At 41.6% G+C, this 144,179-nt stretch overlaps 2 protein-coding genes across 6 annotated transcripts; one reads left to right on the top strand and one right to left on the bottom strand.

Moving 5' to 3' along the window:
- Window positions 1–3,190: 3,190 nt before the first annotated feature.
- LOC148033292 (hydroxyproline O-arabinosyltransferase NOD3-like) lies at window positions 3,191–18,414 on the bottom strand. Its single transcript, XM_087681196.1, has 8 exons — window positions 17,702–18,414; window positions 17,551–17,618; window positions 16,849–17,050; window positions 16,645–16,742; window positions 16,493–16,562; window positions 16,330–16,401; window positions 3,871–3,984; window positions 3,191–3,773 (listed from the first exon to the last, which is right to left on the bottom strand). The coding sequence occupies exons 1-8, from the start codon at window positions 18,122–18,124 to the stop codon at window positions 3,708–3,710; spliced, it is 1,113 nt and encodes a 370-aa protein (XP_087537322.1). The 5' UTR covers window positions 18,125–18,414; the 3' UTR covers window positions 3,191–3,707.
- A 44,327-nt stretch (window positions 18,415–62,741) lies between these two features.
- On the top strand, window positions 62,742–134,803 carry LOC148033291 (uncharacterized). 5 transcript variants are annotated; one of them, XM_087681195.1, is made up of 5 exons: window positions 62,742–62,763; window positions 108,643–108,819; window positions 108,903–109,169; window positions 133,301–133,564; window positions 133,635–134,802. In XM_087681195.1, the coding sequence occupies exons 2-5, from the start codon at window positions 108,691–108,693 to the stop codon at window positions 134,019–134,021; spliced, it is 1,047 nt and encodes a 348-aa protein (XP_087537321.1). In that variant the 5' UTR covers window positions 62,742–62,763; window positions 108,643–108,690; the 3' UTR covers window positions 134,022–134,802. The 5 variants fall into 5 exon arrangements, with proteins under 5 accessions (XP_087537321.1, XP_087537317.1, XP_087537319.1 ...); XM_087681191.1 differs by lacking the exon at window positions 62,742–62,763 and adding an exon at window positions 63,050–63,565 and having other exon boundaries at window positions 108,653–108,819; window positions 133,635–134,803; XM_087681193.1 differs by lacking the exon at window positions 62,742–62,763 and adding an exon at window positions 63,429–63,565.
- The last annotated feature ends 9,376 nt before the right edge of the window (window positions 134,804–144,179 follow it).

The following is a 144,179-nucleotide window of genomic DNA, read 5'->3' as shown; positions in this document are numbered from 1 at the left end:
ACTAGATTTAGAATGATTGCATTTTTGCTAGAGGTGGCACTTATGCCCAAGGGCTCATAGTTGAAGCTTAGGAAGGAAAGTGCCTTTAAGACTATGTAAATATCTCTATTATCTATGCATCTTATTTGACACGTACAAGTTCAAGCATCAACAAGCTCATGATAAATTGCAAAGTTAATAAGAATCATAGGCCTAGATCATGATAGCATTTGGTCAAATGGGCAAATAACTTCAACCATTTCAATTGCTAGGTTGATTGGCATGGGAATATATTAGGATATTTGGATGAGGTCATTGTTGGCAAAGAAATTATGGCCACCAAAATTGAGATGGCATAGGATGGATACAAATAACTCATTATGAGTAGCATCCAGCTACTTGCCTTCAATCAAATATGTTCGTGCCAAATGTAAATTGTTCACAAGGCTAGCCTAATCCAATCAACATTCACAATGCAAAGGGCATACCAAATAGGCGACACCAATCCATCATATGCAAGGCAAAGGTTTAAACATGAAGAGCTCACACAAAGTACTCCAACATTGTGAGAAGAAAAAGGCTTAATCCACATTGACTTCATTATTTTGGAGTTAAGGAGTGTGGAACTATAGGTGTCCACATCCCCCTTATAAGATTGACTGGAGGACAAGACTTTAATTTCACTAAGACTAGATATTGCCATATTGTTTGACATGTCACACATTCTAAAGGACATATTTTAGTAAAACTAGATATTGCCATATTGTTTGATATGCCACACATTCTAAAGGACACATGTATGTGTAACATGTGTCACATAAAAAATGTAAAGGACTAAACTATGTTAAAATTAAAATTTAACATGAAAATGATTTGAGTTTACCTAAGCTAAAATGGATATGAATGGAGGAATAAGAACAACTTTGAAGGCTTGAAAGGGTGTATTTGCATAAATCTGCCTAGATATACAAGCAATCATCGTCATTCTACATTTTCACCATATCAACCTTTGAGGTTGTGCTCCATCATTTGGGGAGATGATAATTGGAATAGAATTTGAATGCCTCATGGATGGAACACATGATTCATGTAAAGCTTCTATATCGTTTAAAGAGTCAATATACTTGTTTCACTAATTCTCTCATAAAGGATTTTGAATAACAAGGTCAATGAAACAATTTTGAATAAGATCCAATGTAGATACACTACGCTTTAAGGTTCAAGAACATACTAGTAAATTTGTAATTGATAAAATATGGATCAAGTTCCTCCCAATTTATAAGATCCAATGTAGATACACTACGCTTTAAGGTTCAAGAACATACTAGTAAATTTGTAATTGATAAAATATGGATCAAGTTCCTCCCAATTTGTCTTACGTTCATTTTACTTCCTTACAAGTGTAGTGGCACTTGTTGATTGAGTGACATTCCACTATGTGATTTCCTATGTTTTGTCCCATTTTTTGTGTTAGGTATACTTGGTTTGGTCTTTTGTTGCTTTTGGGATGATACGTGTTTTAGTATGTTGGTTGCATACAATCCCACTATTGACTAATATTTATGGTAGGCTTAATTCCAACAACAATGAGATGATATTCTTTAACTTGGTGATGTATACATTTCAACCATTTGTTTCCCAATGCTTTTGATACATTGTTACTTATGCTAGCCAATCTTACACCACTAGATATTGTCATGAAATTGCTCCTAAACGCCAAGTATGTGGATGCAAAATTGGATGATTGTCCCAAAGATGATGGCCCAACAACTTTACTTAGCTCATAATCTTGAGATTGTGGGCTGGTCCTCCTTAGTAGGGCCATTGAGGAGAGTCGTCCAAATATAATTAAGCTCTATCGTTTACTCGACTTTTACGAGCTATCCTATCTACACAAAAATAATGCCAGCATGGCTCTTACCCTTGAAATTTGTGGGTGCCCCTTGTGTCTGCATTGAAAAAACGGTGGGATATTTTGGTATTATTTGTGCAAAACAAGAGTCAAATTTGTTAATTAACCATGGGACTAATTGTTTCGACACCGCATGCAAGTAGAAAGGATTGAATAGATCTACAAAACTCTCAAACTATGATTTTGCTTTTCCAAGGCCTCTAAGCATGGCTTAAGGAGAGGTTTCATGTGGTCAACATATGAAAGTGGAGCCTAAGTATACACTTGATAATTCTGGACTTATTACTCCAAGTTGTCCTTGTTTTTGTGTTTTATTACAAAATATCTTTGTTTATTGCCAATTTTGAACAAGCAATTTGTCAAGTATAGCAACCTTTCAATCAACTAAAGCATTCAGATATGTCGAGAGTGAATTAGAAGGCTAGGAGGTTTCAAATCTCCAGCTCCAATTCCCATGGCCAAGATAGCTGTTTCAGATGGATCAAGCCAATCTCACTTGTCGTATGGAAGTTTGTTCTAATGCCATCAAGAAAACTACTCAGCTTATGTGTGTAGTTTTGGAGTGTCTCTCTCAATAGTGCCTCCCTCATTGTGTATGTCTTTTGGCTATTAATGATATATTCACATACAACGCTCCAAGACTGTCCCCCATCCCATGTCATTTTGCATGTAGGTGAAGAGAGAATATATCAGGATTTGTCAAAGGCTTAAGAAGTCTCTTGCAATATATTACCCTCTCCACATTCAGATGTACTTAGGAAGAGCACAATTCATCTTTAATCAAATATTCCCTTAACTTTGGGACCCAACAAACTTGTGGGCTCATAATACTTCACCTCCCTCTTACCACCTTGCATGTCGTTGCTCTGGCACCTTGACTGCCACTACAATTCAGTAACTAACAAGCTGGAAAGAAGCTACCATGCCAATTATGCTTGAGATGATGTGCCTCATAACACCTTGCATGACCTACATATACCACCTTGACTGCCACTACAATTCAGTCTGGAGAGTAGTGGAAACAAATGTTAAACTTCCTCTGAAGTGTCTCTCGAGAACGCTCTTCGCATAGTCCCACAGTATCCATGGATTATCGCAATGGTCTCAACATAGGCCACTGATGGCAAATGTAAAATGTCAGCAACGATCTCTTGACCATGCAGAACCACTCTAGCAGCTCGTGAACAGTTTGGCTACAGTAACTGCCTTATATAAATACCATGCTTCGATAAGTGGTTGTACTTTAGAAATCTTGTTTTCTCAGAAAGTGGACAGATGAAAATAAGCACTATAGTTGGAGAACATGAATGCTGGATGGCATGGAATTCAATAAAAAAGTGCATTCATCGAATTCAAGAACGTCTCAGAATTCCACCTCTTGTTTTCAAGGGATATTTATTGCGAAAGATCCCTTTAGCAATCTAACAGGCAAAAGCCAAAAGGTACCCATGAACCAGATTGCTTATAGCTGTTTTTTCTAAATGCAGATCCTCTGAAGGATGATAATTTAGTAACCAACAATTTGCCTGTATAAATAATACACTAGTTCCGACACAGATTCTAACCTGTAGAGCTTTTCTTTAAAGTCCCTTTCCTTTAGTTAAAAGGTGTTGCCTCTCTTCCCAAATGTACAATAGACTGCCGGAGCCTTCTTTGGCATGGTCAAACCAATCACAGACATCTCCGCTCATTTTCACATCCCTTTGTATAACTCCACCATGGTGATTTCCCCAGCTGTAAGGGAGTGTCAGGCAAACTTGATTTATAGACTTGTAGACATCACAACCCAGGGTATGTGGAAGATATACCCTTGAATTCACTCCCCTGCTTTCCAATTGGGGATGTTAGCAGTTGCTTCATTGACCATCTTCACCAAAGTGACCTGCAGTTCAGGACATACAACAATACACGAACTGATCTTACACGTAACCACGAAAACAAGAAGAAAGATTTCACAACAGATGAAAATACAGCCATACCACACTTTCAGGTACTCCTGGTGGAGGCATTGGCCAATTCCTTGGAGGGGCTCCAGTGCTGAATGACCTCTTATCGAATCTCCACTCTCCAATCTTGCCATAAGTCAATGTTCCCTGTAGCAGCAATACTGCCTCAGTAATTCTGAACTGTTTCAGAAAAATCATCAGCTTATCCTTGGTTATAGAAACTAAGACACCTGGTTAACAGCTCAGCCTGCTATATACTCTGTCAATTCTGTTGGGCCCACTGGCAAAGTTAAGGCTATAAAGTGACTGAGCAAGACGACGGGACATTCGTTTGGGAGATTAAGGTCTTCTGTCATCATTGTTTGCAGATTTTGATAAGCATATCGGTAGTCTTTAATGAAGAAGGTGGGATGGAGCCGTCAGTTCATCCTCTAAATATGTTAAATTTTGACTACCATAATTACGAATAGGGTTGAAAAGCCCCAAAAATTTCAAAGCCAATGTGCACAATTTCTGCAATTTCCGGGTCAAATGTCATTGTTATGCATGAACAACATCAAATCTAGGAAAAGCCCCAAATTTTCATGCACAAATCTGAGAACTGTGCTTACACACACAAACCCCCGTCAGTGAGTAGAGGGCCTGCTTGCAAAATAAAGAAAAATTTGACAAAAACTACCCAAAACGTGACGAAAAACACCCATTGACCTATGCTGCCTGCGTCTGACCAAGCTGACCTATCGCCTACCTAGAAACACTGTCACCTGGTCAAAGCTGACCTGTCGCCTACCTCGAAACACTGTCGCTTGGTCAAAACTGACCTATCACCTACCTGCCCAGTCCACACGTGTTTGAAAAGTGACGATCCGACCTGTACTGACCTGGAAAGGCTACGCCTAACCTATCTAAGCAGAAAATGAGCCTGAAACAGTCACCTGCACAAAAAGAGACCTGGGAGCTGTTGGCTGTCTCGCCTGAGCAAAAAAAGACCTGATGTTTCTTCATGTGCATGAGCTGAGAACAGAGCCGCATGGACTACGGAAAGTGCGCACTTAATGAAGAAAACCTTTCATTTTAAAAAAGAAACGCGATCCTAGAGAGTTACTGTGTCCCATTTGCAAAACCCTGATTTGGGTACCCCAAGCTTTCTATAAATAGACATACAATCCACCACTCTGCCTTAATCTCATTTTTGCAAGTTCCAAGAGCTATAACTATGTTTCCCACACCCTGTTCATGGGAGACATCATGGTCAGAGCTTCCACCAGCCACCTGCTACCATCTAGCATCTGATTCCAACCTTTTGCACACATATGTTGCTGTCACCAAGCCTGTGGAGTTGTCGCCTACTATTAGGAGTTGTCGTCTACTACTAGATGTTGTTGCCACCTATTGTCTGCTACCTCCCCAAGATTTTCTCTCCCCTCTAAATGCTACGTTTGTAGTTTCTAACTGTCGTCTGACATTCTCTCACCTCTAACATTTGTGTTTGCATCTAACAATTGTCGCCCAGTTTTTCTCTCCCCTCAGGTACTTGCAGTTTTAGTCTTTTTCTCTCTTGCATGTCGTCTATATCAGATCCATCGTTCCTTGGTTGCGTTTACTGGTATTTGACACTTGGAGATTGCCTTTGCTATGATTCAAGATCCATTCGGAGTACGACACACTCTACAACTCATAACCTCTACCTTGATCCTAGAGATACGAGTTCAAGATTCAATATTCACTACATAGTATGTTTGCTACATGAGCATTGTATATTCATTATTCATTCACTTTATTATTCATTGTATTCACTGCCTCTGAGTTACCCTAACTTTAACTGTATTCTGAGTTTTTAAGTCTGTGCTTTGCTATATGATTGATTTTATCCTTTTTTGCGTTTAGAGCATCTCTTCACATGGTATCAAAGCTAGGTACTCTTTGAGAAACCTTGGCCTTTGATCGGAAAGCTCATTCGCGAAAGCAAGAACAACAAAAGGGTCAAATGACTTCGAGCACATTCACAACACTGCTCCAATCTCCACAACCAAACATGGACAAAAACAATCAAAAGTGAGCCTTCTAGCTTGCTACTGCCCAACTTGACATGGACAGAGAACCATCGGACTAGCATGGAGCCCACAAACCATACCAAATTTCTACCGTTAAGTATCATCTCATTCTTATGTACATAGGACTTAGCAGGAGGTTGAAGGTAAGCCTGAGTTTTCTCCTTTAGATTCGGTGCACAGAACTAATGATCTTGCAAGACCTTCTGAATCTTCACTATGTACTGACCATCTACAAGTGGAACTTGGCTCAGATTACACATCACTTCCACAGTACTACTTTTCTCCAATGCCAAGTACGAACCCTATTATTTCAAATTCTATGACAACTGATTATGTACTTTCTGTTGGATTGGGAGATGCTCATCAAGAAGGGATTCTTCAAAACAAGCTTTGGTTTGTAAGTAATGGGGAAGACATGTATTTTTTCATGAACTCAAAACTAGGTAAAAAGCTCAAAGAAGAACTTATAAGTATCCCTACCCTTCCTTTTCCTTCAAATGATTTTACTTCTCATGGTCAATATGGAGTAGACGCATCTTCATCTAGTGCATTTAATGGATCAAAGGGACCTACAATGTTTTCCACATCATCTATCACAAATCCATTTGGGCTCCCACCCATCCCTCCCTCATCTTCCACTACATATTCCTTTCAGCCTCCATTAAGTGCACCATATTATCCACCACATACCACACCGGAGAGTTCTGTACATTTAGACAACCTTTAGAATCTCTACATACCCGTTTCCAGGTGGTGTACCTGTGATGGAGGCTCGACCACCCACACACACACTTTCGAGTTTTTCCCCTCCAAGGCATTCTTCAAGTGTGAATAGTTTGGTATCGCAACTTGCCCCTTTATGGCATTACCTAGTAGACCATACCATCCAATCATTCTGTAGAGAAAATATTTCCATTTTGTGCAGCAAGTGATTTCACAACTTCAGATTGCCCTCACTTTATGAGTTTGAGTGTTAGTTGTTGCGTTACGCACGGTTGTTAAATCAATTTCATAACACATCCTCGATAAAGAGGGCTCTCGTTGCATCTTCTCAAAGGGGGCAATAGGGCAAGGGCACATAAAACTCAAATCAAAATCAAAATCAAAATAGGGCTAGTAAATCCTAAGAAGACAATCAATCCACACTTAAACCAGGATGGCAGAATGTACCTAAAAAGAATAAGTATTGTCAAAAGGCTGGCCATTATAATGACAAGTGTCAATCTAAGGCAATAGGCACACAACCCAAATCCAAGAATCAGACCTTTGCACCCCAATCGGGTAACCATATTCAAACCCCCACACTTTGGGAGTCTTGGCCAAAGACAGTGAATCCATATTCATATGCTCACGAGCAATTTTGACAAGATAATCCTGTATGCTACTGCAAGGCATTGTCGACAAACACCAAAAACTATTATGATTCTTCTCTATTTTCAAGAGCTAGTATGATCGACATCAACAATCAAGTTATTTCCGAGACACCTTGGTGGAGGCTTAATCACCCACTGCTTGGGTATTCATGACCCTATTCTGGTGGTCTTTGTTATATGGGCTGTGATGAATCCTTATCATTGTATCATTCTATTGTATCAAATCGCCCATGATCAAAGAGAGAGTATTACCGATCTAGTTAGCTCATGAGTGAATCTCAGCATGTCCCCTAGTGGAACAAACATTATTGAGTATTTTAGGCATTTTTTATTTGCCAACATGATGGTGATTTTGGCATTTATTGCCAACCGACCTGCATTAAATGCTGGCTAACCTAATCACATTATTGACATATTTCCTGCCTATTTATTTGGCTTCATCCCCCACACTCTATTCATTAATCATTTACAGATCAATTGCATGACTTGTGGACAGAGGGAGCAGTGCAAGTGTCCACACAACTAGTGACTCACTATTGTACTTGATTGTCTTGTGTTTGGTATATGGATTTCATTTCTTGAGCACACCTCTAAGTTCTTTTTTGTAGTGTTTTTGTGTTTTATCTTTCCTTTCTCTTCTATCTTGTGTTCAACTGTTTATTTCAGCATTCTTTCATGCTTTCACTGTTTCATTCACTTTCTACATTTGCAACTACCACCCTAATCATACACTGCCTCCAAGAGCTGATGAACGCTGCATAATTGCTACTAACTTCATCAAACCAGTCTTCTTGGGTCTCATCCTATGTTTTTGCAGCAATGTAGCCTCCACTGCTCTTTACAGCAACAAGTTATTGTTTGAAGGCTGCCTATTGTGTTATGGGATCTGTTCTAAATACACAACTCTCTCCAATTCATCTCTGCCCCGGTCCTTTCTAAGACATGGTAGTTTGAGGTTTTGTATTCACTCTTGCATAGTGTCTTTATAGCATTCAACATTATTCATTCATTCATTCTTCATTATCTTTGAGATACTCTTCACCTCTAAGTTGTATTGTTATCACTTGCGTTTTGTCGTACACCTATGTTTATATTTGTTGCACAAGTTTTCCTTTACAAGGGTAGCAGTAGATGAGGGTGAGGCCACAATTCCAAAGCAAGACAATAGCTCAACCTGATGGGTAGCAGTCTATTTGATGAGGAGCAGTTGGTGGAGAGGAACAATGATGATAATGAAGTGCACATTGAATTTGGGAATGAGAGATCAGGATGGAAACCACATCTCTTTATATAGGTGATTTTTGGCCCTTTGTCCTACTTTCAAAATAAAATGCATTTTTATTAAATAACTCTATTTCGGGCTATTTTTTTGTGGAGTTAAAGTCAATTGAAATGCATGATAAATTAATATTATTAATTAAGCCCTTTAATTGGCATGTTCAACAAACCCATCTCTTTTTCTTATAAAGAGGAAAGGGGATGTGAAACCAGTCTTCCTCTCTAATTTCTGTTGTAAATTAGGGTTTACAACAAAGATTGACTAAATTCTCTTTCTCTGATGGGTCAAGCTACTAGAAAATGTTGAGATAACTTGAGAGATGACTAGGGGATGAGAAAGAATGCTATAAAAAGAGAAATTTTAGAGTTTCATCGTAAGAAACACTGAAAAACTGATGCTGCCCTACTCAAACAACGATGAAAGCTATTACCTACAACTTAGGACCACTAGACAGATTGTTGCCCCATCCTATATGCTATCATCTACACCAGAAGGATCTTGAACTGATGTCACCTACTCTTAGAGGGCTCCAAACTGCTCTCACATGCCGTAGGACTGATCCCTAGTGGTTGCAAATCACATCAGCAACCTCTCCTTGCTCTCTAACAACTTCTTTCTCTCTCACAATGGCTAGAATAAACTTCCACCAGCCCCTAAAAACGTTTTTCCCACTTGCATGAGCAAGTTTTACCAAGTTGCAGTCTTCTAATTCCATTTTTCAGCATTTTCAGCTTACAAATTAATTTTTAAAATATTAATTCTAAAAATTAATTTCATAATCACTCTGTTACTCAAAAGATTAATTTCACCAACCAATAATTAAATTGCCTAAGCTAATTTGTCTTTCAAGAATCCTTAAGCAATTATTAGCCCTTAGACTGGCATTAATTAATTAATTAATGCCTAGTCTCTAATGTCACCACTTAGTGGCTAACAAATTAGTTTAGGCCAAAATCTAATACCAAGTACCACCTAGTACCTGTCAGACATAACTTATTACAACTTTTACTTGTAGCACCAACTGATATCTCAAGGTCCTAGGTCCCACACTAGAAAATAATTGACTTGCACCTCACATGTGCAAGTGACATTAGCACATTTGATTTACTTTTAATCAAATGCTAAGCAAAGAAACAAAATTTCACATCCTCATGATGACAGACCGACCCCTTGAAATCTCTACAATCGTCCTCGATTGCACTGCATTGTGCCAAGGGTAAAGCATATTGCATTGGAGTTTCCATAGGGCATCACAATCACAACATCGACTATTGTTGTCCAACCATGCCATATGCCCCAAATCTATTGAAATTTCCCAACCAACACATACATAACATAAAACAAAAAATCAATTCAAAACTATCGCTAGAAACCCATTGGATGCATCCATAACTCATGTTTCTCAATTGTTTTAATTCACAACCATAGTAAAGCATATTCTCAACATAAACCATGGTTGAAACTATCAATGGCATTTACTATGGAACCAACTATAAACCATTGAAAACTAAGAAAATTTGATCATAAACTGATCACTTTTATTGATCTGAGAACTCATCACAAACTGCTACAAATGTGACCCCAAACTGATCACAAACTGATTGCAAAAACTAATCAGCAACTAAGGCAAAAGTAATCCCAAAAGTGACCATCAACGATTCTCAAATTGATCAAAAACTGAGCTAAAATTGATCAAAATTTTGATCTCAAAACTGAGGCAAAAGTTTATGCCCAACTAATCATGAACCGATCCCAAATTGATGCAAAAGTATAGTCTCAAAGCTGCGGTAACAACTATACTCGTTCGCATACATCTCATAGTGACTAGTACACTAAGTAGTGACCTCATGTCAGACATGTTCTCAACATAGTACCTTGGATGCATATTGAATACATCTGAGATCCACTATATACGAGAGTTGTCCACAACTGGTGGAGTGGAAATGCTACCTCCCTCTTGAGCATCAGGCAATGCTCTGGAACCTTGCTCTACTGAGCCTGACTGAGCCCGAACCAAAGTCGGCTTTAACTCATAAGCATCTCGATAAAGTTGTAACAACTAAGGATGGTCTACCAAGTCATTCTCTTCCATCCACTTTGCATCTATTTGTGAAACAATATTAAAGCTTCACCAAGAAGCATATGGAAACTTTACCTCTAACTTTAGTTGCCTCAAAACCTCTACTAGGTTGTAAGCCTTTCTTCCCCTTAAGCATTGCAATGCTTTATACTTTCATATAACTGCGATTCCAACTAAACTAATATGCAACATTGCATCCAGTTGACTAGCCCCTCATGTGCACCTGATATGCTAGGAGCACCATAAGCATTAGGAAACATTCTTGTTTGCATACTTTAGACCATTGCCATGACTGTGCAAGAAAATTTGCATACTACCAGCCATACCAAGATTTTTTCCATATGTTGTATGCATTACTAGCTATATTTTTCCTCATGACCAACGCTATACGGAGCATTTGCATTACCAGCATTAATACAATCAGTCCCACACACAGTGGCCTACATATATACATTGTCAAACTTGCCACTTTGTGCTCTGGCATCATGCCAACAATGCTCTACATGAGGTTATGCATATTACCAGCCATACAGGGATACATTGGGCCTTGCACACCACATAGTGGTCGTTGCATACCATAAGGAGTTGTGCCATACATCTCCATATGCGGTCCCAAGCCTACCATAGCATGAAAACTAGTGCCACCACAAATCATGGACTCCAAAAGGGCAAGCATCATAACTCGCTAGATGTGGTAGTTCTTGCCATCAAGCTTTTGATCTGATGAAAGAGCCAGTAACACAGGCACCTTTCAGTCTATGATCACCTAAAACTCTGTCTCTACCTCAGAAGACATCTTCGCCTACAATGTCTGCACAAAACACAAAAAACAACCCCCTCTGACTATGTGAATGCAGCTTGCTAGGCCTCTTCCCCGCTCATCCTGCTCTTGCTTCACCAATCAGAGGCGATGAAAAGGCAAAATCTGCAGTTGAGGCCTATACACGACCTTCTTCCTTCTCAAACAGCAAAAATCGGCAACAACTTCAGCAAATCTACTCCTTTCTCACACGCCCATGCTCACCTCAGCCTTGTTCTGATGCGTAGCCCTTTTGCTCGCCCTTGAACGTTGAAAACGCAACCTTGTGTCGCACTGAAATTTCCCCTTTATGTAGGTCTCCCTTGGTCAATCCTTCGATGCTCTAATACCATGTCAGAGTGAAGCATTGCAGAAGCGTATAACCAAGATAGAGAGTGAACACACACACACACACACACACAGGGTGGAACAAAAAAAAACTGCAATAAAGAATGATGTATAATAAAGCAAATATGTACAATGGTGCAGAGTGTATGTCTGTGTATGTCTCCACCTTGAAGATCTCACACTCTGTAAACCTTGAGGATAGTCTCCACGATCAGCAATCTGGAAACTTCAGATCAAAATCTGTGAAAGTGTATGTTGAACCAAGCAATAAATAGCCTACCAAAAAATAGGAAAAAATATGCTGTCAGGTGCATTTAATGCAGCCAACTATACTGTCCGACTGCAAGAACCTATCCAACTAGACCAGCTGATATGGCGATTAGCTCAGCACTACCACATGGCACTCCTACCTACTGATGTGGCACACCTACGAACTAAACTGGATTGCTATTACACAACAATGACAATAAAGGCCTATTCAGGAGGTGACAATCTCTAACACTTCCAAGTTGACCTTGCATATGCATCAATTGCCCCACTAGTACCATTTGCTACTCACATTTCGAACATCATGCTGCTGTATTGGTTCTTTCTTTAATGCATCTTGCTGTCCCAAAGTTCTTGAAGACGATCTCCTCTTCTTGCCTTTATTGCCATCCTTTAAAGGGTTCAAAAAGCACATGAACTGAGGATCATTTACCAATTGCATATCATGAGAAGAACTGTTCTACCCATGATCTTGAGTTGCTTGCTATAATTTATGCTCTCAAAATATAGAGACACTATTTGCTTCGCAGCAAGTTTACCTTAATCACCGACCATAAAAGTCTCAAGTGGATCTTTACTCAACCAGATCTAAACATGAGGCAATGACGATGGATTGAATTCTTGCAAGAGTATGACTTCAAGATCAAGTACAAGCTAGATCAGAAGAATGCCATTGTAGATGCCCTAAGCCACAAAGTATTTCTCAACATATCCTCATGTTCGTCTTCGTCCATGGCTCCAAGATAGTTGATATGAGCTGGTGGCTTCTTTGAATGACAATTTGCTGCGAGATGTCCAGGCTGGTGGCATTTATAGCATACTATTGGCTTGGCTTTGGTTACATTATTTGCAATGGCGGGAAGTCTAGGTACATTTGGATTGCCTGGAAGGACCCACATTTTGGTCTAAACCAACACTATCAACTTGTTGTCCATGCTGCATGCCTTATCCAAGATCAAGCATTGCATTTTTCCCAACACTTTGTGAATTTCAAATCGAGAGGCATCATCCCTACTTGATCCCATCTCACTGTCTACAGACATTCTTGCTATAATGATCAATTGAATACAATTTTAGTACTAGAGCAAAGCTTCTCACCTTCAATTAGGTGCCTCAGGATCACCAAGTCAAGGGAATTAATGGCATCCCAACAACGAAACCAAGAAACCATGAAACCAGTCTTCTTTTTTAAGATAGGGTGGTAAAACCTAATCAAGCACTTAATTACAGCAATTAATAACTAAGCATAAACTGAAATGCACACATTACCTTAACAATCTTGGACAATAGACACCTTGTTGGTCCCAAAACCGACACCCCTTTCGGTATTTCTTTAACTTATATTGCAAATGGAAGGAGTAAAATAGAGATCCTTTGATCTCCTCTGCTATTCCAAGCATAGATTTTATCGGACGCGTATGGTTCAATTTGCAAACATCTAAAAAACATATGATATGAGGAGTATGAATGTTATTTCAGACATGACTAACTTTTTTTTTTTTTAAAAGGGGAAGGGAGGGTGGGAAGGGGGAGGAAAAAACGTGACAATTTCAACCAAAAGGCTGTCACCTAGCAAGGCACACAAAAAAACATTGCGATTTCAGCCAGAAAGGTGTCGTCTCACTATCACCTACCTTCTCTCTACCCCACACCATGGAGAAATAGCTTTTTGGACTGCGCAAGTGGTTTGCTCAGCCTTCAGCCTTGACAGAACTAGTTCAAAGTTAAACGCTAACCAACGCACACTCAACGAATTCTACCAAATACCAGCTACCCTCCCCACCACCGAGCCCCCACCAGCCCAACCGGCCTCCTGACCCCGGGGGACCACCTTAGAAATAGCCACAGCAAGAGGCAAAGCCCGGCACCCACGCCCCGCCGGCCCCTGTCCCCCCGCAGAAGACACATGTCGAAGATACAAGGGATACTACGCCGCCATTGGAGGGCCCTGCCCCGACACTTTAGTCTCTCCATGTTAGACCGACCCATGCGGGACATCCTAGGATGAACACTCCAAGAGCAGTTCCACACCGCACTGGGAGTACCTCTAGATTGTATCTAGTCTAGATACCATTTTGTACCTACTCAATTTAGTTCAACATAGCATAAATGTTAGCTTCACTGGGACTTTTGAAATCTCCCAGACATTTTGTATGCAACATTTTGGTCTCATAGGCCAACTTGGCCTGTTGTAGACGTTAATATAACTTTCTTTCTTTCTTTCTTTCTTCTCTCACTTTCACATGTGATGTAACCTATAACAACTTTGTCTATCTGAAATTTCAGATTGAATCTCTCTCTCTCTCTCTCTCTCTCTCTCTCACATCTGAGACTTGAGAGGCTAATTACTGCAGCCTGCAAATTTCTTGAGTAAAAGTCTGAAATTTCTGAAATTTCAGTCATTAACAGCCAGTAAACTCTCAAATTATTCAGAAATAATATTTTGCCCTTTAGTATTGGTCTTTCAATCTCTGAAATGTCTTGTTCAAAGTTTGAAATATCTACAACAATTGTCACTTTCATAGCTCGAAAAAATACAATCTTGACTTTATATCGCAAATTCAACACAAAGGAGCTAGTAAAGCTAGCTCAAACAAGGTTTCTTATATGTTTATCATATTGACAAACTTACTAGGTGAAAGATGTTGTAATCGCTTGCAACGTATGGTTGTGAGTCAAGATTGGACTAGGAAGAGAGTTTGCTACACTGATAAAGCAATGCAAGTAGCTAGTATCATTTTGGGGTTCACTTTTTGGTAGGATGCAAGGATTATTTTGAAGATATGTGCATCTATATTAAAGATCCTTCACCTTGCAAATTGGAAAGATGCCACAATGGGACTTGTGTATGAGCTGACAGATCGTATGATTGAGAAGATACAAGGAATTGAGGGTGTGGATGCTAGTAAATTGCAGCAGGTTAAGGATCTATGTGTCGATAGATAGGATATATTTTCAGCTAATTAAATTAATTTTCAGAATATTACTTCTGAAAATTAATTTCATAATTACTCTAGTGCTCAAAAGATTAAGTTCACCAATTGTCTAGGCCAATTTGTCTTCCAAGAATCCTTGAGCAATTATTAACCCTTAGACCAGCATTAATTAATTAATTAATGCCTAGTCTCTAATGTCACTACTAACATTAGTGGCTAATAAATTGGTTTAGGCCAAAATCCGAGACCTAGTACCTGTCAGGGCATAACTTATTACAACTTTTACCTTTGGCACCAACTGATATCTTAGGGTCCTAGGTCCCACACTGTGAAATAATTGACTTGCACCTCACATGTGCAAGTGACATCAGCACATTTGATCAACTTTTAATCAAATACTAAGCAAAGCAATAAAATTTCATGTCCTCATGACAGGATGGATGATGGATGGGAGGTGGTCTTTTTGGGGCTGCATTGGGTATTGGAATCCCACGCAATGTCTTGAGATCTAACATTCTTATGTTTTCAAATGTGTTGTACTAACGTGTTTTGAAAGCAGGTTCATTTGGTAAGACAGAGATTGTCCATCTAGATTCCAGATGTGACAAAACCCTGCACATAAGGAGATCACTAAGAGTCGCATGGATCTGCAGTTGAACTCTTGAGAAGAAGGGAGTGGGAGGTGGGGCGGTTTTGGGGGGGAGGGAAAAAAAAAGGATGTTTAGTTCATAAGCTCAAATCCAAAGATGGCCATACAGAGAAGAAATAAGCCAATGATATCTTTGACATTGTAAACTTTCCCTTGATGACATTACCACCAAGGATCCTCTGGTCTTGTAGCTTTTTTGGGCATACAACTGTCTGTGAGTTTTCACCCTTTTAAGGTTTCCACCAGTGATAGGAAATATTTCCAAGAAAAGTAGTATGTGTATCTGTATGTATTGACTCATACCAATTCTACTCACAACACAAATTTGAACAATCATTACAGCTATAGTCTCTATTGTTAGAAATTGCAGTTTGACCGGTAGATAGTGATAATACCATGCAAACAACACTTCACTATTCGCATGGTAACCATTAAAGCTTGCCTGCTCAACAGTCAAGTTCGGAAAGTTTCTTATGCCTTCCACACTTATGGATGCTAAGCTTTGCTGACTCAGAAATCTCACTGCAGTCCTGTGCTAAGGTGCTTTCAGCAATTTAGAAAAGTTTCACCCATTCCTGTAGGATTCTAGAGTCTATATTAACTGGCTAAAGGGGGTCTTTTTTAAGACCTTTCAGTTAAGATGTCCTAGACCATGTCAATAACAATAGTCTCCATAACAACAGGAGACAAAGATTGTAGACACTTACATTTAAATCATAATCGCATCCATATGTATAATGAATGATGAACTTTTCTGCGATTTCAAGATCCCAAGGGGGCTGGACAATAAACAGCATCATTAGAAAAAAACTCACTGGGAGTTGATCCAGTTTTTCAATGATGTTTTTGTTTGCAGCCAACAGGACCCACCTGAATCATGAAGTCTTTCCGCAGAACATGTGTCACTCCATGCAACGCAGAAGCAAGAGCATAACCATACCTGTGGCATAGAAAGGAAAATAAATCTATTTCAGCCGGCAAATTCACATTTGAGGATCAATCTAGGGGCTTGTGAGCCTTACATTTCTAGAACCCAGCCAAATGCTTTGTCAGCCTCTTCATCACTTTTCATTGCTAATGAGACATTGACCCACGTAGGAGCAATCTTTTCAAGCTGTGACTGTAAACAGCAAAGGGAACTGAGCAAACCTATATCCAACATTTAAGTTCATGATCAACTTCTTGAATGGAAGGGACAAAAGAAAATGTATTCAATGTAGGCTTACCTTCTTAATCATTACAGGAGAGTTTCCAATGGGGTCGATGTTGGTGATAGGCCCTTTCTCTAGGGGGTAATACTTGCGTAGAGTTTTTTCATGTTCCTTGGGTGTGATGTAAAAGAAAGGGAAAGCTGCAGGCATGGTATCTGTGGCCAAGTTTGGCAAAGGTTTCACAATCACATGATCAGGTTCAGCCATCAGAATGTAACTGCAAATCAATGAACACCCCACACAGTTACAAGATGATTCATGAACACCCCACATCAAGGGCCATCTCAAATGCAATCTGCTCAAAGCAAATTCATCAGAATTACTTCCCACCAGTGGCAACATTTCACAATAAACCTTTCTGCACATAACTTTTGAAAGCATACATATTTAAAACTGCAGTATTTTGGCAAACCATATATTCTTACAAAAATTTTGGCAATTATGAAAACAACAGACACGATCATCCACCTTTTCTTGCAGGACAAAATAAAGCTGTAACCTGGTGCATTGAGAACCACTGCAAAAATTCCACAGAGGGCTCTCACACGGATTTTCAAACAGAGTTCCACATTAAAATGATGCAACTCAATTGCCATGTTTGCTGAATCCTTCAAATTTATTCCGATCACAATGTGTTGCAAATTTTCCAAACACTCCCGTGCGTAAATTTTGGGAAAAGTGATATATTCCAATAGCAAAATGTCAAGAAAGACTTACTCCTCTTCAATGTGAGCTTTAGAGAGCCATTGGACAAACGCCCAAGGCCTATTGAGCACCACATACCCCTGCAATGCAAATTGTACGGTAAAAAGACGAAGCAAGAAAATGCCGGGAAAAGGGAAGAAAACAGGAAAACCAGATCACTTACTCTATCGAGGCCCTCTGGTAGAGGATCCACAACCACTGTAGGAATCTCGTCCATTAGATTATCTGGCTTCCCTGAGTGCAGGACGCGGGTGAAACCCCCCATCTCAGAGCCAGGCTTGTCCTTGAATTGCTTGAACCAGTAGTACATTATGCGGCATTGCCAGCGATTGTATGCAGCATCAGTCGCCGTGACAGCCGTATGGAAGAGGCGCTTCTCCCTGGGGCGCTTCCGGCGCCATTCATTGGGCATGCGGACGACGGGATCGAAGCTGTGCTCATACGCCGAGGCCATGCTGGTGGCATCATCGGAGGCGGGGTTGGCAGATCGTGTGAGGAGGTGGGTGGTGGTGGTGACGGTGGTGTAGGTGAGGACGAAGGCGAGGAAGGAGACTGTGCAGAGGAAGATGAAGTTGGAGAGGCTCATGGCGGCGGCTCCGGGAAGGGGTCCGGGGTGTGTCAGGGGATGGTCACCATGAAACTCGAGGGTGAGCTTCAGTCCAGGTCTTTTTCCAGGGGGGATGCTGGCACAGCAGCAACAAGAGCAACAGGAATGTGCAGGCACAGAGAGAGAGAGAGATGGATCTTTGAACTGAAATCTGAAGGAAAGGCAGAATCACCAACAACAACAACTGGGGCGGTTTCTAAATTGGAGTAGGAGAGGAGGAGAACGATCATCGTATCATACGGACTACTCGCACAGAACAAAGCCAAACATCTGAGTATACATCTACTATTAATTTGGTAACTAACTAATAATTTATATTGTTGCTGTTATTATTTAGTGTTTTGTGATGCTCCAACAACGAAAAAGAAAAATGCCGTGGGCCCTTTTGACTATCCTGTGGGCCCCATCGCCACAGTTACACGGGCTTGCTCTTCTTTCCGCCAAAAAGCTTCCAAGAGATGGGTCACATGAAGGTCGACACATTTTACAAACAACACAGATTCAATTAGATTGCACGAGTTCCGAAATCCCAGAGCTTAATACTCGCATGTCAAATGGTAACACCTTATTGGCTCCTCAACATGGCAATGAACTTACATCTATCTTAAATCTAGCCCTTACCTTCTGAGAAGCATTTGTGGGATGAGGTGGGCACAGTCCTCTCTTTGAGATCTAGCACATACCAACGACAACTGGGTGACTGTGACATTGCCCCACCCACAATCCCTCTGTATAATAAGGCAATCGTGTGTCTTTTTAAGGAGGATAACTACTAACAAGAAGTCTATTCACACGATTGCTTTTTGGTTCCAATAGTCTTTCTCAGTATGTTTGAATTTGTTGCACCCCTTGCATTTAGGTTTCCCTTTGCTCCAATAGTCTATCTTTTGCATTTTCGATCCCTAATATGTGATGAAGGACATCATCGGACAAGCCGCATGCTATTATTTTCTTTATTGTTTTTTCTTCTCCAAGTTGACTTGTCAAGAGCCTCAAGTTCTTGAAAATTTTCCAAATAACTTTTCAAATTAGGTACTATATGTTTTTCATCTTCCATGTATGAAAACAATTACCATTGAATTTTTCCACTATTTCGATTTCTAACATTAGGAATGGAGATATCTTAACGATAATAAGAGTGTGAACAACCCTTTTATAGGCAAGCTAGTTTGATATAGCCAACAGTGTGACAGCAAATTCGAAGATTCAACCAGTTCTTTAACAAACCAACATGAACACAATTTTTATAAAAAAAAGATTTGAATAGGAACAACTAGTGTGAATAAGGATTAGGAGAGAAACAACATATTTATTTAAACCGCAGTATTATAGTTATAAGGTCTTTTATAAAAAGGGATTATGAAGAGTATGCTCGTGAAGCCAAGCCGTTTGATGATAGCGCAAATTTTGCTAGGATAAGAGTATGTTGACATTGCATTTGAATCGCTTCAATATGTCATCCGTGACAGTAAGCAACTTATTTGTGGAGCTTCAAGCTCTCAACAATCCATTCTTCTTTTCCACTTCTCTTCTCCTTCTTTATCTCTTCTCCTGCATTGTGTCTGTGATTTGAAGAAGCAAGCCGTGAGCTTGTTGTGACAAGCTACCCTTTTAAGTTGGGGGCTTAAGCACAACCCTTAAGCAAGCCCCTTTATGCAACCAATGGTAGGAAAACCCCAAATTGATAGGACTCAAAAGCCAACCCTCTAATGGTTGTACTCTTCAATGGTAGCCACCAAGAACACCTCAAATTTTGATAATGACCAAGCAAATATGATATTTTCTTATACCTTGCTTGAGCGGAACCTCTTCCACACCTCCAATGCACTTGATACTCTTGGAAGCCTTCAAACCTAAACCTTGAACTTCTTTGGGTAGCTCCCCCTTATTTGAGATTCTTTCTCACATGCAGTTATGGATGCTTCTCTACCTCACAAGGCTCAAGGGTGAGGCTCTAGTACCATGTGATTGCGACTAAAAGTGTTTGTTGAAGCATAAGATACACCTCCATGATTGTATTTGCTAGGGCTTGCTAATGTTTCTTGAGAAAAAGTGGGCTTAATACAATCCATGTTTCCAAAGAAGGAGAAAGCAAATGATAAGACCATCTAAAGCTATGTAAAGCTCCATGTTTGACATGTTTAAAATTGTAATATAATGAATGGTCATTCACATGACTTCATTACTCCACCCCATGATTTCTAATAATTGGGTAGAGGTGGCATCTCCACATATGGCTAATACATGCTTTCAGTGCAATCTAATGCATAGAGCTATAAAATGCCAGCGTGTTATCCAATAAAGGTGCAAAAAGAGGTTGCACACTATCTCCCAAGAGCAAAAGTTTGTGTTTAGATAGCAATAGTTCTCTACTTTGAGGCTAGCATAAAGTAACAACCCTAGATTATTTATTTGCCTTTTTTTCAATGGATATTTTAAAAAGAAAGTCCATATATAACATGTGCTTCGAAAATAGACTCAAGTCTTGTTCTACACTTTTGTGATTTTCATACTCGTCAAACCAAAGAATAAATGCCCTTGTAATTATTAACCTCTCACTAAGGCACAACTCTAACGGTGATCCAATTCCTAACGTGATTAGGCTTGTGTAATACATCAAACTTAATTTAATGATTATTTGATAAACAACTATTTTTTTTCACAAAATTAATGGACTTGTAAAGATTTGAGAAGTCGAATTGTTCAAAACTATTAAGCATTAATATTGTGGTATGCACATATGCATCAAAAAGCAAATCATCATTTTTTGGTGGTCATATTACATTGCTAGCTCTAATCCATGCAATATGTGTGAGTTTAGCTCATTAGTCATGTACATTTTATGTAGTTTCAAATTTAGCATTTTAGGATTCCCTAAGCATGCACATGCTTTATTACATGAAATTGCAAGATTATTGTGAATCATCCGACAAATATCCAAGCACAGAAAAAAGACATGCTCATTAAACATGTATTGACATGATGCTTTTATTCAAACAATCCACACGCAAAAATGAGTTCAAGTGTCAACAATGTAACATGTTGAGTGAATAATGCCAAAGAAGAGTCAAGAAAATGAAGGAGAATAGTTGATAGGGTTTGAAAAATATGCACAAACTATTAGTGGTACTATTTCTTTTTATTAGTTGATAGGGTTTGAAAAATATGCACAAACTATTAGTGGTACTATTTCTTTTTATTTTGTTTTGCAACCACACAAGCTCTTAATAGAGAGTATAAGTTTATATAGTGTGGATAAGATTCAAACCCCATGCCAACTCCTACTACTTATAGCAAGAATCAAATTTAGACCTGGTTTTTCTTATTGGACATGGTAGGTCCTTGCAATTGTCTAGGAATGAGGCAAAAGCATCAAAGGCATCAAAGTGAGATGGCACTCCATAGCCATGAGGTAGTGGACGCGTGACACAATTTGGCTACCACCATCATAGTTTATTTAAATACTCTCACAATAGTATCGTACGTGGTTTGAATTTTGTGAACTCTCGATAAGTTTATCAACTAGCAATGTTGGTGCTTTTATACATGAACAAAATTTTTCAATCTTATTTTTTTTTTGAGAATATTAAGGCGAAGGTGAACATTTAGAGACACGAGTTCTCTCTAGTTATATTATGTTTTTAGTTACATACAAGCTATTTTAAAACAAGTTAATCCTAAATTTTTTGAGCTTTATACAATATTACACAAAAGAAACTTGTAAATAATGAGCAAGGTGAAGATGTTCACTTGAGATATCATGATAGCATTTCCCTCATAATTTAGTCAACCATGAGAAGTAAGTTGTCTCCTTTTATCAAAAAATCAACATGAACCCAATGTTAGTTCAAACTGGAGCTTTGACTTTCAGAAAATGAATCAATCTTCAAGGACTAGATGTCCATTCATCCCAAATAGAAAAAACCTAAGATACTCCAAAGGCAAAGGTTGGATTGTAGACCCATAATTGTTGACTAGAGAAAAGCATATATGGACTACATAGAAAAGTAGCTCAATCATAAAAACTGAATTGACTTACTAAAATATGAAATTACAGATAACTTCATAAATTTAGAGAGGTAAAGATAATATCGTTGAAGTAGCTAAGAGTTAATGGATATTGTATAATCATTGGCAAAATGACCCAACAATTTAATGTCTCAATATGACTACATGCCTAAGAAACAATTATAGAGCTTACAAAAATGACATTAGACTTTAACCTCATGTTGGTGAATGATAAACAACTACTAATGATCAAAGATTCATGTTCATGTCATAGCTATAGTTGAGGAATTTTGAATGTCATTAAAAATAACTGATGCAAATGGTTTCTAACTATGAAAAAAAAATTCCATGTCTCTTTACCCAACATTAAAGTCCAAAAGTGTACATTTTGATATTTATTACATTTATACAGCAAACAACTAGTTGTATTATAGAAAACATGAAGCAAAGGCCTCCTTTTTTTCTCCTTGATTTTTGTAAATTCTAATTAATACAACGATTTTCTTAAATAGATCCTTTTCTATATTAACTAAAAAATTAGCAATCCCCTATAGAAATATCATGGTAAATTTTGAAAGTCTCTTCCATCCTTGGGGGGTTCACTACATGTAAAGCCTCTACATCACATGTGTTCAAGACGTATTTAAAAGTACCATTATCTATGAGTTTTCCATAAATCAAATACGCCCCTTTTCTAATTAATATATCAATAACCCGCATATACAACACCCTTTTATACGTTTAAAAAGGTGTTTAAAAGATCTCTTCTTTTAAAATCACATGATACGCTTATGCACATGAATAAAACCATGAGAAACATTAAAACTCAACCATGTTTCCCAACTAGATAATTCATAATGTAAAAATGTTTTAATAAAGGAATTATGTACAACACCAAAACTTTGCAATTCAAAGTTAGAAGTAGCTAAGGGATTAATAAACTTAGGGAAGGGGCTAGTGCATAAGAGCAATAAAGAATACTAGAATATCACAATTGTTAACTCCAGTGCAAGAAAGCCATAAAATTTTCAAAAAAGGAAGCAAAAGAAAAATTTAAAATATAGGGCAAAGCGGAAAAAGGTGGCTTGACAATAGAAATAAGAGGAAAAAGGGCCAAAAGCCCAAAGACACCTTAAAAACCCAAGGTGAGTGCAAAAATGGAAGAGGCACATTTCAAAATGCAAAGGTGCCCCTAAATCTTTGTAAAAGAGCGCCAGGCTGTCTCCTGTGCAATTTGTAAGGAGTAGATGGGCATGGGTGAAGACACAATGTAAATAGAAGGGAATAGGAAAAGAGGACCTAGGCTAAAGCAACTGGTCATGTAAAAAAGGGGTGGGTGTCCAAAAGGGATTAGGGCATATATAAAAGCCGAAAAGTGAATAGAGAAGCTCATTCTTGTGTGTGGCCAAAACTAGCTCTCCTCTTCTTCTTCTTCTTGCTCTACTTGCTTATGCTTGTGCTTGAGAGAGGGAATGTGAGGAAGTGTGTGTGAGGGTGAGTGATTGTGGTGGAGAAGCTCTCCGTCTTCTCCTTTCTTCTTCTCTTATTTTCTCTTGTCTTGTCTTGCGTGCACGGCAATGGAGTATGGAGCTTAAGGATCAAGCTCGCTTGAAGCTTGCGCTTGGATCGTGGAGTATCGAAGTGCTTGAGGGAGGAGTAACTCAATCAAGCATGGAGGTAAGCTAACCACACTCATAGGTGTGAGAGCGTGTACAACAATGTGAGAGGTAGCCATTGCACTTGGCTTGAAATGTTTGAAACAATAAGTGGTCCATGGTTCTTGGTGGTCGAGCATGAGCTCCCACATTTTGATTCCATTGTCGGGACAACGGATTCAAGCTTTGAGTACTTGCATGCTCTAAATCGAGCGTTGAAGTAGGGTTTTTTCCAAACCGGTGCTTGAGATAGATAGGTAGAAAGCAAGGGAGTTTGAATAGGTATTCGATCTCCTTAGCAAGTAAGTTTGTTTATATTTTGGATCTAGATGAGTAGATTGGATTAGTGTAGGCACTTGGTTGTGATTTGAATGCATTAGGATAAAGAAAAAACAAGGAAAAGAAGGTTATACATAGTAGGGTTTTTGTTGTTGTAAACATGCCAAACAGAGAAAAAGAGCTTTAATGTGTAATGCATAAAAAAGAAGAAAGGGGGAAAATCAAAACTAAGTAGAGAATGGCTTTAATAGGCTAGGAATAGATGGAAGAGCTTGATGCCAGGAGGCATATTTCATGGTGGATTCCGTGAGGTTTTACGGTGGATTCCGTAAACTTTGATAACCAAGGCTCATACACAAAGTGGATTCTTTGTGCGAGAAGTTGATGGGGACGCCTATCCTTTTCGGGCGTTTCATTAATTTAGTGTGTACATGGGTGATTCCATAGCGGGTGATTCCGCAAAATGCATATTAAATTAATAAACGTTTATGAGTTTAGAGTACGCACTCGTAATAAATTAAGGTTAGGATTGATTTCTAACCAGTTGATTTATTTATGTAGCTGAAGACTGCTAGATATTCACTTTTGTCAGTTTAATTGTATTATTTTACTAATGATTGTGAATGCTTCAGTTTGATGTGTAGAGATAGCAGCAGTGGCGGAGGAAAGCATTGGAGGATAGCGAGTATTCGATTTATCATTTATATTTTGATGGGTACCTTAGGCATGGCGTCTATATTTTGTCACGCCTATTTATTGAGACATTGGATATTTATTATTATTTTGTATGCGCATGGGCGCACGATTATGTTATTTCTACTTGGACATTGTATTGGGCATGCCAGACTCTTTGGGCACCGTCCGTTAGCTTTATTCCTATTTTGTGCTAAAGCAAACTCAAAAGCTAAAAGCTTGCTATTTTGTAATTTGGGCTATTATTTGAGCTTGAAGATGATTAATACATAAAATACATGCTTTGTGGAGCGCTCACACAAGGCATGGGGGGAGATTGCACCCAATTGGTCTCTTGTTCATGTCGTCCATGCTTTTTACCTTGAGTTTTGTGCAAAAAGTAGAGTTCTATTGTTCTTGGGGACCTTCCGACATTCACTACGCAAGCGTACAGCATTCGATCTGCGTACCAGAGCTCATTTTCTCATTTGAGAGAGAGAGAGAGAGAGAGAGAGAGAGAGAGAGAGAGAGAGCCAAGAGGGGAGATTTTGCTTGGTTATCTTCATCAAAGCAGGTTTTGGCCCTCCAAGTATGTTTTGGATATTATTTGATGCTTGTTGATCAATGTTAGCACCTTGATTCTAATCATTAGCAAGGTGCATGTAGGATTTTTTAAGATTATTCATTGTTATGTAACCCACCGCCACAATCAAACATGCACTGAGGGTCCGATTACCCTAATCGGACCATTTGATTTTCATCCATTCGGACACCCTTCCCCCCGTCCGAGTCACTAGACTCAGGCACTCGGACCACTTGGAGACTTGGACACACTCATTCATTCGAGTCTCTAGACTCGGACCACCTTGTTCCGACCATCCTACTGGGACTTGCCAATCAGACCATTCAACTTGGATGCATTCCGACACTCAAATCCTAAGCACTTGAACGGCCAAAAATTGGGCATTCGGACTCGGACCACCGTCTAAGTCGACCATTCGGATAGAGCCAGAATCAAAGAGTTTGATTTTGATAATCGGACAACTGAAGCTCAGACACCAACAACAGAACTCGAGAGATGAGAAAATGAGCATACCCTAGACCCCAACCCCAAGCAGCTAAGCAACACCCTTGTAGGCCTCCACACACTTTCAAAGGCTCATAGAGCCTCTAGACTCCAAAAATTGTGACTTAGCAGCCTAGGAAGCAATTGTGAACACAACCTCGTAGACCACCCATCCGAAATGTCTTAAAGGATCCAAACGAACTTGTTAGAGTGACCACCACCTATAAGAGCGGACTAGAAAAGTGTATGTTGTACCACATTATTTTCATCACGGTTATACACTGGCACCTATATAAATAATCACTTAAAGTGCACTTAGAAAGCTGAAAGCCTGAATTTGCATTGTACATGAAAGGAAGTATCCCACAAGCACTTGAGTGTACTTAAAATTGAGAACCTTCTAAAATAACAAGGAACATGCACGTAAAATAAGCAAAATTGAACGAATCCACTAATAGGAAAAGACCCTTAAATCTTGATGATGCGACTGAGGATATTAAGCCTCAGAGCAAGCCTATTGGAGAGCAAAAGGAGTTGAAATAATTAGGGACTCAATCTTACCTAGGTTGATCAACTTGATCGACACTCTAGTAGCCCAGGAGATCGACAAAATTTTAGGATTCATAACTAATCCCGAAAATGATGAGCTCAACTTGGGAGACTTCCCAGTTGACATCTAGCAAATGATAAATTGGTACAATTTGCAGAACAAAATGGAGCACCACAATAGACCAACCGAGGACATCATAGCAGACCTCAAGGAAGAGCGAAGATTAGAAAAGAAAGCACTACAAGGCATAGCCACCTATAATCAATAGCAACAGGCTCAAAGGTTGAGGCAGGAGATAGAAATGTGAGAGGTCCAACGAGTTTTAGAACTTGCCAATAGAAACAAAACAGGACCCAACACTTAGAGGGAAAGAGTGCTTGAAGCCGACCTTATGTTGAGTGAGCTTCTCATGAAGTGACTCATAAATAACACAACTACGGAGTAGCCCTAGCAACTTCGTTGCTAGCAAAACTAGATATTACTCAAAATTCAAAAAGCCAAACAAAGATACCCATAGGAGCCAAGAAACTCGACAAGTATTAGTTTGATAATGACCCATATAGTTTTGTAAAGTAGTTTGAGCAAGTATGCAAGGCAAATGGCCTAATAGACCCTACTCAACATGCATTGGCTTTTGGTCTTTGCCTTGGGGATAAAGGATGGACGTGGTACAGTAGTTTGGACAATGCTGAACATAATAATTTCAACGATCTTAAGAGTCTCTTTTCTCTAAGGCAAGGTACTCGGATAACCTTTTTGTTTAACTAATGAACATTAGTCAAAAGGAGAAGGAGGATATCTGATACTACGTCACCCATGTGCGGAGTCTCTTTAAGAGAATTGTAGCCCAAGAGCGACCTAGCAAACAAGCAGTCTCCATTGTGGTTGTATGTAGAATTAGAAGTGAAGAGCTTTACAAGGCCTTGGTGAGCAACTCGAACCTGCAAAGGGACATGCTAGTTAGGGTCTTTAAAGAAGCCATATGAGTGGATGACCTATTCTTAGATAGAGAAACACAAAGACCACAAGCTAAGATAGCACAACCTCTAGAACCTCAAAGAGAGCCATGACCACTAGCAAGAGATCAAGCCAAAGCACCCAAGAGAAAGGAAATAATATCGATCAGAGCCAAGAGTTGATGGACATGAATCTAGAGTTGGCTACGCTTTAAGAGATGATGAGAAGGCCTGCAAGACCTCATGTGCAATGCATGCATTGTGAATGAAACCACCTTCCGGATGAGTGCATGGATCCTAGATCTAGACCTTGTGCCAATTGCAGTCAGTTTGGCCATGATGTAGTGCATTGCTAATTGCTGAGGCGGTTGCCATATCTAAATCCATACAATCAACCTTACTACCTAAGGAATAGACCACCACCTTATGGAATGGGAGCTCCATTAGCTCTTGCAGCACCCAATGATTTAAGGCCAACTATCCCTGGGATGGACATCAACCCCACAAGGATACCTAGACCACCTGGACCCTTTCTGACCCATCTAATGAGTGACACTCTAGTGCATTATGTTGATGAGTAAATGAGGAAGAGGCATACATAAACCCTTACATATCCTACGACGAAGAGGGTAATCCCATTCTAATGGATTTTATACCCTTACTAGTGATGGCGTTAGGTCAAGGAAGGGGTAGAGGCCTAGGAGGTCAAAACCAAGAAACTATCACATGCTAGACTTGCAGCCACCTAGGACACATCTCATCTTGTTGCCCTAAACGAGAGCAAGCTAATCGAGAAAAGGCCAACTTGAGATGCTCTGAGTGCGAAATCACTCATTTGTATACTAAGTGCCCTAGGGAGAATTGAAAGGTGAGAAGGATTGAAGCTTGCTTGGAAGAGCTATTGCGGGAGAGCAAGACCAAGAAAGAGAGAGATACAAAATGGGAACTCCAACAGTCACAATGTGTGACTGGGCCTTCCTTTATCCAAACTGTCACTGAAAGAATAAAGAATAAAGTGACGGCGACGGCTGCTCGCCACCTATAGTGTGCAGTGGCGGGTATTGTTAGTGTAGTAATACATGGGCGGCTAGGTGAATGCGCCTTTACCCCCAACAACCTCCCACTTAAAGGCGAATCTGTCCTAGTGAGGAATGAAAAGAAAAAAGAAAAGATAGTACAATGTACACATATACAATAGGATGAGGAAATTATGTCATCTCATCCAACTCCCATCAATCTCCCGAGAAAGGCAAAGCGCTCAGTAGTGAGGCTTTTCGTGAGCAGATATGCACGATTTTCATTAGTGGAGATCTTGACAAGGTCAACACTCTTGTCCTCCATGACCCTATATATGAAGTGATACCTCACCTCAATGTGTTTCATCTTTCCATAGAGGATCGGATTCTTGGCTAGCTGAATAGCACTCATAGAATCCGAATGCAGTGTAGGTATAGTATCAATCCCAAGGTCATGAACCATATGGCCTCCTTGCAAGCCTTAGTGGCTGCAACATACTCGGCTTTAGTGGTAGAGAGAGTTGTACACTTATAAACCCTGGACATCCAAGAGACAGCACCTCCAACATAGGTGAATACATAGATAGAAATGTACTTCCTACTATATGCACGTCCTGCATAATTGGAGTCTATGTATCCCACAACTCCTGTATCCTGGCTACCATAGCAAATACACATATCTGTTGTACCCTTTACGTATCTCATGATACCCTTCATGGCATCCCAATGTTTATTGTCAGGTGTAGCCATATAGCGTGCCACAGCACCAACTACAAAGGCAATATCTGGACGAGTGGCTATCATGGCATACACCAAACTGTCCACGGCTGATGCATAAGGGATCTTGGCCATCTCGGCCCTCTACTCATCTGTCTGTGGACACTGTTTGTGGAAAATCGACCTATGAGATCTTCACATAAGAAGGCGATGGACAGCCAATAGGCTTCACGTCTTGCATGTGGAAATGCTTAAGGACTTTATGAATGTACTTCCTCTATGAGAGGTAGAGTAGTCCCTGATGCCTGTCACGCTTAATGCGCATACCAAGAATGTGAGAGGCCTGTCCCAAATCCTTCATCTCAAAGCTCTTCTTGAGCTGAGATTTAAGAGCATCCAGCTCATCATGAGCTTTCCCTACTATCAGCATATCAACCACATAAAGTACCAAAATAAGCAATGAGCCATCATGAGCTTTCTTCGTGTAAAGACATGGATCCATAGCACTCCTCCTATAGCCCTGTGACCGCATAAAGGCATCAAACTTATGATACCCCTCCCTAGGTGCCTAGTTTAAGCCATAGAGACTTTTCTTCAACTTGCACACTAGGTGCTCCCTACCATGTTCTTCAAAGCCCTAAGGCTGCTCCATGTATATCTCATCATGCAAATACCCATGCAAGAATGCAGTTTTGACATCCATCTGATACATGTCCAAGTCAAGCTCCACGATTAAGGCCAAACCAAGCATAGGGTGGTCATCTTGACCACAAGAGAAAAGACTTCATCAAAGTCAACTCCATTTCCTATTTAAAATCCTTAGCAACAAGTCTTGCCTTATGAGCCGATTTGGGGTGCCCAAGGGTACTTTTTAGCTTGTACACCCATTTGCATGGCAAAGTCTTCTTGCCCTGAGGCAATGCAACCAAATCCCAAGTCATATTCTTATGCAGGGAGTCCATCTCAGACTGCATAGCCCTCTCCCAGGAGTGATTATCACCTCTGCGCATAGCCTCATCATAGGTGAGAGGCTCTCCTACATCTATAACCATGACATAATGCATCGAGGGCTCAAATCTTCAGGTGGACGTCTAGCTCTAGTAGACCGTCTCACTGCAGGCTATGCTGTATGTCTAGCATCATGTCCAACACCCTGGCCACGTGTACCAACTGCTACTGCAGGTTGTCCAATTGGCTGTGCATGAGCATGTGGCTCCTCCTGGAATATAACCCTACGTATCTCTACCACCTTCTCAAGCTGCAGATGCATCTTGTCTTCATGGAAGACTACATCATGGCTGCGGATCACTTTCTGTGCATGCGAGTCCTAGAGGCAGTAACCCATCTCGCGTGCATCTCTATAGCTAAGGAAAATCCATTTGGCACTCTTAGGATCCAGCTTACTACACTTGTCCTTGGGCACATGGCAGAATGCCTCACATCCAAAGACACGTAGATGCGCATAAGACGGAGGCTTCTCTGTCCATACCTCCTCTACAACCTAGAAATCCAAACCACTGGAAGGTGATCTATTTATGACATGCACAGCTGTACTGACTACCTCAGCCTAAAAGCTATGTGGTAGGCCTGCATGGCTAAGTATATTGCATGCACGCTCCTAGATGGTTCTATTGATCCGCTTAGCCAGACCATTTTGGGGTGGGGTATAGGGGGCGCTCAAGTGACGCTTAATACCCCTCTCATCACATAGCTGCTCAAAGGCACTTGTCACATATTCTCCTCCATTGTTAGTCTTAAGGCATTTGAGCCTATGCCCAGTCTGATTTTCAATCAAGGCAAGCCATCTCTGAAACACAACCAAGACATCTGACTTAAGCTTAATGGGATAAGCCTAGACTTTACACGAAAAATTGTCAATAAACATCACAAAATATTTTGCACCACCAATAGATTGATAGGGCATGGGCCCACAAACATTCGAATGTACCAATGCCATGGGCTCTCTCATGCGTGTCCTACTAAACTTCTTATGTGTATTCCTAGTCTGTCTGCCATAAAGACAATGCTCACACGAATAAAAACATGCATAGTCAAGGGGCGGTAAATAGTGCAAACCAAAAAGCATTTTCATTCCCTTCAAAGACATATGGCCCAACAAAGAGATACATGTGGGATAGAACCCACTGACAAAACATGATCAACAGAGGATCCATCAACTATAAGAGAATAGAGGATGCTAGCCTTAGCACCTCTAGCAAGCACAAGTCTGCCATCTTCGATGTAGAATCCTCAAAAGAGACATGAAACCTAGCATCATCAAGCTACCCTGCAGACATAAGACTGCATGTAAGTGCAAGTACATGATGTACATCCTGTAGCAGAAAAGTACTATCAGTAGAGAACTGCAATCGTACATCCCCAATGCCAACAATAGCAAGTGACCTGTCATCACCCAATCGAACTAAACCAGAGATAGTGCGGCAGGGGAGTGCAAAGCCCAAATCAGCCCAAGTACATCTGCAAGGACCACGACATATCAACCGTGCAACATGCAAGTGAAGATCCCAATCTCAAGTATCTGAATGCTCAAGTAGCAAAAACCGCTTGCTCAATATTTTTCAAGAATATCAAGATGCTCCCACTAGTACAAAAGCCGTAAATATCAAGCAAAGAAGCTAAACAAGGGCATATGATAGCACCAATGCCAAAAGATCCAAGACCAAGCATCAATAAGACCTCATGAGCATATTGGCCATGTAGCATCCGTACATAGCATCCTTAGACATCAAGTACATCCAAACTATAACTCTAGCAAGCTGAGAAATAGCCAAAGAAAGCTTTGGGCAATCAAATGTCAAGCCAAAGCAAGGCTCAGTAGCATCCAACTCTAGACAATGTAACGGGCATGTAGTCGAACTTGAGGAGCCTCCTGTAGCTATAACCTAAGGTAAATCAAGCAGGGTGGAAGAGATTCTTAGTTGTTGCTTGCTTACTTTCTTTTGTGTTTCAATACCTTTACCTAAGTCTTCAATCGAGCTCCACGCAACCGTGGGATGGCTGTGATACCATGAAAATAGAGAAGAGGGGAGAGAGGTGAAGAATCCAAGAGCACACAAAAAAAAACAATGGAGACTTTAGAATACACAGAGATAAGGACAATATATTCTTCTTTTTCCACACAAAAGAACTAAGTCTACAACATAATAAAAGACTAATATGAAAGTACCACATCATATGATGACTTCATGGATATGTTATTGTGGCAAAAGAGGCGAGGGATGGAGAACGAATGGCCATCCATATCATTGAAATCATGTTCATGGTCTTTAGTATACTTGCAATCAGCATGCACTCTTATGGTGCTATGTGAAGTGCGTGTGATAATGCAACTAATAGATGCATCAAACTCTAAGCAAGCTTGGAATATTGTTTCACACTTGAGAACCCAATTGGTGTAATGTTTTATCATGTGGTGTAGTTCTTATGGTTAGGTCATCCAAGTAAGCTTGGAATGTGATATGCCTTGAGGTTGCGTTGTGGGCGAAAGGACTAGGGGGAAGAAGTGAAGGCAGTGGACCAAAGCCATTGGGTGTGTCTAACTTGAGGACCCCTAGGTACAATGAATGCATAGATAAGCCCATCTAGGGTGGAGCCTTTGCTCTCTTTTATTTATTTCTTCTTATTTTGTATATTTTTTTAAAACATTATATAGGAAATGGCTATAGGGTGTACTTTATACATACTTTGCTTCTATAAGTAGATAATCCTTCATAGATTCCATCAATTGGATGGACAATTCCATATAGAATCAATGTGTGCAATAAGCAAAGTAGTTGTCCAGATGGGAGAAGTGTTGCACACAAGTGTAGCTAGATCATGGTGACTTTTTCAATCCCAATATTTATATTGAAAAATAGTGGTAATGCTCATTGCAAAATTTTCACTAAAAGGTGAAGATGATTGCATGTGATAATAAAAGAAAAGTTAGGGCTATTAGTGAATTTGTTTAGGAACATATTGAAGGAAGGCCTAAGATCCCTTAGTTGGAATAGGTAAAGTTTGTTATTTGTCATTGTATCAATATTAGGGATTGTAGTACGTCTGTCTCCTATAGTAGGGACAATGGAGCACATTGGTGTTAAAGGGAGTGAGCCTTGAAGTGGAAGCACGGAGAGGAAGGAAGAGCTATATAGTGGAGAGAGAGAGAGAGAGAGAGAGAGAGAGAGAGAGAGAGAGAGAGAGAGGATGTGGAAACTCCAATAGTCACAATGTGTGATCGGCCTTCCCTTTATTCAAATATCACTGAAAGAATAAAGAATAAAGTGACAATGATAGGTCCTTATGATTTGCAGTGGGTGCATAAGTGTGCGGATAACTAATATACGGTGCGGGTATTGTAGCTATAACTAATACATGGGTAGCTAGACACATGCACCTTTACCCCAACAATATCCCACTTAAAAGTAAATGTACCCCTAGTGGTGAGAGAACAAGAAAAAAGTGACGAAGTATAATTGTACATAAATACAACACAATTGAGGAAAGATGTCATCTCATTTAATGCCTATTAACTTCTTAAGGAAGGAAAAAGGCTATGTTGAGAGACTTCTAGTGAGCTAATCTACAAGATTTTGGTTAGTTGAGATCTTGACAAGCTCAATGGGCTTGTCCTCAATGACCTCTCGAATAAAGTGGTAACTGACCTCAATGTGCTTCGTTTTCACATGGAATATTGGATTCTTAGCTAACTAAATAGCATTCATAGAATTCGAATGCAGTGTAGGGACCTCATCAGTGATACCAAGGTGTTTCCATATGGCCTAACCAGATAGCCTCCTTGCAAGCCTTAGTGGCTGCAACATACTCTTCCACTGTAGTAGATAGGGCCTGCATTTCTGCACCGTGGACATCCAAGAAACAACACCTCTAGCAAAGGTGAAGACATAGCCAGAGGTGAACTTCCTACTGTCTGCATGTCTTGTGTAATCAAAGTCAGTGTACCCACAAGACTCTTGTATCTTGGTCACCATAGTAGATGCACATAGTTGAATGCACTATAGGGACCGCATCAGTGATACCAAGGTGCTGCCAGACGGCCTAACCAAATAGTCTCCTTGCAAGCCTTAGTGGCTACAACATACTCTTCCTTTGGTAGATAGGGCTTGTATTTCTACACTGTGGACATCCAAGAAACAACACCTCCAACAAAGGTAAAGACATAGCGAGAGAGGTTGACTTCCTATTGTCTACACGTCTTGCATAATCAAAGTCAATGTACCCCATGTCTCTTGTATCTTGGCCACCATAGTAGATGCACTTAGTTGTTGTCCCCTTCAGATACCTTAGGATACCCTTGACAATATCCCAATGTCGTCGGCTAGTTGTAGCCATATAGCATGGCATAACTCCCACTATAAATGCTATGTCAGGGGGAGTGGCTATCGTGGCATACATCGGACTACCCCCACTATGGTTACATAAGGGATCTTGGCCATCTCAACCTTTTCTCATTAGACTGCAGACAATTGGCATGACTAACCTTCACATGAGAAGGCAAAGGACATCCAATACACTTGAGATCCAATAGATGAAACTACTTAATGACCTTTTGGATGCACTCCTTTTGTGACAAGTAAAGAAACCTCTTAGAGCAATTGCACGTAATACACATCCCAAGAATATGTGAGGCATGTCCCATGTCCTTCATCTCAAAGCTCTTCTTGAGATGACCTTTCAAGGTATAAACATACATATATATCACTATGAGAGTATCCTTGTGAATGCATAAAAGCATCAAACTTGTGGTACCATTCTCTAGGTGTCTGCATAAGGCCATAAAGGCTCTTTTTCAATTTGCATGCTAGCTAGTCCTTGCCAAGTTCTGCAAAGCTCTTAGGTTGCTCCATGTAAATGTCATCATGTAAGTCCCCATGAAGAAAAGCTATCTTGACATCCATTAAATAAAGATCCAAGTCAAGCTAAGTAACCAAAGCCAATACCAAGCATAGGGCAGTCATCTTCACAACAAGAGAAATGACCTCAGATGACTACCCTTATGCTAAGGATAGTCATCTTCATCAAAGTCCAAACCATGCTCTTACTTGTAACCCTAAGCAACCAATTTGGCCTTGTATGTCAGCTTAGGGTGTCCAGGGGTACTTTTCAACTTGTACATCCACTTGCATGGCAAATCACGCTTGCCATTAGGTAAAGGAACCAAATCTAACATACGATTTTTTTGCAGTGAGTCATACTCTGACTGCATGGCTCTCTTCCAAGGGTGACTATCACTTCTACACATGGCCTCATCATAGTCACCATAACATAATCCATAGAGGGCTCAAACTGTGTTTGTAGGGTGTCATCTATCTATAGTAAACCACCTCAAAGCAAGCTATGGGGCCTATACATCCTATGGAACATCAGGGACTTGGGCCAACGGAGCATCAATCAACTATTGCAAGCTATCTATTTGGCTATACAGTAGCAGGAGGCTCCTCTGGAAATATCACCTTACATACCTCAACGATATGCTTAGGTTGCTTATTCATTTTCTCCTCATGAAAAGCAACATCATGGCTATGGATAACCTTATGAGCCTATGATCCCATAGGTGATAGCCCATCTCACTTGCATCTCCATAATTAAGAAAGATGCATTTTCTAAACTTAGGATCTACCTTATTACACTTGTCCTTGGAAACATGGCACAAAGCCTCACAACTGAAGACATTCAAATGATCATGAAGGAGGTTTTTCAAACCATATCTCCTTTGCAACTTGATAGTCAATAGCAATACATGGGAACCGATTTATTAAGTGTATGGAAGTAGTAACTGCCTCAGCCTAAAAATGTTGTGGTAAGCTTGCTTGACTAAGCATACCATGGATGCGCTCATGAATTATCCTATTCATGCACTCAGCCATACCATTCTGGGGTTGGGTGTACGGGGCAATCAAATGATGCTTTCTCATCACAAAACTACTCAAAGACTTTAGAGAAATACTCATCTCCATTATTTAACCTTTGGCAATTTAGCCTATACCCAGATTGGTTCTCAACCAAAGCACTCGCGACGTTGAAATGTAGCCAAGATTTTCAATTTTTTCTTATTAGGATATGCCCAAACCTTATATGGGTATAGTCATCAATGAAGGTAATGAAATACTTCATGCCACCTATTGACTTACAAGGTATGGGACCACATACATCGGAATGAACAAGAGCCAAAGGCTCACCCATGCATGTCATACCAAACTTTTTATGCGTATTACATATTTGCCTGCCATATAAACAATGATCACAAGACTTGAGCACTTATAGTCAAGGGGTGGAATATATTGCAAATGAGTAAATATTTTTATTCATTTCAAGGACATGTATCCAAGGCAATGATGCCAAAGAGACACATGGTGTGGAACTACATCCACTATCAAAACATGGTGAACTAACCCAGATACAAGCAAGGGATAGAGAGCATTAAACTTAGTACCATGTGTAATGATAAGATTACAATGGGTAATCTTCAATGAGGAATCACTAAAAGAAACTACATGACATGCCAATGAGTAAGTATTTTTATTCCTTTCAAGGACATGTATCCAAGGCAATGATGCCAAAGAGACACATGGTGTGGAACTACATCCACTATCAAAACATGGTTAACTGACCCAGATACAAGCAAGGGATAGAGAGTATTAAACTTAGTACCATGTGTAATGATAAGATTACAATGGGTAATCTTCTATGAGAAATCACTAAAAGAAACTACATGACATGCATAATCCAAAGTACCAGCAGAGATAAAGATCTTCGTGAGAGCCACTACATGACATATATCGTGAAGAGTAAACATGCTATGTAAACCAAACTGCAGTTGGACATCACCAATACCAACGATCTCTAATGTTAGGTCATTATCCAAATGGATAGATCCAGCCATACTGCAATAGGAGTTAAACTATTCTCTACGAGGGGTCACATAAAAGGAAGCCCTTGAATCTATTAGCTAACATTGAGTATATCTTGACAAAGCATTAGTCAACTATGAAGTATTAAGAGAAGAAGCTACAAGTATGAAATCATCATCAAAATTAGTTTGCACGACATTAGTCTCTCCAATCTTAATGCTGGACTTACTAGGGACAATGTTGTGATCATAATTTTTGTCTGTGCTTTATCCTTATCCTTTTCTTTGTGCTTGCCCTTGCGCATTTTATGGCATTGTGGCCAAATATATCCCGCTTTCCCACATTAATGTTAAGTTAACGAAGACTTGCGACCATGGGACTTATTGCGAGATTGTCCACATGACTAAGAATGAGACTACTGAGAGTCTCTTCCATGGTGGTCAATACCGCTCCTACCATTATTTCCTCTGATTGTCAAAGCATGCATTCAAGAGTGCACCCTTTATACCCTGTAACTTCAACCCATCAGTAGGCATGTTCATATATATAGTAGTATGAAATGAATTCCATGATTTAGGCAATGTAACCAAGAGGAACAAAGGGGGGAGATTACCCTTGAATTCAATCCCATGCAAAGACAAATGGCTAAGAATATAATGAAACTCATTTAAGTAGGCTAACATGAAAGTGTTCTCCTTCATGCAAAGGTCCATGAGTTGCTTTAGCCAATACGTCTGAGAAGCGAGGCTCTACTTATCATAGACATTGCGAATCTTATTCCATAAGTTCCATGTGGACTACCCATAAGAGACAACATGATTAAAAACATACTTAGAGAAGGAACAATATGATTGTGGACTTGCCATAGCTCATCCAATTTAGCCCAATCCTCTTCGTTAATATGTTTGGGCTTGACACTCTCATATTTTATAGGCTTAACTTGCATTTTTTGCATTAAAACTTGCCAAATTTGGGCCTTTCAATAGCTATAGTTGGTGCCATCCAATTTGTCAATATTAAAGATGGCACTATCATTGGAACCACTAGCCATACTGAGACCAAATAAATGTATAAAAGGGCAAAACATGTTGTTGTAATAACTTGCAAATTAGTCTCAAAACTTCTCTCAGATCAAGCTTTAAAAAAAGAGAAACTATCAAAATAATGAGTTGTCCACAAACAAATGGATGTGATTGCTTGCATAAACAGTGCAATATCTGCACTTATAGCATGTTAAAAATGAAGTACAACAATAAGAAATCAATGCCAAAGAGGGGCAATCATTGATACAAGACAAACTGCAACTTCCAGGAAATAGTGGCAGCTGGTAGTGAGTGAATATGTGATTCGCACTAAGGACTGTCAAAGGATCAATATGTTAGACTAAGATACATTCCATAGGCATAACCATCATGCATACAGAGTAGGTCTCACAAGTAATAGAAGAGACAAACTAATGGCACAATGGACTAAGCAATGTAATAGAAGCTCAATGCAACCAAGATGCATACATCACTAACAATAGCATAATAGAGATAGGTACCAGCCCAAAAGCAATGTCAAATCAGTCCACTAAGCATCAACATAGTACATAAAGCATGACGAGAGCATGTACATGTCACCAAGTCCCATGGTCTTACTATAAGACCCTCAAGCTCAATTGCATAACCAAATGCTCAATGTAACATCCAAATGTCAAGAAGTGGCTTCCAGTGGATCAAAAGTTGAATGTTAAATGAGTAAAGAAAGCTCAAAACATTAGGTGGAAGGCATCCATACATCCAAGATTCAAGTAGCCTATATCCGGGAGCATTCAATCCAAGTAACTTGCAAAGCTCTTACTATAGCATCAAATGACCATACATAACACTAAATGATAACCAATGTCAAGAGTCAAATCTCTAATCTCAACTCAAGAGCATGTAAAGAGCATAACCAAGCATGTAATATCAATGGTATACCCTAGTGTAGCATCAAAGTGCTCAAGAAGCATCCAATAGCAATAGGCATACAAGATTCCTAGTAAAATAGCATTTAGCCCAGCTTATTATAAAAGTGAAAAACCTTTGTAAAATTAAGCAAATGAGTACTCAGATTAGTCCCATAGCATTCCAACATACATTGGCATAGCATTGCTAGATGATCCAGTATCAAATGGACTCATATGAATATGCATCATATGACTATCACTAATGAGCATAAAGCATGAAAACACTGGTTTCCCACAGCCTATAGATTATAGTCAATGGAGGTGAGGTATGAGCTCAACCTTAATGCCAAGTATTCAAACAATGTCAAGACTTCATGTTGAGCATCCAAGAAGGGTTTCAAGTCCTCAATGAGCTGCCAATGAGGAGGAGATGCTGGAGAAGTATTGCTGCCCCAATTAGCTTGCAAGTATGTGCAAACTGTCACAAATTTGTTACTACCTTTGTTGCCCACGATAGGGCTCAAAAAAATGATCAATGACCTCTATCAAAGTCATAGATTAGGCTTTAAGAGGTTCGAAGGAGTGCTAGTTGATCAATACAAACCTCAAGTAGTGAGACTATGGTTGCCAATGAAACCTATGAAGGAACTGTAGGTATTCTCCATAAGTTGTGAAGCAAGGTTAGGTTGAGCTCCTTAATGCTAGTGCAATGACTCTAATACCAGTTGAAGAGAGTGAGCCCTAAAGTGGAAGTAAGAGCTATGGTGGAAGGAGAGAGAGAGAGAGAGAGAGAGAGAAACTCCAATATTCACAATGTGTGACTCGCCTTCCTTTTATTCAAATGTCATTGAAATAATAAATAATAAAGTGATAGTGATGGGTGCCCTTGATTTGTCGTGTATAGGTGTGCGAGTAACTAATATATGGTGCGAGTACTATTAGTGTAACTAACACAGGTGGTTAAACACATGCACCTTTACCCCCAACAATTGGTCCTTGAGGCCACGAATAACAGAATGTGGGCCAAGCTAACTCATTTGCCTCTAAGACATTGTATTGGCTTTCTAGTTGGTACTTCCAAGCATCTTGAGACCTTAGATAGTCACTTATAATTTTGTTCTTCTGAAGTTGATAAGCTTCCCACAATCCATCTTCATTTTATTGGTCCTTTTGTCTTTTAGCTATGCTTGTCCCTAACTCAATAAGTGTTTGCCCTATACTCAAGGGTAGGTATATTTGGAATCTATTCTCTTGTGATAGCTATTAAAATCAAAAGGAATGGAAAAATCTACCCTTTTCTTTTAGAATTTTTGCATGGGGTCCTCTAGTTATTCCTACTTTTCTTCAGATCCCTGAAAGTCAAGAGGATGGTCAAGCATCTTCTATGTGTAGAGGCCCTGAATGGTAGGATAATTCTTGTATAGCACTCTTGAATATTTGGTGTCATTTTTACTACCTGTCAAGAGATTTAAGGCACCTCTTTTATGTCTTCTCTAGGATCATCAAACTCTAGAGGATTTGCACGGTCAGCAACTATTTCCATGATTGCTAGTGGCTTGAATGATGTAGATTGCACTTACTGAGGTGCTAGAGTCCCACGACTCCCAACTCTTGGTGAACACAGCAATACCTTGTAAAGTGGTGTACTAATGCTTGTTTTATTGGCTTAAGAGTCACAAGATTGAGTTCTTAGCCATGGTATAGGCTATATTTTTGGTACTACGTATGGAAGTTGTTTGGATGACCTTCCAATAGAGCTCTTGTTGATGTGCAACAGATGTTTATGTGAGATGTGAGTTGACTCTCTCCATGTAGTGATCATGCCAAGTCTTTGGCTAGTTTTATTAGTGTTTCTCTATAAGTCCTTTGAGTTTGGTCCATGCAATATAAATCTATATGCATAAACCAGGAAAGACTGGCCCAGAGCCAAATAGGAGAGTCAGGTGCCCAACTTAAGTGGAGACCTAAACTCAAAACCCCATGTATAAAAATTAAAAAGTGAATAGATAAGCTCATTCTTTGTGGTGTGCAAACTTGAGAGCATTCTTCTTCTCCTTGCATCTAATCTATCTACTTGTGCTCCATCTTGAGAGTGAGGGCGAGTGAGAGTGAGAGACTCGAGAGGTGAAGCTTAATCCTCACACATGCAATTCTCTTCTTCCCCAGATTGGTGGAGAGGTTGGGTTGTCTAATTTCTTCCTTGCATTTCCTCTCGTAGATTGGGTGCTTGCGGATCGGATTGGGAGCAATGGAGTAGAGGAGATGAATCAAGTACCATCACATGGATTGTGGGGCCACCATCAAGCCTTCGCTTTGTGACATTGAGGAGAAGGTAAGGTGGTGAGTTCACTACACCCTTGTCCATTCATTCATTCTTGATTTTGTGGTTTGGGAGGATAATTGATAGATCGATGAGCATGGGGGATGTATCGACTAGGTGAGAGATAGTTGTTGCTAAATCGGATGAAGTGTTTGAGACAATAAGCATTCTATCAAGTTCGGGGATCAAGCTTGCAAAAGCTTTGACGTTTTGGTTCTGTTGTCGAGATACGATGGAATCATCTAGATAGCAAATATTCCCTTTGTCATGCATTGGAATAGAAGCACTACTTGGAAACAGAATAAGAGAGTGTACTCCAAAACAAAATGAGGAGTGGAGCTCAAAACGAGTGTGAGATAGGGTAGAATGAATGGAGTAGGAGAGATACAAATAAATTTGGTTGAAAAGTTTGAAAATTTTAGACAGGGCGGTAGATCAGGCGCCCCCCTACTAATCCTTACTTCGAGTAGCCAGCCCAATTGACCGCCACCCTCCCACGGTCGAGTTGCTGGCCACCTCATGATCGTCTTGCGTGGCCTGCCTCCTCTACATTTGGCCGCTTCCCCACATGTCGCCTTGGTACTCCCATCACGGCCAAATTAGCCAATAAGGCAGCTAATTATCCAACCCCGGTTCAGAAGCCATTAAGCGGCTACGTGTCCAACAAAACGGCCACCACACTTCGCCACTCGTGCTTTAATGGACGGGGCAGGTCACGCCTTCTCTGTGATCCCTGCCATATATCCCATGATTGACTCCCGAGTTCCCACCGGTGCACGCTGCCACTCTCGACGCGCCACCAATTAGCCATCACCACGACCTTATCTTTCCCTCACGGCCACCTCAGCTGCAATTATGCCGCACAACCCCACTTTTCAACGAGCTCAAAGGTTGCCTTAATTGAACCCTTGGCCTTTCTAATGGATGATGGCCGGTCATGCGTGGTAGTGAGCACTAATTTGCCCCACAGTCCATTACTACCCTTGACCTTAGCCCATTGGCCCATGGTCATAGGTCCCTTGCCCGTTCCCACTAAGCGCATGCCACTCAGTTGTCCATGTCTTGGGCCTGTAGTGACTACCACGCACATTTGCATGAATTCCAGTCAACCGCGAAAACAAAACTGAAAGTGTGGCTAAATTGCAAGCTCTGAAGCCAACCACACAATGAAAGGCACGTTCACGTGGAACTACATTAGCATATGTGATAGGATGCAACTCCTTCAACCTTTTGATCATTCACTTGCACCCCTCACCCCTCAATAGAACCTTGGGGCACACAATTCCAACATGAGCCACCACACAATGTTTGTCTACTAGCCCCTGTGATGTGGGTAGACCTACCATTTTGTCTCATTGCATAATGCATTTAGGTAGTTGACACTAGTTGCATGTCACACATACACACTACTTAATCATCACACACATGCACACGCACGTAAACTAGGTTACATAACTCGTGCGCCTACTAGGTAACTATACACCATAAACGCTAAACCCTCTTGTACCATAGAGATTAGAGCTAGAATCATGTGAGCCTCGTGTTGAGTTACTAGGGGCTACGTCTAATGATTCATAACTCTCTAGAAGATCTAGACCTTGATCTCATTGCACCAAGCTTGCAAGAATCCCCTCAACATTATGCCTTGAATCAATAGTTATCCATGTAGTTTCCTATGCTTGGGGTAGAGGAGAAGCATCCATAGTGTGAACTTGAGCTTAACCATTCAATCCCCATGTCTCTACACCACACTTCTTAGACCTACAAGCATGAGTCACACAACAACATGCTTGCATCAAATGCACATACATTCCACACATCTTAAACCTATAGGCATGAGTTAAGCAACAATAGGATTGCATCAAATGCACATACGCTCCATACACTAATCCAAGATGTCACCATACCCATCCTTAAAGCAACCATCCTAGTGATAGGGGAGCACAAGTATTGGGAATCAGTTCTAGGGTGGACCCTCGAGGTCAACAAAGGCTACGATTGCACAAATTAATTGGTAACTTGGGATCTAGAAAACCAATCACCCTTGCAAGCACGTTAGTTTTCACTCTCTTGAATGCATGAGAACACCATCTCATAGGGCCCCAATGAAATTGTAATATTAGTTGTGGAAGGAGCCTAGCAAGAATATAGGATACTGCTTTGTTACACCTTGTAGTCCAAAGCTAACATAACACCACAAAACCCTAGGCCACACTCCTATCTGAGACGTTGCACTTAATCACATTACAACACCTCAATTGACTGTAGTTAAGCCATAGGGAGGTTACATTGCATTTAGGATTGTTGACACAAAGGGGAGGCCTAAGAAAAACATATCAAAGAAGAAGAAATCAGAGTGCCTAGAGATTACAACAACACAAAGGTAGGCGCAAGGAAGCAAAGGTCAAAGAGACAAGTATGGACTTTTGGAGGGAGATGTGAAACCATTCTATCAGAGCTAAAGAAGGAGAAGCCACCTCTAAAAAGCGTCAACGATACTTAATAGAGCACCATCACATCAATAATCTACATCTCTATGTCACTTTGACCCATGCACTAGTCAAAAACCCTATGAGTAGCTTGCACAAAGCCAAACCCTGAGTCTTTACAATATACATTTCATCACAATTGTACAGTAATGACCAAGGATTCATAGGTAGAGGACTAGACAACTCACTAATAAGGGCATCATTAGCGATATTGAGGGCATTGCAAGGATGGGAAAGAGATTGAACTAACATTTTTGTTATACGTGGATCTATTGCACAATGGCTATTTAAAATATCTTGCCTTGAATCAACTCCCAAAAAGGCTTAAACTTGTTAGCCAAGACTAAGATTAGAGCTAATGACCCACAAGATTTCCAACTAAGTTTAGTGCTTGAGAGTTACTACAAGAGCTCTACTTGCAATAAGTGACAAAACCTGCATTAATTACAACAATCTTAGGACTCCACACCAATGACCTGCAAAAAGGCACATTAAAAGTTGTGACGTTAAACATAGAATGCTAGAGGGCTCCTACTAGTCCAATCCAAGAGCTCTAGGGAGATCCAATGAGATAGGAAGACTAATTTTCCATCGAACTTCTATGAAACAAATACTTGAAAACTCTTATCAAGCACCAAGGCACTCACTCTATGTTGCAAGCATTCCAAGGATAGTTGATTGCACATTCATCTCTAGTATTCCTTGATGCACTTTATGTAGCCTCTTTAAGTGCCACATCCATAACTAGGACAACACACCTTTGGGACCCTGATACTAGATCAACTACCTTGGTTGCACAAAGGTCACATTAAAGAGCCTATCAAGCTTTACAAGGCTACAACCTGGGTGAGTTGATCCAACATAACTCTTGATGAGAGGCCACATTGAAAGGAAAAGAGAACCTGCATTATCATTGTCGAAGACAAGCCCATTAAACAAGGGTTGGAATGGCGATTGAAGAAAACAAGTAGAGAACCATGTCACAGAAGGGTTAGAAGCAAACATATGTGTTTGAACATCACCAACACTAAGAAAGTTATGTGACATTGACATTGATTGGAAAGTGTAAATCGTGATTGAGTAGGAGAAGCATAATTGTGACTAAAAACATTGTTTAGAGAAGGCAAACTTATTTTACATATACACTCATCTTCAGCTTCTTGGAAAGTTAAGTGCATGCACCACTAATCCAGTAAGAAAAGCACACTTTGGAAAGAGCTGAAAAGAAACATGAGAGGAAGAAAACAATTTGTGACTACACCTAGCAAGCAAACATGAAATGCAAGAATTTCGTGTGCAAAATGATAGAAGGAAACAACGAATCACATCAAAATTAACATAGGCTAAAGCGGGACTAATACACTACTAACAAGGAAGACAAATCAAATTGATAACCTATAGGAGATTAGAGTAAGGAGCAACTATACCCAAGCAATAGATCTCAGTAAGGAATCACAAAGATGAAACAAAAAAATCCCACACCCAAACAAGGAAAACATGGAGACCCTAGAAACTTTAGTGGGACATGCTAGTCATCAAGGGCAAATATACCACATAGAAACATTTGCACATAGTGTTTAGGGTGCACTCAATCTAAATAGAGCACAACTCCATCATAAAACAAATGTAAAAATGAATAGGTTCAACAACCTTGACCTTGATTGTGCTAAAAGTAGCATTGCACGAATAAGCCATGTCTCTTATTTGCAAACAATGTTTGATAGTGCAGCTAGAACTTCAATAAACATGCAATAGTCTATTGATAAAGAGAAGTGTAAAATGGGTCTCTTGCATCCTCAAGTGTAAACTTGTGCCCTGCCTCGACTAGAGCAAAGATAGGATTGTAGTCTTGCATTTGAATGCCCTCTTCAACTACAATAAATTGTATGTCAAGATAGTAGTGTAAGTGGCCAAGATCTATCACTTCAAAAGCATGTTGCAATTTGATTTTTACGGCTGAAATTTGTCTCTCATGGGGTCCAATCAACAACATGTCATCCACATGAAGAATGAGAATCAAGAGGTTATTCCCATCTTTGTAGACATAAAGAGTGCTTTCAATGTGTGAATTAATAAAGCCAAATATGCATGGATCTTTTCATACCATTCCCTAGATGCTTGCTTTAAACCACAGAGGGCCTTATGTAACTAGTGCACTTTGCTTTTTGAGATTTTATGAACAAAGCTAAGAGGTTATGTGGCATAAACCTCCTCATGAAGATCACCATTTATAGAAGCAATCTTCACATCCAAGTGATGCACATGCCAATCAAAATGAGTAGCCAAAGCAATGACATAGTGAATGGTGCAACCGCAAATGCAAATTTACAGCCACTATAGAGATTGAGGCATCAGACTATTTTCTATGTCCTTCTAAACATTTAGGGCATGGGCACTAAAATTCCCTTAGACCAAGCATTTAAGTTTCTCACAAACTACTACAATGTCAACTATATTGATAGACATATCCGTCTCCAATTTGCAGATACTCCTGTGATAATGGCCTTTTGCATAAGAAGTCTAGTTCTACGCATGTGGGTGAGCCTTTGGCTCGTATGCATTTAGATGTTTGCGACTCTATGCCTTATCAATCCTTGGGTAGTGTGAAGTATTTTTCTATGTTCGTATATGATTTTTTACATAACTTTTGGGCCTATCTCATTAAGTAGAAATCTAATATCTTACCTACGTTTTCGCACTTTCTCGCCATGATTGAGAACTAGCCTATGGTCTAATAATGGGGGTGAGTATGTCTTTAAGGCTTTTGAGAAGCTATTTAATGAGAGAGGTATTAAGCATTAGCTAACCACCCCATACACCCGACCCCACAATGGTATTACAAAGCACATGAATACAACTATTCAAGAAAGAGTCTTTAGTATGCTTAATCAAGCAGGCTTACTATAGTACTTTTGGGCTAAGGCAATTACTATTGCTATGCATCTTTTAATATATTCCCATGTAGTACTCTTGGTGGTAGAGTTGTAGAGGAGGTATGGTTTGAAAAACCTCCCTTGTATACACACTTGCGAGTCTTTAGATGTGAGCCTTTTTGCCATATTCCCAAAGAGAAGTGCAATAAGTTGGATCGGAAGTCTATTAAATGCAACTTTCTTGGATATGGAGATACATGTGAGATGAGCTATCATCTTTGGGATCCAAGTTTTGAAAGGTTATCCGTAGCCATGATGTTATCTTCCATCAGGATAAGATGTATATGAGACTAAAGCAAGTGATTGAGATACACAGGTATAGGCCCCATAGCCAACTTTGAGATGTTTTGCTAGAGGAGGCTATATGCAAAGGTGATTCTCATTCTTGGAAGAGGGCTATGTAGACCAAGTTTGATTTGTTTCATAAGAACCATACAAGAGACTTAGTTTCCTTACCTATGGGAAAAGTGCATTGCCATGCAAGGGGTATACAAGTTGAAGAGTACCCCTAGTCACCCTAAGCTAGCATATAAGGCTAGATTCGTTTTAAAGGATTTTAAGTAAGAGCAGAGTGTTGACTTTGATGAAGTATTTTCTCCTATAGTCAAGATGACTATCCTATGCTTAATCTTGGCCTTGGTTGCTCAATTGGATCTAAATCTTTATCAAATGGATATTAAGATCGCTTTCCTATATGGAGACTTGCATGATGAGATTTATATGTAGCAACCTAAGGGCTTTGTAGAGAAAGGAAGGGAACACCTAGTGTGCAAATTGAAGAAGACTCTTTATGGGCTTAAGCACATACCTAGGGAATGGTACCATAAGTTTGATGCTTTCATCATTCGCAAGGGTATTCTTATAGTAAAATGGATCCATGTTTATACAAAAAGAAGACCCATGATTGTAACCTTATTAACTTGGTGCTCTATGTTGATGATATGCTTATAGTTGGGAGTGCTCATGCCAAGATGGATGCTTTAAAGACTTAGCTCAAGAAGAGCTCTCAGTTGAAGGACATGGGACAAGCCTCACATATACTTGGTATGCATATTATACACAATCACTCTAAGGGACTTCTCCACCTATCCTAAAAGGACTACGTACACAAAGTACTTGAGCAATTTCATATGCAAGATGGTAAGCCTATTGGTTATCCTTTACCTTCTCATGTGAAGGTTAGTTAGGATGATTGTCCATAGTCAGATGATGAGAGGGCCGAGATGGCCAAGGTTTCATATGCATTCCACATTGGGCAATTTGATATATGCCATGATAGCCACTCGTTATAACATATCATTCTATGTGGACAATATGCTAATTGTTGGGAGAGCTATGATGAGGGTTGGATGCCTTGAAAATTCAACTCAAGAAGATCTTTGAGATTAAGGACATGGGACAAGCCTTGCATATTCTTAGGATACATATCATGCACAATCGTTCTAAGGGACTCCTTTATCTATCATAGAAGGAGCATATCAAGAAAGTCCTTAAGTAGTTTCATATGCAGGATGGTAAGCCTATTGGTTGTCCTCTACCTTCCCATGTAAAGGTAGTCACGTCAATTGTCCATAGTTTTGATGAGCAAAAGGCCGAGATGGCCAAGATCCCTTATGTATCCACCATGGATAGTTTGATATATGCCATGATAGCTACTCATCTTGACATGGCATTTGTAGTGGAAGTTGTGGCACACTATATTGCTACACTTGCCATATGACATTGGGATGCCGTAAAGCATGTCATGAGGTACCTAAAGAGCATAGTAGCTATGTGCATATGTTACAGTGACCAAGATACAAGAGTCATGAGATACATTGACACTGATTTTATAGGACATGCAAACAATAGAAAGTCTACCTTTGGCTATGTCTTCCCCTTTGCTGGAGATACTGTTCCTTGGATGTCCGACGTACAAAAATGCACGGCCCTCTCTACTACCACCGAGGCCGAGTGTTCACTGAGGCTTGCAAAGAGGCTCTCTAGTTAGGCCAAACCTTGGTATTATAATGTAGTCCCTATACTACATTCAAATTCTATGAGTACTATCCAATTAAGCAAAGAATCTGTACTTTCATGTGAGGACCAAACACAACATTTGATCAAAGAGGTCATTGAGAACAAGTCTATTGACCTTGTCAAGATCTTAACTGACCAAAATCCTATAGATCTGCTTACGAAAAGTCTCTCAACGTAGTGTTTTTCCTTCCTTAGGAAGTTTATGGATGTTGGATGAGATGGCATATTTCTCCTATCCAGTTGTACTTATGTACATTTGTACTTTGTCACTTTTTTCTCGTTCTCTCCTTACCATGGGCACATTCGCCTTTGAGTGGACGGATGTTGAGTGGGGTAATAGCACCTGTACTTAGCCACTCATGTATTACTACATTGACAGTACCCACACACCTATACACTATTGTAGGTAGAGGGTGCCCATCATTCTCACTTCATTCTTTATTATTTCAATGATATTTAAATAAAGGGAAGGACGATCACACATTATGACTATTGGAGTTTCCACATCTTCTCTCTCTCTCTCTCTATCTACTGTAGCTCTTGCTTCTAATCATATGCTTCCATGCCGGGCTTACTCCCTTCGAGATGTTGATGCATACCACACCTCTCATGCTCTCATAGTTCAAGTTCAGCATGATGCTAGAGGCAATAACGACCATTATGATAGAGATCCACAAAAGAATAGGTCTAAGTATAGATCCCATGGGCAGGCTTGTAGTAAATCATGCAATCTTAAGCCTTCACTTAAATACCATTATTATGTGCAACATGGACACATACTATCAGAGTGCCATAAGATGCACCAAGATAAGAATGATACAATAAAGGAAAAATGTAGGTTAATGGTAAATCATTGGATGATTAGCGCATCACTAAATCCACTATCAAGATTAAAGAGATTAATACATTGGAGCATAAGTCAAATGACTACATATTAGCTGATTCTTCACTTTTTACCACACAATTGAGTCCTCATTCTCTCAGTGCTAGTTACTTGTTTTAGGGGCTTTCCTTCATGTGACCATGTATCACAATTAGTTTTATACCTGCCATTCTATTTCAGGTTTTGTACTAGGGGATAATAATGTGTGTGATATTATAAGCATCATTGATGTTTGCTTGTAGTTTCTATAGGTACTTCTTTTTTTTGCACGATGTACATCATGTTTCGGCTTTAACAAAAAGTCTACTTCTGCTAGATAGTTGGATGATGCTCATTATCTCATCACATTTGATGATTCTTCTTGGAAGATCACTTGCGACGACCTCATTTTTGCTAGAGGTACCATAGTCTTTACCCTTTGCTTGTTTCTGGATCTATGGATCATATATTGGCCATCATTGATCTTTCTCATGTATCTATATGGCATCTCACCTTGGGTACGTACATGCTGCTTAAAGGAATGAAAGTTTTGATTTGTTTCAAGTATCTTTCACCCTTGGACTATTCTTGTTTGATTCTTATAATCATTTCTTGTATGGCTAGGCAAACTCGTAATACTCATAAAATGTTTAGCTCTACATACATAGGAGAATCATTGGCTCTTGTTCATTCTAATGTTATGCTCCCATACCGCATTATGCTAAGTATTTTGTTACATTCATTGATATTTTGCACATAAAGTTTGGGCCTACCCCATAAAGCACAAATTAGATATTCTAGTTACTTTTTAATGCTTTGTTGCTTTTAGGCATAGACTAAAATACCTAAAATTAGATAATGGGGGTGAGTATGTATCCCATGTTATTGAGTATTTTTGTGATGATCAATGCATTTAGAAATAGTTAACCACTTCTTATAACTCACCCCAGAATGGTATTGCTAAGCATATGAATAAGACCATTCAAGAGAGGGTCTATAGTATTGTCAATCATGAAGGCTTATCCCATACGTTTTGGGTTGAGGTAGTTACTACTACAATTCACTCGGTTAACATATCCCCATGTACTACTCTTGGTGGTAGAGTTGCAAAGGAGCTATGGTCTGATAAACCTCCTTTATATGCATGTCTTTGGATGTGAGGCATTATTCCATATTCCCAAAGAAAGTTGGATCCAAAGTCTTTCAAATGCATCTTTCTTGGATATGGTCATACAAGTGAGATGAAAACTAATAAGAGAGGAGAGAGGTGAAGCACTCCATAGCACACATAGAGACTAAAGCAATGGAGACTTGAGAACATAGAGATATAGTGCTAAAATATTATTCTTCTTCTTTCTTTTTCTTCCACAAAGAACTAAGTCTACAACATGATAAAAGACTAATATGAAAGTATGACAACATATGTGCACCCGATCACTAAGTATAAATCCACTAGGAAATAAGAGGTGACACAATAAATGTGCCATAACCAAGGATGGACTATGAGGGTGTAGTTCAACTGTAGAATCATTGGTGTATCCTCACATCGGTCACCCAACATGGCAGTGACTAATATCATGCCTCATCACCAAGGCACATAGTGGATGTCAACTCATGCAGAGCTTGACATCTCAACACTCCCTCTCATGCTCAGCATGAGCTTGTGAAGTCTAAGCATAGTCCTGAATCACTGAAGCTTCTCAGCTCCCAAGGCCTTGGTAAAAATATCAACAGCTTGATGCACAGTGTTGACATAAACTAAGTCAACATCACTTGCTAGAACCCACTCCCAAATGAAATGGTAATGGACCTCTATGTGTTTGGTTTGTGCATGATACACTAAGTTCCTAGCCAATTGGATGTTGCTAGGGTTATCACACTAGATGATAACCTTATTATCCACCTGCATCCCCAAATCACCAAGTAGCTTATATAACCAAGCTATCTCATGTGCTGCAATTGCAACACCTCTGTACTCTACCTCCATACTAGACAAGGCAACCATTGGTTGTTTCTTGCTACTCTAAGTAATAGCACCACTACTAAAGGAGAACATAAAACCATTGGTAGATCTCTTGTCTGAACTCTTGTCTGAAATAGTACCAGCCTAATCAACATCTGTATAACCATGCAAGTCTAATGGTACACCTGCACCATAGAATTAGGTATAGTCCAATGTGGACTTGACATAGCACAATGTGTATCGTACTGCATCCAAATGTGGCTTCCATGGAAGCTACATAAACAGACTCTCCAAGTAAATAGTGTAGTTTAGGTCTGACCTAGTAATCATCAAATAGATAAGGCTGCCCATAATCTTCCGATACATAGTGAGATCCTCAGTCAAGTCACCCTAATGTGCACTAAGCTTAGGATTAACATCCAAAGGTATGGAGATAGGCTTGCAATTAGCCATACCATACTTCTTCAACATATCCAATGCATACTACCTATGTGACAACCATATATCCTATGGATTCTCGATAATCTCTATATCGAAAAAATAATGCAGCCGTCCTAAATCCTTCGTCTCAAATTCAGCCTTGAGAAGACCCTTCACATTGTCAATCTTTGTCTCGGTATCACCCACAATGATCAAATCATCTATATATACAGTAATGACCACAATACATGCATCAATCTCACATACATAGAGTGATTGATTAGTTTGTGCTCTGCAAAATCCAATGCTGACAAGGTATTTTGCAATCCTGTCATGCCATGTCCTAGATGCTTGCTTCAATCCATACAAGGCCCTAAGAAACCTGCATACATAACCTTGATGATTCTCATTCACATAACCAGGTGGCTACTCCACATAAACTTCCTCTTGTAGCTCCCCCTACAAGAAGGCATTCTTAACATCCATTTGATGCATGATCCAACCTTTTAATGCAGTCACTATTATGACAGCCCTTATAGTGTCCATTTTAGCCATTGGAGAAAATGTCTCCTCATTATCAATAACATGAGTCTATGCATACCCTTTGGCAACCAGTCATACCTTATAGTGCTCAATAGATCCATTTGATTTATGATTGACCTTGTAAACATATTTGCAACCAATAACTTTCTTGCCTTCAAGTAAGGGCACTAACTACCATGTGTCATTATCCATAACTCGAGCCATTTCTTCACCCATAGCATAATCCCAATACTCATTACCCAACGACTCCATCCTCAAAACAAGTGGGTTCCACATTCTACACAATCTTAGCCATGTATACATAGTGAAGAGCTACATAGCTATCATATATCAATTGTTGCATTGGCTTTCTCACTCTACTTAACTTGCATGAACCTGGATCACTACCAAGTGCTTTAGCATCCTCTTGTGTCTTTCGCACACTATGTGTTTTAATAGATGAAATCCCAAACTCCTCATCCAAGCTGTGCTCGGAGCCATCTGAATCAATATCAACATTAGAGAAACCAGATGATACATTTGTCACAATAAGTGAGTCCCTAACCTTCTCTTTACCTTTTCTTGACATTAGTGATGTACTTGGTGGAGTAACCAGTGAACTCAATCTACCACTTCCAAGGTCTATCAACAAAACCATGACTAGGAGACTCTTGTGATTCACTCAATGTCTGTGATTGTTGACCTATTTTTTACACAGCAACACTCTCATGCTTATCATTCCCAATTGCATTCTACACATTATTATACCAACTACTCGTTTCATAAAAAACAACATCCTTGCTAACTCTCAACTCATGTATAACAGGGTTGTAGCTTCTATATCCCTTCTGCTCAAGAGAATATCCAACAAATATACATTTTGTTGCTTTGGGATCCAATTTACTGTGTAACAGGAATATGCACATAAGCAATTCATCCAAATTCTTTCAAAAAGTGGGAGAAATTTGGTTTCTACCTATAAGCTTCTCTTCGAATGTCATACCATGTACCTATTCATAATGTACACAATAGTAGCAACTACTTAAGCCCAATAGTAACAAGGCAAGTTTATTTCTGACATCAATACACAATCCACCTCTCCAATATGCATGTTTTTTTTGCTTAGCAACTCCATTTTGCTGTATAGTATATCTACATGCATACAACCTCTCTATACCATTTCTCCACAAAAAAATAGAAAACTCGTTGGGGAGATATTCTCCCCCTCCATTTGACCTTAAGCATTTAATATGCAATCATGTCTCCTTCTTCTCGACCAAAGCCTCAAAGCTTTTAAAGTGAGTAAACACCTCACTTTTCTCACGCATGAAGTAAACTAATACTTTGTGAGTGTGATCATCAATGAAGGAAACATAATATCTGCAACAACTCAAAGTTGCAATCTTTGTAGAGCCCCATACATCAAAATGTATCAATTCAAGTGGCTTCTTACATACATGCTTTTCATGTGGAAACACGTGCTTTGCTTACTTTCCAAGTTGACATGCTTCACATACTTTGTGCATCCTATCAACTCTAAACTTAGGCAAGCCATCCACAATCTGTTTTGATTGCATGTCTTTTAGCCACTACACATTCACATTACCAATTCTCTTATCCCAAATTTCAATATCAACCACAACGCCTAAACCTTTTGCAAACATGGCAGTATTCATTTCAAGCAGATTTACATCAAGAGTAAGCAAATTGCCAATATGTTTTTCTTTTACAATCAACCTACAATCATTTTTCAGATCTTCTACATAACAACCATTAGATTTGAATCGAACTTGCAATCCCTAAGTTCTACCATTTGACTAACAAAAATTAAAATCTTTGTAATAATCAGTACATGTAGCGCATAAGCCAAGTACTTAGTTTTGCCATCCTGCATACTCAAAGGAGTATTTCTAACATGAGTAATGGGTTGAGTTGTACCATCCCCTATGTCCACATAGCACAGAGACTCTAGATTGCACATCTCTCTAAACCACTCTCCATGAGAAGTCATGTGGTTAAAGGCACTTGAATCTATATATTATACATCACTCTTTGATGAGCTATCAATAGTCATAGTATTCATAAAGTGCTACATAACAAACAATTGTTCAGTTTTGTCATGAGTGTTTCTACTATTGGATGCATAGTTACCTTACTACTTTTTCCCATTTCTAATTTCAACCTTCTTTTTGAAGCAATCTTTAGAAATATGGCCTTTTTTTCCACAATGCTAGCATTTTCTATGATCACTAAAATTCTGCAACCTATTAGAATTTTCAACTTGTCCTCTTTGACTCCCCCTTCCTCGAGACTATCCTCCTCTATTTTGTTGTGCATCATAAACTTGACCACCACGACCACTATCTTGGCCTCTGCCATGACCTCTACCTCTATTACTAGAGTAAAATACATATTCAAACTTGTTTTTGCTTTGAGAAGAAAAGGAATCCAAGCCAAGGTCCTTCTTCTCAAGGATCAATATAGAAATCAAGTCTACAAAATCAGGGATATCATCCCTCGTATTCATAGATGACTTGAAGCTTTTATACTCAATCTCCAAGTCCATCTAGGCATGCATGCACAACATCATCATTATCAACTGCCACACTAATAGATCCAAGATCTTCCATAATACTATTGATCTTCAAGGCATAGTCATTAATGAATAGGTTCCCTCTTTTCACTTGATTCAGGCTCTGACTTAGAGCTGCACCTTTCTGGCCTTTGTATTTACTTCGAATAGGCTTGCCAAAATTTTTCGTGCAATAGCAGGGATTTTAGATTCCTACAAATAGCCCATCATGCTATCCGTGACATAGATAGATAGTTAATACATAACTTTACTCTATGTTTTCTCCCAATCTTTCTTAGCCTTTAACTATTTTGCAATAGCATTTCATGAAGGAACTTCAAATGTGCTACTGCCATGTCTCCTTCAATGTAATTCCAAACATTTTCCCTTCAAGAAAATTTTCATCCTGAACTTCCATGGGAGATAATTTTTCTTATCAAGCTTCTCATTGACAATCTAATTGAAGTTGTCAAACATTTTGACAATATAAAAAGCCTTGCAAAAACCTATAATTTGCAAGCAAATTGATACCAAGTGCACCACAACTGAACACACAGTCTTTTTCACTAGCTGCACAATAATAACTCCAATTACCAATTTGTATGCAAATGCCTTTTGTGTTTGCAACCTAGTAGACTCTTGAAACCTTACAGATTCAAAATCTGCAACTTATGTACCTGTAAATGGTGAACAAACCCAAAACTATAGTATACATAGAAATTGCTATCATGACCACTTGCAAGTCTAGAACAGAGACCAAAATGACCTTAGATGCCAAAAATTACATTAAGAAAGTCCTAAAAGACTTGATTTGTAGTATATACACTATTCTTGCTACTCACCAAGTTTCACTACAATCGAAGGTTGTAGCCTTGCTAGCCTTAGGAGCCTCCTATTGCTACAACCTAAGGCAAATCGAGCACAGTAGAAGAGCTTCTTACCCTTTGTTGCTTGCTTGCTTCCGTACTCCAATGCCTTCACCTCAGCCTTCAATCGAGCTCCACGTAGTTGTGGGACAACTCTTATACCATGAAAATAGATAACAAGCGAGAGCGGTGAACACACGCACACACCAAAGCAATGGAGATTTAAGAACACACAAAGATAGGATTAAAATCTTATTCTTCTTCCACAAAGAACTAAGCCTACAACATGATAAAAGACTAATATGAAAGTACCACAATATATGTACACGTGGTCACTAAGTGTGAATCCGCTAGGAAAGAAGAGCTGACACAATAAATGTGCCATAACCAAGGATGGACTATGTAGGTATAGTCCAACTGTAGAATCATTGGTGTATCCTCACATCAGTCATCTAACACACCAATGAATAATATCGTGCCACAACTCAACCTGAGATGGGCTATCATCTTTGGGATCAACATGCTAGGAAAGTTATCCACAACCACAATGTTCTATTCCATGAGGATAAGATGCATAAGAAACCCGAGTAAGTGATTGAGATGCACAAGGTGATCTTTCAAGAGGAACCTCCTATTACTATATAGTTAGCCTTTGTTCATTAGCCTAAAGTAGTTGTTGATACTTTAATAGCCTAGGATTGGCTTATTGTGCTAGATCACATTGATGTTAAACAAAGAGGACATGATGTACAAGCTCCACTAGCCAATTTTGTGATAGTTTACTAAAGCTTTGCATCCTCCTAATCATTATGATCCCTCTATGGGTTACGTCGTAGCAATAGGTTCTATTGAGCCGTCTTACTTTTAAGGAGGCTAGCATAGAGGTGACAATTCTTATTGGGAGAGGGCCATGTGGGATTTGGTTAACCAACCTAGTGAAAAATATGCATTGACATACAAGTGGGTGTATAAGATGAAAAAAACCTTTGGCCATCATGAGCTAGCATGTAAGAGCCATTTAGTTGCAAATGATCTTAAACAAAAAAAGAGAATTGGCTTTGATGAGATCTTCTTTGTTGCCGTGGTCAAAATGACTACCCTTTGCTTGGTTGGTTGCACAACTGGATCTGGACTTGAATCAAATGGACATTAAGATGGTATTTCTACATGGAGACTTGCACGAGGACATTTATATATAGCTACCCAAGGGCTTTGTGGAAAAGGGTAGGGAACATCTAGTGTGCAAGTTGAGGAAGAGTCTATATGGACTTAAGCAGGCACATAAGGATCGGTATCATAAGTATGATTCTTTTATGCATTCATGCCATAGTGCTATGCATCAGTGTCTCTATACGAAGAAGGCTCGTGATGGTAGCTTATGTTAAAGATATGTTGTTTGCTAGGAGTGCTCATGATGAGTTGGATGCTTTAAAGACTTTGCCGAAGAGGGGCTTTGAGATGAAGGAGATGGGGCATGTTTCTCATGTAGTTGGTATACATATCATGCACAATCACTCTAACAAACTCTTCTACTTGTCTCACAAAAGGAGTGCATTCATAAGATACTTGAGCGGTTCCATATGCAAGGTGGTAAAACCATTGGCATCTCTTTTATTTCTCATGTGAAGGTCGGCGAGGCAGATTGTCCATAGTCAAATTATGAGAAGGTTGCAATGGCCAGGATTCCATATGCATTCACAATGGGTAGCTTGATGTATATTGTGATAGCCACTAGACCTGACATAGTATTTCCAATGGGAGTTGTGGCTCATTACATGGTGACACTTGGTTAGGAACATTGGGAAACCATGAAGGGTATCGTGAGATACCTTACGGCAACTATAGACTTGTGCCTTTACTATGGCAACTTGGATACTAGAGTCATGGGTTACACTAACTCAGATTATGCAAAACATGCAAATAGTAGGAAGTCCCACCTCTAGCCTTGTCTTCACCTTTGTTGAAGGTGTTGTGTCTTCGATGTATAGGATACAAAAATACACTGCCTTATCTACTACCGAGGCTGAGTTCGTTGATGCCAATGCGGCTTGCAAAGAGGCTCTATGGTTAGGCCATCTTGTTGCTAACCCTAAGACCTTGGTATTACTTTGGATTCTACGAGTTTTTTCTAGTTGGTATGCAATCCAATCTTTCATGCAAAGACCGAGCACATTGAGGTGTATTATCACTTCATTAGAGCGGTGATTGAGAAAAAACACATAGAGTTTGTCAAGATCGCTATAGATGAGAATTCTACTACTCTACTTACTAAAAATCTTCTAATGAAACATTATGACTTCCTTAGGAAGTTGATGGGCATAGGATTAGATGATGTCTTCCCTCATCCTGTTGTACTCATATGTATATATTGTACTTTTCTCCTTACTTTAGACACATTTTCCTTAAAGTGGGAGGCTGTTGGAGGTTAAAGGACTCCTGTGCCTAGTTGCATATATTTACCTTAAACTTAGTGCCCACACACCTATACACCGTAGGTGGCATCCGCTCATCATTGTCAATTTTATTCCTTATTCTTAGTATGATAGAATAATAAAGAGAAGGCAAGTCACACATTCTGACTATTGGAATTTTCGAGACATCGGTCTCTCTCTCTCTCTCTCTCTCTCTCTCATTAAAATCTCCATAGCTATTGCTCTTGGTTTTGCTTGTGCTCTTCTCTCTCAATCCTACTCACCCTTTCATTTAGCATTTATGGCTTTCATCATTGATGATGTTAGGAGAGGTTTGCTTTCAGGAAACCAAGTCAATAAGCATAGAGGCACCTTATTTGGTACCAAAAAAAGTGATGAAAGAGAAAATAGAAGTCTAATTAAAAAAAGAGGTTGGAGTCACCCAATTGGAATGGTCATGTAGTGGGGCAAGCGCTCAAGATGATGGGTTCAACATCTATATTGTAGCTTATGATTTCTGAGAGGTCACCCATCCTAACAATGTTGTCACCCAACCGAGGGGTTAGTCATGTTTTTTTCTATACAAAATGTTGGGCTGAGACAGTGTTCTTGATGGTGCTAGACCTCCCCGAGGCCAAGATGAATAAAATTCACTCCAATGGGTTTTTCTTTTTCTTTGTTTCGTGTTAGTGAGTTTAGACCAATCATGGCACGAAAGGTCTTGTCATAGGGAGCTCTAGTTAGCGGAAGGAGGTGAGGATACCAGGGGGATGTGGTCATTATCCATCAAATAGTCCTTACTATTGTTCTACATTACAAAGATAGTTTTTATAAACTTGTTTTGGGAGGGCATTCCAAGTACCTCCCAATTATGAATTAGCATACATCACCTCATTAATAGTGACTTTTATCCTCATTATTGAGACGTGTTAGAGTTAGTGGTAAAAATGTAGCACCTATTTTTAAATGGAAGATTGCCAACGTGACATCTAAATTATTTTTGACTTCCATGAAAATAAATAAATGACTAATCAAGTATGCACCTCCAACTACCAAACCTTGTATATTGTAAAAAGAGGATTGTGGTTCCACTTGGTTGTGTGTTGTAATGAGGCCACATGTTGAGTTCATAGCCAATGGTGTGGGTCACCCTTGATTACAAGTCTCAATGTAAGCCCTCATATTTAGTTAATACAAAATCCTTAAGAATCCAGGTTCCTGAGGAAGATGGAAATGTTGAACGTAAGAAGAAATAGTGCGTGTTGGATCTTTACTATTAGTTAACAAGGGGTGGAGGGCAGGTGCCACATGGCAACTGTCGCTGGTGCCCCCCATTCTCTCAAAAGTGAGGATGCCATGCGTTGGCACCTAGTGCACCCATGCAATTTGTACTTGACCACACCCCACTTGCTCGAATAGCACCTGAGTTGGTTTGATTGCTTGCACAAATATCGCTCAATTACCTGCATACAATTTGCACCTTCAATCGCACATGGATTCCAGGTTTTCTGCCCATGCATAGATCCAAAGGCGTCTACTCGCTCGTCAATTTGAGCCCAGCCCAAATCATGCCCCTCCACCATATTGCCAACCCACGTAGCCACAACCCTTGACCCTCACTCCTCCCCTCGTTTAAGTGCATGTGCCTATAGATCGAGGGCTACTCTCTCACTCTCTCTCTCTCTAGGGTTTTTACATAGGAGGGATGTGGATTAACAAAGTGTGCACACCCCTTTCTCTATCTCTATGTCTCTGTCTCTTGACATCCCTCCCCCCTCGAGAACCCCCTCAGCACACACACACACACGCACGCACGCGCGCACACGCGTGCATGCACGCACATGCACACAATCAGCATGTTGTCACTATTGGAGGATACTCAAGAGGGAGCACTAGATTGAAGAATGAAATGGTAATCTCTTCTCCTACATTGGCAATATAACATAGGGGCATTAGAACCTCTCAAAGTAGCTGTTCCCTGCTTGAAGCAAATTTTTGAAGTGTTACATCAATAGGAAAGATTTATGAATGGGAGAACGTGGTTCCACCAAGTACTGTGCAATGTTTAGATGGCTTGGGCAAAGATGGGCCTGCTTTCGCTATCTCTGTTGCAAACTTTGAGCTTGACTAAAACATAAGGATCCTGCCATTAAGATGAGATCTCCACAATGATCAATCACTAGACTATTGAAATTTGTCCTGAGGAATCAATAAGAAGAGACATCGGTATTGGTTTTGTCCAAATGATACACATGCCAAAATGTCTCTAGACTTGGCTTACCATAGACAATACATCCATGGATGGGAGTTCAATGCCTACATTGTTGGATGGTGCAAGGTTGTAGAGTGGTTGCAAAAACCAGGTGATCCCATGCCCTTTTTCACAAGTTCAGTGATGAGGTCTTCCTGGCTTGCTACATTCACTTTCTTCATTTGAAAATCAATATGAAACTACATTTTGTCAAGGTCTTGCATGCTAAATGTCACTACATTGCTTACTAAGCAAGAGGTCACATGGATGCACATCTATAATAGCGAACAATCCCCTACCACATCCATCTTCACTCATGGTCACCACCATTGGACCTACATACTCTTGAAGCTTGGGTGGAGCTCCTTTACCAAGTATGCAAACAACTAAATGCTTGTGGAAACATGATAGGTTATAAGTGCTCTTTGGTATTGGCACTTGACATGGCAAGGATTGATGACCAATGCTTGCACGCAATCATCCAAGGCTTCTTCATGTAACCCTAGTCTCATGTAGGCTTCACTTCTGTTGGAATGGGTAGTGACAACAAGGAAAGTGTCCTTCTTGCCCAACTCATTCTTTTGCATGATTAGAGAAATGCACTTGGTATAGCAATCCTTGGTGTGCATCCACTCAATATAGTAATCCCTCTTGCTTAAGCCAAAGGGTGGCATTATGATCATTTGATGATTATTGTTGGACAACATTCTTTGAAACCCTCTCAGTATATTGTCGTTGGGCATTATTCTTAGAAACCTTATTGATGTCAACAGGGTTGTTCACTCTGAGGGCAAGGATCCAAGAAAACATTCCACGTGAGGATACAAGGGTTGATGCTTGGATATGGACGGTAGAGCATGATGAGATGTTGCGTGTGGGATATTGAGTGGGAATGGAGGATCCATTAGATTATGTAACTTTTGATTTTTTAATTATATTACGAGTACCAAGAGGATACTTATTTGGTTTGCTTCAAATATAGTGGTAAAAAGATAATAGTACTACTTTGTTCATATTGCACATGTATTATTAAAGATCAATGACTCGTGACTTGATAATGTAGGTTAGGGAACACTATCTAATATGGAGTTATCCAAACATATCGGAATTGTAAAAGTTGCCATATGCTAAGTGCTTCTCTTTTCAAACCGCAGTCTCATAATTTCTCCAACCTTTGACTCTAGGTCATTAATAGCTATCAACAACATGACTCCAATTGTAGGATGGTCCACATGTTGCTTTCTCAAAGCATAAATATCATGCAAGCTTGCATGCATGAGGCATGCACATTGCCCCAAAGCTGATAATGTGTCATAGGGTTGCATCTCCCCTTAAAAACCTTTCATCTACGTGAGTATGTTTCACATATTTAACTTAAGAGTCCAATGTATTGTTTTTCAATCATTCAACCAAAAGTAGGTTGTGATGCATTGAGCTCTATGCATGGTTGAGTTTATAATACATGTGCATGAATGATGACTTATGCATGATTATTTAAGATATTCAAAGTAGTTAAAGACTATGTAGAATAGAATATGAAGACTATGTAAGTGTTATGTGGTCTATAGGATTTGGTTGAAAGGAATTTCTAACATATAGTTAACTAAAGGACATTATTAATCTTTTTGAGGGTTTAACTCAATCTTTGTTTTCATTACAATATGTCATAAGCTGCATAAATTACTCAAGTGTATTTTCAATGTTGGAGCAAGTTGATGGTGCAATGCCTCATGTTAGGCCCTATTGTATACACATGATTGCTCAAGGACAAGACATTGCAAGAGGTATTATGCATGGGTTAGACCACTCTTCTTTCCTTCTTTTACACCTTTCGATGGCTTGGTAGAGACAAGGCATTGCAAGCGGCATCATGCATGGCTTGCTCAAGGGGATAAGACATTATAGGAGGTATCATGCATGGCTTTGCCTCTACCTAAACCACCCTTCTTTCCTTCTTTTACACTTTTTAATGAGTTGCTTCTTTCCATCTTTGATACTATTGAGTAAGTTGGACATGAAGACAATCCTTCCTTTAAATGTCATGATCTACCCTTGTACCTTTGATTATCCCACCCTCTCTCTTGTTACAGATCATACTTTGTATGTTCTTTGAGCATGTTTTGTAGTCCTTATGAACACATTATGTATTATGATTTCCAATGGACAAACTTAAACATCAATGCAGATTTTGAGAACTTTGGGGACAACATTATATGTAAAGTTTACTCAATCTACAATAGGAAGAGCACAAATGTTCATCATTTATATAGGTATTTATTACCACTCTTATTAAGAATGAATAGAATTTCTTTGAAGATTGAATGATAAAACTGGAAATGCACGAAATATTTGGGCTTATAGCTTATGGTGTTTTTTTTTTGGAGGGGGGCTAGAGAGAGAGAGAGATCCTTTGAGCTTTAATGCAAACCACTAAGACAATACTAGTGCGAAGCACCATAAAAAATGTATTAACCAATAGTAACAATGGTGCTTCTAAATCTGACGCGAAGCACCAAACTTAAGCAAACGTGAAACGCTTCACATCGGCAAGAAACTAGCAAAATCCTTAGAAGTCCAGAGTTTCCAAGGAAGATAGAAACGTTGGACATAAAAATGAACAGTGCATGCTGGATTTCTCATTTGGTGGAGTAGCGGTAGTTGTCGTTAGACGTACGAATCAGTAACCAGCCATGACCAGAACGCTGGCTGAGATCAATCTCCTACTGTGGAGCAAGCGACCGCCATCTCTAAGCTTGCACAAAGCTCTAAACGTTCACCTGCCAGCTCGTCGTCCTCCTTCCTGCAGCTGCAGGAGAACCTACGTAAGCGCCCAACAACAGGAGCCAGGTCTGATCTCATGGGTACGCCGGGAAGGAGGATATGTGCATCCTTCTCTTCGACTGATTCCTTCAGAAAGCTCCGGCCTCGGACTCATCTCCACCCAATCTGTCCCTTCGGGCACTCCTCTTATCTGTCTTCCTCACCACCTACCCTTGGGCTTGCCCTCTCCTCATCATGTCCCCCCCAACAGCGCTGACAGTGCACTACTAGAGCTCGTCCAGCACGTGCCTGGTAAGACATTGCATCCCTTAGTAGTGTATATAGTTGAATGGCCATTCGATTAAATGAGCTAGCAAAAACTTACAAATGGCGCAGGTTTTCTAAACACACTTTATGTTTTGATTGTATTGCGTTTTCATGTTCCAAATGCAAGCTTGGGAAAACTGTTTTATGAAATTGCCCTGATCTTGTATAGAGTGCAGGCCTTCAGCTGGCTTGCAAAGTTGATGCATGCATTAGATTGCAGAGTTCTGCGCACCATTCATTGTCTTGGTAATCAAATTGAAGGATTATACATTTACATCTGCTATTCAGTGCAATGGAATTGAAAGCTGAGTATGAAGTTGTAGCTTTACGACTCCAACATGGAACACTCTGCTAAACTTGATGCAAAGGAAGTGGAAAGAAGAAGAAGCCGTGGCCTGTGCACACCATAGAGAGACCATGGCAGAATGCCTGTTAGACAGCTGAAGAAAAGGAGCTAAACAATCTAGTTGCTGATATCTGCGCCTCCTTAAGGATGAAGTGGAAATTCCCTCATTGCACCCCTTGGTAAATGAACATCCCACTATGTGGGCTGAAACCAAAGAGTAGAGCCATCTTTCAATTATCACTTAGCCTCTAGAGGCAGGTACTTCTTCCTCATCAACACCAGCAACCTTGGAGATGCTCAACATAACAGCATCATCCCCTCCTACCAACATCGCCAGCCACGAAAAAAGAAGAAGATCATGAGCATGTGTGAGGATACACTTATTGGAGAGCAGAAAGGAATGTGAGAACACACACACACACACACACACACACACACACACACACACAAAATGAAATGCAGGAGAAGGAACTGATGGTTGAAAGATACAAGGCTGCAACAGTCAGTCCCAACATGTAGCATTGAGCATCAGTGTGGGAACCAGACGGTAGTAGGAGGATAATAGAAGAATGAGGGGGATTGACTGATTAGATGGGTAAATGAATGAGGGGGGAAAGCTGCCTATAAATAGGAAAAATGAGGCTTCAACTTGTATACAAGTAGCTAGGCTCAAAATGTGGGCATCTAGGGAAGATTGCATAGCTGACCAAAATGGTCATAGTGCCAATGCAAAAAATGAAATATAGTGATATGTCCTCCATTGAAAGTGTTTAAAACATATAAAATGATAGAGAATCACATTGTTTGAGCTCCTAATGCCATCCTCTAACTCAAATTGAGGCTCATAGGTAAGAGATGACTGTACAAGACATATGCTTGCTAACACCACCTCTTAGATGTTGGATGTAGTGGAAGGCCAAAGGAGACAGAATGGATCCAAGGATGGGAGGAGGAGTGCAACTGTCGATGAAGTCCATTGATGATGAATGCTAGCCAAGGAGTAAGACCTCCTTTCCAGATGAAAGATCGATGCAATGGGAGGCCAATATAGGCTAATGGGAGTGGTCCAATGGAGAGGCCATGAATGGATCACTCCAGAAAACTCTAGTTGGGGATGTGTGGGCCAAGCCTTTGACCTGATTGAGAGATGATAGCGAGGAACTTTGGAAGGTGCCATAATCAGCCAAAGAAGATCAACTGGGACCAAGGGCCAAGCAATGGGTGATGATGACTTGATGACAAAGGAAAGAGGTTGTCACAAGAAAGAAGGCCTGTAGAATGCAATCTTGAAGAAGCTCCTTATGATCATGGGGACCCCCCTTTGAAAGGGAATCCACAATTGCATCACTGATATTCCCCTCTCCCCCTTTCCCGCCCCTTGCCGAAAAGAATGGGGGGTAGGAGAGAACCTACCAGAGAAGATGGTGGGAGATGGGATAGGACTTGTGCGATGGCTGGTGCACAAATGGGAACATGTGGAGCAATGGATAATTGCCTTGGAGGGCCTTGCACAATGGAAGGAGAATGGAGCTTGTATAATCCCCTCTCTTGCCATCTTGTTACAAAAAAGGCTTCTTTAGATGAATCCTAAACAAAAATTGCATACTTAGTGAAGACAACTTGAGTACAAAGTCTAGTAAGGCCATGAACTACAAGGAGATGGAAGCTCATGTTAGCAGTCTAGTTAGCTTATGTGCGAGTTTGGGTCATGCCTAATATTACTAGGTATTTTAGGCATTTTATTGTAGCCATTAGGATCATTGTTTGGGCATTTTATGTTGGCCGACCAGCATTAAATGTTGGCTGACTTGCTGCCATTTATGGCACTATTTTGGCCTTTATATTTAGGGGCTCCCTCCTTAGTCATTCATTCATCACTTGAGGTTTTGTTGGGGAGAGGGAGCTGGTGCCATTGCCTATGCAGCCAGTGACTCACTATTGTACGCGACATTCTCGTGTTTGGTATATGGATTCTATTTCCGAAGCATTCTTTTGAGTTCTCTTCTTTGCAATGTTCTTCTGTGTGTTTTTCTCTTATGTCCTTGTGTTCAGCAGTTTATTTCAACATCCATTTATGCTTCCATTGCTGCATCCACTTTTAACACGGTATCAAATTTCATGATCTACGTTCTTGCTGCTGTTTTCTGCTGATTACAGGTCTGCCCCTGCTGATCATTGACTTTTCTTGACTATTGCACAGTATTTACAGCTTGGCAACAACTGTTTCTTGTTTGTTGCCTTGTTCTCAGCCTTCTGTAGGCTCTATTTTGCTCCAGCAGGCTGCATTTCAAGTTCTGCATTGTTTTATTAATGATCAGTCTGGGGTTTGCTGCATAACTGCTGTGTTATTGTGTTTAACGCCTTTCCAGACTGGGCGACAACAATTTCCTGCCTATGATAGTGTTTGTTGGCTGTTATCCATTTCTTTTCTCTGTTTTTGCAATCGTTTTTGTGATCAGCTATACATTGCATGTGAACTTTGTTTTGTGCAGTTTGCATTGTTGGTGTGGTTGTACTCTCTCTCCTCCTCTTTTTTCCTTTATATTCCCTTCCTATTCTCTCTAGATGGCTCCCCCTTGTTTTATTGATGACAAATTACATGGCTCTGATTACCTAACCTGGAGTGATGTAATGAAAGCATGGTATGTGCAAAAGCGGTTATGATATGTTGTGTTTGGAGCTTGTGAGCATCTTGAGCGTTCTACTTCTCTTCCAGTTGATTTTGATGAGGACAACTATGAACAAACTGTGCTTGCATGGGATGCTGATGATGCCCATGCATATTTTGCTCTTCTTCATTGCATATCCAAAGAAGTTCTTCTGATAGTCACATCCTCGAGGACTTTTCCCACGATTTGGGTGAAGCTTTAGATGTTGTATGAGGCTTCTTTGCCTTTGCATGTTGTTACTCTTTTGGACAGCTCAGCAGACGATGTTCAAGCTGAAGGATACTATTCAGTCTTTCTTATTTCGTGTCACATAGGTACAGGACAAGCTTCGACAGATAAAGTTCACCAGATTTCTCCCTCAATTTGGTTGAAGCTTTAGATATTGTACGAGGCTTCTTTGTCTATGGGTGCTTTCACTCTTTTGGAGTGAAGAGGGGTGAGTTCAGCGGTAGAGAGTGCAGAGAGTGTGGAGACTTGAGTTGGGCTTGTATTGGTGTGGTATACACAAGAATAAAAGAATGTATTTATACTTAGGGTACGATACACTCATACCTGCAAGGGTGCGGTCACATGTACAAGTAAATATATACACGGGAGTAGCGAAAGGCCTTTAACCCAAACAACCTTCCACTTAAAGTTCTTGGGTGAACCTTTAATCAACTCCCACTAGTTGAATGCAATGCTCATGTTGAGCCTTTGCAAGACTCTTAGTGAGAACATCAGTAGGGTTATCTTGTGTTTTGATTTTAATTAGTGTGACTAGACCATCATCCAAAACTTGCTTGATAAAGTAATATTGCATATCTATATGTTTGGTACGTGTATGAAACATGACATTCTTAGCCAAGCGTATAGCACTCTGGCTATCACATCAATATGTTCAGTACGTGTATAAAACATAGCATTCTTAGCCAAGCATATAGCACTTTGGCTATCATATCCAAGTATAGGTGTTTTGGTGGGCAGCCCAAAATCCTTGACCAAATGGCCAAGCCAAACAGCTTATTTCGAAGCTTTAGTAGCTGAAATATATTCAGCCTCAGTGCTAGAAAGTGCTACTATCTTTTGTAATCTAGAGCACCAAGAAACTACCCCACTAGTTAAGATAAATATGTATCCGTTGGTAGGCTTGCAAGTATCCAAGTCACCTACCATGTTTGCATTACAATATCCCTGCAGATCTAATGTACCCTTTCCATAGCAAGTCATTCATGAGTGAATCCAATGGTTCATTGGAAGGTTGCTTTGAGAATTTTGTGGTTCATGAGGGGGACCCTTGACCTAGGTATTATTATCCAATAGGTATAGGAGATTCAACCTTGGTTTTATAAGGTTGGACGGATGTAGGTTAGATTGGAGATGTTGACCATAGGTGGTCAACAATAGGATATTGCTTTACTTTGGGTGTAGATGCTAGATCTTGGAGTAGTAAGAAGCAGCCCATTGTTGCTCTATCTTGCTCTATCATCTACAAAGGCAGAGTACTGAGCAGCGTGTTCTACCACATGCGAGAGTGTGTCTTTGGCAACTGTTAGGAGAGATTGGCTGCACTTAGATAGGTCTTACTCTGCATTGTGACAATGAGAGTTGCATTGCTTTGGCATGGAATCCCGTATGCCATGCTAGGTCGAAGCACATTGAGATACAATACCATTTCATTCGGAAGAAAATCTTGGATGAGACCAGTGATGCGGTTTACTACAAGACGGAGGATAACTTAGCAGATTTGTTGACAAAGTCTGTTCCTCAAATGGACAAGCATTGGCAGGCTACTATTGTATAGTTAATTTTGTGGGGCACAACTATGCATTTCCTTGCTATCAGATCGGATAGCATGATGCAGTCTATAGCCTATTTCTAGCTTCACTGGGCAATAGAGCAAGTTCTGCAGGTTGTGCAGGTTGCCGCATGGCAACTGGCAGTTTTACACATCATTATTTCCATTATTTTATTCAGTGATTGCATTATGGCAGCAGTCAGCCACTTTAAACTAGCCGAGCTGATTATCTTATGGCTTTTCTTCATACCTATTTATAGGTAGCCTGCTTTGGTCATTCCACTTGTTAGTTTTCAAGTGGAGAGAGAGATTGGCTCACAAAGATACTTTGACAGATTTCTATATTCTACTATCTCTTTTCTCTCTTCCTCTTCTCTCATGTTCATTTCTTTCAATCTTGTCTAGAGTTTTGCATTTGCTACACTCTGACACATATGTGCTCCATTCCCCTTCCGTTGTGCAAGGCCCTCCAAGGTAGATTTCCATTGCCACACCAGTTTCTAGTTGCACACCATCTCCTCCACAGGCTCCATCCTATCCCCCACCATCTCCTCTAGTGATTCTTTATACCTCCCATCCCTTTTAGAGGGGGACGATGCTGGTGATGCGGCCATGGATTCCTTGGCCCTTTGTGTTTTAGAGGGGGATTCCTAGAATTATGAGGAGTTTCTTCAAGGATTATAGTTTTCTTCGGGCCTTTCCTTTATGCGATGACCTCTTTTCTTCATCATCGAGTTACCATCCATTGCCGGCTGGTCATTGGTCCTTGTTGTTTCTACACAAGTTTGGGCGGCTTAGTTTCTTACTATCGTCTAATAGTTGGGTTAGAGGCTTGGCTCACCCATCCTTGACTCCAGTTTTCAAGAGTGATCCATTTGAGGCCTCTTTGTGCGATGACCTCTTTTCTTCATCATCGAGTTACCATCCATTGCCGGCTGGTCATTGGTCCTTGTTGTTTCTACACAAGTCTGGGCACCTTAGTTTCTTACTATCGTCTAATAGTTGGGTTAGAGGCTTGGCTCACCCATCCTTGACTCGAGTTTTCAAGAGTGATCCATTTGAGGCCTCTTTGTTTTTGTTGGCCTTTTGTGGCCTTCCGTTTGATCAAGTTTTCACTTGGAGAGGGGGTCTTGCTCCTTGGTTGGCATTCTTCACTGATAGACTTCATCGACATTGGTACTCCTCTTGCTACCCTCAGCTTCATCTCTTCTTTGTAGGATCAAAGAGGGGGTACGAGTAGGCGTGTGTCTCGTATATTTATCTCTTGCCTATGAGACTCAGGTTGAGTTAGAAGAATACATTAGGAGCTCTAACATTGTGTTTGTTAGTCATTTTGTGTGCTTTAGACACTTTAGATGGAGGGCTTAATGCATTTCTTTTTGCCATTTGGGCACTATAGGCTATCCTGGTGCCCACATTTTGGGCCTAGCCACTTTATTACCAATTGTGGCTCTAGTTTGCCTATTTATAGGTGGCTTGTCCTCTCCTTTTCATTATCCATCATTGATCCTTTGTGATTAGCCAGCCCCCCTCATTCTCTTATCTCCTTGCTATTGTTTGGCACGCATACTAATGTCTAGAGTTGTGTGTTGGGACTGACTATTGCAGCCTTGTATCTCTCCGCCATTCCAATAAGATTTTTCCTTCTCTAACCCATGATCTCTTTCAGTCTCATTCTTCTCTTTGTGTTCACTTTCCTTTCTGTTGCACACTCTCACAAGAAGATTTGACACTCCCATCGAGAAGAGTGGGGGAAGAGTCTACCACCAAGGCAGTCGGGATTTGCATGTGTTTGATCTCGGGAGATGGCTCCAATGTTGACCAAGTGTTACAGATACGCTTGAAATTCGACCTCAAGAGGTGGCTCCTATGCTAATCAAGAATGCGAAGGCACAACTACGAAGGTATGAAGGTAGCAATCCACGTGAATATAAAATAAATAAACTAAGAGTGTAGTTAAATGATGGTTAAATAATAAAATCACCTTAACTGAAAGGAAAGAAAGACGGATGCTAATATAAGAAAAAAGATATCCAAGATCCAATCTTGAGAGAGAAGATACTATCTTCATCTCCATGCTGATGGAGGCAATACTCATATCTCTAAATATAGAGATTTCTTCAAATAAGTCTTGTAGGTGACTTATAGTCAGTCCTTGTTTAACTAAAGGAGCAATGTAGACGTAATCAGACTGACACGAAAATGGATTGTATTAACTTGCCATTGGGCTGGATTATGAAGGGTTTGAACTTTCAGTCGTGTCCTAAGTGGATAGTCTTTCCTCACTTGAGAGGTGATCAGTCTCATCGACAGAGTGCTCCAACTGAGACGCACCTTGTGAAGGAACATGAGACGACAAAGAGCTGGGCATTTGTGAATGATCCCTAGAAGAAAGGTTAGTAGATGGAGCGTTGTCCTTAAAAGCAAGATCATAATGCCTCAATAGAGTCTCTATTGAAGGAGTAGCTCGAGAAATAAGAGGATCTGAAGATGAGTGGTCTAAGCCATTGTGAATCAACACGTGGTGTATATTGTAATCAAGAACAAACCAAACTGAAACTAGCCTTCCTTCTTGGATAGGGTGGTAATACATGATTAAGCACTTAATTACAACAATCAATAAATGAGCATAAACTAAAAAAACATATTTTACCTTAATAATCTTGGATAGTAGACACCCTATTGGCCCCGAAATTAATGCCCCTTTCAGTTTTTCTTTGACTTTAATTGCTAATGGCTAGAGTATAGACTAAGATTCCACAATCTCCTTGGTTGATCCAACAAAAGCCCATTGCTGTGCAAACAAACAACAAACAATTCAAGTCAATTGCCCCTTAATTTTTACCCAAGACTTGCACAAATGGGACCCCGACTAACCAAATGCTACCCAAATTTACAGTGGATGAGCCGGTATTTGAAATTATTGACAATTCCTTGAATTTCAAGTGTTGATTTTAGTGTACGATGCCCTTGACTAATGGCTCGGGCCTTGAGGTGGTTGCTAAACCCTAATTTTTGTTGTACATTAGGGTTTACAACAGAAATTTTCCTACTAAACTTGAGAATGGGTTGGAGAAGGTGAGATAATGCAAGAGAGAGAGAATTCCCCGATTTTCCACGCAGGAAATGGCTCTTTGATTGCTGCTTGTACTAGGTTGCATTAAATGCAATCATTTGCTTCGCCAGCCCTAGATGGATGTCTTCCAGCTGTCACCCGTCTCTTGAAGCCCTCTGATCATTATTGCCTGTAACAAATTGCTGTTTTTTGCACAGGAAATGACCAGCAGTTTCTTCTCCCTCTCTCCCAGGCTAAATATCCCTTGAATGCTTCTCTACCAGCCCAAAAAAACGTTTTTCTTAGTTGCATGGGTATCTATGCCAAATGGCAGCCTTGTAAACCCATTTTCAGCATTTTCTAGCCATTATATTAATGTGCAATATTAATTAATGCTGAAAATTAATTTTGGCCCTTCTAATCCTACCCAAGATCAAATGTGCCCATTCATAAATAAATTGGCTAGGCCATTTGCAACTCGGATTGGTTCCCAACCTCTGTTAACCATTAGATTGGCATCAATTAATCAATTAATGCCTAGTCCCTAGTGTCATCACTGACACTTAATTTCCAAACAATTGTGCTAGCATCAAAATTAATATTGACTGACAACCAAAACCTAGTTGGTATAACTTGTCACAGCTTTTGCCTTCGACATCAACTGACTTCTTAGGTTCCTTGGCCATGAACCTTGAAATAAGTGCCATGTGCATCACATGTGCTTTATAACCTTGCACATTTGATTATTAAATTAATCAAATGTTACCAGCAAGATTAAAGCATTTGAAAAATTTCACGTCCCTGTGACACCAAACAATCCATAATAGCCTCAGGATACTCTTTAGAAGAGCACTGGATCTGATACCATATGGAGATATGCTAGGGTTGCAAAAGAAAACACCGAGTGTACAATCACAATTGAAACATAGAGCAGTCACACACAAATGCAAGAACGCAAATACACACATATAGAGAAGAGAAAGAACTTTGAAGTGAACGAATGAATGCTGTAAATGAAGGAAAGAGTGTATAAGATGCTCAGGGGAGAGCTGCCCAATAGCTGGTGGTTCTCTTGGGAGCAGATTAAGGGAGGTGTAGATGTGTCATCCATTGGAGAGGGTCTTGAGTGTTGTAACCACTAGTTGGAGCTGAGATGAGGTTGAAAGTGGATGGCCAGCTGTGTAGGAGGCTGGAAACCAAAACACAGTAGTCTTTGGGGCTAGAACTAGTAAATGCAGTAATGTAACTACTTGAAGATGATGGTAGCTGATCATTGGCAGTAGTGAGATGCCGGGCAATTGAAACTAGCCTTTCTTCTCGGATAGGTGGTAATAACCTGACTAAACACTATTTACAGCAAGTATAAAATTCACATAAACTGAAAATGCAAATTTACCACTTAATCTTGGACAATGAACAACTTGTTAGCCCCAAAACTAGTGCCTCTTGCAGTATTCTTTATCTTGTATTGCAATCTTGATGGAATTCACAAAGATTTTGTGAATCTCCTTTATTGTCCCATTGCCTCTTGTTGTTACAAATACCCGGCAAGACTTCAAGCCAATTTGCTCCTTGGTTTACTTGGGGAATTGGCCTTCACTGTGCTCCTTGGGTGAAAAATTCAGCCCCAAATTATTGTTGGCTGAATGACCTCTTGAATCTCCTGAACTCTTCCAATTTGAGTGCTTGAAATTTAAGTGACCATGCATTCAAATCTGAGCATGCTTCTCTAGGTGGCTGTCAAACCCTAATTTTTGCTGTAAAGGGTTTACAGCGCAGGTTCATCAAAATCTCCACCTCTTGTTGTTGAAATTCTTTGAGAGAGAACTCTGGAAACTAACTTAATAATTATTTTAGAAAAATAATCTAACCAGCTAACAATTATATTGGCTAGGCCAATATCACCCAAGTATTCTTGAGTACTCATTAGCCCTTGGACTCTCTAGGAAAGTGGTCGTTTAATGACACTTTCGGTAAGTCATATTTTGGGACTGTTTTAATGAGCTAATTAGTTTATAATGCATTTTAAAGCTCAATATTGGAAAAAGAAGTAACTCTTGCTGGCCTAAGTGTGGAGTAATTGTGTGATTAATTTAATAGAGAATGAATGAGAGTGAAATAATTAATCGATGTACAACACTCAATCACAAATGAGAAGTGATGTATTAATGAGTGAGAGGATACAATGTTCAAGGTGATCATAGTGAAAAATGTCACACTTGTGTACTAATGATGCACAAACTGTCTTTTTATAATAAAATGAAACCCTAAACAAGTTAACCGCTATAGAAAATTCTAAGTGAAACCCTAACCCTAGTGTCACTTAGTGCACAAGACATTAGGGGCAATAATTGCATTTAATGACAGTTTAATTGCCTAAGGAGCTTGGATCATGGATCAAAGGGCATCAATGCACAACCCATGAGATGGCCTATAAAGTTCTCTCCATGAAATGGGTGGATTGATCTATGAATAGTGACAAAATCTTAGAAAAATTGACATATGTGGCCATGATTGCACATGTTCATCGCGATGGATATAGCAACGTGTGACAATACAATGAATAACGAATCATGTTTTTAAAGGTACCATGTGTAGAAATAGCCGAATAGCTCGAAATTCGGATGGAGGAATAGCCTTCATAAAAAGATATGCCAAAATTGTCTTTTGAATAACTAGCCCAATCCCATGGATCCATGCATAAGTGAAGAAACATCCTTGAAGAAACGGCTTAAGTCCTTGGTGTCCTTGAGGTAAGCGAAGATACTCTTTGTTACTTGCCAATGATCCACAAAAGGGCTGCCAATGATGATGCTTGATTGAGCAATTTAATACTTTGTTGGTGATGGAAGTATGCCTCCCTCAATGGTGACAAACTGGGGAGCCAAAGGTGGATGAAGAATACCAACATAAATGACAACAGGTGGTTGCTGGAAATGATGCTGTAATGCTGTAATTTGGATAGCATTAATCCCAATAATAAGCAAATCGTGAATATATGCAATAAAAATCAGCAAATCTAAAATATGTGACATTGAAGGAACATGGGCCATAAAAGGATCACTCATCAAAGGAGCATTATCAAGAGAAATTTTAGCATGTTGTTGATCATAAGAATCAAGACAATAAAGTCTTGATGTGGGAGTGCTAGACTTTAGTCAATATACTAGAAGAAAGTATACGATCATCATAAACTGCACACCGAGGGCCATCAAAGAGAACACAAAAGCCCGAAGTAGCAATGATTGAGATAGAAAGAAGGCTCTTCTTTATGCTTGGCACAAAGAGGACATCTTGCAATGCCATGGAAGTGCCAAAAATAGTATTAACTTGCACATTACCAATGCCTTCAATTGCAGAAGAGGCATTGTTTGCACACATGACTATGCCCCCTTAGGTATATGAGAAATGGATGAGAATAATTCTCAACAAGAAGTGATTCGCTTAGAAGCACCACTACGGAAATACCAAGTAGAAACTATATCAATCATAAAAGAACAAGCATCATGAATAGAAGGATTATATTGACACTTGATGAAGACAGTATATTCCTTGTGCTTGGTGAGGTTGGCAGTCTGGTTGAGACAATACGATTGGACTTCTTTTTCTCCTTTGATGGAATGCGCTTACACATTTCGTGATGTTGTGCCTTGTCTTTAGACATTAATTGCACCTCTTTGGTTTGTTGGATGTCCCTTTGGAAGGGTTGAAAGATAATGGACCAGCATGGGAAGGTGTCTTGGTGGAATTATTTGATGATGAAGATGAATGACTAGCATGGGTATTTACTGGTTTTTGACCAGCATGCCGGTGCCACAGCCATCCCATCGAATTCGCTCTCGATGTGGAGGTAGGTGGTGCCAGAGCTGGAGAAGCCGGCCTTTGCTCGGTGCAATTGACAATATGCCATAAATTCTTGGTGACAAGAACGTGCGACATCATGTAATCCCACATTGGGTAATTGGTGCTATTAAGCTTGTTGTCGATGCCAAGCATACCCAAAAAATCATTATTATTGCCGGCCATGAGTGGAAATCAGCTGGCCTCTTCAGTGGGGTCGGATAATATGAAAATAATAACTTTCTCTTGCTGTTTTCCTACTGAGGAGAGAGAAAAATATGCTGAAAATGAGAATTTTCTGAATTAAAATATTACATAAACGAGGCAGCAATCAGCAATATGCTGAAATTAGAGATTAATGATTGAGATGCTTCAATAATGTGGACAATAACAGAATTTGAATAGATTCGCCTAATAAATGCACCCAAAACAATAGAATTTGTCTTAAATGTCGGGAAAAATACAGGACCAACAACCAAACAATATGATTTTTTAGCACATCAAGGCCAAAGAAGTGAATTGAAGCAAAAGACCCAAATTTCGAGTGCCTTGGAGGTAAAATTGGGCAAAAGCCCCAATTTTTACTTGAAAATTGAAGAGAAATGGAAGATTTTCGATAAAATTATTTCCCAATTGATGTTGAATGCCGCACCTCAAGGTGAATTGAGCCTCAAATTTGAAGAAATTTGATGAATTTCAGAAAAGCTCCAATTTTTCCAAAGAAATTTGGGTGAGCTTGAATAATGAAAATCCCCAAATTTTATTGAGAAATTGCAAAGAAATTTGAAGAATTTTTGTGAAATTTTACTTGGATGATGCCGAATGATGGGCCTATTGATGAATTGAGCTTCAATGTCAATGAAAAATGCTGAACTTTAGAAAAGCCCCAAATTTGGAAGTGAAATTGAAGACACAAGTCAAAAAGCCCCCAATTGACAATGACCAACAACAAATTTCTTCATATTGACGATGAATATGGGAAAATTGATGGAAAGTTCCAAATTTTCACGAAGATTTGGGTTATATTCAGAGATTTTGAGGAAAACCCCCAAATTGTGCTTGGGAAGGGCAGTGTGTAGAAATAGGGGCTTGCTGGTGTGGAATAAACGAAAAATAAACTTTCTGAATGAAAATTAAGAGAAGTAATGTGTCGAGGCTATTGGGGACGGGGCGACACCCTATTGATTGATGTGGCCAAAAGGGAACAAGCAAGTTGCCGTATCAGTGAACAAGCAATGCACATGGGCGGTTGGACCAATGTGGTAGGTGCGGGGCTGATCGTTGGTGGCGATAGGCTTGTTGCTAGCGATAGGTCCATGTAGGTGCTAGATTGTGTGGTAGTTGGTAGGAACAAATGTGGTCGGGGTGGTGCAATAGGAGCTGGCACACGAATCAAGTAACGCTAATCAACAGGAATATTGGCCTTGGTGGTGCAAGTAGCCCTGCAAGTAGGGCTGATGAACAAGTGGCTGCCTATTGGCTGATGGCAGATGTTGGCACATTGGGAGGAGTGAGACTAAGGCGACATGAAGGCAGCCCACGAGCTGTAGATAGTGAGAGAAGACCTAGGTCATAGGTAGCTTAGTTGTGGTGCTTCGTATAGAGGTTGAAGATGGAAGAGCTTAAGGATTCTATGACAAATTGCTTTTGCATAGAAGACAAGACCGAGTGGCGGCGACAATGGCAGCATGGTGGCGTGCAATCGTCAGGGGCCACCTCAAAAGGTGATGGGATGGCAATGGCTTCGGGTGGTAGTAGCTGGTGGTGCTCAATGGCAATGGTTGTTAGAAAGGTGGTCGTGGGTGATGGCAATGGAGGTAAGTGGCTTTGATACCACTCTTGGCCCAGGTGTGGTGTAATTGTGTGATTAATTTAATAGAGAATGAAAGAATTAATCGATACACAACAATACTTTATCACAAATGGGAAGCAATGTATTTGAATGGGTGAGAGGATACTGTTGGGTTTGACTCACGCCTATGCTCATAGAGGAGTGTCGGTGATCCTCGGTAGGACATTGGGGCACTTTTTACTCTCCTTACAAGAGGTTTTTTCCCCCAAATTTATTCTCTTTTATTTTATGTGCCTAAGTTATAGAGTTTGGACACTTATCATATTTTACACCTTTCGGTTGTGAACACACTGTAGCAACCCTAAGGTTTAAGGGTTGTACTTGGTACTTGCATCTTACACTCTTCAGATTATTGCATTGGGTGTCATGCCTTCACTCTCACACTCTTCATTGTCAACTATACTCTTAGTTGAGCTTGAGCTTTGATCTCTGTGTATTCTCTCCCCTCTCACATTTGGTATTAGAGCTGACCCTTTGCTTAGCTCAGCTTGTGGGCATTGCCAGCTGAGCCACCACCTCTTAGCTGTCCTCAGCTCCATAGCTACAGGCTGCATTTGGCCCCATCAGTAGCTCTAGTTGGACAACCAGCTCGTCAGTCTGCCTTCACCCGCCCCGCTAGGCAGAGTCGCCACTTGTAGCACACCTCCTGGCCTGCATTGCGAGTGCCAGCAGCTCTGTCCTCTGTCCATCTCTAGCAGGTGCCACCAATCAGCCTGCACCGCCCTTTTTGTGAAAATTTGGGTCAAAAATTTAGGACTTTTGTTGTCAGCTCAGAGATTGGCAAATGTACATTAGTGACAGTCTAGAATAGACTGAATTTGTGCACTTGGGGATAGAAATTTTGGGGCTTTTGCATTTTTAGTGTTGTTGAGCATTGTTTATGCCTTGGATATCATGTACTCCAGATAGTTTTTTGATAGAGTGTGATGTACTTCAGATAGTTTTTTGATAGAGTGTGATTAGATTTGCTAATTGCATCAAAGTGCTTGCTGTAATTTTTGGAAATTCTGAGATTTCCAGGTTGGTCCAGCTTGAGACATTGCTGTTTTGCTCTCTGATCAGCATCATTTATCATGGCAAATCAAGGAGGCGATGTATTTACTTACGTATGCAAGGAAGATAGGTTGGATGGCAACAACTATTCTCTATGGTCTTTTATGATGAAGAATGTGTTGATTGCAAAGAATCTTTGGGATTATGTTAGTGGCGAAGAAGTTAGGCTTGGAGTTGTGGCTCTTGCTACACCTTCTCCAGGAGGACGTGGACAATGGGGAACTCAGCCCACTTAGCCTGCTCCAACTCAGCCACTTTTCCAAAGATCAACAACACAAAAGGCATGGGACACACGGGATGCTTAGGCTTTGTCACTGATTGCATTGGCAATTCAGAGGCCCATCATCCCACATATTCGGTTTGCAGCTTCTTCATGAGAAGCATGGTTGACCTTAGAGCAGATATTTGCTGAAAAGAATGAGACACACATCTCTTTCTGAAAAAGAGCTTGAGACATTGAAGATGGATGAGGGTGATTCTATGCAAAATCATCTAAATAAAATTCAAGACTTGCGTGAGTAGCTTATGAATGTAGATGAGTATTACTAAGATGGGCAGTTGATCTCTACTACTTTGAATTCATTGCTGCCCTCATATTTGGCCTTTCATATAGCCTTGGACCTAACCTTGAGGATTTCTCCACAACCACTTACTCTCCTTCAATTGGTCAATTTGCTCTTACAAGAAGAGTAAACAAGAAAGAATAGTGGGTTGGATATTATAGCGTCTGAGTAGGCTTTTATGGCAAGGCAAAAGGTTAAGGGCAGCCAAGCAAAAAATGCTCCGCAGAGCTCTAGGACATCAGGTACTTCATAGAGTAGCAAGAAACAGAGGGACACACAAGCCAAGAAGGGCAAGTGCCACTATTGCAAGAAGCTAGGACACTACATCACAAAATGTAGAAAGCGCATAGCCAAGGAGAAGGAGTCAGGGATGTTTGTTTTTGATGCTCCTTACACTACTTTTGAGTCCACACCTTTTGTTGCAAATTGTGACTATTATTTTTACACATGTAGTTATGACTCTTCTTGGGTTAATAGAGCATTTAGCTCTACTGAGGACGTGAGCACATGGTTCTTTGACAGTGGTGCTTCTAGGCATATCATTTCGTGTGGGGATTTGTTTTCTTCTGTTATTGCAGCCCTTGTTGGCAAGTTTGTATGGTATATAGTCATACCTCTAACAATCTCCCCAATTCCTCTAACAAGACTGCAAGTATTGAAATTCTAGTGTATTGCTGAAATTTGGTTGCAAATGCTTCTAGCAGCAGTGACACTAAATCCTTTTCTGAAATCAAGAGGTTTGATGGCACTGGCATTCTCAAGGACTGTTAAGATGCTCTCTTGGAGACTAAGCCTGCAGCTATTGGGCTAGACTTAACAAGAAGGCCATTGCATACGTTAAGATGGCAGTGTCTGATGATGTACTTACAAACGTCAAGCATCTTGATACAGGTTATGCTATATGGAAAAAGCTTAAGGACACTTGTGAAAATACAACTCCTGTGAATCAAGTGCATCTTATGCGTAAACTTGTGAACATGGAGTTGGATGAGTTTAAGCTAGCATCTGAGCATTTGAGTGCCTTCACAGGGGTTTTGAGTCAGTCATAGGACCCTGGGTTGGTGGCTTTCGATGATAAATTGAAAGCTATGTCTTATTGATGACTTTGCTTGACAGCTGGGAATCTTTGGTTGTGTCACGTAGCAACAACCCCTCTTTGACTTTTGATGGTGTTAGAGGTTCAATCCTTAATGAAGAAATCATAAGAAAGTCTAGTGGTGAAAGCAGTGGCTCAACTTACCATGTAAGAGGCAGGTCTGAAAAGAGGGGTAATGCAGCCAGTATTGGGAAAAGCAGAAGCAAAAGCAAGGGCAAATAGTAGGATGTCACATGCTATCAGTGTGGGCGTAAAGGGCATAAAAAACACGATTGCCGGTACTTCAAGAAAGAGCAAGAAAGAAAGAAACAACAGGGATGATAATAAAGATGATGACAACTCTTCCTCAAAAGAAGTTGCTAAGGCAAATGTTGCATCTAGTGTGGTCATTGAAGAGCTTCCTGACATTAAAGAGATACTTGTTGTAGCCTCATGTAATGATGCAGGTATTATGGCAGTAGCAGGTGATATGCACATCACCAAAAAGGAGGTAATTGATGCCTTACTTTCAGCTCATGATGGACTGTCACAATCATGGATAGTGGACAATGGTGCCTCTTTTCATGTTACCCCCTCTTTGGGGTCATTTTCTAAATACACTGCAGGTTGCCTATGTTAGCCAGTCATTTCCTGAGTCATTTCTTGGACAGAGAGGATGGCAGTGCCACGTCGGCAGGTACCACGTCAACACTTGTAGTTGAACAGTTTTTATTGCAGTCGGCTGTAAATGCAACGGACTTGCTGTAGTTATTTCCTATTTTTCGGCTATTTATAGCCGGTTTTGTGGCACACTCCAGTATTCATTATTTCAGATTTTGATCTTGAGATTTGTTGGCTGAGACAGACTGTGCTCGAGCTGATGGAGATCGAGATCATCAAGTCGGAGACATATGCAGATATTTCCTCTGCCCCCTTGTGTATTTCTGCACTCTTACACCGCATACTACATTGCAAATTTTCTGCGTTTACACTGTCTCCTTTTCTCTCCCTCTTCTCTTTGTGTTCACTCTCTCTCAGTCTTTGTCCTACGCTTCCGCATGGTTGCACTCTTACATGGTCTGCGTTTCCAAGATTCGAGGGCGAGCGGGAGGGCTGCGCATCGGATTAAGGCTGAAGCGAGCGTGGACGTGCGAGAAAGGAGTCTAATCGGTGAATTTGCTACAGATTATTGCTGTTCGAAGGGGAGAAAGGCTGCGTTTGAGGGCTTCCATTGCAGATTTTACCTTTTCATCGCCTTTGGCGGGTGAAGAAGGTTTGGGTAGTGGAGGAACCAACCCTAGAAGGCTGCGTTTTCACAGTTAGAGGGGGCTGATTTTGCGTTTGTGTAGGTATTGCAGGTTAACATGTCTACAGAGACTGATTTGGAGTTCGAAGCGATCATGGACAGGAAGGTGCTTGTCTACTAGCTCTTCCATCCGATCAAAAGCTTGATGGTGATAATTATCGCATCAAGCGGGTGATGATGTTGGCCATTTTGGAGTCCTATGATTTGGCAGAACTAGTGATGGAGGAGATTAACAGGCCCTCGGTGAGGGATGAGTCCAAACTCTCTTCCAATGCTCGTGCGGAGTTGACCAAGGCCTAGTTTCATTGGGACAAATTGAATGCCAGGATTCGATCTTTTCTGTTTTTGTCTTGTACCGCAGCCGTGATAGCTCACATCGAACACTTGACGGTGGCTCGTGAGATATGGCTAGAGCTCGACCAGATGTACAACTGGATGACCTTGATGAAGAGGGTTTCTTTGGAGGTGCAGATGCAGACTTTGTTCGTGAATAAGTCTTCTTTACTTTGGGAACATATCAACAAGCTTCGGCAGCTTCAGATGCAGGTTCAAAATGCGGGAAAGCCTATTTCCTCCGAAGACATGGCGATCACTGTACTATCCCAGTTGTCGCTATGATTTGGTACTTTTTATTCCGCTCTTATTGTATCAGGGCGGGAGTCCACTCTTCGGTGGGAAGAGTTGGTTCCTATGGTCTTGGACCAGGAGGAACAATTGAAGGGACAGAAAGCTTCCAAATCGGAGGCATTGGTTGGTTAAGCTTCTCACAAGAAGGGGAAGGAGCAAAAGAAGAAGAAGGAGGACAACAAATCCAAGAAGGACAAGGAGAAGAAATCGACTTGTCATATTTGTGGAAAAACCGGTCATTGGAAGAAGGATTGCCACGACAAAGACAAGAAGGATACCAAGAAAAAGGACACGAAGGATTCTGGAGCGGTGGCTGTATCCTCATCAACTGCTTTTCTATACTTAGCAGTCATTGAGGACTCTACATCGAAGACTTCTGATACTGCGATGACAGCTCCCCAGGCTCGAGAGTGGATTGTGGATAGTGGTGCCTCACGGCACATGACTCCTTCTTCCGTTGGTGTTGCTCATTTACGACCTTTGTGTGAGCAGATTCTCATTGGAGATAGCTCTTCTGTGTCTATTGGTGCGCGGGGTGAGATGTAGCTTATTCCAGATGGACGTGGTGGTACCCACACCTCTGAGGTATTGCATGTGTCAGGTTTGGGGTATCATTTACTTTCGGTCCATAAGATTTGTGCTCTTGGTCTCTTGGTGGAGTTTGACAGTGATCCTGTTCGAGTCCTGGATCATGGATCGAGGACGGTTCTCTCTGTAGGATATGAGGAGAATGGCATCTACAAATTGAAGTCTTCTTCTGCTCTTACTTCTCTTCTTCTTACTTCTCAGACACAGTCCGAGTTATGGCATGCTTGGTTTGGCCACCTGAACTACGAGTACCTTCGGAAGGCGTCGCAAGAGTCGTTTGTCCGAGGATTGCCGGACATAGTGGTGAGCCATCAGCAATGTGTCTCCTGCATTCGTGGGAAACTGCATCGGGATGCGATTCCCAACAAAGCTTCTAGGCGGTCTACTTCACCCACGGAGCTTGTATCTACAGATCTTTGTGGCCCGATGAGGACCGAGTCCCTGAAAGGGAGCTTGTACTTCGTGTTGATCGTAGATGACTACAGCAGGATGACTTGGGCCTATTTCTCGACTTTGAAGTTGAAGGCTTTCTCTCACTTCAAGGATTGGCTTCTCTTTGAGGAGAACCGTTCTGGTTGGCGATTGAAGACCTTGCGTTCAGACAAGGGAGGTGAATTTATGTCTAATGAGTTTGCTCGTTTTTGTGCAGATAGGGGCATTCACCAGGAGTTTGCTAACACCAACACTGCCCAAGAGAATGGCATTTTGGAGTGGAAGAACCGAAGTGTGATCGAGATGGCACGCACCATGATGGAGCATTGACAGACACCTCAGTTTCTGTGGGCCGAGGTAGTGGCTACCGTAGTTGACATCCTCAATCGATCTCCCACTTCGGCCGTTGACAGGATGACACCTTTTGAGGCTTACTTCGGGACTAAGCCCAATCTCTCTTATTTTAGGATCTTTGGGTGTGACGCTTATATGCACATTCCAAAGATGCAGCGTGATAAGTTCGAGGCGGCTTCCTGACAACAGGTTTTTGTTGGCTATAGCTCCCAGTCCCAAGGTTATCGTTTGTTTGATCCCGTTAAGCAAGATGTCTACACGAGCCGAGATGTGCGGTTTGTGGAAGTTCCGGCCATAGAGGGGGGTGAGAGGCACCCCGTCCTTGGAGATCGAGGGGAGAGTTGGGTTCCCGAGACAGTTCCTTTGGAGCCAGAGCCTCTTGATGGAGATTCTTCTTTTGATTCAGAGTCTTCTCTTCCACCGGCAACCCCCGAGGAGCTTCCGTCGGTGGATGTTCGTGAGTCTTTAGCAGATGGAGAGTGACGGGGAGAGGTTCATCCTCCTCCTCGTTGGGCCCGTGACACACTCTAAGATTCAGGGATTGAGGGGGTCTCTGAGGAGTGGGAACCGCAAGATGGACCGCGGAGGTCATGGAGGAACCAGGCCCATTCTTCGGAGCTTGTTTGCTCCAACTATTGTTTGTTGTTGACCCATGTTATGCAGGATCGAGAGCCCACTTCAGTGAAGGAGGCGTTGCAATTTGATTATTGGTGGAAGGCCATGGAAGCTGAGTTGGAGGCTATTGAGAGGAATGGCACTTGGTCTCTTGTGTCTCGTCCCTCTCACAAGAAGGTGATTGGTGTCAAGTGGGTCTTCAAGACCAAGTACCTTAGCGATGGTTCTTTGGACAAGCACAAGGCTTGCCTTGTTGCTAACGGTTTTGCTCTCGCCTAGGCATTGATTTCCATTATACTTTTGCCCCCATTGCTTGTATGGTGACTATTCGAGCTGTTCTTGCCTTGGCTGGCCATAGGAGATGTCTTGTTTATCGGTTGGATGCGAAGTCGGCCTTTCTTAATGGTGACTTGCAGGAGGAGATCTATGTTGAGCAGCCTCTTGGCTTTGGATCCTCGGATGGGAAAGTTTACAGGTTGAAGAAGGCCTTGTATGGCCTCAAGCAGGCTCTGCGTGCATGGAACGAGAAGATTGACTCGTTTCTTCAGTCGAAGTTGGGATATCGGTGCTCTACGGCCGATCCGCAGCTTTATGTGTACACTTCCGAGATTGGTCGTGTGTTGTTTGTGTTGTATGTTGATGATTTGATTTTGACAGGGGATCATGCATAGAAGGTCCGAGAGACCAAGACAACTTTACATCAGGCATTCGAGATGACGGATTTGGGGCTTCTTCATTTCTTCTTGGGTCACGAGATTTATTAGTCTCAGAGGGGGATTTTCATCTCTCAGCAGAGGTACATTCAGGAGCTTTTGGTGACTTTTGAGATGGAGACTTGTTGGCCCATTATTACTCCTATGGATCCGAATTGGAAGGCTACTTCACACTCAGATTCTCCCGTGATGGATGCTTCACGCTACCGTCAGTTGATTGGATCCTTGATTTGGCTTTTCAACACTCGTGTTGATCTTTGTTTTGATGTGGGTCCTTTGGCAGGGTTCATGACGGAACCCAAATAGGTGCATTGGTAGGTTGCCCTGCGGATTCTTCGGTATTTGAGGGGGACCTCTGATTTAGGGATTTCGTATCCTGCAGGTATAGATGCTTCAGATCTAGTTTTTGCAGGTTGAAGTGACTCAGATTGGGCTGGCGATGCGGACCACCGATGGTCTACTACAGGCTACTGTTTTAACTTGGGTACATGTGTTATCTCTTGGAGTAGCAAGAAACAGCCCACAATCGCTCTTTCTTCTACTGAGGCGGAGTATCGGGTTGCGTCTTCCACCACATGTGAGGTTGTGTGGCTTCGAAGATTGTTGGAGGAGCTTAGCTGCCCCCAGACTCGTCCTACTCTTCTGTGGTGCGACAATGAGAGTTGCATTGCCTTGGTACGGAATTCTATATTCCATGCTCGGATGAAGCACATTGAGATCCAGTATCACTTCATTCGGAAGAAGCTTCTAGATGGGACCATTGATGTGGAGTATTGCAAGACAGAGGATAATCTTGCAGATTTGTTTACGAAGGCGCTTCCCCAGGCTCTTCTTCGGCAGCATTCCAGATCCCTCAGTCTTTTGACCCGTCTAGGCTCTGAGAGGGGGTGTTAGCCAGTCATTTCCTGGACAGAGAGAACGACAGTGCCACGTCAGCACATGTAGTCGGATAGTTTACTGCAGTCGGGCAGTTTTTACTGCAGTCGGCTGCATTTAATGCAGCCGACCTGCTGCAGTTATTTTCTATTTTTTGGCTATTTCGGTTTTGTGGCACACTCCATCATTCATTATTTCAGATTTTGATCTTGAGATCTGTTGTCTGAGATAGACTATGCTCGGGCTGATGGAGATCGAGGTCATCAAGTCGGAGACATACGCAGATATTTCCTCTGCCCCCTTGTGTATTTCTGCACTCTTATACAGCATACTACACTGCAGATTTTCTGCGTTTACATTGTCTCCTCTCTCTCTCTTCTCTCTGTGTTCACTCTCTCTCAGTCTTTGTCCTATGCTTCCGCATCGCTGCACTCTGATAGCCTAGGCAAGGTTTACCTGGGTAATAACTATGCATGTGAGATAGAGGGTGTTGGCACCATTCACTTGGCCCTTGAAAATGGCCGAGAGCTGATTTTGCAGGATGTTAGATTTGTACCTGGCATAAAGAAAAGTCTACTATTAGTTGGGCAGCTTGATGCTAAAGGGTATTTTACTACCTTTGGTGTTGGAACTTGGAAGGTCCATAAGGGCTCTATGCTGATTGTTAAAGGCAGCAAAAGGGGGACTTTATATTACTTGCATTGTAAAGCATTACTTGGCAAGTTCTTGACTGTGGCTGAAGTCCATTTACAAATGGAGCTTTGGCACAAAAGACTTGGTCATATGAGCCAGAAAGGCCTTCAGGTTCTCTCCTCTTTAGGGAGATTTGATGTAAAAGGTTTTGGTCTCGAATTTTGTAATGATTGCTTATATGGAAAATAAGTGAAGTTTCCTTATTACTCTGGTGTCGTTAAGAAGTCTAATGCTCTTGACTTAGTACACTCTGATGTGTGCACTATGCTTGTTAGTTCGTATGGGGATGCACGGTACTTTGTTACTTTCATTGATGATTTCAGTAGAAAGTCATGGGTGTATATACTTAAGATCAAAAAGGAAGCCTTGGATGTTTTTAAAAAGTTTCATGCTTTTGTTACCACACAGAAAGGGCTTAAGTTGAAAGCCATAAGAACAGATAATGGGGGTGAGTATGTCTCAAATGAATTTAACAAGTTTTGTGAAATGCATGGCATTAAGAGGGAGTTGACAACCCCTTTTAATCTTGCATCAAATGGCGTGACTGAAAGATTTAATCGCACACTTTGTGAGAGAGTCAGATGCATGTTGTCCATAGTCACCTCAGCTAATCTCTCGCAGCAGTTTTGGAGAGAGGCTCTTAAAACTGCAGCTCATGTATGCAATTGCTCTCCCAATCGTGCATTGGAAAATGGCATTCCTGAAGAGGTTTGGTTTGGCAAACTTGCTTCATATGACCATTTGCATGTCTTCGGTTGTGATGCCTTTGTGCATGTACCTGTAGAACAGAGGACCAAACTAGACATGAAATCCATCAATGGCATCTTCATGGGATATGGAGACGAGGGAGAGATGGGTTATAGAGTTTGGCTTCCTCAGGGTAGGAAGATAGTACGCAGCCGAGACGTAGTATATAATGAGTTAAAGTTGCTGAAAAATGCTACACATAGTGATCTTGACAAAAATATCAAATTTCAGCATGAACAAGCAACCATTCAGCAGCCATTAGCTGAAAATTCTGTTAGCAGATATGTCAGCTCATGTGTGAGTCTGAGCTATAGAGGCTTGGGCACATTGTTTAGGTTATTTAGGCATTTTTTATTGTGTCATTTTATGGTCATATTGGGCATTTATTCCTGGCCGACCTGACATATTTTATGGCATTATTTGTGTCTATTTATTTTGGGCTCCTCCTCCTCAGTTGGTCAGTTCACCACCTAGAGTTCCCATGGAGAGAGGAGCCGATGCCGGTGCCTACGCAGCCACTGACTCACTGTTGTATGCGACAGTCTCGTGTCTGATATATGGATTCTATTTCCCGAGCATACATCCGAGTTCTCATCTGTATTGTGTTCTTTCTTCCCCTTTCTCTTTTGTCTTGTGTTTCAGTAGTTTATTACATCTTATGTTTACGCTTCCATTGCTGCACCACTTCTGACATGGTATCAGATTTCAGGAATTGCGTTCTTGCTGTGTTTTCTTGCTGATTTCAGGACTGTTTCACCCTTGCTGATTAGGTGATCGCTGTTCCATACAGGCGACCTGTTTTATCTGCGTTTTCTATAGATTTACCATTGCCTGCTATCTACAGCCCCTCTGTTGCCTGCGTTCTTAGTTTTCAAGCTGCTGCGACAGTTTTCCAGCCTATTTGTGGCAGTACTCAGCTTGCATTTTGGTGTTCTTGACTCCTCCTTGGCTGGGCGACTGTACCTTTAAGCCATTTCTGCTGTTTTTAACCGATTTTTTGGTCAGATTTTGGGTTATATTGTATGTAAACTCTTGTTTTTTTGCAGTCTGTCCGGTGTTTTGGCTGTGTTCCCTCTCCAAATACCTTCTTTTCTCTACTCCTCTTCTAAATCCTCTACAGATAGCGCCTTCGTGCTCATTCACTGATGATACATTATATGGAGATTCAGGTGAGGCTTTTACCGCTTCAGAGAGGGGTTTGAAGACGAAGAAGTCGAAGGCCCAGTGTTACCACTATGGCAAGAAGGGCCACTTGCGGAAGGACTGCAAAGAGTTAGTGGCTTCCAGGAAGAAGGAGCAGAAGACCCCTCAGGTTCTGTGGGCCGAGGCTGTGGCTACTGCAGTCCACATCCTTAATCGATCCCCTACTTCGGTCGTGGAAGGGATGACTCCATTTGAGGCTTATTTTGGGACGAAGCCAGATGTTTCTTACTTTCGGGTCTTTGGGTGTGATGCCTATGTTCACATTCCCAAGGCTCACCGTGATAAATTTGAAGCGGCTTCTCGAAAACAGGTATTTGTTGGCTACAGCTCCCAATCCCAAGGCTACCGATTGTATGATCCCGTCAAGCGGGATGTGTACACTAGCCGTGATGTGTGGTTTGTGGAGGTTCCGGCTACTTCAACGGGTGAGGAGCATCCCGTTCTTGGAGATCCCGGGGAGAGCTGGGCTCCTTCTACAGTTCCACTGGAGCCCATGCCTTTTGATTATGATTCTGTTTCTGATACAGAGTCTACTGTTCCACCATACCCCTCTGAGGAGTTACCTCCGGTGGATATTCTAGAGTCTTCTGCTGATGGAGAACGACGAGGGGAGGTTCGGCCTCCTCCTCGCTGGGCCCGTGACACACTCCGTGATTCAGGGATCGAGGGGGTTCCTGAGGAGTGGGGACCGTAGGATGGTCCGCGGCGGTCACGGAGGCACCAAGCGCATTCTTCGGAGCTTGTTTGCTCCAACTATTGTTTGATGTCCCGTCTTATGCAGGATCGAGAGCCCACCTCCGTGAAGGAGGCTTTACAGTCCGCCCCATGGAAGAAAGCTATGGAAGCTGAGTTGGAGGCTATTGAGAGGAATGGCACTTGGTCACTTGTGCCACGCCCCCCGAAGAAGAAGGTGATTGGAGTCAAGTAGGTCTTCAAGACCAAATATCTCAGTGATGGTACTTTGGATAAGCACAAGGCTCGCCTTGTTGCTAAAGGTTTTGCACAGCGCCCAGGGATTGACTGTCATGACACCTTTGCCCCCACAGCTCGTATGGCAACCATTAGAGCTGTTCTTGCTTTGGCTGGCCATAGAAGATGGCCTGTTTATCAGTTGGATGTGAAGTCGGCCTTCCTGAATGGTGATTTGAAGGAGGAGATCTACGTTGAGCAGCCTCCAGGCTTTGGTTCTTCAAATGGGAAAGTCTACAGGTTGAAGAAGGCCCTGTATGGCCTCAAGCAGGCCCCGCGAGCTTGGAACGAGAAGATTGATTCGTTCCTCCAGTCTCAGTTGGGATATCGGCGGTCCAAGGCCGATCTGCAGCTGTATGTTCACACTTCCGAGGATGGTTGTGTGCTGTTTGTCTTATATGTTGATGATTTGATTGTCACAGGTGATGATGCACAACAGGTCCAGGAGACAAAGTCAACTTTACATCGGACGTTCGAGATGACGGATTTGGGGCTACTCCATTTCTTTTTGGGCCATGAGATTTATCAGTCTCAGAGGGGGATCTTTATCTCTCAACATAGATATGTACAGGAGCTCTTGGTGTCTTTTGAGATGGAAGACTGTCGGGCCCTCTCTACTCCTATGGATCTGAACTGAAAGGCCACTTCCCATTCAGCTTCTCCTTTGGCGGATGCGTCCCGCTATCGACAGTTGATTGGGTTTTTGATTTGGCTTCTCAACACCAGGGTTGATCTATGTTTTGCTGTTGGGCTCTTGGCAGGGTTCATGAGTGAACCTAAGACGGTGCATTGGCAGGCTGCTCAGAGGATACTTCGGTATCTGAGGGGGACGTCTGATTTAGGGATTCATTACCCCGCAGGGACAGATGGGTCAGATCTTGTACTTTCAGGTTGGAGCGACTCGGATTGGGCCGGTGACGTAGACCATAGGCGGTCTACGACAGGTTACTGTTTTACTTTGGGTGCAGGTGTTATTTCATGGAGTAGCAAGAAGCAGCCCACGGTAGCCCTTTCGTCTATTGAGGCGGAATATCGGGCCGCGTCTTCCACCACATGCGAGGTTGTGTGGCTTCGGAGGTTGTTGGAGGAGCTTGGGTGCCCCCAGTCTCGTCCTACATTGTTGCGATGTGACAATGAAAGTTGCATTGCCTTGGCAAGGAACCCTGTTTTTCATGCCTGGACGAAGCACATTGAGATCCAGTACCACTTCATCTGAGAAAAGCTTCTGGATGAGACCATCACTGTGGAGTATTGCAAGACGGAGGACAATCTTGCGGATTTGTTTACGAAGGCGCTTCCTCAGGCTCTACTTCGGCAACATTCCAGATCCCTCAGGCTTCTGCCCTGTCCAGGCTCTGAGAGGGGATGTTAGAGATCATAGCCTGCACAGTCGGACTGCCACGTGGCAGTCCGACTGTCTGCAGCCCAGTCGGCTGCATTTAATGCAGCCGACTTGTTTCCAGGCTGCGCCCTGTTTTTGGCGCCCCAGTTCGTGGCAGATTTCGACTATTTAATAGTCGACACTTTCAGCAGTCTAGACACTTCTTCTTTGACGCAGATTACAGACCGGTGACGCGCAGTCTCTGTCTCTGTTCACAGATTTCAGACAGCAGACAGTGCAGACTGCAGCAGACTTTGAGGTGGACAGCAGGTCGCATCGTCGAGGTGGAGACACGCAGTCCAGCACACTGCGCCATTGTATATCTTTGTATTTAGCATTCTATATACAGCAGATCTTCATCGTCCACTGTCTCTTTCTCTCCCTTCTCTCTCTGCGTTCTCTCTCTCTCAGTCCTACGCTTCCGTACCGCTGCACTCTGACAAAGACGAGCGGGATGCTGACTCCTTCGACGAGTCATCATCTGGCTCAGATTCCGACTTAGATCCTCCGGCCAAGGCGAAGTCCAAGGCGTGGAAGGGATCCTCTTCTTTGGATTGTGGGAAGGACTTGGTGGCCCCTTCCTTAGCTGCTTTCTAGTGGTGGTGATGCAGTCATCCCTCGCAACTCTTCAGTGCCAGAGAGGGAGTGTGAGAGGGTGGTGAGATGGGGCAACCGTGCCTCATCTATATTTCTATACAGATGCACAGGATTCAAAGAGGGATGTCCCTGACGCATCGACCGAAGTCTGGCAGGTACAAATCTTGTAGCTAGGATTGACATCCAGGTTCATGATGGGTTGGTTCTTTGGCAGAGAGCGGGTGACTTTCATTTGGAGCTCACATGAGGGGACACTTTGGCGGTTTGGCCAAATAAGGGGAATTCATGGTCATTTATGTGCTGTGGCATTGATGACAGGCTGGTCACGTGTGCTACATCAACATCATTGTTGATAGACATTGAGAGCTACTATGATCTTCTCTATTTTCCGGAGCTGGTACGATCGACATCGACATTACATTCTCTCCGAGGCACCTTGGTGGTGGCTTGATCACCCATTGCTTAGGTATCCATGGTTCTACTTGGTGGTTCTATGTTGTATGGTTTATGATTCATTCTCATTGTACCATTGTATTGTATCAGATTACCCATGATCTGAGAGAGGGTGTTAGTAGATATGTCAGCTCATGTGTGAGTCTGAGCTGCAGAGGCTTGCGCACATTATTTAGGTTATTTAGGCATTTTTTATTGTGTCATTTTATGATCATATTGGGCAGTTATTGCTAGCCGACCTGACATATTTCATGGCATTATTTGTGCCTATTTATTTTGGGCTCCTCCTCCTCAGTTGGTCAGTTCACCACTTGGAGTTCCTGTGGAGAGAGGAGCCGATGCCGGTGCCCACGCACCACTCACTGTTGTATGCGACAGTCTCGTGCGTGATATATGGATTCTATTTTCCGAGTATACATTTGAGTTCTCATTTGTATTGTGTTCTTTCTTTCCCTTTCTCTTTTGTCTTGTGTTTCAGTAGTTTATTATAGATTATGTTTACGCTTCCATTGCTGCACCACTTCTGACAAGTTCTGTCCCTTTTGATGCTAAAAATGAGCAGCAACCTATTGTGCTACAGCTAGAAGATCATGGACATCGAATAGATGCACAGGATGTAGGACAACAAGAAGAACATATTGAAAACAGATTACAGCAACAAGAAAATACTGAAAATCAGCCACCTGGTGATGGTGTGCACATTCCTCAGGATGTAGGCCCACTGCTTGATAATATAGATCTTTGGATAAGAAGGTCCACACGTGTCAGAAGGCAGCCACAGAGGTTTCAGCCATCTTCGGATTGCATTTTGTTGACTGATGAGGGTGACCCTTTGACATTTAAAGAGGCACAACCATGTGAAAACAAGAGAATGTGGGAGCTTGCTATGCAGGAAGAGATGAAGTCTCTATATGCAAATAACACATGGGAGATTGTACCTTTGCCCAAGGACAGGAAAGCTATTCCTAATAAATGGGTTTACAAAGTGAAATGTATTAATGGGAAGCCCAAGTACAAGGCACGGCTGGTTGCTAAGGGCTATACATAGAAGGAAGGCATAGACTTCTAGGAGGTCTTGTCACCAGTGGTGAAAATGACTACGCTCCGTGTTTTGTTTGCTCTCGTTACATTCTTGGATTTAGAGTTGGATCTGATGGATGTGAAGATTGCTTTTCTTCATGGTGACTTGGATGAAGAACTGTACATGAAGCAGCCAGAAGGATTTGTTATTCTAGGAAAAGAGCATTTGCTTTGTAAGTTGAAACGCAGCTTATATGGGCTGAAACAAGCCCCTAGACAATGGTACAAAAAATTTGATACCTTTATACTTAGCCATGGATTTAAACGCAATCATGTAGATCACTGCTTATACGCTAAAAACGCTGATGATGGAAGCCTTATTGTGCTGGTTTTATATATGGATGACATGCTGATTGCAGGACATCATAAGAGTACTTTGAATGCTCTTAAAAGGCAACTGAGTTCAGCCTTCTCCATGAAAGATTTGGGGGCAGTTGAACACATTTTGGGCATGTGCGTTAAAAGAGACAGAGGGCAACGTTTGTTATTTCTCTCATAGGACAAGTACATCCGCAAAGTACTTGATAGGTTTAATATCGCTGATGCTAAGCCTCTTGGTATGCCTTTACCGCCACATACAAAGCTTAGCAAATCAGATTGCCCTAAGGATGATGCAGTTGCTAATGCCATGAAGAGTATACCTTATGCATCAGCTTGTGGATCTTTGATGTATGCCATGGTTGCAACTCGCCCTGACATTGCCCATGCAGTGGGAGTTGTTAGTAGATTCATGTCTAACCCTGGCAAGCCACATTGGGAAGCAGTGAAATGTACCTTTAGATACTTGAAAGGTACATAAGAGAAGTGTATATGCTATGGAAAGGGTACACTAGAGTTGCAGGGATTTTGTGATTTGGACATGGGAGGAGATCTTGACACTAGAAAATTTGCCAGTGGGTATACTTTTACTTTGGGTGGTGGGGCTATCTCTTGGTGTTCAAGATTATAGAAAATTGTGGCATTGAGTACTACAGAAGTTGAATATATTTCAGCCATAGAAGCTTCTAAGGAAGCTATTTGGCTTGGTTGTCTCGTCAAAGATTTTGGTCTTTCTTCATATACTCCAGTGCTTGGTTGTGATAGCTAGAGTGCAGTATGTTTGGCTAAGAATGCCATGTTCTATGCACGTACCAAACACATTGATGTTCGGTATTGTTACATTTATGGTGTAATACTTTGGGGAACAAGTGCGAGAGAAGACCGTCCGGGGGCCTTGGGCACCCGAATGGGGTCAAAGGGAGCCTAGGAAGTGAGTGAGTGCTAAAATAGTATAACTCATCTCAAGGAGACGGTTGGCGGGAGACACACGAGGAGTGAGAATTCGAGCTAGTCTCTCGTGCTTTTATGACTGGTAACATAAGGGAGCACTTAGCAGAGATCTCCCGCATCAAACATTGACGGGCACCTAATAGGAAAGAGCTTTAATTGGGGAACATACCAAAATGAAAGTTTTCAAAAACTTAATGTAGCTATTGCTACAGCCCCAATACTATTAGTTGTGGATCCCAATAAACCATTCATGATTGAAGCTGATGCCAGTGATAGGGTAGTAGGCGCGGTCTTATTACAAGAAGGTCGATCAGTTGCTTTTGAAAGCAAGAAATTAGACTGTGCAAAATGGAATTTTCTGTTTATGAGAGGGAGCTGTATGCAATAGTACATGCAATGAAGAAATGGAGGCACTATCTGTACGGTGCCAAACTTTTGATCTTGTTGGATCATGAAAGCATTAAGTGGCTTAATGACCAATCGGATCTACAAGGGCGTAAAGCCCGATGGGCCGAACTCCTCCAAGAGTTCGACTATGAGATAAGGTATAGAAAAAGAAAGTATAATATAGTGGCTGATGCACTTAGCAGAATGCCCATCATAAATGAATTGAGTTTTACTTAGTTCACTTCCGATTTGCTTGAATCCTTAAAAGGGAAATGCCAGGTTGATCCAGCATATTCCAACATATGGGAAGCAATAGAAAATAGGGATCCAAATGGAAGAGCCTCCACTGAGGAAGGAACAGCTCAGGATGTTCATCAAGGAAATGGAGCATCAGGGGTTGCTCAAATGGGGTTCAAGTGGAAGAATTTTACCATTGATAATGGTTATTTACTCTACAAGGGTAGGGTATGTGTCCCGAAAGATGAAGAAATAAGGCGCCAGATACTCTTTGAGTGTCATGATACCCCTAGTGCGGGATATCCAGGAGTTAATAAGACTTATAGTCTTATTAAAAGGCAGTTCTATTGGCCTAGAATGAATAAGGACGTCCTTGACTATGTGGTCAAATGTAATAAATGCCAGGTTAATAAAGCTGAAAGATTGAAAATGGGAGGACTTCTCCACTCATTAGAGATTCCTTCGGAAAAATGGGAGAGTATCTCCATGGACTTTATTGTTGCGTTACCCAGAACACAGAGGGGACTCGACTTTGTGTGGGTGATTGTGGATAGGTTAACCAAAATGGCTAGGTTTATTCCAACTTCAACTGATGTTAAAACACCAGAATTGGCTAGATTGTTCTTAGAGAACATATACTGATTGTATGGCCTTCCGGCAATTATAGTTTCTGATCGGGATAGAAAATTTGATAGTCAATTTTGGCGTGCTGTATTTAGGAAATTGGATACTAAACTTAGCATGAGTACGGCGGAGCATCCGCAAACTAATGGGCAAACTGAAAGGGTTAACCAAATCCTTGAAGATATGCTCAGGGCATATGTAACTAAAAGGCAAAATAATTGGGAAGAGTATCTACCGATAGCAGAGTTTGCATATAATAGTGCCAAGCACTCTTTGACTGTATATAGTCCATTTATGCTAATGTATGGGTTTCAGCCTAGAGCTCCTAATGCAGTAGGATTGCATAAGGAAAAGGTTCAAGCAGCCAAGGACTTTTTGGAGGATATGAATAATATGTTAAAATTTGCTCAAGAAATTATTAAGAAAGCTCAAAATCGAGCTAGAGCTTATGCAGATCCTCACCGAAGAGACATCTCCTTTGAAGAAGGGGATATTGTCTATCTTAAGGTGCCTGGACAAACTAAAACCATGAAAACAGGATGATGTCCAAAGCTGTCACCCAGGTATTGTGGTCCTTTCACAATACTTAAAAGGGTGGGAGAATAGGCTTACAAGCTCCAACTACCTGCTGGTAGTAAAACACATTCAGTTTTTTATGTAAGTAAGCTAAGAAAGAAGCTGGGTGATATGGATAATCTAATCTTAAATGATTATATTGAGGAGCTATTAGATGATCAATCTAATCTACATGAACCAGAAAGAATTTTAAATATTCGTAACAGATGAACAATGAATACTATTTATCAAGAATATTTGGTCAAATGGAAAGATTGTTCGGAAGAAAGCTCAATATGGGAGCGAGTAAGTACTTTAAGGAAAAGGTTTCCCAATTTACAGTTGGACCTTCCAAGTATCGTTTTTGAGGACGAAACCGTTTCTTAAGGGGGAGGAAATGTTACATTTATGGTGTAATACTTTGGGGAACAAGTGCGAGAGAAGACCGTCCAAGGGCCTTGGGCACCCGAATGGGGGCAAGGGGAGCCTAGGACGTGAGTGAGTGCAAAAATAGTATAACTCACCTTAAGGAGACAACTAACGGGAGACACATGAGGAGTGAGAAGTCGAGCCAGGACTTCCTAGACATGGCTGGGAGGAGAAACGGAGAACAGTCTCTCGTGCTTTTATGACTGGTAACATAAGGGGGCACTTAGCAGAGATCTCCCGCATCAAACATTGACGGGCACCTAATAGGTATCACTTCATTTGACAGGTCTTGGATTATGGTATTGTCACACTGAGTAAGGTCAAAACCCAAGATTACCGTGCAGTTGTTCTCACTAAGTGTCTTGCAAAGGCTCAGCATAAGCTTTGCATTCGTTTAGTGGGAGTTGGTTAGCTTAAAGGTACCACTTCGGGCCTTTAAGTGGGAGGTTGTTGGGTGTAAAGTCCCTTCGTCTTCGTGTATATAATCATATGGGTGAAAACACACCCTTATTGTACCCTAACATATAAATAAATTCTTTTATTCTTTGTGTACCATCACGATCTGGTACACCTATCTTTGGGTTCATTCTCTCTAACTCTTAGCTCTGCAGCTCGCGCCTTGATCTCGTAGTCCATTGCACACTCTCTCCCCTTCAATGTCTCTATTCTCCACTTGCAAGATGCATTATTTGTGCCATGCATAAAGAAGAATTTGTTATCTATTTTTTCATTGGCAAAGTGTGGTTTGCAAGTAATCTTTGATGATGACAAATGTATGGTCAGAGAGAAGGAATTCATGACTTTGGTTTTGACTAGCACTGTATGTCATGGGTTATATGAGTTAGATGCTTATTTAGCTGACCAGTCGGTCTATCTAACATCTACTCTCACTCCTACTATGTCACAAATAGAGTTATGGCATTCTCGCGTGGGCATGTCAACTATGGTAGCTTGATGCTTATGCAGCGTACACAGATGCTTGATGTTTGGCTTTTGTAGCAGTTGCTAAAAATCAATTTGGTTGCAGGATTAAGACTCTCCGTTCGGACTGAGGGGGAAACTATATGTCTTCTTTGTTGAATTTTTTTTTGAAGCAGAAAGGCATTGTCCATCAGTATACTATTCCTTATACTCCACAACAAAATGGAGTTGCAGAGAGGAAGAATCGGTCATTCATGGAGATGGCCAAATGTATGCTTAAAGTAAAGAGCCTTTTACATAGTTTTTGGATGGAAGCAGTTAATGTGCGCTCACCATGTTTTGAACGGTTGTCCCACCAAGGCATTAAAAAATGTCATGCCTTTTGAGGCTTGGAACAGCCATAAACCTTTTGTTGGACATTTTTCGTACTTTTGGGTGTCTTGCGTATGCACACATTCCCAAGGTACTAAGAAAGAAGTTGGATAACAAGACCATTAAATGCATTTTAGTGGGGTACAACAGTGAGAGCAAAGGATATAGATTATATGATCCCATCTGTAAGAAGGTACTTGTCAATAGGGATGTGGTTTTTGATGAAAAATCAGAATTATCCCTCGTTGCTTTTGATACATATCAGGCTGCCAATGATGTATTTGAAGGGATGCTGCCCATTTTCTTTGGTAATATAGCTGGAGCTTCAAGTAAACTTAATATTCGGCCAGTTGTTCCATTGGGTAGTAATGCAGAAAATCAGCCTATGGCTGATCTGAATATTCTGCAAGGTGCTGAATTTGAAGTTCAGCAAGAGCTTGCACATAGTTAAGAAGCTAGGCAGAGGCCTAGATAGTATTTGCAAACTATGAAAGATAGTCACTTGGATGCTCCTATTGCTGGTTGTACTAGAAGGCAAGCTCGTATGCATGATGTCGCACATACAATGGAGTTTGTTATGGCAACAGATACACTTGATGATGAGGAGTGCGAATGTTTGAGGATGCACAACATAGTGTGCATTGGATGGCAGCAATGCAAGTTGAGTTTGATTCTATCATAAAGAATCAAACATGGGATTTAGTGTCCTTGCCTGTCGGGAAGAAAGCCATTGGTACAAAGTGGATCTATAAGCTGAAAAGGAATGTAGATGGATCCATTGATAAATATAAGGCTAGGCTTGTGGCTAAAGGCTATGCACAAAAGAGAGGCTGTTGAGCTCCCTGGCGCGAGGATCGAGACATATAATGCTTACACACAACAGAGAGACTGAGATAGAGAGAGTGCAGAGTAGTGAGAAGAGTAAACATGACTTGTGGTTACAATGACATGAGTGTACCTCTTTAGGTTTTTAGATAGATATATATATATGAAAGTTCAAATGTACTAAGGGTGTGTTCACACCCGTGTACATGTAGAAGGCACGATGGCCCTTTATTCCCAACAACCTCCCACCTAAAGGCAATGTGCCTTAAGAGGAGAAAAGAATCAACTAAGTTTAGGTATGTACAAAGCTGAAATACATATATCTATCCAACTCCCATCATCTGTAGGCAATGAACAAACCGCTTTGCTGGAAGACCCTTCGTGAGGAGGTCTACAGGATTATCATTTGTATACACTTTGACAAGCACAATGCTCTTGCTATCAAGTACATCTCTAATGAAGTGGTACTTCATCTGTATGTGCTTCGTCTTTGCATTAAAGACAGGATTCCGTGCTAGCATGATAGCACTCTGACTATCACAATGGAGAACAGGTAACTCTGTAATGCCAAGCTCTCCCACCGGACGTGAAAGACATAAAGCCTCCTTTTTGCATGGCTCAGTGGCAGCCACATACTTTGCCTTTGTAGTAGACAATGCAACACACTTTTGTAGCATGGAGATCCAAGAGACTGTCAGAGTGCAGCGATGTGGAAGCGTAGGACAAAGACTGAGAGAGAGTGAACACAGAGAGGAGAGAGAGAAAAGGAGATAGTGTAAACGCAGAAAATCTGCAGTGTAGTATGCTGTATAAGAGTGCATAAATATACAAGGGGGCAGAGGAAATATCTGCATATGTATTTGACTTGATGACCTCGATCTTTGTCAGCCCGAGCAAAGTCAGTCTCAGCCAACAGATCTCAAGATCAGAATCTGAAATCACTGAATAATAATAACCAAGTGTGCACCAGGGGCTGGCTATTTATAGCCACAAAAAATGGCAATCATAGCAGCAGGTCGGCAGCCGACTGCACATAAAATACTATAGAATCTGTCCGACTGCCCATAAAAGTGGCGCCTGTAACTGCTGTGCCACGTGTTGCGTGGCACGTGTACCTGCATGCTGTCCGATTACTGATGTGCCGATTGTCCAGGAAATGACACTGTCTAATAGAGACTGCTCCTTATATGTGAAGGTAAACACATACTCAAAAGTGGACTTTCTGCAATCTGCATGACCAACATACTTTGCATCCTTAAAGCCAACAATAGATGCCTTTTGCTTTTCAAAGCAGATGCACAAATCCTTTGTGCCTTTAAGGTATCTCATGATACCTTTCACTGCTTTCCCAATGCTTTTACCAGGGTTTGCTATGTATTTGCTAACCACTTCCACTGCAAAGGCAATGTCAGGACGTATAACAACCACAGCATACATCAAACTGCCAATAGTTGAAGCATATGGTATCTTGGCCATTTCAGTCTTCTCATCATCAGATGTAGGGCTGTCCTCTGCACTGAGTTTCACATATGGAGGCAATGGAATCCCAATTGTTTTCCCCCCCTTCATATTGAAACCTTGGAGATATACTCTTGCTGAGATAGAGAGAGTAAGCTTGTTGACCTATCTCTGAGTATTCACATGCTGAGAATGTGATTTGCATCACCAAGATCCTCCATGTCAAAGCTGCCATGAAGACTGTGCTTCAGTGAGTCTAAGGCATGAGTATCCTTGCCAGCAATCAGCATGTCATCAAGCGACAAAACCAAGATAATGAGGCTACCATGTACTGGCTTCTTGGTGTATAAGCAGTGATCCACTATGAAAGCCTTGAGGCTACATGAATGTATCTTACTTATGATAGCATTCTCTTGGTGCTTGTTTCAACCCATACAAACTCCTTTTGAGTTTACATACCATGCTTTCTTTGCCTTTTTTCACAAACCCTTCAGGTTGCTACATACATATGTCTTCATGCAGATCATCATGTAAGAATGTCGTCTTTACATCCATCTGTATGTGCTCCATATCTTCAGCTGCAACCAAGCCCAAAATGGTTCTCAATGTAGTCATCTTGATTGCACAAGAGAAGATCTCATCTTGCTTTGTACTTTGGTGAGGAACCAGAAGTGACCATCTTGTTAACCCATTTGCATGGAAGGATTTTTTGCCCTTTAGGTAACTGCACCTAGTCCCAAGTGCCATTTTTTTCAAGAGATTCCATTTCTGACAACATGGCTTTATACCATTTCTTGCTGTCTTGTCTATCCATTGCTTCCTTGAAGCAAGACGGTTCACCACAGTCTGTCAACATGACATAATCAGCCACATAGTTTGCACCGGGAATGAATCTATCAGGTTGTCTAGTAGGCCTAGACGATCTCCTAACCCAATGATCATTGTTTGCTGGCTGTTGAGCATTTTCAGCTTGTTGTCCAGGCATTTCAGCTTGCAAATCAGCATTAGCAGCTTGATGTCCTTGTTGTTCTTGCACATGTAGTGGCTCATCGTTATGGGCAATAGCTGGCTGATCATTTCCAGCATTATTTTCTGCAGTTGCAGGTTCATTTACAGCAGGTATTTGCTGCTGTACAGCGGGTACATTTTGTTGTCCAAAAGGTATTTCTTCTCGGAATACAACCCTACGGACCTTCTCAGTCTTTTCGGGCTGTTTATGCATGCGATCTTCCCGGAAGATAACATCATTGATGTGTACTGCTTTCCTTTTCTTGGGATCCCATAATCTATACCCCATTTCACCCTCGTCACCATATCCTAGGAAAATGCATTTACAGGACTTTGGCTCAAGTTTGTTGCGTTTTTCTTTACGAATGTGCATAAATGCTTCTCAGCCAAACACTTTCAAGTGTGCATACGAAGGTGGCTTGCCCGACCACGCTTCTTGGGGAACTCCTCTCTCCCCCAAAGACCTGTTTGGTGATCGATTAATCACCCCATTTCACCCTCGTCACCATGTCCTAGAAAAATGCATCTACAGGACTTTGGCTCAAGTTTGCTGCGTTTTTCTTTACGAATGTGCACAAATGTTTCTCAGCCAAACACTTTCAAGTGTGCATACGAAGGTGGCTTGCCCGACCACGCTTCTTGGGGAACTCCTCTCCCCCCCAAAGACCTGTTTGGTGACCGATTAATCAAGTGTATGGCTTTCATAATAGCCTCTGCTAAAAAACCATGGGGTAATGCAGCGTGAGACAGTATCGTACGGACCTTATTTTGTATGGTTCAATTCATATGCTCTGCAACTCCATTTTGGGGTGGATTATGAGGGGCAGTGAGCTCCCTCTTTATCCCTTTGCTATCACAAAATGCCTGAAAGGCCTTGGACACATATTCCCCACCATTGTTAGAGCGAAGACACTTAACTGTCTTATAAGTCTGATTCTCAACCAATGCTAAGAATTTTTTAAACTTGTCAAGCACTTCATCCTTGCTACAAATAGGGTAAACCCATACCTTCCATGTAGCATCATCGACAAAGGTGACAAAATATTTCTTTCCCCCTAAAGATAACCCTGGCATCTAACAAACATCGGAATGTACTAACTCTAGAGAAGATTATATTGACCCTCTGTATAGTTAGTAAACCGCTCACGATGAGGGGTGACATGAAAAGAAGCGCCTGAATCTAGAATTCAAGTATACATGTCATCATCCGTATTTGGAATTAAAGCATGTGTACTAAAGTGTGAAGAGACCGAGAGTACGTCATTCCTACTCTCACTGTCATGAGTGACTACATTCATCTCTTCAATTTTGACACTGCTCTTCTTAGGCTGACTCTCTTTCTTCTCTTCCTTGTTATCTTTCGTCTTCTTGCCATTTTCTTTTTCTTTCTTACATTTGTAGCAGTCACGTTTAAAGCGACCCTTCTTGCCACAATGATGATAGTCAACATCCTTACCATGTGATTTATTGCGTCCCTTGCTATCAGATTTGCCTTTCTGCTGTGATCTGCTGCTAGTATGCAAAGCATTGGAAGACTTACTGGATGCATTGTTCTGCCGATTCATTTCTTCCATGAGTAGAGCACTCTCTACATCAGCATACAAAAGAATCACATTAGAATTGCTCATAGCAGTCCTGAATGTATCCCAACTCTCTGGAAGAGTGCAAAGCAAGAACGTAGCATTAAAGTCTTCATCAATCAAGAACTTCAAGGCAACCAGCTGGCTGAAAAGGGAGTTAAACTCACTCATGTGAGTAGACATTATTGTACCCTCTTTCATACGCAAATCCATATGGTTTTTTCAGCTAATATACTTTGCTCGCGGCACTCTTCTGTGCATACAGTTCTTCGAGTCGATTCCAAATAGCATAGTCAGAATCCAAACCTTCAATGTTAAACAGCAAGGCATCATAAATCGATAGCTCGATGGTTGAGTGTGCAAGCTCATTTAACTCATCCCAATCTTCCTGTTCCATATTTGCAGGCTTTGCCCCTTTGGTCCTAATTGGCTTTGCCTACTTCTTCTGCAACAGGATATTGTAGCATTGTTTTTGCCAGACTGCAAAGCTATGTGCTCCTTCAAGCTTCTTAATGCGCATGAGATTACTGCTATCATTGCTGCCAGCCATGATTTTCAGCCCAAACATGACCAAAAAATTCAGCAAATGCAGGCCCAAACTGTCACACAAGTGACCAAGGTACAAACAAGTACCAACCAGCAATAAATAACCACGTAGAAGCAGAAATTTCAGATCTGCAGATAAATTTTCAGAAGCACTAAACCTTGTGCTACAGCACTCCACAACTGATTACAGATTTTTGAGGGGCAAATACATCACATTACATGAGAAGTCTGTACATGCACCCACATGCACAAAATTTGATACGCACGGTCAAAAGCCCCAAAATTTTTGTGCTCAAAGCATCAACCACACATCTGCACAGTCTCTGACATGCATAGAACAGGTCAATTTTGCCAAAATAGAGCAATTTCAGCAAAACCCCCAAAAATTTTCCAAGTTCTAGGTGTTCAAATTGCATGGAATTATACCCGCATGTACATAAAATGACCAAATGGCGCACAAATTTTACCCAAACAGTAAAAGCCCCAAATTGCACGGGGTCCAATGTGCATCAATAGCGAGAAATTGGGTAAATTTCAGCCCAATTTTTGGATGTACATGAAAAGCCCCAAATGTCGGAGGCAAAATGTCACAAATTCTTGCAATTTCTAAGACAAATGGTCTTGCTTTGCATCACAATCCCCAAATCTTGGAAAAGCCCCAAATTTCTGGGCCAAGATTGCATAAATTTGCACTTTGTGCTTCCACGCATGAAACCCCATCAAGAAAGAGGGGTAGAAACTGATTATTTTGAAAGAAATAAAAATTTATGTGTGACTTGACATGGGTCTGTTGACCTGTTAGGTTCGTGACGTGACGACCTGTTGAAGCCCGTCTCGTCCGTCGTGCTGCGTGGTCCCACTGTCAGCGCTCCATTGGTCGTCGTATAGTCGTCCATTGGTCCCGCCGTCAGCGTCTTGTTGGTTGCCGTGTAGTTCTTAGTTTGTTTGACTTCGATGAGACGTTGTTTCAACCCGTTTGCCTTCGTTTGATAGTCAACTGTTGCTTGAGGACAACTGTCCTGTCAACGTTGTTCCTTCTTGCTGAACCTGTCGATTGCCTCTCCTGCACACGAGCCTGCCTTCGACTTGTCTTGCCTACTTGCTCGTGACTTGGAACTGTTGCCTTGACATTGGCCTCCTCACCCAGGTTACACCTGGCATCTCGAGAAGCGTGCAGAACTTGATGGCTCTGATACCAATTTGTTGAGCTCCTTGGCGTGAGGATCGAGACACATAGTGCTTATATAGAGCAGAGAGACCAGGATAGAGAGAGTGCAGAGTAGTGAGAAGAGTGAACACGACTTGTGGGTACAATGACGAGTGTATCTCTTTAAGTTTTTAGATAGATAAATATATGAAAGTACAAATGTGATAAGGGTGTGTTCACACCCGTGCACATGTAGAAGGCACTATGGCCCTTTATTTCCAACAGAGGCATTGACTATGAAGAGACATTTGCTCCTACATCCCGCATGACTACCATTCGGTCTATGGTTGATTTGGCTACCCATTATGGATGGACTATTGATATAAAGACAATGTTTTTACATGGGGAACTTCAAGAAGAAGTGTATGTACAACAGCCCATTGGTTTTGTAGTTGTGGGATCCAAACACTTGGTATGTAAGTTGAAAAAGGCTTTGTATGGTTTGAAGCAAGCTCCTTGAGCTTGGTATGCAAAGATTGATGCCTTTAAACTCAGCCAAGGGTTTATAAACAACTCATCAGAGTCTACACTTTACGTATGTTAGGAGGAGGGGATCCTTGCTGGTCATATGTCTTTATGGTGATGATCTTCTACTTACAGGGACACATGTTGATCAGATTTCAGCATTCAAACAAAATTTATAGCAAACTTTTGAGGTGTTAGATTTGGGGCCTTTGCATTACTATTTGGGCATTCAATTCATTTATGATGATAGAGGCATTGGATTGTCATAGTCTAGATACATTGGTAGACTTCTTGAGAGGTTTGGCTTACAAGATTGCAAGCCAGCTTGTACATCAATGGAACGTGGACTCAAGCCGTCCTTGCATGATGACAGTGACTTATTTGATATCCATACGTATGCTCCAGCAGTTGGATGTCTCATTTACTTATGCAACACAAGGCCAAACATTTAGTTTGCAATTTCAGCCTTGAGCAGATATATGCACCAGCCTCGCATGTCACATTGGTAGTTGTCAAGCATGTTTTTTGTTACTTGGTAGGGTGCTAGGACTCTTGGATTGCTTTATGCCAAAGGGGGACCACTGTAACTACGTGCTTACAGTGATTCAGATTGGGCTGGTGATTTTGATTCTAGTCACTCCACTAGTGGTAATTGTTTCTTTCTTGGCTCATCTTGCATCTGTTGGCTTAGCAAGAAACAATCTAATGTTGCCACATTGAAGCGGAATATAAGGTAACTTTCACTACCATAGTTGAAAGTGTATGGCTAAGATGTTTGTTGGCTGATCTCGATGTATCTGTTACGAAACCTACTCCTTTGTTTATTAGTAGTCAGAGTGCCATTGCAGTGGCATGGAACCCAGTGTTTCATGCACGCACAAAACACATAGAGGTCCACTACCACTTTTTCAGAGAGAGGCTATATGTAGGAGATATTAGCCTTGTCTATTGTCCTACCACTAGTAATGTGGTTGACATCTTCACCAAAGCTCTTCCTCCTGACAAGTTTGAAGCATTCCACAATGCTTTAAATTTGATCTCCTTTGGTGGATGACCCTTGTATATTGATCACTCTTTACTCTAGGGGGGGTTTGTTGGGTTTGACTCATGCCTATGTTCATAGAGGAGTGTCGATGATCCTCGGTAGGATAATGAGGCACTTTTTACTCTCCTTACGAGTGGTTCTCCCCCCTAGATTTATTCTTTTTTATTTTATGTGCCTGAGTTACACAGTTTGGGCACTTATTGCATTTTACACCTTTCGGGTATGAACATACTCTAGTAACCCTAAGGTTTAAGGGTTGTACTTTGTACTTGCAGCTTATACTCTTCAGATTATTGCATTGGGTGTCGTGCCTTCACCCTCATACACTCTCTTCACTGTCAACTGTACTCTCAACTAAGCTTGAGCTTCGATCTCTATGCATTCTCTCCCCTCTCACAGACAGCGCTCAAGAGGATCACAATGAAAATGCCACACTTGTGTGCTAATGACATACAAAGTGCCTTTTTATAATAAAATGAAACCCTGAAGGGCTTAACCGTCATGGGAAATCCTAAATGAAACCCTAACTCTAGTGTCACTTAGTGCCTAGGACAAATGGCAACTACATTTAACGAGAGTTTAAATGTCTAGGGAGCTTGGATCATGGATCAAAGGGCAACAACGCGTAGCGCATGAGATGGGCTGCAACTCCCAAATCCTACATAAGCCACTTGAACCACCTCGGAATAACAATAAGCTGATCTTGTTGCGAAGGAGAATAGGGGGACTTTGGAACTTGTTCCAAAGTAGTTGTTGGGGGAAGGGACTTCCCCTCACTAGATAAAGGTGGCTCCCCTTCATCAAGGGAGGAAGGCTCCCCCCTTGTTGAGCTAAAAAACATGTTGCAAATTGATTAGCTCTTTAATATAGCCCCAAAACCTGCTTATTGCCTAACTTTCATTAAATTACCAAACTTTCCTAGAGAGTATCTTTGCCCCATAAGCCGAATCCTAATTTATATAAATAGGAGGCTGCTCTCCACTTAGTCAATGCAGGTTCTCCATTAGCAGGAGCCTTCTTCCCACTGTTATCTACATCCTTTCATGGTGGATACCTTAGTTCGTGGTGCTGCTAGTTGCTCACTCCATTTCATCCCTTCCCTTGCAGATTTCAGCCATCAGCTCCTCTTCCAGTGGCTGTCCAACCTTTGCAGCTGCTGCCACACATCACGTGACCTGTTCACATTTGTTGTTGGCCCCTTGGTGCCTCAAACCAGGCTGCGTTTGCTGCACCTTGGCTAACATAATCAGCTCTTGCCTTCTTTTCAGCCTTGCTACCTGTGTTTTCAAGTTCTAAAGGCTGCTTTACATCTGCTCACACTCTTGCTGTCACCCAGCTTTCTACAATCTCGTGATCAGCTACCATCACATTTGGGTGGTTACACTGCTCCATTTGCTAGATTCAGTCACAGAGATTACTACGTGTGGTTTGTAGCCTGCTGCCGTTCCACATTCAGCATCATCAAAGCTCCAACTGGTGGTTACAGACCTTGGGATGCGTCTCTTGTGGATGTGACTCTCTAACTTCTCCCATTGCTCTGCCTTTGAGCATGTTGTTGTACATTCTTTCAATCATTTACAACATTCATTCATTCACTTTAGAGTTCTTTTTCTTCTCTGTTTGTCTTGTGTTTTTGCATTTATTGTGTTCTTGTTTGAGTTATCGTGTTTTAGTTGTGTTCATACATTTTGTGTTTCCTCAGTGCAAACCTTGGCATCACTTCACACTAGCACCCATCTAGATGTCCAAGGATGTAACAAAGCTAACATTGGATTTGGCTCATGTAGGCTCAACAGAGCATAGTGTACAGAGTATTGCTTGGTGCTCAAGGGGGGAGGTAGCACCTCCATGCTCCCTCCACTGTCTTGGGATGGGCTAGCATAGCAGGTATCTAGCGATCTTGGATGTACTTTGGTTTCATTTAGGGTACCGTATGCTAACAATACCTCTACCTAGAGGAACTATTTAGTGTACTAGTCATTACGGATCGTTGTGCAGTTATGTATAGTATGCACTTGAGCTCTAAAACTATACATTTGCATGGGATACATGGGATTCTTATTTGCATGAGCAAGGCTGGTTTGGGCAGGGAAGGGCAGCTCTAGGCCTGGACACAAGTGTTGTGTGACCATTTGCAGCAGGTAACAACAGTCCTGGGCCCATTGACTGCAGCTAAGCCACCTCTAGCACCAAGCGACCTGATGTGGGACACCTTTTGGGTCTGGCGACCTGTTTTCTGGCATCAAACAGGGCAGGCGACTGCCATTGGTGATTCATTCCAGCCTGCAATTGATGAATTCTCTTTCTTCTATTGCTTATCTCTCTCTTCCATGTCAGTTGAAGCCTCTACAGTGGACCTGAAGTGTTTCAGCAGTGGATTTGCTGATTACAGACCTACAAACAGCATGGTGGTTGTCTTGGGATGTGTGCATGCAAATTTCAGACAAGCATGAAGGTTTGTTGCTGTAAAGCAATGAATTTACAGCAGATTTGAAGATGTTGAATTTTCTACAGCAAGATTGCATTGCATGCAGCTGTTGACGACTTAGTTTGGTTCTCCATGCATCCAGAATCAAGGGGCAAATTGAAGATTAGGGTTACTGATTTCTGTGGACAGTCAATGGTTCCGGAATTGTCAGAGACTCCGACTCAAAATTTTCAGAATTTTTTGAGCTGACTTGGTCCTCTTACTTTCTCTGTTTTGGGGCCAATCAATGTTGGATTGCCCTTGATTGGTAAAGTGCTGAATTTTTTTGTTCATTAAATATTTTACTGCTGTAATTTATTTGCAAATCAAGGATTCACCATTCTTTCAGTCAAGGAAGGCTGGTTGCAAAAGGAGCCTTAGTCCTCAGAATGAAATCTTGTGCAAGTGGCTCAGATTCGGTTGCAAGTTGTTCAGTTTTTTGTTCTTAATAAAAAGAAGAGTTTTAAGAGTGGACACTACTTTTCATTCTCTCTCCCTTATAGTGCTCTTTTGATGCAGTATCATTTCTTCATTGTGCATAGTGCATGCTCTTTTGATGTATTTTAATTTCTTTACTGTGCATAGGAAGTGCAGCACCTATAGTACTTACAACAATTTAGTCCTTATGTATAGGACTATACTTAGTCTTTTATTATGCTTTCTCCTTGAGTTAAGAGTATATTTGGTGTAGACTACATGAAAGAAGTGTTTCTATGTATCTCAAGAATAGATATGTCTAATGTAGTGCCTACTCTCTGTGTGCAAATAAATGTGAGAAAAATAAACTATATTTGGATGGAAAGGATTTGGCAGAGGAACTTTGGGCATTGAGGCTTGGCTTGAAGCTGCTGATGGAAAGAGCCCAAGAAAGTTCATTCTGGTGGCCTTACATAAGGAACTTGCCTCAGAGATTCAATGTTCCCATCTTCTTTTCGGGGGATGAAATAGCCAGTTTGCAATATGCTCCTGTGATATATCAGGTTTTCCAGATATCCTAAAGTCTGCTTAGAGAAAGTATTATCTCCAGTTTTTTAATCAAAATATTTCAAATGTCTTTGATCAGGTTAAAAAAAGGTGCAAAGTTCTGGTCGAGCTGGTGAGACTTGTGGAATCTGTAACATCTAAACTCTCAGCTTCCCAGCAGCCATTTCGAGGACAAGCAGTTGATGCAGGGGCTTTAGGTTGGGCAATGGCTGCAGTTTCAAGCAGAGCATTTCAGGTGGTTCCAGATGGACAGAGAGTCCTTTTACCTCTCATCGACATGTGTAATCATAGCTTCACTCCAAATGCTCAAATTTCTCAGCAAGAAAAGAAAGAAGCATCATTTATTGTAAGTTTGCTTGAAGTTTCTAAGCCTATTTCTGTAAATTTGAAGTTTAACACTACTTCATATGCTTGCAGGAAAAAGAAACACTAGTTCATGTTTTCTTGGAAGAAAGTATTCACTATTCACTGGTGGTTAGAATGAAAGAAATTTGAGGTGATTGGGAAGTTGGCTATGGAAATTTTTGTTAAAAATCATTGTGGGCACATGCATACTTAGCCATGCCTATGTGGTGTTCTTCAGTGTGTTGTTCAGGACATTGTTTTGTATCATGGAGTCCCATGTTCAGTCCAAGCAGTCAAGGGTATCTATGAATGAGAATTTTGATGGCAGTCATCTCAGGCTACTTGTAGTTGCAACTCTAAGGTCTCTGTCATGCTTGCTTTTAATGTGTCCATCACCTTTTATGACATTGAGACAAATAGTTATTGAAAGTACATTGAATTTCTGAGCAGATGAAGTGAGATCACCTCTGTCATCTGCTGTCTGCCATGTTGCCTATAACCATCACGTTCAGGCAAGACAGCCCATGCGAGTCACATGGCATAAGCACAAAAATGATTCTTCCTACTTTTCTGGCTTTATGCAATGAAAAAATGTCACACAGGTGTTATATACCCATATCCACTGCCATCCTCATTGAAGAAGAGTGTTGGAAATAAAGGCCCTCCTGCCTTTTAATGTGCTCGGGTGTGAACACACCCTTAGCACTTGTACTTACACATATATATCTATCGAAAAACCTAAAGAGGTACACTTGTCATTGTACCCACGAATCGTGCACACTCTCTACTCTGCTCTCTCTCACTCTCTTTGTCTCTCTGCACGTAACGAACACCGATTGTCTCGATCTTCGTGCCTCCTGATCTCTACAAACTGGTATCAGAGCGGGCAAGAGACAGCTCAGGTGTTCAGGAGTCCCAGGTGGACTTGACGAGTAGGAGTTGTCACAGGCGAGCAGGAGTTGTCACAAGCTCGCATGTCGTGCGTGCTTTCTGGAGTTGGCGCCAGTCGTCAGCAGGCAGTCAAGTGCGAGCAGGAGCGTGCGACAGGGCAGCTGACTAGGTGTCGTGAGTCAGGCTGCAGTATCGTGGACAGTTGACAGGAGTGTGCGACAGGGCAGCTGACGTGTTGCCAGTCAAACAGGATATGGCGGGCAACAGGACTGCGTGGTGGACAACAGGTCTATGCTGCACACGTGACAGGACTGGTGGCGAGATGCACACGCGACGGACCTCCATACGCAACGGGATTGGAGGCGAGCTACACACGTGACGTGATTGCGGATCTTCCGTGTGACGGGTGTCTGGCTAAGGTCAATGGCCTTTTTTTTTTGATTTACTTCTTTTTTTTTACCCCTTTTGCCGGATGTTCACACCTACAAGCACAGATAAAATTCTCTCTCTTGAAATTTGGGGTTTTTCCCAAATTTGTGCCCGACACACATTGCATTGTTCTCTGGACCAAAAATTGCAGACATGCGCAAGCCTCATAATTTTTTTTGGGGATTCTCAAATGCAAGTGAGATTTTTTCATTGAATAAGTCAATTTCATTGAAATCTGTGCAATCTTGGCCCAAAAATTTAGGGCTTTTCTCAGATTTGGGAATTGATATGCAGGACAAGACAATTTGTCTCAGAAATTGCAGGAATTTTGTGACATCTTGCCTCTGACATTTGGGGCTTTTCATGTACATGCACAAATTGGCCTGAAAATTACCCAATTTCTCGACATTGATGCACATTGGACCCCGTGCAATTTGGGGCTTTTGCAGTTTGGGCAAAATTTGTGCACCATTCGGTCATTTTATGTACATGCAAGCTCAATTCCATGCAATTTGGACATCCAACACTTGAAAAATTTGGGGGTTTTGCTGAAATTGCTCTATTTTGGCAAAATTGGCCTGTTCTATGCATGATAGAGAAAATGCAGATGTGTGGTTGATGCTTTGAGCACAAAAATTTTGGGGCTTTTGACTGTGCGTGTCAAATTTTGTGCCCATGGGTACATGTACCACAGAAATTGCAGCTAAAAGTTGGGATTTCTCATGTAATGTGATGTATATGCCCTTGGAATAGTTGTACCCAGTTGTGGAATGTTGTAGCACATGGTTTGGTGCTTCTGAAAATTTAATTACAAATCTGAAATCTCTGCTTCTACGTGGTCATTTATTGCAAGTTGGTACTTGTTTGTACCTTGGTCACTTGTGTGATAGTTTGGGCCTGCATTTATTGATTTTTTGGTCACATTTGGGCTGAAAATCATGGTTGGTAGTAGTAATCTCATGCACATAAAGAAGCTTGAAGGAGCACATATGTGTGAGCTTTCGCTCAACCGCCAAGATCCACGGACCGCTTGTTGTTTCAAGCGTTTCAAGCGAGCTCTAATGGCTATCTCTCACCTAGCCGACGCGCCGTCGATCCTACGAGTGTAGTGAGCTTACCTTGATGTTTGATCGAGTACCCTCCTCTCCCTTGCACTCCGGTAGCTCCACGATTCTTGATGCTAGCTCAAGCATCCTCAAGCCTCCTCCATCTCCAAGCTCCATCTTCCATAGCCGTGCGCGCAAGAGAAGAGAAGAGAAGAGAAGAGAAGAAGAGAAGAGGAGATGGTGAAGAGCTTCACCCTCTTGATCCCTCACTCTCACACACACTCACTCCCTCACACTCTCACACTCCCTCTCTCAAGAGCACACAAGCAAGAAGGAGAGAAGAAGAGAGGAAGAAGAAGACTCTTTTTGCCACACACCAAAGAATGAGCTTCTCATTTACTTTTCAACTTTATATACAAAGCCCTAAATCCTTTTTGGGCGGTTATCCTCTTTTCCCTCTTTTACATGGCCGGCCGTAGCCTAGGCCCTTTTTCCCATTTCCCACCATTCTAATTTATTCTATTCCCAACTAATGTGTACACTTTGCACAGGAGCGAGCCTGGCACTCTTTTACAAAGATTCGGGGGCGCTTCTACATTTTAATGGTGTGCCCTTTTTCTCTTTTGTTGTCTCGGGCCGACACCGAGGCTTTCTGAGGGTCGTGCCCGAACATTTAAATTTTTCAGGGACTGGTTACTGGTCAAGGCGCCTTTTTCTGCTTTTATCCTGCGCCTTTTTTGCTATTTCCATTTTTTTCATTTGTCGCTTCTCTGTGCTGCGGGAAACACGGTAACCTTACCCCCCTCCTAGCCAAGTGCCAGTCCCATGGCACTGCGGTGGGACGTAGTAGCTAGTTAGGTCAGCTGCTAGGCGGAACAGGTAGGTGGGTGACACTGCTTCCAATGTGGTTGGGGGAATGATAGGTGATGGAGTTTAAGGACGATGACCAGGAAAGATTCCGGCGTGCTTTAGGCTCCATGAAGATACTCGGCATCTTTCACACTGTTGTGGCGCCCTTATGTAGCCGGTCATCTTTTCAGTGTCAGAAACGCTCGAAGCAATAAGCAATCCCTTAGGAGGATGGTATTGGAGGGATTTATTCTGGAGAAACCCCCCGAACGCTGTTTGTCTTGAAAATCCGTGGCTTTGATTGAAGATCCTTGTCTTTGAGTGGAAGGTCTTCAGTTTTGAGTTGAAGGTCGTCATGCTTGTGGAATCAATAAGCAATCTGTAGATCTTGAGGCATTGGGCATGGATCATTGGACAATGAGGTTCCAAGATCTATGCCAATGGCAGTTCTACCTTGACTTGGTTCAATCATGGTAGCCATCAGCAGGCAGATGGCTGGATGTCGGCACATGAAAGGAAGTTTCGGTCATTAACGGATGCCGTGGGTGATCCTTTTCCGTGGGTAGCCATTTCTTGAAACTCGAACATAACCTGCAAGAAAAGTTGTGCACTCCCTAAGGGGCGTGTCTGTCTCGCCGTGTAGTGTGTGGTGCCCGTGGCAGTGGAACTGGGAGATGGGTCTAACCTTGGGCAAGCCCTTGGTAACGTCCCACACTTGAGGACCCAGTTCGTGCTTCGTTGGAGGTGCGGTGCAAGTCTTAGGGTAACAGGTCTGAAAGTCCTGCCCTTGATGTGCCCTAAGTGCGAAGTGGGGAGGGGCTAGGGAGAATCCTAGGTGCAGTGATTGTGGTGCTTTAAAAAAAAAAAAAAAAAAAAAAAAACATAAAGAGGTGTATACATGGAGACATGTGATACAAGGGCATGACGGGAGTTTACTCCTCGTCATCTGAATGGCGGATAGGGGATGGCGGAGGGCGGGGGGCCTTGTTAAGGAATCTACGACTCAACAAGTAGCCCTTGAGGTTGAGGCGGGTTTTGAGAGTGGTGGTAGAAAGGAAGGGGTGGTTGCACTGGGTGAATTTGCTGTCGCTCATATCTTCGAGCAGTGCAACACAGAAAGATGGCAAAAGAGAAGCGCGCATCATGAGGCGAGTCATGGTGCTGCTATCTATGGCGTTGGGGTCGAAGTAGAGGGGTGGGAGGTGGCGTTCTTGAGGTGTGGGCTCTTGGTGGACTAGGATCCTAATTAGTCTAAGATAATTACAAGTGGTTATGAAGGCGGGGTCAGGACAGGAGTTGAACTCGCTAAGAAATCTATCTATAGAGCTGTACAAATCGGGGAGGGTGAAGAGAAGGGCGTCCCTATGGGAGGTGCTATTGGCGTTATAGATAATGGGAAAGTTGAATCTGCCGTGGATGGACGGATTAAAGTCGACCCCTACCCTTCAAGGATACGGCACGAAGGTAGGGTCATTTCTCTCAGAAGGGAGGGTATTGCAAAATGCCATCCACGCGTCAAGGTTGACGTAAAAAATGCGTCTTCTCCAGGTGTGTTGGCAATTATAGCCTTCCACCGATCTAGGCACCTGGAGGACTTTATCCTGCCAAAATTCGCGGTCCTTGGCTCCCCAAGCAGTTGGGTGGGCCTCTCGCTCCGCTAACCACTTGGCCTTGAGCCTTGCACCCATAGCGATGACATCATTTACAAGCTGAATGGGCAGTACTCTGTTCAAGGTAGCAGGAAACTCAAAGCTCAAGTCGAAGGGGTCGCGGTTATATTCCTGCTGTTTCCAGATAATCAATTCGGCATGGAATTCAGCTGGGGGATCTTAAGGGCACGGTAGGAGAGAGGCAGGCTGTCTTGGGTTCGGTCTAACATTCAGCTTTTTCCTTGCCTTCTCCACCATTTCTTTCCTGCGGTTAGCCTGGGCTGCTTTTCTCTCAGCAGATGTATCAGGGGGCTGCACTTCCGCTTGTTGTGGTTGAGGGGGTGGTGGGACGTATTCCTCCTCCTGAGGTCCCAGATCGAACTCCGGTTCACCCCCTTCTGCTTGCACGTCTTCTTGTGCCTTCGTCTGTGTGAAACCGAGTTCATCTATTTCCTGCGCCGTCAGGCCTATCTGTGCAAGATATCTTCTTTGCTCCTCTAGGCTCTGCGGCGGGCCTCCTAGCTGCAGTGGAACGTACAGACCTGCTGTTAGAGCTCTGCATGCAATGGTTAGCTTCCTCTGCAGCTGATCATTGGCTTCGTTTCCTTCCGGTTTGGTGGAGTGGAGCAGTGTATTGAGGAAGGTGTGCTGTTGGGCTATCATGAAGAGCTGGGCTGTCTCTGCCTGATTCTCAGCCAGCACCCTATCTCCTTCGGCTTTGGCTAGCCGGCGTGCCAAGTCCCGTATTCTCCCCTCATTGTGATCAGCCCATTCTTTTGCTATTTTTTCCATATCTTCCAGGCTCTCCCCCTGATGGAGGGTCATAGCCATGAGTTGTTGCTGCTGGGCCTCGAGCTCACGGTGCAGGCGGGACTGCTCCTGGCGTTCATCGGCGATCTGTGCATTGAGCTGGTCCAGCTTCACCTGCATCCTTCGCACCTGCTCTTCCCTTAACTGGTCCAGCTCTGCAGCCTCCTATCTGATTTTGTCAAGCTGGCTTTGTGCTTCCAGGTTGACTGCAGATAGCTGATCATTCTTGCGCCCCAGGTGAGCATTGGTCTCCCTCTCCCCGTTGAGACGCTCCATCAAGATTTTTCTCATTCCTTCTTAAGCAGCGTCACGTTCCTTCAAGGCCTTTAATTCCTCTGCATCCTTATTGCTGGCTTCCTCCCTAAGCGCAGCGATCTCCCGTTGGTATTCTGTTATCTGCTTTGTTCTCTCCAGCTGGAGAGCGGCTCGTGATTCTCGTTTTGCTGCCAGCTCCTCCACGACTGTCCTCCTTTATTCCCTGGCCCTTTCTAACTGCAAGAGCAGCTCCTTAACATATTTGTCGTATTGGCCTACTGGAGGTGGGGGGGTGGGGCATGGTGGTGTGGTGACAATGTCTTCTGTTTTCTGCCTTGGCTCCAGTTCAGCCGTGGCTGCCCTTTTAACTCTGGGGTGGTCACGGCCGCTTCTCTTGCCAGCTCCCGTTCCACCAGGAATTGTAGCCAAGTGACCACGTTGCTCTCATCGACTTTTGGGGTGGAACCTTGGGTGGCGGTGGCAGTGGGTGTTGTCATGATAGGAGTGGCTGGCATGGAAGGTATGAAGAGGGGGAGAGTTGGCATCGTCGGATCTTTTCCTTTTCCTTCTGCTGGGGGCAGGGGTGCGATTTCCGGCACACTGGTACTGGAACCAGGTACCTCCGTTCGGTGCGGGCTCTCTGCGCCTTCCTCGTCTCTTTTGTGCTGCTCCTCGATGGAGCGATGGGTAGCCAACTCTATTTCTTCCTCTTCCTTCCTTCTCAGCTCCTCTTCGGTTTTCTTTTTTCTCTCCTCCTTATCCTTGACTGACTCCCTTCGAGCCCTCTCCAGATCTTCCTTTTCTTTCTTCTTTCGCTCTTCCCTTTTTCCATGCAGGGCTTTGGTTCGTTGTTCCGCGTGCCTCTGTGGGGTGCTCTGGGATTCTCCCTCTTCGTCTGCGTCCGTTTCCGTTTCATCTGACGACCTTCATTGCTCTTCTGTGTGAGGTGGGGATTGTGATGGTGATTCGTTACTTCCTTCGTCGCCTCCCTTTTTGTCTCCTTCTTCTCGTCCTTGCCCTAGTGCTTCTTGGATGATGGCTGTAAGGACACCTCCAAACTCTATGGTTGCGGCTTTGGAGGATGATGCCTTGCGGGTTGATCGGGATGACAGGGACTCCTCTCCAATAGCTCTTTCTCCTGTGGCCAGGGCCTTAGCTGAAGCCTCTATTGTTTTCCTCACAAACCCATTAAGGTTCACCTCGTCCAGCGATTGCGCCGCAATGCTGTCGAGCAGAGGTATATTGATTCGGCTCATTATGCTGTTGTACCTCTGGCTTGAGAACAAGGCGTGCACCATCTTTGCCTGCAGCTGGATTTTTGGGTTGGGGATGTCCGCCAGGCTAATCTCATCATTGGTATGGACCTTCACCTTGTCCATTCCCAACATGGCGTAGATGTCTCTTTTCGGCTTTCTTTCCACCTTATTCGACAGCCCTAGTGCCCTTTCCACCAACTCGGGGGTCAGCTCGATTTGCACCTGTTTGGTGGCTTCATTGTCGCGCACCGTGATGGTGCCTTTGTTCCTATTGAAGGTGCGCAAGAAGTCAGCGCACTGGGTGTAGTCCACCCTCCGGCCCACTGCGTCCAGGTACTTCTGCAGGTGGCACTGATCTATGATTTGGCGTACTGCTGGCTCTTCGATGGCCACGTCTTCAAGGTTGAAGACGTGACGGAACTTCAACTGGTTGAAGGCTCTCGTCTCCACCGTAAGACCATACTTCGCTTGCTCCTTCTCCGAGAAGGGGAGCTTGCTCGCTTTGTCCTGGCTTGCCATGATCGCTACCTGCAAGTTCAGCCATTTCCACTTTTAGTGCTTTTTGACAACTAATTTCCTGGAGGAATAAAAGCGTGGCAGATTTTATTGAACATAGCCTTAACTTTGCTTTTCAAACTTTTACCATCACATCTTACCCTTGCATTTCAAATTTAACTGACGTTTCATACTTGGTTTACTTTTTAGATTTCCCTTGTTTATTTTTTACGTTCCACCTTATTACCCCCTTCCCCCTTTGGAACGAGAAGAATCCGTCCCAGGATTGGAGGTTGAGAGGCCAAGGGCGTTCAGTATAAAGGGCGTCGGTCTATTTGTGCAGGAGCCAGGCGTAGAAGTTGGGATTATACTCTAGCTGAGCTTCCCTGTCTAATTCGAATGGGCGGATACCGACATGCGTGATGTATGTCAGAACATCAGTTAGGAGATTGCCAGAATCGACCCTACTTGCAATGTGGAGCTCTTCCTCTGTTAGGAGGTGGTCAAGGTAGGGGTGCCCACGGAGAGTGGTTAACACTCTATACGAGATAGGCGTGACGTAAGTGGAATCATACTCGGCTGTTTTGATGGCTCGGCGTTGGTCATTATGCGACATCCGTCAACCTCCCATTGCAACCTAAGAGTGTACCACTTCCTCAAGAAGGGTGATCCAGTATCAGCAAGGTGGGATAACCTTGCGATCTCTTGGTCAGTGATAGCAGAAGTGGTCCGTGGATTGTATGACGTAATGAGACGTTGCTTAATGGCTTGCTCTTTGGAGACCTCGCTACCGAGCAACTCAGCAGCAGAGCGAGAAGTCTATGCAAAGGCGAATTCAAAAGTCTCCCAAGAGCAAGGCATATTGCGCACTTCTGTTGCAAAGGGTTCCTCCAATAGACCCAAGTCCAAGCGGTCATAGCTGAGGGCTAGCGAGACGAAGGTGGCATCGAGTTGTTTGATGCAGTCCACCACATCATCTCCGGTGTCCTCCGCAAGGTCAGCGGCGGCTAGCGCTAGAAATGACTTCCGTTCATAGGAGGGCGTAAGGCCGACGGGCGGATGAGGTTTGCTAGAACTAGAGGCTTTGATAGTACATAGTTGCGGTTGGGAGTTTTCTTGAGCTTGCAACCGGGCTGTTTGGAAGATGGGCGGGTTAGGTCAGTCACAGCAGCTGGGCTGCTGCAGTCGGCTTTGCTGCGGAGAGTTGGATTGACTTGGTCGGATGATGTCACCTGTGACGGTGGCTGGTGCTTGGGCCGATAGGTTTGCGCGACTCTCTTGGGCTGAAGCGTAGATGAGTTGGATGGCTGGGGCTCTGGAGAGCACTGCAGCCTATGGTCTTGAGGTGTTGGGGGGCGTGGGCTGATCAAGCTTGAGGGTGGCGTATGACTAGTGCCTTTGGCGGCGGGGGCCTTAGGGATCCACAGTGAGGCATTTCCCTCATAGTGGCCTTGCGTACGCAAGAGGGTTTTAGGGACCCATATTTGCTTAATCACGCGGCGCTTCCGGTGATTGCGTCTTGGCCTCCGAGGTTTAGAGTTCTGGGTCTTATGTGGATAGGTGCGTCGACTCCTAGGCGGTTGTTGCGGCTGTTTAGGCATCCATTGAAAGCGAGGTTGTTGGGTCCTTGCTTTGGTTGTTGCGGGCTGCGGTTTATGGAAGTCAGGGAGTGGCAGAGGCGCACTACCCCCCTCCTTAATCTTGCCTACGGATGTTTCTATCGGTGGCCCTGCGGACAGTGATGGTGTCGCACAGCCCTTACTGAAAGCTGTGACAATACGCACGTTGCCGATTGCTAGGTGGATGCGCTGCGACTCATAATCAACATTGCAGTGAGTCTGCTTTTTGAAGTTTTGCCTGAGCAGCGACTTCATGCCTGCGTCTGTTGCGCTGGGCAACACGTAAAACAACATTGGAACAGTCTCAGACTCGATAGAAACGGCGACTCTGCACTTGCCGAGAAGTGCGTAAGATTGAGCCCCATATGGGCTTTAATTTGGCAATTGTGGGTTGAAGTAGTGGTTTGCCAAGTTGGATCCAATGCTTGTGCGTTAAGACATTGAAGTCTGCTCCCTCATCAATCAAGGCGTTGAAAGCGCATGTTTGCTTGGCAGTGACCGTGACACGGAGGTAGGTGGGTTCTACAGCTTCCTCATCATCTTCGTTGATTTTAGTGATTGTGGCTGCTCGTATTTTGACCGGCGGTTCTAACATTGGTGGCTCATGCAAAGGATGAGTGGGAGGGAAGTACTTCTTGACACGACTGCCATTGAAGAAGTCTATTCCTTCACCGTCCAGGGTCTCAAGCTCGACATTACCGGTTCGGCTGATTGTCCGAACCTTGAAGGGTCCGAGACCTCTGAATTTCATCTTTTGCTTATGTCCTTTAACTGAGTAGAGGAGCACTAAGTCACCCTGGTCAAACTCGCGTTGCTTGACATGCTTGTCAAACCAGCTCTTTCGTCGGGCTTTCTCGCAGATAAGCGCGTGGGTGGCTAGAAGATGAGTCTCTGATAGGCGTTCCAACTCGACCAGGCATTGCGTCCATGTTTCCTTCCCTTCCCATCGTTCTTGGAGTGCTATTCTCAGGCTAGGGACGAAGAATTCTAATGGTAGAATTGCCTCAGTTCCATAGGTCAGCCTAAAGGGGGTTTGGCCGACGGCCGTTTTATAAGCTGTGCGGTAGGCCCACAAGGCTGCCATCAACTTGTTGTCCCAGTTGCTTCGTGAGGCTGAGACTACTTTAGTCAGGATGTTGATAATAATTTTGTTAGTTGATTCTGCCTGGCCATTAGCTTGAGGGTAGTATGGTGAGGATTTGCGATGGATGATAAGAAAGGTGGATAGGAGATGTGCTATCACTTCGTTGATGAAGTGTGTGCCTTGGTCGCTAACCAGTTCGATGGGGCAACCGAAGCGCGAGATCACTTGCTCCCATAAGAACTTGGCGGTTGTCCTAGCGTCGTTTTTTTGTGTGGCTCTTGCCTCTGCCCATTTCGTGAGGTAATCCGTGGCCACCACGATGTACTTGGCTTGTGAGTACTGCGCCGCGGGGCTAATGGGTCCTATGAAGTCAATTCCCCATTTTTCGAAGGGTTGGCGAGCAATAATTGGGGTTAACTCCATTTGATCCTTACGAATCGGGACTTTTGTCCGTTGGCACTCGTCACAATGCTTGACGAATCGCTTGGCGTCGCAGAAAAGTGTGGGCCACCATAGTTGGGACTGCAGCACCTTCCGTGCTGTCGTGTCTCCGCTAAAGTGTCCTCCTGCACTGCCGCTGTGCGCCTCTGAGAGCACATCGTGCATCTCATGCTCACACATGCACCTACGCAGCAATCCGTCTTGCCCCAGTCTATAGAGTTGGCCTGCAATTAGCTGGTAGGGTTGGATCTTCACGATCAAGCGCCTAAGTCGTGCCTTTTCTATTGGTCGCTTAGGTGCTCCGTGCTCGAGCACTTGGACTATGTCGTCTGCCCAGTATGGCGTCAGATCAGCCTTAAATAGATCTTTGTCGCTGGACAGGTGGAATAAGTGGGCGTCAGGTAACTCGTCAATGATGCCTTGTCCAACGGCTTCTCCTGTGGGTATACAGGACATGTGATCAGCCATGTAATGCTGTTTTCCCTTTCGTACCACCACAGAGGAATCGAACTCTAGGAGCAGGAGGAGCCATCGAGTTATGCATCCTGTAGCACAAGGTTTGTTCACTAAATAGAGCAGGGCTTGATGGTCCACGAAGAAGATGAAAGGTGTGGCCAATAGATAATGCTGGAATTTCTTCACGGCGAACACCATGGCTAATCCCTCCCTTTCTGTTGTCGAATAATTCATCTCCGTCTCAGTGAGTTGTCTGCTAGTAAAGCTCATTGGGTAATCTAAGTTATGCTCACCAGGTTGGCACAACACTGCCCCCATGGCAAACTTAGAAGCATCGATGTGTACGTGGAAGGTAATGGTCCAATCTGGGGCTCGTAGAATTGGTGCTGTTATTAGAGCCTTTTTCAATTCTTCGTATGCCCGTTGGCATGCCTCGGTCCACTCGAAGACAATCAGCAGCTTGTACAATGGCCTGGCGATCAGCGCATAGTTCAGCACAAACCGCCGATAGTATCCTGTGTGACCTAAGAAGCATTGAACTCCCTTGTAATTAATTGGGGGTGGAAGGTCAACAATAACCCTGATTTTCGAGAAGTCAGTGGCAATGCCGTTCTTCGACACCACGTGTCCTAAGATGCATCTGTGCTTCACCCAAAACTGACACTTCAAGGGATTCAAGGAGAGACGATATAAGCGGCACCGTTCAAAGACTACGCGGAGTTTGTCTAAGTGTTCGATCCAGGTCGAATGGACACACAGATCGTCGACAAAGACCTCTAACTCCCTGCGAAGCATGTCCTTAAAGATGGTGCACATGAGGCGTTGGAAAGTGGCAGGGGCATTGGTCAACTTGAAGGGCATGACTATGTATGCAAAGACGCCCCACTCAGTGGCAAAGGCGGTCTTGTGCCTATCTGCAGGATGCACTTGTACCTGGTTGTACCCTGAGAAGCCATCCAGAAAACTGTAGGCTTTCTTGCTTGCCACCCTCTCAAGTATGTGCTCGATGTACGGCAAGGGATAGTTGTCTCTCTTCGTAGCAGCGTTCACCTTCTTGTGATTGATGCACACTCGAATTTTGCCGTTCTTCTTCATCACAATGACTATGGGTGATACCCAGTCTGTGTGCTTAATTTCGTAAATGAATCCAGCTCTCATCAGCTTGTCAATTTCCTCTTTGACAGCATGAGCGTGTTTTGGATTCATGGGGTACGGTCGCTGCTTGACCGGCGTTGCATCTGACGTCATGGGTATATTGTGAGTCACAACACTCGGATCTACCCTCCATAGATCTTCTAAGGACCAGGCAAATACGTTTATGTACTCCCGCAAGAGAGCGACAAGACTCAACTTTTCTTTACCAGTCAAGTCATCGGCAATGAACACTAGTCGGGGCGTCTCCCCTTCTAGGGCTAGGTCTACCTCCTTGACCTTGGCTGGTCCTTCGATTGGTTCGCTCGTCTGCCCTTGACGCTTGGCACCTAACAGAACCACTATCCTATCCTCTTTTTTGAATTTAGTGAAGCATTTAGGGAGGTCATGCGGCTTCCGTTGTTCTTCTGATCGTGTATCCCTGGGGTGCTTTGCCTTATCCTGCCTTAACCGTCTGCGCCTTAGGTGGACGGGTAAGTCCCCCTTGGTGCGTCTGGTCATGGGCGGCCTAGGGATCTCTGGGTCACTATCCGAAGTAACTTCCGATTCAGAGTCAAACCCTCCATCTTCACTAGAAGAGGTGGTCTCCCCTGGTGGCCGCAGTTCAGATGGTGATTCGGTTCTAAGTATTGATGTCGTTCCTGGTTGGGCTAGGCTTGCTTGCTCAAGGTCTATGGCTCCTATGCATTCCAACCAAGCACGATCACATTTCATGCGCATGACTCCTTGCTCCATTCTAAGGGCCTGCCTTTTCTGCGGCTTTGCGTCTGCTCGTATCTGCTCAATTTCTCGTCCTTCAGTGTCGTATTCTATGGTATCCACTTCACCCTCGCTCTCATCACTGAAGGATTGGCAGTCTTCGTATTCATCGCAGGAATCTTTGTCATTCGACTGCTCGTCGTCTCCTAGGGCTTGGTATGCCTCGTGTCGTTGGTCAGGAACCAGGGCCCAGTTATACATGAGGTTCAACTCGTGCACCCTGGTCCATTGCCACTTGGAATCCTCTAAGAGATCATGGAGTGGTTTGAAGTTGGCAGCTGGGTTGCCAGCTAGCTGGTCCGTTAGGTATTCCAGTACCCCTTGGAGTTTCCTTTTGTTGGATGGCACTTGGAAGGTGACAGGCTTAGGCTTTTCATGGAGGCTTGCTGCCATCATGTAGACTGGTGTAGAGAGTGCTTCGTTGGTCTTGCCGATCGTTTTGATGGCTTGCTCATATGCCTCATGGTCTGAGAATGGCAGGTCAATTGTAGCGAGGACGTGCATCCAATCCCGCTCATCCTCTGGGCATGGGATATACTTGGTCAAGGACCCATAGGGCTTCTTGACCTGAGTGTTTCCCTTGAGCATAGCAGAGATGGCGTCTAGGACTGGTGAGGTCTTCCAAGTGTCCATCTCTATTCTTACGGCGTCAGTTCTATTGCCAAGGAAGATCAAGCCGTTACCCCAATCTTCGATGACTCTAGCATTGCGCATCCAGGGTCGGCCTAATAGGACATCGTAGTCCACTTCCTTCATGACTATAAAGTCGACAGAGAACTGGACACCTGCGATCTTCACTGGCCAATTCTTCAGTACCCCGAATGGCTTCACTCTCATACCGTTTGCTAGCGTGACGTTAAACCTAGCAGCTTCGATATGCGGGTTTCCCCAAGCCTGAAGCACTGCGTGGCTAAGCACACTAATCCCGACTCCCGTGTCTACGATTCCCTTCCTTGTTGTGTCACCCAGGGCTAGGACCGGCAGGACCGCGCGCATCTCTGAGCCTTCCCAAAAGGCGTTGATGTGTATGGTGGGTCAGGGACCGCATATGGGGATGCATGACACAACTCCTTATCACCGCATATGGGGATGTATGGCATAACTCCTTATCATATGCATCAACCAATGCATGGTGTGTAAGGCCCAATGAATCCTAGTATGTCTGGTAATATACATAACCCTATGTATAGCAATGTCGGTATGATGTTGGGACACAAAATGACAAGTTTGGCGATGCATATATGCAGCCCACTGTGTTTGGACTCATGATATTAATGTTGGTTATGCAAATGCTCCGTATTGTGTTGGTTATGAGGAAAAATGTAGCTAGTAATGCATGCAATGTATGGGAGAATATATATTGCTATGGCTGGTAATATACAAATTCCCATGCACAGTCACATTGCAATGGTTCAAAGTATGCAAACAATAATGTTTCCTAATGCATCTGGTGCTCCTAGCGTGTGAAGTACGCATGAGGGTTGATCAACTGGATGTAATGTTACATATTAGTTAAGTTGAAATTGCAACAATGTGAAAGTATAAAGCATTGCAATGCTCAAGGAGAATAAAGGCCTACAACCTAGTGGAGGTTTGAAGCAAGTTAGAGGTAAAGTTTCCATATGCTTGGTGAAGCTTCAGCATTGTTTCATCAATAGATACAAAATTGATGGAAGAGGATTACTTGGTAGATCATTCTTAGTTGTTGTAGCTTTACCTAGATGTCATTTAGTTAGAGCCGACTTCAGTTCAAGCTCAGTCAAGTTTAGCAGAGCAAGGTTTTGGAGTATTGCTTGATGCTCAAGGGGAAGGCATTGTGGACGGCTCTTGTATGTGGTGAATCTTAGATGTATTGAGCATGCATCCAAGGTACTGTGTTGACAATTTGTTTGCCATGAGATCACTACTCAGTGTACTAGTCACTATGAGATGTATGCAATTGCCTTTCTTTTTGGGTTGAGTACTATAAAAAATAGGAATAATTAAATTCAGTAAGCACTACCAAAACACAAGGCTTACTATTTTTAGAATGGCATATGTATTTTTTTAGAACTAGTGTTTTTAATCTAATGTGAGGCTCCTAAAATTTAGAGATCCCCTAAAATTTAGGAATCTCCCAATATGGATGTCATGTGAAAGTTCTTTACGGACATATTACAAAAATAGTGCTGAAATATTCATATGAGTTTTCCATGTACAGATATGTGTATTTTAAGCTTTTAACCTACTCATGCACTAAGTACAAACATTTCATGATGATGCCATCTTATCGATTATAAGTGTTTGTTCTAGCATATCTAGTCTATTTTTCAAGGCATTAATTCTTTGTGTGTGCAAGCTTGACCTTGATGTGCTTGAGTTTCGGTCAAAGGCATCCAATCGGGTTATATAAGTGGAAATATGTGCTATCTTTTCTTTAACCCACTGAGTGGATCCACCAGAACCTGTGACCACTCATCGGTAGCTTTCATGTAGATCCGTTTCTATATACGAAGAGGGCCAGTGATGGTGGCCTTATTATTTTGCTACTTTATGTTGATGATATGCTTATAGCTGAGAGTGCTCATGCTGAGTTGGATGCCTTAAATATTGTCAACTGGGCATTGAAACTATACATTTGCATCAGTTTATGATCAATTGGGCATGAACTTTTGCCTCAGTTTTGAGACAATAGTTTTAGCTCAATCTTTGATCAATTTAAGAACTTTTTATGGCTACTTTTGGGATCAATTTTGCATTAATTACTAATCAATTTTTGCAATCAGCTTGTGATCAGTTCTCAATTTAGAAAGTGATCAGTTGATACTCAGTTTTCAATGGTTTACAGTTGATTCCATGGACAGTAGCATGTTAGTAAATGTCATTGAGAGTTTCAGCCATGGTTTATGCTGAAAATATGCTTTACTATGGTTCTTAAGTCAGAACAGTTGAGAAACATGAGTTATGGACGTATCCAATGGGTTTCTAGTAATAGTTCTTGGTAATTTTTAGCAAGGATTAGGGCATGTGACATGGTTGGACAATAGTGGCTAATGTTGTGACTATGATGCCTTATGGAACTTCTAGTGCAATATGCTTTTCCTTTGGTACAATGCAGTGCAATCGAGGACGATTGCAAGGATTTCAAGAGGGAGGTTTGCCATGGGGACGCGAAATTTTAAGATACTTTTAATCTTGCCGATAACATCCAATTAAGTTATTAATCAAATGTGCAAGGTTTAGTACATGTGATGCACATGCCAGTTATTTCATGGTAACAGGCCAAGGACCCTGAGGATGCAGTGGGTGTGAAAGGCAAAAGTTGTAATAAGTTATGCCTGACAAGTACTAGTTGGTACATGGTGTCAGATTTGGATCTAGATCAATTTATTGGCCACTAATATCAATGGTGACATTAGAGACTAGGCATTAATTAATTAATTAATGCATGTCTAAGGGTCAATAACTACTCTAGGATACTTTGAAGATAAATTGATATGACTAATTTAATTATTGGTCGGTAAAATTAATTTTTTGAGCACTAGAATAATTATTAAATTAAATTTTAAAATTAATATTTTAAAAATTAATTTAATAAGTTGGATAATGCTGAAAAATGGGATTAGAAGGCTCCCACTTGGTGGCAAAACTTGCCCATGTAAGTGGAAAAAACGTTTTTAGGGACTGGTGGAAGTTTATTCTAGTCCTTGTGAGAAAGAGGAAGGTTGTTAGAGAGCAAGGAGATGCTATTGATGTGATTTGTAGCTACCATGGACTAGTCCTATAGCAAGTGATAGCAATTTGGAGCCCTCTAGGAGCAGGTGACAACAACCTAAGGTCCTTCTGGTGCAAATGATAGCCTACAACAAGGGGTAGTAGTCTTTCTCGTGGTCCTAAGCTGTAGGTGACAACTTCCATGATTGTTTGAGTAGGGCACTAGCAAATTTTTAGTGTTTCTTGCGGCAAAACTTTGAAATTTCTCTCTCTACAACATTCTCTCTCGTCCCCTTGCAATCTTAGCGTTTTTTAGTAGTGTAAGCCATCAGACGAAGATATTTTAGTCAATCTCATTTGTAAACCCAAATTTAACAGCCACCTCGGGATGCATGTTCAAAATTGAGGGCCTAGGACTTGAATTCTAGCAATTGAAATTGAGAAATTTCAAGGAGATTCAAAAGGCCAATCAACCAATATCAGATTTGGAGTTGAATTTGTCTTTCAAGAAGCTTAGTGAAGGTCAATCCCAAAGTAAACCAAGGAGCGAATTGTTTTGGAGGCTTGCTGATCAGTTTTGGCAGTAAGAGACACTTGGATTAGCAGAGGAGATTAGAGGATCTCAGCTATAGTCGTTTCATTTGCAGTATAAGATAAAGAAATACCGCAAGGGTCGCCAATTTTGGGACCAACAAGGTGTCCAATGTCCAAGATTAAAGTGGTAAAGTGTATATTTTCAGTTTACGTGAATTTTATGCTTGTTCTAATTAGTGCTTAATTAGGTTATTTACCACCCTATTCGAGGAGGAAATGTAGTTTTAGTTAACAAGGGAATTTATAAGTATAATGGATATAGAGGATGGAGTGACATCTTTTTAAGGCTCACTATTGTGGTGCAAAAGAGGATAATTCATTTTTATGCTTTCCAATGAAATTGGATTTTCCATGTGGGTATCCAAGTCTCACTAGGGATATTTATCATTGTATAATATATTAGTGAGATGTTCTTATAACATATTGCACATGGACTAAGAGCATCTATGTATTTTAGCTTGATGATGGATGAGTCCACTGACATGGAGCTAACATAGCATATGGTGGTGTTGCCTCTTTTATTGAGCATTATGAGCCTATGACCCTCTACGCTTGTGCCAACCATGCCTCGCCTACCCTACACCGCCACCCTAATCCTATGCCGCCTAGTCTCTTGGATCTGTGCTACCTGTTGTCAACATTCAGTGCCACCCGCCACTTGCTTTGCGTGCTATAGCTCTTGCGTTGCCTGGAAAGAGACGCTTGCTACTCCATCTACAAACCTGTTTGATCTATGCCTCCTCTTGTTGCGCCAAATGCCCTGGTTGCTCATGACCTCCTATGCCCTACCTCTCTACCTCCGTGTCGTCTGTCAATTAACTCAACGCCACTTGGACCGGCGAATTAACTAGCTAAATCACCACCAAGTCAGCTCGAAGGTCTCAGACATTGCATGCTTCTCAAGGTGTCCAAAAATTAGGCATTTTCCTTGGAAATGCCCAAAAGATTGGCTAGTATAAAATGCATATTTATTAAATACAATTCAAAGAGCAAGGGCTATCGCTTGTATGACCCACGCAGAAGAAAGTTTTTGTTAGTAGGGATATCATAGTTGCTGAAAATGTTGCATTTTCACATGATCAGTTTCAGATGCCAACCGGCCATGATATTGGTGATATCTTTGGGGGTTTTTCTCCACTTTCTTTGGAGTTCGTGCTTGCTATAAATGGCAGGATAGATGTAATATAGCAAGCTGTTATTGCACCAGAAGCTCTCGAACAGTGGAAGATATAGTGTAGCATGAAAGTGTTGCTGAAAATGTAGTGAAAGTAGTCTCAAGATGGTTGTTATGCACTCTCCAAGAGAGTAAACTAGATGCTCCCTTATCTCAGTGCACTTGAAGGGCTGCTGCTAGACATGTAACACATGATGCAGGGGGGGGCACATTCGGCTGATTTTTTGAAAGTAGATGATTGTGATGAGCATGTGTTTATGAGCTCACTATTGGATAATGATGAGCCTACTTAGACAAAGCTCAGTAAAATGTATATGGGATGCAAGCTATGCAGGATGAAGGCACTAACTCTACATGGGATCTTGTGCATTTACCACCTGGTAAGAAGGCCATTGGCACAAAATGGGTTTTTAAACTCAAATACAAGACTAATGGCACTATTGACAAGTACAAAGCGTGGTCAGTAGCAAAAGGCTATGCGTAGAAAAAGGTTGTAGACTATGGGGAATCTTTTGCTGCTACATTCCATATGAGTATGGTGAGCTATGGCTGCAAATTATGACTGGAAAGTAGATCAGTTGGACATTAAGACAACATTTTTGAATGGGAATTTGCATGAGGATATTTGTATCATGACCTCTAGGGTTTGTGGTTAAGGGGAAAGAGCATATGGTACGCAAGTTGCATGAAGCTCTCTATGGTCCCAAACAAGCTCCTCATGTATGTACTTTAAAATTGATATTTTTTTGGTCAGCAAAGGTTTCAAAAATAGTCCAATTGCTCCCACTCTGTACGCTAAGAATGAAGGGGGAGCCTTGTTGATTATCATTCTTTATGTGGATGAAATGTTGCTTACTAGACCTACAAAGAAAAAAATTGCAGATTTCAAGGATGAATTAAAACATGCATTTGCTATGTTAGATATGGGCTGCTTACGCTATTATTTGGGGATTCAGTTTACCCAAAATCAGCATGGCATCATCATGTCATAGTTGTAGTATGTGAATAAGCTATTATATAGATTTAACATGCAAGATTGCAAACCTATCTGCACTCCTATAGAGCGAGGCTTAAATCTATACATGTGTGATGGTGAAGAGATATCTAATGTTGCAATTTACAGCCAAGTTGTTGGTTGTCTTATTTACCTTTGCAACACATGTCGTGACATTCAGTATGTAGTATCTCAAATGAGTATGTATATGCCCAGTCCATAGACTGTACATTGCAATTTACAGCTAAGCTGTTGGTTGTCTTATTTACCTTTGCAACACATCCATGACATACATAGACTATACATTGGCTAGCTATTAAGCGGATCTTTATATATTTGCAAGGTACCTAGTCACATGCATTTTTATTCCCCAAGGGGGAAGACTTGCACTTAGAGGCATATAGTGATTCGGATTGGGCTGGTGATGCAGACAATAGGCAGTCTACTAGTGGACATTGTTTCTTTTTGGAGTGCTCATGCATTTTATGGCTAAGCAAGAAACAACCAATAGTGGCCACTTTGTCTTATGGGGCAATGAACGTCAAAATTTAATATAATTTTGTAAAGAAAAATAAATTTTGTGTAAGTAAGATCCACAAATTTCGTTATATCTGGGTTACAAAATTTAAGTACAAATGTATAAAGGCAATGTTATTGTAGTACAAATATACAAAGGGATAAATATAAGGCTAGTCTTTAGTTTTTTTTAAAATATTTAGTTTTTCCTTCCTTTGGATATTTCTCCTTCTTTGGCATAGTTTCTTCTTTATCAATTTCATTAATCATCACTAGTTTTCTCACAATAGGTTGTATCTTTTGTTGCTGGAAGAATTTGAATTTCATGTATACCCTTTTCTCTTGAGGCTTCAGGGAAGATGGATCAAACTTTAAAGGAGAAAGCTATTGAGAAACCACTTCTTCAGTTTACACATTTCATTTAGGGTTTTGCACTAATAGCTCCAAAAAGAGCCGGTGTTCACATTTTGACCACTTTTTCAGTGGCTGCCCACACAGTAGTGCGCCACCTTAGATAGCTTATGCTTATAAATAGGCAAACACTTTATTCATTCTTCACCCACCACCAACACCCACCTCAGTCATTCTTCGCCCCCCTTCCTCCATCACTCCCACACTCTTTCCTCTTCACTCCATTGCTACCCATACCCCTATTGGAAGACATCACAGTTCGTAGTCACCCTTTCTCTTCTCCTTTAGGCGCGGTGTCCCAGCACTGAGGTCCTGCATTTGGAGGCTCCATCTTGTTGGCATCATCATTAGATTGTCGGTGACAGCACTCCTACCTTGGTGCCAGTTCTACATAGCTGGCAACCTCTTCCACTCCCTGTAGGCTTTATTAAATTTGTGTTTGGCTACTTGGAGACCTCTTCCACATCTAGCGTCACCTTCCTCAGTCTGGCATCAACATCTTCTTGCTTGGCGTCACCCCACATTTGGCGTTAGTTTCTGCAGTTCCAAGTACTTGCATTTTTGGGTTGACAGGCCTTCACAAGGTGTGTTTATCCTCTTGGCAGCTCTCTCTTCATCTAGCGTCATCATCCATCCCTTAGCGTCAGTATTTGGGATGCTCTCCGTTTTGACAACTCCAACACACTCTAGGATTTGCATTTTGCCATCCAAGCCACTCCCTAGCATCTGAGGATTGCAGTTTGCTCCCTCAACAGTTGGTGATCATCTTTCACATCTGCAATGACATTAGAGAACTGCGATTCTCTCCCTTGACAGCTATCCTTCACCTTCTAGTGATTACTTTGATAGCTCGCTGCCCGGAGGATTGCGTTTCTCTCCCTTCATCGTGTACATTCCCATAGGTGTTGTTGCCTGATTGAGACAGGACAGTGCAGTTATCTTATGAGCTTCAGCTCCGCTATATAAACTTTTCTTATCATAACATGATTTAGTGTATCATCATCATATTCTTGTTGTGTTTTTGAGTCTCTCTTCTCTCTTGGGGTTTGCCATACACATTGTGTTTCTCCCCGCAAACCCTACTGTCTCTCTAGTCTCTTTGTAAAATTTCTGACAAATGCTTGGGTATTTCTTTCTTTGTAGAGGCTATGATAGCATTTTTGGTGGTTGACTTGGCCTTGCCTTTGCCCTTGCTTGTTGCCTTTACCTATCTCTTGGCTTTGCCCTTGGAAGTTTTGGCTGGAATAGGGGAGTCAAGGTTCACTCATGGTAGCCTTCACGGCAATAGTGGAATGTGTATGGCTGCATAGATTGTTGGCTGATCTACATTTACCATTGGAGGATCCTACACCCATTCTTTTTGATAGTCAAAGTGCTATTGCAGTAGCACAAAATCCTATGTTTCATGCTTGCACAAAACACATTGAGGTGCATTACCATTATGTCAGAGAGAGATGCTATGAAGTAGGAGAGATCAGGTTGATGTATGTATCCACACAAAAAAATGTTGTAGACATTTTCACCAAGGCACTATCGTGCGAGAAGTTGAAGGCTTTTTGAAAGTACTTGAAACTTATTACCCTTTGTTGATTGATCATCCTTATACTTCATCATATTGGCACTATAGGGGGGTGCTAGAATTCACCAATTCTAGGCAGTGCCTATGTAATTCGTGTGGTGTGGACACTTTAATCAGTGTCACTTTAGTGTGTGTACTTAGTGTCTTAACATTAAAGTAGTGACTCTAGGGGCTAGAGGTAGTTAACATAACTCTAGTTAGTTGGTAGAGGGCTGGTTAGGTCAACCCTTGACCTAACTTAGGTTATACCTTCACTCTATCTTTTCAGTTCAGCAAGTACACTCTACTCTCTTGCTTTAGCTCACTCACTGTCACTATCTCAATTCTCTCTTCTCCATAGGCGGTTCATTTTCTCACAAATAGGACGTGAACAGCAAGAGGTGGTAGGCCTTGCTCATCCCACTTAGAACATTTGTGTCTATTGAGGACTTGGTGAGAACCACCTTTTGTGGCCAAACTTGGCATTGTGAATGAGGTGCTTGTGGGTGATTTTGAACCCAAAATACCATCACTTGTAGAAGAAACAGTTTTAAACTTGTAGAATAAACATTTGTAACCAAGTTTGAAACCACCATGTGCTCCATCTAATCCAAAATTTACCCCATGTGGTACTGGGTATTAGCAACCTCCCTTGTATGGTGCCTGGTATTAATGGCCTCCCTTCGAATCAAAAGACCATCACTTGAGAGTAGTGGATATTTGCGGAGAATTGCCAACTTCAAGCAGCTTGACCTGTATCACCAAGTCCTCGTATGTAGTAGACATGGCAAGGAATCTTTTTACTACTAGTTGCGAAGAAGAAATGCAAAAATGTTGCAAACTCCCCCTCCAAACCAAAGCTTAAATCCTGTAGTGAAAGTAGGGAGCAAAGATCGGAGCCCTTTAACCTGATGTGCAATGAAGTATGGAAGGGTGTGGCTACGGTTTTCTTGGTGCAATGGCTATCGTGCACCAAACACCTTAGCTTGTTGTATAAACACCACCATTGCCTATTGTGCAAACCATAGAATTCCACAGACAACATTCCACATCACCTTTGCTATCAAGACATGCTTCCTCATGTATGGTCTCTTCACCCCATGAGATCATCTTCGATAGCATTGAACAGAACTGCAAGTCGTTGCAAGGGATTGTAAGTCAAATAATTGTTAAAAAGAGGGATTAGTATCTATATCGATAGCATGAGATCGTCTTCAATAGCATTGCAAACAGATTGCTCCAGCTCATGGTATCAACAGAACTGCAATTCGTTACAAGGGATTGTAAGTCAAATAATTGTTAAAAAGAGGGATTGGCATCTATATCGAGCACCTCTTAGTTAATAGAATTGATGATTTGTATCAAGTATTGAGAGTGGAAGTGGCTCAACATTGCTCTCGGAAAATAGAATAATTTCAATATTGCACCCACATATGATGCAGCCTGGATGCACAAATACAAGCAAGTGCATGAGTTGAAAGAACATACTACATTTGGATAACAAGAAGAGAGACTCATGCTGAGAACACAACTGATGACATGGTGCTTTGATTAGTTTTGTGTGTGTGTGTGTTTAATGGTTCAAATTTGAAGGGATGAAGAAGCTGAATATGAAGTTGCATTAATTGCTTTTTAGTTAACCTATAATGTTGATTTATTCTTTATTCATGACACACTATGGTAGGTGAGCATTGGATCCATTTCTGCATTAGTCTAGAAAGGTGTAAGGAAAAGAAACCTTTTTTTATTAATTTTACTTATGCCATTTCTAAATAAGGTTTAAAAGAAATATTGATAATAGACGTACAGAAGTTCATGAGATCTCTGGTAACGTTTAGCAAAAGTATGTCTTCTTTTGAATCAAGTTTGGTTGAAACTAATTATCTGTCAAGCAGTTTCAAAATCAAGCTTTCTGTAAAGCAAAATTTCAAGATTTTCGCTGAAACTATTTGCTATCCTGTGCATGTGTCCGGCAATATGACTGTAGAGCATTGCCTGCAGGTTGTGGCAAAAAGTGATTTGCAAGCAGGGACAAATGTTCTGTTGAGCTATGGACAGTTAAGCAATGATCAGCTATTGTTAGATTATGGGTTTGTGGTACCTCAAAATGCATATGATTATGTTGAGCTAAGGTATGACAAAGCGCTGCTGAATGCAGCGCGACAAACAGCAAGATTGCAATCTGACAGTTTCAGTCAATATGCAGAATGGCAGTGGTCAATTCTGGAAAGTCTAAAACTTGAGGGTTCTGGTGCATCTGTGCAGGTAATATTGATTATCTTCTTAGTTTTTATGTGAATTGGATGTTTATCTTCAAGTTGTTTGTCCTATGCAGGTCAAGGTAGGAGGTCCACATATTGTTGAGGGCCGTCTTCTTGCTGCCTTTAGGGTTGTATGTGCAAAAAGTGCAGACGCAGTGCTGGATAAGGATATTGGCTTGCTGCAGGAATGGGGCCAGACTCCACTAGGAACTGGAGTTGAAAGCGGTGCCCTTCAAAGCCTGTTAGCATTATGTGCCCTTGTACTCGGGCACTTCCCTACTGCAGTTGCAGAGGATGAAATGCTATTGAAGAAGAACATTAGTGATGGAAGCAGGCTTGCACTGGAGTTTCGGGTGGCAAAGAAACAGTTATTAGTTGACTGCATTAAGGCACTGACAGGCAAGCTTAATGCTTTGCACAATATCAGAAGTGGAAATAGCAGCACGGAAGCGAAGTCTTAAAGGTTATTGTAGACATTTCTGGCCGGCCCCTTAGGTGCATGTTTGAGTGGGTAAGAGCTTTTCAGTCCAGCCCAAAGATGAGAGAGAATTATTCACCTGAAAAGTAATACAAATTTGGCATAACTACAGGAAAGATTGCATTTTTTTTGGCAATATTAATCAGAGGTGAGAGAAAAATGATTATTTGACAGCACATGAAGAACCGTTTCATGCCTGAACCAGAACCTGCTCTGTTTGGATGAGCTGAGTTGTTGAAGACATTCATGGTCATAATCTTCCAGTCTCAAAGCCTTCCCATAGCCTCTCAGTCATTTACATCGTGCACCACCTGGTCATCAAGTATGAAATGCTTCATATACCACCTGGTCATCAAGTATGAAACATTTCATGGTGTGTAAGGCTTGAACACCTCGCCTTCAGGCAAACCTCAACATCTGGGCGAATAAGTTAGCCCTTGGTGGTGTTCCCTGTTCCTAAAGGATACTTTATCCATGTAGCTTTTCCTGCTCTTCAAATATATGATTGGAATGGGCAAGGGGACATTCTCATGAGGTGCAGTAGTAGCACCAGGTCTCATTTGAACTTGATGTTTGGATTGTGTCTTGAGGAATCTTTGTGGTAGGACCCAAACTTCCTATTTGTCCCTATTAGCTCTTTTTCTGGTCAATGGAATGATTAGCCAGATTTGTGTGGTCAATCAAATGATTGGTGAATCTTAAAGTAGTTCCAAATCCTTTTCCAGTCTTAAGGTAATTCTTGCAAAATTCTTTTCATACTTGATAGTTCACTAAAAATGATATTGGACTTGGATCTATCCTTAAGAAATCTTTCTTTTGCATTCAAAGAAAGTTTCCTGGTTGGCTTGATAAAACCCTAGGGGTTGGTGTTCCACTAGCAGTATTGCCACATTGTCATTTATAAAGGTTCTCACTTCTAGAAAGTGAAATTAGGCGATAAAATCTCAGAAAGTGTTTTAAAATTTGAAATCTCAAATGATCAGAATGAGCTTGGGGGCCAAAAAATTAGTCTCACTAGCTCAACGTGTTAATGAGTTTGTGTGATGAATCCAAGGTAAAGGGTTCCATTCTCATTGGCAATGACAAATGCATTGCTACAATGTAAAAAAGTGAATATGGCTCCACTTGATGGTAGATAAATGTGGAGCAATGAAAGCAAAGTAATGAATAAGTTGTATACATAGAATCGAACAAGTAAATACAATAACATGAAATAGATATAAAGAACTCATAAAATTGAATCCATACACCGAAGAATAAGTAAGTACATGGGTTCTGTTATGGGCATAGCAATTGAGGAGATTGCTCTCATAACTTACAAGAGAAGAACTTGAAAGAGAAATTGAATTAGAACTTAATTGTGATAAAACTCAATTACAAGAGAATGCTCACAAGAGTGTGGCTTAATTATAAGACAAGACTCCATACATGACAAGATTGGAAGAAGACAATAATTAAAAGATGGCTTACCTCACAAAAGCCTCACAATTGGTGTTGATAAGACTGAAGGGTTGCTTGTTCATTATTATTATTTATACTAAAGCCTAGGAAGGTTAAGGGACATACATATTGTTACAAGAGGATGCCACATGGCATGACATGCATATTGATACATAACACATAGATATCAACAATGATATAGCTATCTTTTAGAAACTTTATGGAACTGAGGAATATTCTTACTTGAGCGTCCATCACATCACTCCTAGCATCGAGTCCCTCGAGGAATGATGGCGTGCTTTTGAATAGGCCTTGGCTTGGTTGGGCATTAAAGATGAAATTCATGAATTTTAACATGAGCCCTTTGAAGATGTAAAGTTGGTTTTCATCTTCATCTTGAGATTCTCGAATTCAAGATTTTGTTTATCATATATTCTTGGTAATCTTCAATTAATATTTGAGACTATGGCTTTGGTATTCTTCCATGGATATTTGATATATGATATGGCTCCAAGATTGAAACATGAGATATAGGATGGATTTTCATGGATTGGGAAAGTTGAAGACGATATGTGACTAGATTTACTTGGCCAAGAATCTTGAAGGGTTGAAATAATTGATAATCCAATTTCTAGAAGGGGCGAGAAAAACATAGATCACGTCGAAGAAGTCAAACTTGATTTTCAAATTTATACAATGGGTATTGTATGTGAAGCTTATTTGCATCTCTTATATTTTTGTTGAGCTTGTTTGATTTGTGCTTGCATCTATTTTTATGAATATAAAAAAGGTATTAAGCTTAGTTTGTAGCAATTGGGTTCTTCTCTTGTAATCTTGCATGATTGTCTATCCTTGGGTGTTGACCATCATTAGCAACGAATGGAATTAATTGAGTGGAGGTATGGGTGTTGAATTAAGTCTTGATAGTTGATCGTGCATCTAAGATATTGTTCCAAGACTTGATTCACTCTTTCTGTTTGTCTATCACTTTGTGGATGATTGGCTAAATATTCACTTGTACTCCTAGAAGTTTAAAGAGGCAGCTCCAAAACTTAGATATGAACTAGGGGGCATGATCACATATAATATCATCTAGTAATCCATAGTGCTGACGTACATGTTCTAGGAAGAGCCTTGTCCCTTTCCATTAATACTCTTGATTTGTTGGGATAAAGTGTACCATTTTTGTGAATCGATTAGCCACCTTGAAGATAGAATCATATCCTCTAGAAAAATATAGTTCAATAATGAAGTGCATGGATAAGCAAGATCATGGCTTACTTGGAATACGTAATGGTTGAAAAAGACCATAAGATCGATGATGAGGGACTTTAGCTTGATTGCACATGTCACAAGGACACACAAAGTCCTTGATTATTTTTCACATTTGCGACCACCAAAAATCCATTAAAACTAGCTCGATTGTCATATTAACCCCGAAGTACCTTATTGGAGGAGAGATCGTGTCTTTTCTTTAGTATATCGACTTGTAAAGGACTAGAAGGAATGTAGAGGAGTTTTTTATAATAGAGTAGCCCATCAATCTCCTGAAAATCCCTTTGAGTTTGTTCTTGGTCTTGATACAATTGCTTCCTTGTGTCCTTGGCAAATAAGTCTTTTATAATTTCCTTCTTGACCTTCTAAAGTCTTTCGGAGCTTTGCTAATAAGTGTCATTAACTTTAATTGCTCAAGTTTCAAGGTTACAGAATTCTATTGGCCATGGACTTCATTGCCTTCTTTTGGTGCTAGGTAGGATCTTCAAGATAAAGCATCTAGCTTTCATTGTTGGTGGCCATGCCTATAGGTAATGACAAAGTCAAATCTAGATAGGAAGCCACTCCATCTTGCTTGGCAATGATTCAAGACACAAGAAGTCATAAAATATTCCAAATTCTTGTGATCCATATAAATAGTGATCTTATGAGAGGCCCCTTCAAGTAGATGTCACTAGGTCTCCAAGGAGTCCACAATAGCTAGAAATTCTTTATCATGAATTTCATAGTTAATTTTTGAAATAAAGAATTTTTTGGAGTGGAAAGCTACTGGATAAACTCAATTGTCATCACCAATCTGGGATAGAACAACTCCAAGTGTAAAATTTGAGATATTTGTCTCCATGATAAAGGGCTTCAATGGATTTGCATGGATGAGAGAGTTTGTTAATGTGAAAAGCTTATTCATCCCTCTTATCCCACACAAACTTGTACTTTCCATTTAGGTTGGTTAGAGGGTTAGCAATATCAAAGTGATCCTTAATAAAGATTTGGTAAATATTTGCAAATCCCAAAGAGCATTGAGCATCTTGCATAAATGGAGTTTGCCATTCTAGAACAGTTTGTACCTTGTTATAGGGTCCATAGAAATTTCCTTATCAGAAATGACATTTTCCAAAAACTAAACTTGAGTTTTATGGAAAGAACAATTTTCTAGCTTTACATACAAGCCTACTTCTCACAGTTTATTTAAGACTATTTTGATGTGATGCTTGCTTCTCTTGATTCTTGGAAAAGATCAAGATGTCATCCAATAGATCACAATAAAGTCATCCACGTATTCTTGAAAGATATCATTCATGATATGTTAGAAAACTAATGGAGCATTCGTGAGGCCAAATGGCATGACAACATATTTAGAATGCCCATAGCTTGTACAAAAATCCATCTTCCATTCATCGCCTTCCTTTATCTTAACAAGATTGTAAGCACCACGAACATCTATCTTGGTGAAGACTGTGGCTTTTCCAAGTTGTTAAAGGAGTTCTGGAATCAAAGGAAGAGGGTAGTGATTCTTGATAATGATCTTATTGAGCCCTCTATAAAACACACACACACACACACACACACACACACACACACACACAGACACACACACATAGAGCGATTCATCTTTTTTCTTGACAAATAGAATTGGAGCGCCCGTTAGAGATTTTAAATGACGTATGAATACCTTGGCAAGTTTCTCATCAATATATTTCATGAGATTTGCCAATTCATCTTGGGAGAGCTTATAGATGGGGCCAAAAGGAGGTTAAGCTCCTTGTAAATCTATTGCACAATTGTAAGGTCGGTGTTTTAGTAGCATATCCACATTTTTCTTTTCAAACACATCCTTAAACTCTGTATATTGAGCTAGAAGTGTGTCCAAAGCTTTCATCTTTTGGCTTCTCCATTGGAGTTGCATAAATAAAAAAGAATGGATTCTTCTTTGTTCGATACATGAGCACTTGTGTCCCAATGTATATTGGTCGAGATTTCTTCCTTTTATTATTTTGCACTAACCTTGGTTCATCAACCTTTCTAGACCTCCAATTGATATTGGGGTTATGCAATTCTATTGAGGGTAGCCTAATAATAATGGGGCTATTTGGGCAATGGATGATGTTGAAGGCTATATTTGATACAAGGTTGAGTCTCATGCCCAAAGCAATAGGTTGACCATCAATTACTTCTACACATATCGATCTTGCTTTCTTAGAAACAGTATTTCATGTTGTTGTGCAAATTTCTTATCCATAAAGCATGTTGCAGCTTTAGAGTCTAATAAAGCTTGTCCGTCTATGTGTCTTCCCTCTAGGCGAATCTTTATTGATAACATAAAGCTAAACGTTGAATTTGCAGATATAAGGAGATCTTTTAGGTCTCTTGAAGCCTTGTCCAATTGTATGGTCTCTACAAAGGCTAGACGTCGATGTTTCATGACAATGATGGAGTAGTGGTGCCATGAATTCTCATCCTTCCTTTGCTAGGACAATATTTAGCTATGTGTCTCACTGGCCGCAATATATGCATAGATACTTGGTCTTCTTAGGTAGTTGGATCTCCAAAAGTCTTCATCATGCTTAAATTCAAAGTGGCTTCTCGCGATGTCTTTCTTGTCTTGTGTCAAACTTGTTGTTGTCACATTCAATTGCTTAAGAGATATATCCACTAAGTGTATGCACCTTTGGCATAGTGAGCAAAAGATCTTTAACATCATCTCTCAATTTTCAATGGAATAAACTAATAAAATAATCCTCATGCATTGTTAAATTGCACATGAGTTGCCAAAATTCTAATGCATATACTAAGACGGGTCTCAATCCTTGTTGACGAAGATTTTTAATATTTGTTCTAGCAACTCTTGCTCTATCTACTTCTCCAAATGTGGTAGAGAACTCTTTTATGAAGGCCTCAAAATGACATGGCAATGGGGATTCCTTCTCAAGAAAGGGAGCAAGCCAAGAGAGAGCTATACCTGATAGAAGAGTTCCTACGAGGCCAACCCAAGAAGTATCATTTGGGTAACGATATGGGTGCATACGTATAAACAATCGTACCTGCTAGAGGAAACCTCTAAATTTTGACCTTGTGCCATCAAATTTATCTAGAAGAATGACCTTTGGTTCTTTCCTATGTTGATCATGAAGGTTGGAAATAATAACTAATGGACCTTTGGCTTCATGTAGACTTGTCTCTTGGATTTCTAGAAGTTGTAGTTGTAGGTCTTGCGTAGCTAAGCCCAAAGCTTATGGTTGCTCTACTTGTAACTTTGCATTACTTTCTTGAAGCTCTTGGATTTGCTGTTGGATCTCTTACAAAATGTATATAGAAAATCGGCTAGAAATAGTACACTCCTATAAGAGATAATTCCAACTAGAATAGTACAAAAATGAACTAGAGGACTTATAGAATGGGCATAGCTCTACAATTGTATAAGAGAGGTAAAGAGAGAAAGAAAGTTGTATTAACATCTTCTATGATTTCTCAAAGCATATAGGATAAAGAGACACTTCAAGATTCTAGTTAAATCCACTTCAAGTTCAATTAAGGTGTGTTGCACGTGACACACACACGCACACACGCGCGCGCAATGGAGAGAGAGAGGGAGGGATGTATTAATGTCTACCTAGAGGCTAAACCAACTTGTGAGAGAAATCAATATACAATAACATATCTCAAGTAAAACTTGAAAAGAAACTAAGTTTAGTCTATTGTATCCCATGCCTAGTCCTATCTAGCATGCTTTAAGTACACATGTGCATGCACACGCGCACACGTGCGTGTGTGCATGAGAACATGCATGGACATCTCTGGTGATATCGACCATGTTTTAGTTTCTGCCATCTCTTCTCTACTCTTCTACAATGTTTTGCATGGACTACTTGATAGAATTAGTGGTTTTCATCCAAGTAATTGAACTCTCTCAGCCACCATAATATTCAATACCGGCTTTATTGTTTTGTGAGCCTCATTGTGAACTGGATGATATGGGAGAAGGCAGATGTGATATATTTGTGGTTCTAAAGAATTCAATAACCTATTACTAGGATCTCTATTTCCACATGTATACAAGCTCTTCTCATTTGTCTATAGCTTCAAAACTAAAAGACCAATGCATCATGGGTTTGGATACTCTATCACTTGACTAAGTGGCCGGCACATTCTTTTAAGAAGAAATGGTATCTCCCCCTAATGTTATGCAATCCAATGCTAAACCCATGGCATTGAGGGAATGCTAAGAAAGTAGCATATGGACAAGAGCATGATAAAGTTATCTATGTATAAACATGACTTGAGGGTGGGTGCTACCTAACCTTAGCTTAGACGTGCCTAAAAAAGGATGAAAAGGAAGCTCTTTGTATATGAGTGAAAGATCTTTGGATGTACTTGTTAGCAACTTAATTAACAAGAAATCTCCGTGTTTATTGCCTTTTGCATCTTATTGGGAAGACAATAAACATGCTCTTTTGACCTTGTGGTGATATTTCTCACATTCTCCATACTTAAGGATCTCTTCATTAAGAGATTTGCTAAAGGATTTGATTTGCAAGCACTTGAATGAAGAGATGAAACATAGAGAAGAAGGAGATGTGGAAAAATCAAGCTTACACTCTACCTTTGACCCTCTAAGCTATGGAAGAAGAAGGGAAAGAAGAGAAGAAAGGAAAGAAGAGAGAGAAATTGTATTCTCTAAGTTCTTCACTCACACTCACACTCTCACTCTCCCATACTCCCAACAAGGTGCACAAGAAGATAGGATGGAAGCAAAGAGAAGGGTTTCTCTCAAAGTTTCATACACAAGAATAAGCTTCGGCTCTTATGCATAGGTTTTGTAGATTAGTTTTTGTCCAATAGTTGAGCACCCTATCCACTATTTAGGCTCTTTACTGGTCCCTTTAATTTAAGCATATACTTTTATGTTAATTGGAACAAACTACATAAAATGAATAGAGGTTTGTGTCCACAACCTCACATTGTTATGGGTCTTGCCATCTAATCCATCATATTCTGCAATTTACATTAGCTTGGCTCTCAAATAATATTACAAAAGAGAACCATGCAACCAAAATATTTTCACATCGTGGTCGATGGTTTCTAAACAATATGATGCTTTTTCCAAATTAATTCTAGTACATTATGCTTCTATTTGTCTTGCATTCTTCTTTGCTATTTAAGGCTAATGTTATCCCCCTCTTAGATAAGTGCTAGTCCCATGGCACTCATCATTGTGGGTAGCATATGTTAGCTTGCACCGAAGACATGGAATGCTAGGGATTTTAGAATGTTGTCCTCTAGAGGAGTGGTGATATTCGTTGATGAGGAATGCTACTTAATATACTTGCTAGTTAGTGGTTGAAGTGATGATATAGGTCACTGAAGAGCTTATCATTATTTAAGGTACACTTAATGGATAGTTACCTTATTGAATAAGCTTCAATGAGTGCTAGAGTTGGGTTGTAGTTCATTAGAGAATGGAAGAGTCATTGTTGGAGGATAAAAGAATATTAAGGGTCCTTAGCATCTTCTGTATCCATAATGGAAACCCTTGCATACTCTCCCTAAGGGAAGTGCCAATCTTTTTTTAGTGCACATGACATATTTTATTGGTTTGGAAGATAGGTTGTTGTGTATATTTGAGGTAAAGGCGTGGTTGTGCATAGTTGCCCATGTATTAGTTACACTGAGAGTACCCACACCGTGTATTAGTAGTCACACACATGTGCACTACAGGTGGTGAGTGCCCATCACTATCACTTTATTCTTTATTCTTTCAGTGACATTTGAATAAAGAGAAGGCAGTCACACATTGAGACTATTGGAGTTCCCACGTCATCTCTCTCTCTCTCTCTCTCTCTCTCTCTCTCTCTCTCTCTCTCTCTCTCTCTCTCTCTCTCTCTCTCTCTCTCCCCTTCCACCATAGCTCTTGCTTCCACTTCAAGGCTCACTCCCTTCAACTGGTATTAGAGCTTTCTTCTCCATGAGCTCGAGCTTGGTCTAACATTGCAACTGGTATTAGAGCTTTCCTCTCCATGAGCTCGAGCTTGGTCAGACATTGCAACTTCCATTCGAGCTACCTATAGCAAGGATTCACCATTGGTAGCCATTTCTTCATCTCTTGAGGTTTGTATTGGTCATGTATTGCTTCAGCATTGATCACGACCTCTTGAGGCCTAATCTAGGACCTTGGTGGAGATCTTTCATCACTATTTTAAGTGCTACTGTGGGCAACAAAGGCAGCAACAACTCCACACTGCTTTATGCCTATTTTCAGGCTTATTGGTACAACGACTCTCCTCTAGCATTTCCTCCTCATTGGGTTGCTCACTGAGCACTTAAAAGCCCCCCTGGATGCTTAGCATTGGCCTTGGAATTGGCTTTAGCCCTTGGCATTGAGATTGGCTAGCTTGTATTCAACTCATTGACTATGTATTCAGCATATAGAGTGTAATATCAGGATAGCCCCCTATCATTGATGCCTTTTGGTTAGTGGTGATGCATACATGATGCCCATACATTCAAGGATGCCTACCCATTGATTGGAGATCATTTTGGAGTTGATTTGAGCACTATTCTTGCTTATTTTGATAATGATTTGGTTGCTATAATAAGCAAGGCTGAAGCTCATTGGTTAGTGAAATAAGTGCCTAATGTTTCTCAAGTGCTTATCGACTACTTGGATTGATATACCAATGCTTATGGTTGATATGACATGCTATGTCGCAGTTCCAAAATGCATTTGAGCACTGATTGAAGCTCAATTTTATTGATATTGTATGTCATCTGCCTACAGCAAGCATTCTTTGAGACAATTTATGCTTATTATCCTTGGATGATACTTGGGCAATCATCTTAGATGTTTATGTTTTCTATGGATGCTACATGTCTTGGCTATGCTTGACCAATACTGGGCTTTGCCTTTGACTTGGATTTGAGTTGTTCTAGAGCTTTGGACATTGATATTGGTTGTCAATTACCTACTTGGATGTTATAATGGATGCTTTGGATGTATATACTTGGATCTTGGATTTCCAATGTTATGTACATGATGTATTTGAGCTTTGCTTGCTCATTCCACATTTAACTTTGTTCTAGTGGGAGCCACTTCATTGACTTTGATGTTACATAGAGCTCGTGGTTATGCAATTGAGCTTGATTATTGACATAGTGGGATCTTCACTTTATGTACATGCTATATGTCTGCAATTTATGCCTTGAGAATTGATCTGAGTAGATACTTGTCTTGGACTAGCACTATTAGGTCATTATCAGCTATGTATACACCTGTCTTAGCAATTTATTGAGCTTTTGTTACTCCTACTCAGTCAGCTGTTGGCCTCTTCTCTTACCCAAGACCTACTACTATATGCATGATTGGTAGGCTAGTTGATGTATTCCTTCACACTGACAGATTGCAATTGATAACTTTGGGTGCTTGTCTTAT

The sequence above is a fragment of the Lygodium microphyllum genome, chromosome 7 (genome assembly GCF_053477565.2).
Source record: "Lygodium microphyllum isolate KBCC chromosome 7, Lygodium_microphyllum_v1.1.10, whole genome shotgun sequence".
Classification (NCBI taxonomy): Eukaryota; Viridiplantae; Streptophyta; class Polypodiopsida; order Schizaeales; family Lygodiaceae; genus Lygodium; species Lygodium microphyllum.
This window is presented reverse-complemented; position numbering and strand designations above follow the sequence as displayed.

Bases quoted from the DNA above. Each gene is read 5' to 3' on its own strand.
- LOC148033292 (XM_087681196.1), bottom strand. From the start codon at position 18,124: ATGAGCCTCTCCAACTTCATCTTCCTCTGCACAGTCTCCTTCCTCGCC. The intron at 17,619-17,701 runs GTAAGTGATCTG...TTTGCATTGCAG, and splicing joins TACCAGAGGGCCTCGATAGA to GGGTATGTGGTGCTCAATAG. The intron at 3,774-3,870 runs GTATGGCTGTAT...CCTGAACTGCAG, and splicing joins CAGGAGTACCTGAAAGTGTG to GTCACTTTGGTGAAGATGGT.
- LOC148033291 (XM_087681191.1), top strand. From the start codon at position 63,184: ATGACCAGAACGCTGGCTGAGATCAATCTCCTACTGTGGAGCAAGCGA. The intron at 108,820-108,902 runs GTTTTCCAGATA...GTCTTTGATCAG, and splicing joins ATGCTCCTGTGATATATCAG to GTTAAAAAAAGGTGCAAAGT. The intron at 109,170-133,300 runs GTAAGTTTGCTT...CATTGCCTGCAG, and splicing joins AGAAAGAAGCATCATTTATT to GTTGTGGCAAAAAGTGATTT.